Source organism: Perca flavescens, chromosome 17, assembly GCF_004354835.1.
Source record: "Perca flavescens isolate YP-PL-M2 chromosome 17, PFLA_1.0, whole genome shotgun sequence".
Lineage (NCBI taxonomy): Eukaryota > Metazoa > Chordata > Actinopteri > Perciformes > Percidae > Perca > Perca flavescens.
In genome coordinates, this window is record NC_041347.1 from 7,278,994 (window position 1) to 7,398,916 (window position 119,923).

The 119,923-nt window shown below is 42.0% G+C and overlaps 3 protein-coding genes across 5 annotated transcripts; all 3 read left to right on the forward strand.

The window, feature by feature from the left end:
• Positions 1 to 8,280: 8,280 nt before the first annotated feature.
• Positions 8,281 to 45,126, forward strand: ndst2a (N-deacetylase/N-sulfotransferase (heparan glucosaminyl) 2a). Its single transcript, XM_028603514.1, has 15 exons — positions 8,281 to 8,551; positions 21,500 to 21,548; positions 21,934 to 23,584; positions 28,906 to 28,993; positions 30,833 to 30,987; positions 31,815 to 32,000; positions 32,662 to 32,790; positions 36,295 to 36,477; positions 36,756 to 36,852; positions 36,935 to 37,058; positions 37,920 to 38,094; positions 38,372 to 38,542; positions 40,939 to 41,048; positions 41,367 to 41,469; positions 42,874 to 45,126. Exons 3-15 carry the CDS (start codon positions 22,511 to 22,513, stop codon positions 42,997 to 42,999), a joined length of 2,721 nt encoding a protein of 906 aa, XP_028459315.1. The 5' UTR covers positions 8,281 to 8,551; positions 21,500 to 21,548; positions 21,934 to 22,510; the 3' UTR covers positions 43,000 to 45,126.
• A 14,824-nt stretch (positions 45,127 to 59,950) lies between these two features.
• On the forward strand, positions 59,951 to 71,578 carry polr1c (RNA polymerase I and III subunit C). The gene is made up of 9 exons (XM_028603582.1): positions 59,951 to 60,074; positions 62,944 to 63,015; positions 64,273 to 64,380; positions 65,796 to 65,928; positions 66,712 to 66,843; positions 67,361 to 67,513; positions 68,914 to 69,063; positions 69,983 to 70,099; positions 71,211 to 71,578. The coding sequence occupies exons 1-9, from the start codon at positions 60,003 to 60,005 to the stop codon at positions 71,327 to 71,329; spliced, it is 1,056 nt and encodes a 351-aa protein (XP_028459383.1). The 5' UTR covers positions 59,951 to 60,002; the 3' UTR covers positions 71,330 to 71,578.
• A 5,660-nt stretch (positions 71,579 to 77,238) lies between these two features.
• On the forward strand, positions 77,239 to 91,617 carry fbxo28 (F-box protein 28). Of its 3 annotated transcripts, none has more exons than XM_028603433.1 (6): positions 77,239 to 77,359; positions 79,320 to 79,553; positions 82,976 to 83,085; positions 83,470 to 83,608; positions 86,225 to 86,420; positions 89,486 to 91,617. In XM_028603433.1, exons 2-6 carry the CDS (start codon positions 79,365 to 79,367, stop codon positions 89,995 to 89,997), a joined length of 1,146 nt encoding a protein of 381 aa, XP_028459234.1. In that variant the 5' UTR covers positions 77,239 to 77,359; positions 79,320 to 79,364; the 3' UTR covers positions 89,998 to 91,617. The 3 variants fall into 3 exon arrangements, with proteins under 3 accessions (XP_028459234.1, XP_028459233.1, XP_028459235.1); XM_028603432.1 differs by lacking the exon at positions 77,239 to 77,359 and adding an exon at positions 77,436 to 77,489; XM_028603434.1 differs by lacking the exon at positions 77,239 to 77,359 and adding an exon at positions 78,899 to 78,915.
• Positions 91,618 to 119,923: the final 28,306 nt, after the last annotated feature.

The window sequence follows — 119,923 nt, forward strand, 5'->3', positions numbered from 1 at the left end:
ACAAGAGAATGGCCTGGATGGAAGATTTTCAGACAGTCATTATAGAGCTAGAATGGGAAAGGGCATGTTTTCAAGCACAACATATGACTATTAATAGTAGATTGAGGTTAATTCAATATAACTGGCTCACGAGAACATATAAAACTCCCGAAAAACTCAATAAGTTTAACCCTAACATTCTGGAGACTTGTATAAAATGTATGACAGATTGTTTCATTGTATCTTGACTTGTAAACATATTAAACATTTGTGGAATGGCATAATGGAGATCATTTCCCACATCATTCAGAAAGAAATGAACCCAGAAATCTGTATCCTTGGCCTTATCCCGGAGGCATTATTCCTTAGTACATTAGAAAACAAACTGGTCAACCTCTGCTTACTACACGCAAAACGTCTTATTGCCAGATAGTGGAAAAGTGTTTGTTGTCCATCTGTAACCCTATGGGTTAATGAACTATCCTCATGTATAGCGATTGAAAGGCTTACATATGCCATTAAACACAAAAGCCATATTTTCCATAAAATATGGGATTCATTCATTACTTTTTGGAATCAAGACCTAATAACCTATGTCCTTGACGATCACAATAACAAATGAGACTATACCCTCATGTATACGTTTTTGTTGATTGTGTTTTCGATTTGTTTGTTTTAGTGTTATTTTGTTACTTTTATTGTAAACCAGTATTATAACTATTACTATTATTGTTTTTGTTTTTCTATTAACAGATGGCTCAAGTTTGTTGGTGGGATGTTGAATACATATGTTGAAAGACTGTTGGTTGTTTAAAATCAATAAAAAATAAGGATACAAAAAAAAAGTGCTGTAACGTGAACACATAGGGCCCTATTTTAACCATCTAAGCTCACGGCGTGGAGCGCCTGGCGCAGGTGTGTTTAGGGCGTGTCCAAATCCACTTCTGCTAGTTTGACAGCAGAAAAAAGGGTCCGTGCGCCGGACGCATGGTTCTAAAGAGTTGTACTTAGTGTCTTCATTAATCAGAGGTGTGTTTTGGGCGTAACATGCAATCAACCAATCAGAGATCATCTCCCATTCCCTTTAAAAGCCAGGCGCGTTTGGACCTTGGAGCATTGCTGTTATGATGGCGGTAATATTTTTATTTGTAATCTTCTGAATGTGTGTGTGTGCTGCTGTGCGTCCCTGTGTGTGTAACAAGCATAGTGTGTGCATGCTGTGCACGAGCCTAGGAGCATTTTACTAATGCTCTGTTAAAATAACAATGAAATGCTGCGTTATTGACTTTAGACCAGGTTTTTGTTGGTCAACGGCGCGATCACTTCCTGCTGTCTCAAGGCAAGGCAAGGCAGCTTTATTTATATAGCACATTTCAGCAACAGGGCAATTCAAAGTGCTTTACATAAAACATTAAAGAGCAATTAGAAAACAATTAAAAAACAATAATAAACAACTTAAAAACATTAAAAGACAAGAATAAAATTGATAGTGCAGTATAATAATAAAAGTTACAGTGCAGTATAAGAAATTAAAGTTAATAAAATAGATTATTTAAAGAAAAGCAACATCAAAAAGATAGGTCTTTAGCTTAGATTTAAAAGAACTGAGAGTTGCAGCGGACCTACAGGTTTCTGGGAGTTTGTTCCAGATATGTGGAGCATAAAAACTGAATGCTGCTTCCCCCTGTTTAGTTCTGACTCTGGGGACAACAAGTAGACCTGTCCCAGACGACCTGAGAGGTCTGGGTGGGTCATAATGTAGTAACAGATCAGTAATGTATTTTGGCCCTAAACCGTTTAGTGATTTATAAACCAGTAAAAGTATTTTGAAATCAATTCTTTGAGGCAATGGAAACCAGTGTAGAGACTTCAGTACTGGAGAGATGTGATCCACTTTCTTGGTTTTAGTGAGGACTCGAGCAGCAGCGTTTTGAATCAGCTGCAGCTGTCTGATTGATTTTTTAGGGAGACCTGTAAAGACACCGTTACAGTAGTCAAGTCTACTGAAGATAAAAGCATGGACAAGTTTTTCCAGATCCTGCTGAGACATAAGCCCTTTAACCCTTGATATATTTTTAAGGTGATAATAGGCTGATTTTTTAATTATGTTAATGTGGCTTTTAAAATTTAGGTCTGAGTCCATGACTACACCAAGATTTCTTGCTTTGTCTGTTGTTTTTAACATTGTCGTTTGAAGCTGAGCGCTGACTTTCAATCGTTCCTCTTTTGCTCCAAAAACAACCACCTCCGTTTTTTCTTCATTTAATTTAAGAAAGTTCTGGCACATCCAATCATTAATCTGTTCAATGCACATATTTAATTGTTGTATTGGGCTATAGTTCCTAGCGATAAGGTTATGTAAATTTGTGTGTCATCCGCATAACTATGGTAACTTATTTTGTTGTTTTCCATAATCTGAGACAGTGGAAGCATGTAGATGTTGAACAGAAGAGGCCCCAGAACTGAGCCTTGGGGAACTCCATGCGTCATATTTGTATGCTCAGATGTATAATTACCTATAGACACAAAGTAGTCCCTATTCTTTAAATAGGATTCAAACCACTTTAGTACTGAGCCAGAAAGACCAACCCAGTTTTCCAATCGGTCAAGCAATATGTCATGGTCTACCGTATCAAATGCAGCACTGAGATCAAGTAATACTAAGACTGAAATTTTGCCACTATCTGTGTTTAAGTGGATGTCATTAAAGACTTTAACAAGAGCTGTCTCAGTGCTGTGGTGTGGTCGAAAACCTGACTGGAAGGCATCAAAACTGTTGTTTAGCGATAAGAAAAGGTTGAGTTGTTGAAAACCACTTTTTCTATGATTTTACTTAAAAATGGAAGGTTTGATATTGGCCTATAGTTGCTCATTAGTGTCATGTCTAGATTGTTCTTTTTTAGGAGTGGCTTGATGACTGCAGTTTTCAGGGCCTGTGGGAAGATACCTGAGAGCAGAGATGTGTTTACAATCTGTAGAAGATCAGAAGCCAAACAATTCGAAACATTTTTGAAAACACCCGTTGGTAGAATATCAAGGCAACAGGAGGAGGTTTTCAGATGTTGTATAATGTCCTCCAGGTTTTTAAGGTTGATCGTATGAAATTGTGTCATGTTGGAATTTGTTTTGCGTGCACACTGTGACAACACATATCCTGTACTTGATATGGAAGCACTGACTGTTTGTCTAATTTTCTGAATTTTGTCTGTGAAGAAGGAGGCAAAGTCATCGCAAGCCTTGGTAGACAACAGTTCAGATGCTATTGGCACTGGAGGGTTTGTTAATCTATCAACAGTAGCAAACAAAGCACGTGAATTATTATTGTTTCTGGCAATAATGTCAGAGAAAAAGGGCCGCCTTGCATTCCTTAGTTCCAGATTATAAATGCGAAGTCTCTCTTTATAAATGTTATAATGGACCTGGAGATTAGATTTTCGCCAACTGCGTTCAGCTTTTCGACACTCTCTTTTTGTTCTCACAACTATAAAATTTCTCCATGGAGATCTTTCCTTACCAGAGACAGTTTTGACCTTAGTGGGAGCAATAGCATCAATAACATTCGTAATTTTAACGTTGAAATTATCTACAAGCTCAGTGACTGAGGCCCCAGTGAGGGTGGGTGTAGACAAGAAAAGCTGAACGAATGATTCAATGGTGTTTTCAGTGATATACCGTTTTCTGATAAATTTTGTTTGAGCACTTTTGGGCAGAGAGATAGTGCCGTTAAAGAAAACACAGGAATGATCAGAGAGAGCAACATCAGTCACCACAACCTTGGAAATGTTCAGACCCTTGGAGATAATCAAGTCCAGAGTGTGCCCCTTATTGTGCGTGGGCTGTGTCACATGCTGAGTCAGTCCATAGCTCTCAAAAACACAACATAGTTCTTTGGTCCCTCGGTCCTGGGGGTTGTCAACATGAATGTTGAAATCACCAGCAATAATTACACGGTCAAAGTTAATACAGATTATAGACAACAGTTCAGTAAAGTCGTCAAAGAAGTTTGCACAGTATTTAGGTGGCTGTAGATATTTAGAAGTAGAGCTTGAGGGGAGGATCTTAGCTGAAGAGCCACATATTCAAAAGAAGCAAAATTTCCGTAAGATATTTGCGTACATTGGAATGAGACATCAAACAAAATGGCGACTCCACCTCCTTTCTTATTCACTCTATTCTCACTCATAAAACTGAAGTTAGGGGGGGCTGACTCAATAAGAACAGCAGCACTGTTATTATGGTCCAACCAGGTTTCAGTTAAAAACATAAAATCAAGATTGTGGTTGATAATAAAATCATTGATTAAAAATGATTTTCCCGCCAAAGACCTAACGTTTAGTAGGGCTAGGGTTAGTCGTTTTTCATTTTTGGGACAGACTGTGGCTGACGAGGAATGGATGCTAAATTTGCAAAGTTTGCAGTTCCGTGCTTATTCACCATTCTTTTTCTATTACCTATCACAACATAAATTGTGGAAGAATCTAATACGTAGGGCCCAGGCTTGTCTTGGAAAAAGTCATGAGTGCTACTAGGCATGCAGCCTGGACCCGGCCCATATCAGTTAATGCTTGCTGCATTTTGCACATAAGCATCCTTATCCGTTTGGGGAGAAGGAATTAACTGCCGTCCTTGAGGGGGCAGAGGTGCCTGGCGTTTTACGATGGGAGAAGGAAGGGGGGCATACTTGGTTCCAGCATTTATCAGCTGCTTCATCTGGTCAGTGAACTCCAACATGGGGATGGGGGAAAGAGGGGAGAGTGACGTATAGATAGCAATACTCCCAGAATGCACCTGAACACACCTCCCTGTAAGACCAGCACGCCCAGAATGCACCTGAACACACCTCCCTGTAAGACCAGCACGCCCAGAATGCACCTGAACACACCTCCCTGTAAGACCATCACGCCCAGAATGCACCTGAACACACCTCCCTGTAAAACAAGCACGCCCAGAATGCACCTGAACACACCTCCCTGTAAGACCAGCACGCCCAGAATGCACCTGAACACACCTCCCTGTAAGACCAACACGCCCAGAATGCACCTGAACACACCTCCCTGTAAGACCAACACGCCCAGAATGCACCTGAACACACCTCCCTGTAAGACCAGCACGCCCAGAATGCACCTGAACACACCTCCCTGTAAGACCAGCACGCCCAGAATGCACCTGAACACACCTCCCTGTAAGACCAGCACGCCCAGAATGCACCTGAACACACCTCCCTGTAAGACCAGCACGCCCAGAATGCACCTGAACACACCTCCCTGTAAGACCAACACGCCCAGAATGCACCTGAACACACCTCCCTGTAAGACCAGCACGCCCAGAATGCACATGAACACACCTCCCTGTAAGACCAACACGCCCAGAATGCACCTGAACACACCTCCCTGTAAGACCAACACGCCCAGAATGCACCTGAACACACCTCCCTGTAAGACCAACACGCCCAGAATGCACCTGAACACACCTCCCTGTAAGACCAGCACGCCCATGGGCGCACGGATGGGCGCAGGTGCATTTGTTATTTAAACGACGCGGGCGCTGGACGGTCTTAAAATAGCAGGAAGTGAACTCGGCTCCCCGGCTTGAGAGCTCTGTGTTTTATGTTGACACCACGTTGTGCTATTTCCTTCTGAGATTATTTTCCATTAGAAATCAAAATGCATATTTACAAAGTAAGTGTTTGGCAATCCTGACACTATATCCATGGTATCGAAAGGGGGATTTCATTTTCTTGCATGTTTTGTTTTTATGTGCATGACCATGAATATAATATAACTGAGTAAATGTTCTTTTGGGGATCCTTAATTTACAATTAGAGCAGCCCAGATTATTATGGGATGGATTCAAATGTAGCAGATTTGCCAGCTAAACACTGTGACCTCTACTCCAGTATAGTGTAACAGAAATAGGTTTCAGGTTTGGTAATGCTGTTTATGCCAAATCCCTAGCCTAACTTCAAAATAGTAAAATCAGACAACTTTTAAAAAAAATCCTCAACATTTGTTCTGGTTTCAGAATGATGAAGAGATGAAGGGGATCAATTAAATACAAAATAGGATAATAATAATAATAATAAAAATAATAATAATAATACATTTTATTTATATAGCGCCTTACATGGTAGGCTACTCAAAGACACTTTACAGTAAAACCAGCACATATAGTACATAAAAAAACGATAAAGCAATAACAGTACAGTCACAGATGTGTATGGGTAGGGAGTTCCAGAGGGAGGGGGCTGCGATGGTGAAAGCTCTGACACCCCAGGTACAGGATGTAGGCTCCACAGCAGGGTAAGGGAGATAGACATAATAGACAGAATTCCTAAAATAATTATACACTATAATTATAAATGAATTTAGTGAGTGTAAACATTTAAAATGCAGCATTTAAGTGTATAGATTTCAGTTTCTTAAGAGCCTCTTTTTTAAAGTAAGGAATTTATTCTTACAAAAATGTTTTGTGCTGCTTAGGGGCTACTTAGATGAAAAACATATTTCAAAGGGGGTACATTATTGAAAACAGTTCAAGAACCACTACTCTACAGGATGTTTTTTTACTTTGGCAACTCATTTCATAGCTGTCGTAGCGACGGGGCAATCCCGGAGGTGGAACATCGTGGATATAGACTAGTGAAGAAGCAAATCCACCGCAACTGCATCCCATGACAGCTGTAATCCATGTGTTATTCAGGACATTCCACAGACCAACAGGACTCTCTTCAGGTCAGCTGTAACCTTTGGTATTGGTATGTACGGCACAACATGCAGAAGTTCACTCACTACCTTTTGATTTAAAAGCCTCTCCATCATCAAGTCTCCTCCTGTGTCAGCTCGGTCCACTAGAACCAAGAAGAAATCAGTACCCCAATACATTTTCAGAGCTTTGAGCATGACCAGTTGATCACTGACCATTTGGCTTCTATTTTCCTTAAAGGGGCACTCCATTCATTTAATACTGCAATTCCATAAAATCATGTGAAATACCCTAATTCCTAGCAGCATTGCCAGGGGGGCACAGGGTGGCACGGGGCCACCCCCTGAAATATGATTGCCCCCCCCCCAATCCATTGGGCTAGAGTGCTGTCAATCTGACAAGTGTGATCCCATTGGATCAGAGTTCTGTCACTTGGCTCCCAGCCCTTGTCACATGCCCAATTCATGTTTCCATGACGACTATCCAAAATTCTGATACTATGGAACCAGCGCTGGAACAGTTTTTGCAAACAAGGGAAACTAATAATGAATGTGATGTTTTATTTAGCAGAATGGCATTATGTTGTTCTATCCTCAAATCAAATAGTTCCTATATTTTCTAAGCAGATTTTCTATGCTGTATTCTGATGAAATGCCCCCCCCCCACACTGATTATTATACATAACACACGTAGCATATACATTAGACACAGGTAAAAGTGCATAGACATTAAAACACATCAACAACACATAAACACACACACAGAGACATTACGATAACGACAAAGACACACAATTGATTTTTGAACCGGTATGAAAGTCATGGTATTGATATCCAACATTTTTGAATGATACACAGGCCTTCATATATAGAAATAAACTTGGTGAATCATGTGCATGTTGTAATATTGGTATAGTTCAATCATTATTTATTTATAAAAGAATTGGATAGATAGTGGGGACAGAGGACAGAAGACACAGAAGTTTACATATTTTGCATATACATATTATAACACCTGAGCCAATTTGATTTGCTAATGAAGACAGTGAAGTTAGTTAGTTAGTTATTTGAAATTCATTTTTTTTTTATAACATTGGAACCCTTTTCATGAACAGATCATGTTTACATTTTACATGTTAAGAAGTTCTCTTTTATTTATTGGTTTAATTGAAGTTGATTGTAGTTCTGTTCTCCCTTATTTCACAATGTAAAGTTGTTTTCGCGGATGAAATAACAGAAGTTATCCAGATGATAGTAATATTGTATAATGGGAATATAATTAACATTTTCTAGACTAATTGTTTGGCCATTGCACAGCAGAACAGGTTTGACACGGGTTAAAAATGTGTTTTGGCAAACAACTCATCATATGCATGGCTGACACATCCAAAACATACCACAGTGTGAAATATCCTGATGTTACTTAAATCTAACTGGGTGACAATGAAAAAGTAAATTTCTTATATTATTATTGTCAGTTTTCCACTCACAAATCATTCAAGTTGTTTGCACTGCCCATCTGTAAAACCCTTCACTGTGGCCACTGAGGCTTCAGGGGTGATCCATCAGTCATGTGATAAGAGAAGACGTGTGTCATCATTACCGCAGACATTCCTTAAATCCTTCCCGGGTAACAGAAAATCCTTCCTTTGGATTTTGGTCTGTGTCAAACAAACGTAAAATAAATCATTTTGGGGGTTAAAGTTTCAGCCCTCCCCCCGGTATGCCAGATTTGGTTGAGTCCAGGGTCGGCAGATCCAAGATGGCTGACTGAGCAGCGATGTGCTAAAGTTCACTTTTAACTCTAAACGCTGAAGCTAGTTATCCTTCATTTCTCTTGTCGGATTGGTGTTTGCTGAGAACGGATACTGGTGAGTCTGAAATCACTGACAGATTTAGATTTTGTGTCACTGTCTCAAAGTTGAAGCCCGTTTACTCTGCGGAGTCCAGTGAGTAACGTTAGTTAGCTGTTGTAGCCGCAGCAGTTAGCTGTAACGTTATTCCCAGTTCTCCCAGTGGTTAGGGGGACTGGGGGTTTGTACTGGGAATGTTATCAGACGGGCAACATATGAGACTGCCAGCAGCACAGAAGGAATAGAACATGAAGGAGGTCCAGGTCACAGGTTGGTTGATATGTGCAGGTTAGAGTAGCACCCTGAGACACAGAAAGCTGGCGTTGGCTATGCTAACGTTAGCGACAGTCTGGTGACACTGTTGCGTTACAAAGCTAGCTAGCTGTTAGCATGCTAGCTGGAATCTCCGACGAGCTGCTGGCTGTAGAAATAAAGTTTTCCCCTGTCTTCTTCTTTTTTTTTTTTTTTTTTTTGCTGCTTTCAGATAATCTTATTCTTCATGTAGTGACACTTTGGTGTGATGACCCAGAGATGTGACCTATGTGACTGAATTATTAATAACCGTGTTGCATTTGTTGTGGAGCACCATATTTACATTTCGCAATGCAGCAGTGTAATGGTAAATCTAAGGTAAAGATGGTGTTTTGGTATCTGCCGTTACTCAGATTGGCTACAGTTAGCACTACTAGTAGTAGCACTCACTGCCTATGGTTCGCGATTAGAACAGCTGTAACGTTAGCTCACATCTCATCCAGCTTGATTGTCTGGCTGGCTGCAGTTTACAACTCCGTGTTGTTGTTTACCGTGAGTGGCGATGGGGCTTCTGGTCTTTACCCTTGCCCTATTGGACTTATTTGCACTACCACCATGACACCCTCTCTCATAGAGCACCTTGCCTGCCCTGTCACTGCAAGCGTCTCATGCTTATACATCCCTTGGTACATTCATGTGGATTTTTTATTTAGTATCTTTTCTTTTATGGTCCAAGTTATTCATGTGGATTTGTTTATTGTATTGTTATTCGTTATTTTATCATCCTGTTTATGATGTATGTGTACGTTGTGTGTGGTGTCTATAAGCTACTGGGAACTTGAATTTCCCCTTGGGGATCAATAAAGGATCGATCGATCTATTGATCTATTATTCTTTCAAAGTGTGCATGGATTATAGTGAATTATTTTGAAATAACTGAAAAGTGGCTTGTTAAATGAGGTATGGAGAAAATGTAGCCTAGAAATCAAGACAAATGTAATTTGCAGCCAGGGGTCTAGCAACTCTCCATTTGCTTGCGAGCTGGAAAAACCAAACTCTGGTCGGACCAATCACATCGTGTGTAGAGTTGGTGGGCGGGCTTAAGGCTGCTGCTGCTGGCGAACAGAGGTCTTTGGAATCAGCTTTGGCCGTGACTCTGGAAGACTTGGAGTTCAGCTTTTCTTTGAGAAAAGAACAAAGAACGGCACTGAATGAAGTCATTCTTACAAAAGGAAGATGTGTTCGGAGTTTTGCCGACCGTATACGGTCCGCTACCTTCTTCGTTGCTCTGGTTGGTTGTAGCTCTATCCTATTGCGTGCAGAGGGAATTTGAAAGACAACTGTTTATCCCGCCCCTCTGTTTGAGCCCTGCCAATGGTGAGTTCCCAGACCCAACATCTTAATGTGGGTCTGGCTTGTCAGGCTAGAAAAATTTGTTATTATAAATTACCATCTAAATTTAGACCCTGCATGAGAAATATATTGACGTCAAATTCTAAAAGTTGGCACTATGCTTGGCCAGATTCTGTTGTGTTTTAATGATCATTTTTGTACATTTTTGCCCCGTATTCTGGTAAACCTATCTTAATTTTAGGATTAGTAATGATGTCTTTTATCTTTCGCAGCCAGGGTTAAATTCAGATGTGAAGCTCTCGGCTTTTGGTGAGCTGGCATCTCTATAAGAGATGGAAACTTTAATTTAGTTTATATTGGGGATGCTTGAAAGTCATTTAACAGACCAGAGAGAAAGAGGAAGAGAAACGGATGTGTGGGCGAGAAAGAGAGAGCGAGCAGGCGTTTTTGTATTTATGGACAGAATGAAAGAAGTGAAACAGAGGTAACTATTTGGTCCTAATGTGATATTATTAAGTGTTGTTCTGTGGCAATGTATGGAACTACATGGCACAGACGGTGACTGTGACAGCAGTCTGATGAAAGGCTTTATTGTGGGTTGAACCCAAATTTAGTAAACCTATGTCACATGCACCTTTTCTGTATAAAAGGGATAGAACTAATACACTTGGGGAGCAGTGTACAGAATGCTGACTCTGTTTCTGCCCACATGTTTTAGTTTTGCCCTTTAACCCTCTGACTTGGCAAACGCCAGTATGACCAAAAGCTTTTGAATGTTGTAACACGGTTTCTTATGACCTTTTGTTAAAGTCCCTTAGTCATAGACATATTTCTGGACCTAAAAAAAAAAAAAAAGTATCTGACACAGTAGATCACAAGTTATTTCTTGTTTACAGACTGATTGTTTTTTTTGCTTTATCTGGCCAGATCATTTTGTTCTTGTGTTTGTCTACAGGAGTTGGTTGTCTAATGGACACTGATGGATTGAATTGAATTTCTATTATGAATAATGAAAATTAAGACGGGGTAGGACTAGCAAAGCTCTCTACTTCTTCCTACCCCTTTTGAACACCAACAATATTATTTGAGTTTATTTGTTGCTTAAAGTAAATTGTAGAATTATGCCGTTCAAGTTAGTGTGTGTGTGTGTGTGTGTGTGTGTGTGTGTGTGTGTGTGTGTGTGTGTGTGTGTGTGTGTGTGTGTGTGTGTGTGTGTGTGTGTGTGTGTGTGTGTGTGTGTGTGTGTGTGTGTGTGTGTGTATATTTTCTTTGAGAGCGTATTACTGATGTCTGAGATAACACTTGATAATTAAGAGGAAGGCCTTGGGGAGGTTTTCAGAGAGAGAGTTTTGGGCGAGGCTAATAAAACCCTGCCTGGTGATAAGCGACTTGATTTACATACGTTTCATGGATTTTAGACCGCCTTGTTTACACAGCATTGCATGCTTTATAAAAGCTGATTTATTTGACTTTGAAAGAATAATTATAATAATAATAATAATAATTAAAAAAAAATCCTAACAGCCATGTTTTCTGGCTTGGGCTCTGATGCTTATATAGTGAAGACCGGCAAATGTCGTCTTATTCAAAAACATTGTGCATTTTAGACACTTTGAGCCCAACCTTTACACCATGTTCTAACCTAATTTTTATCAAGTCGATCGTCATGTCCTTTCAGTTTTCAGTCCAGTGGTTGATTCTGATCTTTCCTTTGAATGGGTGTTGATGGACGCTCCTATTAAAATGCACCTATATTTTAAATATAAGTGTGCCAAGAGTGGGGGGGATATGGATAAAATCATCAATCACTTCATATTTAATTGCATACAACAACAACAATATGCAGTATGTTGGGAACAGTAGGCCTAATTGTGCATTTTCTGGGAATTTCAGTCTTCAAACATTTAACCAAATGTAGTGCAACCAATGTAAATACTTAGTCTGGAGCCATGTTCTGCTGTTTTTGGCAAATGTCAGGATATCATTTTTTTTCACATTTACCCGTAGCATCACATGCAAACTATCACAGCTCCTGGAGTGTAATTGTGGTCTGAACACAGAGCGAGTTAGGCACCTCAATCTAAGAAAGGCTAAGAATCTTATATATTATGTGTAGTTTTTTGTTGTTGTAATTTTCAATGTTAAGCCTAAAACATTTCTAATTTGTAGTTTTTAACTCCCGGTAATAATTACTCTCCCAAAGAAACTGAACGGAAGTTATGATATATAATATTACATTTGTGTTACTTTTAGTGTGGTGGTTGATTTTAAGTTTTTCATTTTATGAAGAGTTTGTATAGCCTATTTTTTGCAAATATTTCAAAATTTTTTTAACTGCATTTAATTATGTCTCAATGTCTATCAAGTGAAATCTTAACAACTAGCCTAGTATTTGTCACACTACATTAAAAAAAGAAGAAGAAAAAAACGTTGATGGGAGCTTGCGCTAGTCTTTGCGCTGCTATAAAAACTAAGCCCTTTGTGTCGTAGGTCGCTATCTGCTGGCTGTATGCCTGCAGTATACTGTTGAGTTGGGAACAAAGTGTGACAGCGACAGGGAACACATGAGCATGAGCAAACACAAGCACCTGGACCTTATCATGTAGCCAAACACAACAGGCCTGCAGTCCTTATAATGTTATTGTTGAGACAATTCTGGTCACTTGGAGGCCAAATTTGTTGCCAGTGTATCTTCTAGAAAATGATTGAAATTGAAATCACAATTGCGTAATTGTTAAAGTCCCAGTGTGTAACGTGTTTAGTTGTTCATTATCAAAATCTGTGTTGCCCGTTCACAAACTTTTTCATGAATATTTACTACCACCATCAATTCAAAGTATTCCCATTGGCTTGGGCTGCGCGATAAATCGATTTTATCAATTAACTCGAATGTGTAGTTAACGTTGATTTGTTTAAATGAAAATCAATTTTCTCCTTAACATCCGCCGACGCTCCCATAGCGCCCAACGGCCTCAGCCCTCCCCCCGCGCGTTTGCCATAGAGATACAATAACAACATGGCAGCGACAGGGACTAACATTAATTATCAGAGGTGTCAAAAGTATTCACATTCATTACTCAAGTAGAAGTATAGATACTAGGGTTTGAAAAGACTTTTGTAGAAGTTGAAGTATCAACTCAAGCTTTTTACTTAAGTAAAAGTGTAAAAGTAGTGGTTTCAAAACTACTTAAAGTATAAAAGTAAAAGTAATGGAAGGCAGAGATCTTCAACAAGGGGTCCTCAGAGTCATTGCAGGGGGGCCTCCAAATTATTGTACATTTCTGAGTCTTTTTGTAACTTAACTGGGCTACAATCCCTGTTAAAATTTGATAAACTCATGATCATAATTTAACTCAGTGGCTTTATAATTGTTAGCCTTGATTTCTTTTGCGAAGACTTGACCCGATTTTGTGTTGGCAGTATGTTTATCAACCTTTAGAATTTTCTACTTACATTTTAAGTGGGATTTGTCCCTCTGCAGGGGCTCTTTCCCCATAGCCTATGCAAGTGGACTTAAGTTTATACTTAAGTCCCGATGTTGTATGATGCATGGTGAAACTTTGGGGTCGTAGAGAGGGAGTGACAGGCTGGGAATCAGGATGGGAAATACAGGGCTCCACACTAACTTTTCACTAGGAGCACAGTGGCCCCCTACTGAAAATTTTAGGGTCACAACCAGAACATTTAGGGGCACACACCGTAAATCAACATGCTAACCAAATATTCACATTTCTACTAATTTCCACTGTATTACTAATAAATACTTTGATAATAGATGCAGAAATTACAATGTGCTGTTTCAAATTCAGTGTCACTTTTGAAGATAGTAGAACCACTGCTGTGCCTGCTCGTCTCCGAGGAAGTGTAACATCAACAGCACCGCGACCGCTTTCGGCTCGCCATTAATATATCGCGGCAAACACTGTCTGCGTGAAGTTATGAAAAACTGTAACCACACTTGAAACCACTTTATCGGCATTTCCATGACTCACTGTGACTTCAACAAAACTGCTGTGTGTGTGTGTGTGTGTGTGTGTGTGTGTGTGTGTGTGTGTGTGTGTGTGTGTGTGTGTGTGTGTGTGTGTGTGTGTGTGTGTGTGTGTGTGTGTGTGTGTGTGTGTGTGTGTGGAGAGAGTGACCGTGACAGTGATTATCTTCAGAGTGAGTAGGGACTCTAGAGTCCTAGTGAGAGACCACGGTGGGAGATCTGGAGCAGGAGAAGTTAACCCTCTCCTTGATCTCATGTTGGTTATGGAGAAGGAGAACCAGGAGATGAGTTGGGGGGAGAAATGCAATGCTACCAAGCTTCGGACGAGCGGACCAATCAAAGTTGTTGCTGCAATGTGTAGTTGCATTTTTTTTTGAGAGGTGGGGGGGGTTTGGGGGGAATATTTATTTTCGTAACAATCACGTACCAAAAAATGAGCGATGTGGTCCTCCTCTCCTACTTCAATGCCTAACAAGTCAGTTTTCAGTCAGTTTTCGTTCCTTCCCTCACCTATGGTCATGAAGGCTGGGTCATGACCGAAAGAACGAGATCCAGGGTACAAGCGGCCGAAATGGGTTTCCTCAGGAGGGTGGCTGGCGTCTCCCTTAGAGATAGGGTGAGAAGCTCAGTCATCCGTGAGGAGCTCGGAGTAGAGCCGCTGCCCCTTCGCGTCGAAAGGAGCCAGTTGAGGTGGTTCGGGCATCTGGTAAGGATGCCCCCGGGGCGCCTCCCTAGGGAGGTGTTCCAGGCACGTCCAGCTGGGAGGAGGCCTCGGGGAAGACCCAGCACTAGGTGGAGGGATCTTCAACCTGGCCTGGGAACGCCTCGGGATCCCCCAGTCGGAGCTGGTTAATGTTGCTCGGGAAAGGGAAGTTTGGGGTCCCCTGCTGGAGCTGCTCCCCCCGCGACCCGACACTGGATAAGCGGACGAAGATGGATGGATGGATGGATGGATGGATGGATGGATGGATGGATGGCTATTTAAAATACGTTCTTCTGCATTTAATTTCCCTGCCCTCCTCCGTCTCTCTTGTCACACACACACACACACACACACACACACACACACACACACACACACACACACACACACACACACACACAGACACAGACAGAGCTCCTCCCACCGTGCGGTGTTGTATTTAATTATTTTTTTTTTAATCCCCCCAAACGTCACCTTCCAGGCACCGCGACAATGGTTATGTTTAAGGTTATGGTGAGGGTTAGTGCCTGGAAGGCGACGTTGGAGGCTTAAAACACCAACGATCCCACCGTGCACCGTGCACAGCGTCTGTCTCCGTCAAGGAGAGAAGACGGCTGGAGAAATTCACAAGTTCACAAAAGATTGGTATCTATCTCGTGAACACCTTTTCCTTTTTTTGCTGGACTCGGTCGAGTCCGAGACAAGTTCGAGTCCAAGGCGGGTCCGAGACAAGAGTAAAGCGTCTTGAGTCCGGACTTAAGTACTACAGCCCTGCTCCACGTACCTTCGTATGTACCCACGGCGTCGATTTTAAAGCGGAAGTGGTTTTTAGTAGAACCCATGCCCGCGGTAAGTTACTGAAACCAGTAGCTTTGCAGCTGTGAGTATCAATTCACTCCTCGGGACGCTTCTTCAGACCGCTGAGCTTTTCTGAAATAATGTACACATTTCAACGTCAAGTTGCAGATTTCCTCTGTTGTATAGTCCACTCAGTGAAAAACATTATTGTAAGTGAAGTGGTGGTAGAACCATGACTAAATGGTAGCTCAGTATAACTGTTAGCGTCCGACAGTGCTGCAACATCGTAGAAATATTGGGATAAGTTTAGGTGTTACAAATCAGCTGCGGGAATCTGAACATTGTGCAGGTTGTCAGCATGTAGGCTGTTGGAGTGTTTCTACAGAAACTTGTCTGAGGGCATTATTGGGGCTTTCTGTGATGAGTGTGCCAGGAGGGTGTGTTTGAACAGGTTAAGACACGACAGGTAGGCTGTAATGAATAGTTTGTTCAGGAAGCATTGCTCGGCCCTGCTCCCCCGCCCTCTGCTGCCCCAGTAAGAGGGAGTTCTGCTCACAGGGACTGGCTTTAGGAAGCTGTAAATACCTCATTTCAGAGGGATTCTTTTTTTGTTCGGAAGAATGTTTTCTTTAAAGCTGTAGTGCGCTACTATTTTATTTTAATGAACATCTGTTCCATTCAAGCCATTGCCAAATGAGTTGCTACAAAGCTAATTAAGATAATCAGCTCCACACAACTCTGTCTGGATTTCTCAGTATGGCTAGGTTTAGAAAATGGTGTTACCCGGCGACATTCGTGCGCTACAGATCTTGTGATGCGTTTTGCGTCACTGCTCAGAAAATACAACAGCAAAGGTTGTTTTTTTCCTGGCTCATTATGGGCCTGTGGAGCAACACAAATTTTGAGAGTCAAAGACTTAATTTCCTGCATTCTGATTAATTTTTAGGCACACATTTATGGTGAAAACTTCACCATATAGCTTTACATAAATATTTTTTTCTACTACTATGGGCCAACAGTTAACATAGAAATGATTTGAGATACATGTAAATGCTCTCTGTAAATGCTGCCCTGCTGGTAGGTTTTACAACTTAAGTACGGTGCGGTAAAGTCAATCAGATGTCCGTAGCGACAGTACAGTGGGACGTTTGCCTTCAACAGAGCGACAGTAATAACCTAACATACCATCATTACTGAGAATAAACTACATTCACGGTTATGTTTGCACTGAATAACGCATTCAATAAACAGAAACATAACTCTTGCAGCGCACATGAACAGATGTGCAATATTAGCTCACACATAAAATAGCACCGTCGTGAATTATCCTGTTGCTAACGTACATTCATAAATCCTGCATAACATCGTCCCTTACCTACAGGACCTCAGACTGACTTATTGATGCACGCACAGAGTAGTGTCGACAAACTTAGGACAATGAGGGGAGAAAGGAAAGTGTGATAGCGTTCCACGTTAACGCTTTTTTCTCTCTCACTCGAGACCGCTGTGTCCAACGTTACTTCGTGAGGGTAGACCTCACGATGGTGGCTCTCCATCGTGATGTCGGCCAGCCATCACGATGGACGATGATATTGTCAGCCCAGCCTGCCGCATGGACAGACAGCAGTCTGACCTCCGGCGGAAGGAGAGCACCGCGCCCGTCAGCAGCAATTTTTTTGCTGTGCCGCCGGTCCGCCTGTGCAGCATGGACAAACACCTTTTTCTCTCTGCTCAGGACTAGACCCGACTGAACCTTACTTCCAGGACACTGATGCCTCCGTACGCCTGGACACAAGCGACGCCGCCTTTGTGGATGTCATTCACACTGATGGACTTCCTTTCAAGTCCAAACTAGGTACATGTCACCGTTGATCCCAATGACTGAGCTCAAAGTGGGCAGTACTTGTTCAAACAACACATTCTAAAATTTCTAAAAAATCTCTGTTAGAGGACGCGCTTGACGCGTCCTCTAACAGATTCCAGATTAGTCAGAACTCTTGGCTTTTCTTTTGGACGCTCTGGGTCCGTACGTTCAACTGACATACAACACAACAACAAGAGGAAAAGATGGTGGGTGGGGTTACAAAATGTACACCACCGGTCAAAAGTTTTAGAACACCCCAATTTTTCCAGGTTTTTATTGAAATTCATGCAGTTCAATGTCTTATTGTACTCTGAAATGAAAGAATAAAACAAATGAACAATTTAAGTTAAAAAAGAAATCATGGAATCAATTTATAAACCAAAATGTATTCTAAATGTTTGACTCATCAAAGTAGCCCCCTTTGGCCGATATAACAGCTGAACACACTCGTGGCATTCTTTCTACAATGGAAATCAAATATTCTTCAGAAAGTTCTTCCCAACTCTGTTGCAGAAGTTCCCATAAATGTGTGGCCCTTGGAGGTTGCTTTGCTTTCACTTTTCTGTCCAGTTCATCCAAACCAGCTCAATGGGGTTTAAGTCTGGGGACTGTGCTGGCCACTCCATGTTTTTAAGCTTACCATCTTGATCTTTTTTGCTAAGGTAGTTCTGGCATAGCTTGGACTTATGTTTCGGGTCATTATCTTGCTGTAGGATGAACCCCTGACCAACTAGGCCCATACCAGAGGGTACTGCATGGCGCTGCAAAATGCTGTGGTAGCCGTTTTGGTTCAGGGGGCCTTTCACTCTGTACAAATCACCGACCCTGGATCCAGCAAAACAGCCCCAGACCATCACGCTTCCTCCTCCATGTTTGACAGTTGATGTCACACACTGAGGAACCATCCTTTTGCCTACTCGACGGTGTACAACAATCCTGCGTGATGAACTGAAGATTTCAAATCTTGATTCATCAGTCCATAACACCTTCTTCCAGTCTTCAGTAGTCCATTGAAGATGTTTCTTGGCCCAGGCAAGCCTCTTTTTCTTATTCTACTTCTTAGCAATGGCTTTCTTGCTGCAACTGGATCTATCAAAACTGCAGCTCCAAGTCTTCTCTTTCCAGTTGAAACTGAGACTTCTTATTACGACCACTATTAAGCTGTGCTTGAAGCTGTTGTCCTGTGAGCCGCCTATCACACAAGCTGTTGACTCTCAGAAACTTGTCTTCTGATTCTGTTGTGGCTTTGGGTCTGCCAGACCTCTTCCTGTCAGAGTTTCCCCCAGTTTCTAAGTGCCTTTTGATGGTGAAGAATACTGTACTCACTGACACCTTGACTTTCTTGGCAATTTCTCTGTAGGAAAGACCAACATTCTTAAGTGTTATGATGGTCTGTCTCTCTTCCATTGTTAATTGCCTTTTTCCCGCCATTTTTATGGCAACACACTACTTTCTGCAGTACAATACTGTTCAAATAATGCTCACGAGGGTAAAGTACCACGGTGTGTTCCAACAATCCTTTTATACAAACAGAGGGGGTTGCAAGTAATCCAGACCAGTTGGAACACCTGTGGGAATTGGTAGCACCAACTTTCAAAGCTTGATCAACCTCATTGCTGCAGAACAGCTTTTACGTTGTTAACCCATTTATTGTTCCCTGAAAAAGGCCTTTTTGTAAAATAATGAAATGAAAACTTGTTTTATTTGTTAAGAATCTATTTTGATGCGTTTTCCCGTAACTTTTGTCATATGTTTAAAAATATTGAAATTAATATCTATAGCGCAATATTCATAATAGATTTCACAATATCACATTTTGTCAATATCGTGCAACCCTACTATGCAGGTAAAACCCTGCAGCAGCGTTCAGCTTTGGAGACGAAGAGGACATACCAGATAATGACCTCTTCTGAAGAGTCCATGTTTTTGTAATCTTTTTTTGTATCCATCACCTCAGCCTTTTGCAAACCTTATCTATTCATTCCAGTGTCACAGAGCAAGCCCAAAACAGTAGTCGATCCACTGCATGGGTCTTCTGCTGACTGTGGTGTGGTTTGGTCTGTTGTGTGTGTATGTTTGTTTTACGCCTCACAGTAGGGCGGTTGGAACAAGATCCGGAAGTCAGATGTAATTCTAATAGCGAAAAAAAAAAAAAAAAAAAAAAATTAATTGAATGTTAAAATGACTATTAAAATGTGTATTTTTTTACAATGTGTTTGCTCATGTCAGTGAATCTCACCCTTTTTGCCTTTGCTTTTGTCACGTCCTGTCTGCTGAACAATAAAGTTAGCGGGAGTGAACAACACAAGGCATTGTGTGATCTTAGGGCACGGAGCTACAGTAGAGACCAAGTAACTCCTAAATTCCATCAGGTGAATCTGCCACTGCAGCCACTCAAGACAAATACACGTGGTTCCACCAGCCATGACACTGCGTCCCCGAAGCAGCGTAAAAAATACGTACCTGATCTAACTAACATTTACCAACTTTCTAAAGCAGTTGTTCTCAACTGTGCTAATGGGGCATATGTCTTTGGCTAAAACGTATGCAACAGCATTGGTTATATTTTGTGCTTCTTCTAACTCAACGGGTAACTTGTCGTTTCTGTTTGTTTATTGTTAACAATAGTTGGTGAAATGTGACTTTGTGCTTATGTTTCAGGTTATTAAACAGATTTGTTGTGTTACCAAGTGATTCTAACACTACCGTGTAGCAAATCCCTGCAGATGATGTGTTTCTTCAAACGTTTACCAGACAACAGAATTTGATCTCCCCTTTTTGCTCGCCAAACGCGGCTTCTCTCCCTCCGCCATCTTTACTTGCACACTAGTCTATGCTTGTGCACCAGGTACCACAAACAGGAGGGCAGGGGCAAAAGTGTGCTTGTCATTCAAAACACAAGACAAAACAAGAGTTAACTTGCAAAACGTAACGTGCAAAATAACCATTTTGTCTCGATTATTTTGTTTTTGTGATCATTAGGAGCTGAAATCCAAATCGTAATTAAAGATGTGATTAACTGCACAGCCGTACTATGTAGACTAATTTCGTAGAAGCACAAACTTCCAGGAAAAATGACCAAAACGACGTAATCTGCCAGTCGGGCAGGCAAAATGCTCTGCTTCTGAGACGCTCCCGATGTTGTATGATGCATGGTGAAACTTTGGGGTCGTAGAGAGGGAGTGACAGGCTGGGAATCAGGATGGGAAATACAGGGCTCCACACTAACTTTTCACTAGGAGCACAGTGGCCCCCTACTGAAAATTTTAGGGGCACAACCAGAACATTTAGGGGCACACACCGTAAATCAACATGCTAACCAAATATTCACATTTCTACTAATTTCCACTGTATTACTAATAAATACTTTGATAATAGATGCAGAAATTACAATGTGCTGTTTCAAATTCAGTGTCACTTTTGAAGATAGTAGAACCACTGCTGTGCCTGCTCGTCTCCGAGGAAGTGTAACATCAACAGCACCGCGACCGCTTTCGGCTCGCCATTAATATATCGCGGCAAACACTGTCTGCGTGAAGTTATGAAAAACTGTAACCACACTTGAAACCACTTTATCGGCATTTCCATGACTCACTGTGACTTCAACAAAACTTGTGTGTGTGTGCTCTGCTCTGCTCTGCGTCAATTTTCAGAGAGGACAGATATGCTGGCGCTTACGCGCTCTCAGGTACCGAAATTTTAACGTGTAAAAAAAAAAAAAAAAAAAAAAAGGGGGCAAATTTACTGGTCGCACATGTGCAACTAGATGTAAAATTCAGTCGCACACTCTCAAATTTCGGTCGCAGTCTGGAGCCCTGAAATACTGTTTTAACAAGAATTTCTACTTGACATCCACGGAGTCAAAATTCTTATGTTCTTATTAGTTAGCTTGTTCTTGTTTCCTAACTGCGTCGCAAGTTATAGTTACAGAATACAATTTTACTAATATTTTTCGTTTCTCTTTCTCCTCCCCCTTCGCTTTCTAATCTCTCTATCTCTCTCTGGCAGGGGACTTCCACATTGGGATTAGAAGGTTTTCAGATCTGCAGAATTCCAGGTGAGGTTTACAATCATTTCTCATTCTACAACAGATGTATTTCAATAATTTGGATTCATAACAATAATCATAATTATACATCGGATTTATACAGAGCTTAAAGATGCTTTACATACATTCATGAATAAGTTCTTTCTCCAGAGGGAGAAGCCTTTTCTCCCTTTTTATTTTTGGTGAAGTATTCCTTTCACCGATGACGTTCACAAAATTCAAACATTACCTCTTAATGCAGACTGTCAAATGTCAGAATTGCTACAAGACAGCTATAATAACTTAATATTGATTCAAAAACATACTTCTTCCCTCTTGTCATTCCGTACCCCTTTACCTTACCCTGCTCCCCTCTTATTTCTTCCTCTCATTCTTCTCTGTCCTCTTCATCTAGGTGTCTTGTTCTCGGATGTCCAGGCTAGGTGGCCTCAGGGGGCTTGGCCCCGAAACACAGACTGCTGGCGCAGACACTTCCACTGCTGAGGGACTACACGGGCCTCTACAGATGGATACATCCATGTGTAGAGATACCTGCACAGCTGCTTGAAAGAGAGAACTGACCAGGCGGCACCTTTTGAACCGGATATTCAGGACCCAACTGGTCCTCGGACAGGGATCGCATCTGTGCGGGTGTTAGCTTTTATTTAGCCAACTTCCATTTATCCCTTTTAAGTCCCCTAATATTTCACATTTCATCCATCAAGTAATCATCTATTCCTTCCCTCCCTCCATTCTTGAGAGTGCTGAGATTTTGCGCTGCAGAGCTAGAAGTGGTGAGCAGGTAATGGATGATGCTCGCCATGGTGACCTAGTGTAAATGGCTATTCCTTCGCACAGCTCAGTGCCTGTATCTACTGCTCAACCTTCCTCCTCCACTCCCCCTTCCTCTCACCTCTACTCCACCTCTCTGCTCTCCTTCTCTGTTCACCGCTGCTGCTTGCTGCCCAGTCCTGCCTCCCCCCTCCAACACCATGGTAGGTGCAGGCTTGAGTGCGTGGAAGCTAATGCGAGGTGTCCGCCAGCTGGAGCTTCACCGCCTCATCCTGGCACTTATCATCTTCTGCTTACTGTCCATGGCCTTCCTAGCTTACTATGTGTCCAACAGCCCCAAAATCAAGGAGGCCCCCCCTTTACCCTTCAGTGACTGTGGCGGAGGCGGTGGGATGTCACCGGGAGCGAGTACTGGGGCTGCTGGAGGAGGGCCAGGTGTCCAGAGGGCACCGCTTTTCCTTCCCCAGCGTGAAGGCCGACTACGACAGGTAAAGGCGGTGGACAATTCCAGGACAGAGCCCGTGGTTCTGGTGTTTGTAGAGAGCATCTACTCCCAGCTGGGCCAGGAGATTGTAGCCATATTGGAGTCTAGCCGCTTCCACTACCGGACAGAGATTGCTCCTGGTAAAGGAGACATGCCCACATTGACGGAGCATAACCGTGGTCGCTACACACTCATCATCTATGAAAATGTGTTGAAATATGTCAATCTGGATGCGTGGAACCGTGACTTGCTGGACAAGTACTGTGCTGAGTACGGAGTGGGTGTCATTGGCTTTTTCAAAGCTAATGAAAACTCTCTTTTCAGTGCACAGCTCAAAGGTTTCCCTCTCTTTCTACACTCACGCCTGGGACTCAGGGACTATCGCATCAACCCCAATGCTCCGCTACTCTACATCACCAAGCCCAACCAGGTGGAGCAGGGCTCTTTACCAGGGGATGACTGGACCATTTTCCAGTCCAACCACTCTACCTATGAACCAGTGCTTCTGGCCAGCACCAAGTCCTCTGAGGCACTGGCACATTTTGGACCCAGCCCCTTGCGGGCTCTCCACGCCACAGTGGTCCAGGACTTGGGGCTCCACGATGGCATTCAAAGAGTTCTCTTTGGAAACAATCTCAACTATTGGCTTCATAAGCTGGTGTTTGTAGACTCCATTGCCTACCTGACAGGGAAGAGACTGTGCTTGTCTTTGGACCGACACATCCTGGTGGACGTGGATGATATATTTGTTGGCAAGGAGGGAACCCGGATGAAGGTGTCAGACGTGGAGGTGGGTGAGCCATAATCACACAAGAGACCACAAATTATCAGAAATGAACTCAAGTTGCTTCTCACTGTGTGTAATTGTTGATTCATGTTAATAGAGTTGGGTCGATTTACATTTCCAGTTGGGTCGATTTCCAATTTCACCGGTCCGGTGTACGAGGTTAAACCGGTTTGAATTTTATTGCAGTTTTCTATATCAAATAGCTTTGGTAAACTACTTTTGCCATGTTGCTGTAGCTTAGCTTGCTACAATAATTTGGAGGTTAACGTTAGCTTCAGTGTATGTTATATAGACCTTAGTGGTCCCCTAATACTGTATCTGAAGTCTCTTTTATATAGACCTTAGTGGTCCCCTAATACTGTATCTGAAGTCTCTTTTACAGTCGTGAAAAAATTAGGACACCAATGCTAAAGTTGAATAAAAAGAGGAAAAAAAAAATCATCTTTTGCAAATTGATCTTAATGCCTTAATTAAAAAAATGAGAGAAAATCGATTTTCCAATCCAATTTTTTTTGTGAATGAATAATGTATCGTAAATAAATAAATGTTCTTCCTTAAAATACAGGGGGCATAAGTAAGTACACCCCTATGTTAAATTCCCATAGAGGCAGGCAGATTTTCATTTTTAAAGGCCATTCGGTCAAGTTGGCCTTGACCAACTGCCACTTGCTTGTTTGAAAGCCATGATGTCTCTCTCTCATGGGTGGGCCAAATTCTTGGGTGGGCCAAAAACAGAGGAAGGGGAGGTAACCTTGCTCCTTATGACATCATAAGGAGAAGATTCCAGATCAGCCCATCTGAGCTTTCATTTTCTCAAAGGCAGAGCAGGATACCCAGGGCTCGGTTTACACCTATCACCATTTCTAGCCACTGGGGGACCATAGGCAGGCTGGGGGAACTCATATTAATGTTAAATAACCTCATAAAGTGAAATTTTCATGCTGTGGGACCTTTTTAATTAAGTAAGTCAAATGTATTTATATCTCGCTTTTCACTGATTTAAAAAAAGATGCATATTAAAACTGGAGTACAATTGAAACCACAAGGTAAATACAAATAAAGTGTGGAGAGGTCATCCAAAGACCTGAAGTAGGTCTTCAACTAATATTCAAATCTACAGAGATGGCAGACCGTATTGGACGAGGCAGAGCGTTCCAGAGTCTGCGCTATGGACTCAAAAGAACGGTCCCCACGGGTCCTGAGTCGGTTGCGAGGAATGGTCAGGAGATTGGACATATTGGACCTTAGGGGCCGTGCTGATAAATACGGTTGCAGTTGTTCAGCCACCTATGCAGGTGACTGGCGAGCAAGGAACTGAGGAACTGAATCCTATATTTAACGGGTGTGAGACCGTCTAGATGACCTTGTAAGCAGTGTTGGGCAAATTACTCAGGAAATGTAATATGTTACACTAAGTAAAGTAACATTACTTTACTTATTACTTTGTATCAAAAATAATTGGTTACGTTACTTTTTAAATTACTATATTACTTTTGCGCCCCACAAAAAAACATTACAGGAACGGAGTAAAGAATCAGCCAAGTAACTGCAAACTGAACTAAAATCACCAAAAGTCAATCTTGGTTTATATTCTTCTACTGGAAATGCACAGTAGGTGCATTAAAACCTGCGTAGGAAAAACCCAAAGTCGATCATTGCTTCAATCATCAATATACAATCTGATCGCCAATCGACACAGGCCTATTTCATGTTGGGAATTTGACAGTTTGGCAGCTCCACCAGCACCTGCTGTCTGTTGGTTCAGAGACTAGTGTTCTGATTAATGTGATGATGTAGCAGCTGTATGTGGCTCAAACTAATTATGAGAGTGCCTCATTGTGATATTCACCATCAGACATTTTCTTGTGAAAGCTTTGCAGAGTTACTTCTTCGCTATCTACTGTTGGTTTACCAAGGAGTATGCAGGCTTTCAGCCCTGAACATCCCAAGTAGGGGAATGGTAGGTTTTTGCTGTTGTGTTGCTAAAATTATCTTTCACTCTGAAGTTAGAGAAAATAATGCACCATTCAATATAACTTTAACTTTATTTGTATTCCCTGTTGAGTTGCAGTTTGAGTGCAATGCTGTGTGGCAACTAAATGGTGAAGCTCTGGTGTCAGACCTTCACTTCAGCATGTGAATGCACCACCAGGAAAGATTCACAGGTCCCTCTGCGCTTATAACACTAATGAAAACCACTCCTAATGAAAACCAACGCCTGTGTGTGTTAGTGTAATGCATTAGCTACTGTATGTTGAGTAAGCTTCGAGTTGATTTGATATTGCACTAAAAGGAAGTGAAACCAATAGGCCCCTGGTTGTAAGAAAACACATTTAAAAATATCAGTGCCACTTGCATGAATTGGGAATGGGTTGTCAGTATGTCAGTTGTAAGAACATAAGGTTTTACTGGGCTTATTGTGCAAAATGCGTATGGTGTAAATAGATTTGGAATGAGTCATGCTTTAAAGTTGTGAAATATTTTGTCAGCTATCTGTACAAATAAAAAGCTAGATGTATATTATGGACAAATTGTCACCACACGGGGAACGGCGCCTACATTAGAAGACTTCACCAACATGGAGAAGAGGAAAAACAAAGTGTAATTAAAGCTGTTCCAAACCATCACCGATAAAGAAGGAAGTCTCTGCTGAGTTCAATGACACCTCACACAAGACTCTACCTTAAATGGTTCAAATGTATTGAAAGGGGGCGTGGCCTGAGTAAGTGGGCGTGGCCATATTATAGGGGGCGGCTCAGTATCACACGTAGACCACACATTCTGAGTTTCATGCAAATCGGATGATGTTTGTCATATAAGGCAGATTTCCTGTTGCCAGCGGGGGGCGCTATGACCAAAAGTCAATTTTGGCCTGTAGGTGTCCTCAGGCCTGGACCCTTGTCAATTGTGAGAAATTTCGGGCAGATACGACAACGTACACTCAAGTTACAACAACTTCTTTGTTCATTGCTAAACACTCAAAATGGCCGCCACGGCCACACCATCTGACGAAAAGTTTTTCTTTTAATATCTTTTCATCGTTAAGGTGTTGGGATGGTACAGACCAAGTTTGAAGTCCATCGGATGAAATCTCTAGGAGGAGTTTGTTAAAGTATAGCACCTTGACTTTTAGGCCTACTTCCTGTTGCCACTAGGGGGCGCTATGACTTTAAGTAAATATCTGCCTTTATTTGTCCTCAGGGTTGGACTCTTATGAATCCTGAAAAGTTTCGAGGTAATCGGACAACGTACACTCGAGTTACACCCACTTCCTGTTTTGGCCGCGAAACGCACAAAATGGCCGCCCTGCCACGGCCACGCCCTATGACAAAAAGTTTTTCTTTTAACAACTTTTCATCTTTAACATCTTAAGATGGTACAGACCGAGTTTGAAGTTAATCGGATGAAATCTCTAGGAGGAGTTGGTTAAAGTACGACCTGTGGAAATGGCCAAAATCGCACTAATTTCGAACATTTAATTCAAAATGGCGGACTTCCTGTTGGGTTTAGGGTATGGCTCTAATTAAGTTTTTTGTCTATCTTGACATGTTACATATGTGTACCAAGTTTCATGAGTCTACGTTAAACGCACTGCAGGGGCTCAATTTTCTTAACTTTCTAGGGGGCGCTAGCGATCCATTTTTGTGCGCCTATTCCCGAAACCCTTAAAATACGTAAATTTTCACCAGACTTGATGCGGCCGCCAAATTTGGTGAGTTTTTGAATATGTTAAGCCCCTCAAAAAGGCAATTCATTTGACGGGAAAATAATAATAATTCCTTCAGTTTCAATAGGGCCTTCGCCGCTGTCGGCGCTCGGGCCCTAACAAGTCTAAACCAGCAGCCAGATATGTGAGAATGGTGAGGTAGGATTTATGGTTATTATATGTTGGCTTTGACAACTCTTTAGCCTGTATTTGGCTTGGTTGTACATGCACATGCCAATGCAAATCTGAACTCTTGTTAAATGTTATTTCCAACACTGCCTTCTCCTTATTGAACAAAGCATGGAGATCTACAATGCTTTGCAGGTAGCACAGGGGCTCAGTAGTTTGGACTGTCTCAAAGAGTAAGCTCCTGGGTTCAAATCCAGCCCTGGTCCTCACTGTGAGTCAGGATGGCTTCCATTGTCAACACACCCAGGTCAGATCATTTGTAAACTAAATTGCGGTTGTCAAAGATATCGGTGTAAAAGGAAGTGACTGGTTGTCCTGTGATATACCTGACCACGATGTACCCTCCCTGTCATCAATTGCATGCACATTTCAGTCTTGACACCCAGGTGAGGTCTTGTCTACTAAAGGAGAACCTCCTAAAATGGGACACAGCTATTGTGTATCCATCAGAAATAGTTTAACAATTCATGGTTTGGGGGTGTTTTGCCTCCACCAGGGTTGTGCTGGGCGATATGGAGAAAAATCAAATATTACAAGATTCTTGACCAAATACCTCAATATCGATATTGTGATGATACTGTTGGGTTGACAATTGGTGCTTTCACACAATATTTTCACAATGAGATTTTTGATAAATCATGTGGATTTAATTACTAAGTGGGTAAAAGCAAACAATAGAACAGCTATAACAGTCTGGTAAGTTCAGAAAATAACAATCTACTGTAATACAGCCTTTAAATCCAGGGAAAAAACTTTTTTTATATTCTGATATCCAAATTCTAAGATGAGATCTAGTCTCTTATCACGATATCGATATAATATTGATATAGTGCCCAGCCCTACTTCGGATACTGAATCGGTGACACTGATCCTAAACTGTGGTGATAAATCTGCTGTGCTGCCGGGTTGAAGATGTGTGTAAAGTATCCATGTTTTGCCAAAAATTACACTTATTTATATATTATTCTTACCTTTTTATTAAATTCTTTTAAACTCTTTACTACATGTATATTATGCAAGTCTGGACAGACTTGACTTGTTGGCTGTGGAATACAACTGCAAGGCAGTAATTATAGTTCAATCATGTGCAGGTGGATTTATATGGACATACATGTTTTTTTTATTTTTTATTTCCTCTTCAGAATATTAACACTTACTGTAAAGTTTGGGTTTTGTCAGGGAGGCTCCATACTGATCTGTAAAATAGCATATTGCAGAAATCTGCATAAAGACATCTGTATCAACAGTAATACATTAGTTTATTTCTCATTCAGCACCATAAAATGTCAGTTGTTACTAAATGTGACTTAGGGCTTGTCGGATCATTGTGGTTAAGCAACAATGGTTAATCACTATAATAACTATGAATTGAAACTATAAAATAATGTTGTCACTGAGTAAGTGTGGGTGTTTTTTCATTCTTTCACAGGCGTTGCTCAACACTCAAAACAAGCTGAGAGCACTGGTCCCTGATTTCACCTTCAATTTGGGATTTTCAGGAAAGTTCTATCACACAGGTATGAACCATCTGCCATTATTATTAGGGCTGCAACTAACAATTATTTTAATAATCGATTAATCTGTCGATTATTTTTTTGATGAATCGGATAAAAAAACAAAAGCATTAATTTACATCAACTCAATACATACATACTTGTTGTTTTAGTTAATAGTTGTGTAAAGGTAAGTAACCCAAATAGCAGATACAGACAGACACACACACACACTTATTCATGAAATTATTACCATCATTGTAGTAAGTGCAAGTTAAGTTCATTTATACGCCACACACTATTATATTTGTCAACAATAACTGATATGGGACAAAGCACATAATATATACATGACAACAGATTGAAAAATGTGTGGGCCAAAAAAGGCGAGTGAATAAAACTAGGGCTGCAACAACGAATCGATAAAATCGATAAAATTCGATTACTAAAAAAGTTGGCAACGAATTTAATTATCGATTCGTTGTGTCGCGCAACTATTACGCCACCTAGTCGCGGAGATAAAAAAATAAATAATTGAGTTGAGCACAGAGCGGAACATCGCGGAGCGAAAGAAAAGAAAAAAGAGCAGAGCGGGGGTAGAGGAAATACGGAGAGAGACCGGAGAGACCCGTAACGTTGTTCTGAAACACTCGGCGGAGGCAGAGAAATCAGTACGACCCAAGTCATCCAAGGTGTGGGAGCATTTCACACTAAATCAATCAAAAACGTATTAATTGCAAGATAATCAATGAGTCAGCACCTAAAACGTAAACATGTTGGAGTCCTTGATGAGGAGGAAGGGAGTTCAACAGCAGGGTAAAGTCACTACACTATCCTACTTCTGTTCCGGTCTGAAGTGAGGAATGTACCGTCCCTCCAGCTGACTAGCATGACAAGCTAGCGTTAGCTCGGTAATAACAGTAATAAAGCAGGGGTGGTATACTTTGCAAGACTGCTTTTTTAGTAATCGAATTTTATCAATTCGTTGTTGCAGCCCTAATTATTATATCAACAAAGATTTCTGTTTAAAATGTTATCTTATAGTACAGCTTTGGATCTGTGTATCTGTAAAGAGGAATGTTTAAATCACATCTGCCTTTAACACAACCGCCTTTTATTGGAATTTGCAATGTTGATATTTAAGATAAGAATTTAACCTTTTATTTATCCAGGACAGTTTGTACTGGAAGAAGCATGCTTCTCTAACCTTTAGGCCACCACTGCCCCAAAGCAAATTGTGAACTTGGGAGAATTTACTGAAAACTAATATTAACCACACTAAATGATAACATTCAAAATAACTATGCCAAACCAATATTCTAAGTATAAAAACATAATAGTTGATATGTAAATACGGTAATGGCTAAAGGACTCTTTCCAACAAATATCTTACTGTCTGACAGGTTTCCCTCAGGACCTAAAGGTCCCTAAAGAGACTGCTGGCTACTGTAGAAAAATCACCACTGCCTCACATTTACTTTCCCAGTCAACCTTTTCTCTAATGAATCTATTTAACAAAGTTGAATGATGATGATTCAACAGTTTGTTCTCTGAGCGGAACTAATACCAAATCGAGGTCATCATCTAATTGTGACCAATACAGATTTTCATCCGTCATCTCAGGGTATCATTACCAGTACCAATCTGACAGCATTGCTATTTTTTTCACAAATTTAAATCTTTACCCCTTACTGGAGCTCATTGGAATAATTGTATGTAAAGTAACATGAGGCAGGAGATTGCTGTGGCACTTAAACTGAGTGAAGCACTCCATGTGATACTGACACCGGCATAGGAAGGAGGTTTATTGCGGATCAGGCTTCATTCATTATGCTGAAAGTGTGTTTGTATGTGTGTTTTTAGGCACTGATGAAGAGGATCGGGGAGATGACATGCTACTGCAACATAGGATGGATTTCTGGTGGTTTCCTCACATGTGGAGCCACATGCAGCCTCACCTCTTTCACAACGTCAGTGTCTTGGCTGAGCAGATGAGGCTCAACAAGATTTTTGCTCAGGTAAGCAGCCCTAATACCATGCTGACATGGCCCCTGTCACAGTGTGTGGCTACATGACTTGCTTACGGCTACATGGAGAGTAAAAGGAGCACGTAGCCATGTGGTTCCAAAATATTCATGTATACAGGAGTAGTGTCGGCTTTAAGGAGTATTTAGATCTAATATACCTGTTGTAGACATTTCTAGAGACTACACTGACAGAAATGTTTGTTGGGTATGTATTAGGGGTATTGCGATTTGGGTTTTAAAATAGAAAATCTAATAAGCTTTCGATTTCGACTTTCAAAATCAAAAGCAGCATCGGCGATTCCCCCTGTATTTTTCTCTATTCACCCACGCCTACTTGCACATGTCAGAATAAAGAAAAAAGAACCGACATGGAGTAGCTTACTGGATGGTAGCATGCAGCTAAAGACACAGGGTTAACAGCACCACAGCCAGAGTTGGAGATGACTGAGAAACGGCAGAAAATCCCCCTGCTTCCCTGAAGTCATCACGGTGGCAACATTTTGCCTTCCCTGTGAGTGAGTTATGAAAACAAATGACAAAGGGGCTCCAACGGGACTTCATGGTGCGTTCATGTGCACCTTGTTAAACTAATGATGCATTTAGTTGCACTTTTTTTTGATTGAAAAATCTAAAAGTCAAATCGTGGATTTGGAGAATCGTGACACCCCTAGTATTTATACCATCAGTACACACCTGTTTATGGGTGTATGTGCTTCCTTGCCGCTTTGCTCTTTTCTTTCCTGACTATATCTTTCTCTTGACGTTCTTCCCTGGCCTCTGCTACCTCCTCATTTGCCCACATCCTGTCCTCTCTCCAGGAGCATGGCATCCCAACAGATATGGGCTATGCAGTGGCTCCACACCACTCTGGGGTATACCCAGTTCACAGCCAGCTCTATGAGGCCTGGAAGTCTGTGTGGGGCATCAAGGTGACCAGCACTGAGGAATACCCTCATCTGAGGCCAGCTCGATACCGCCGTGGCTTCATCCACAATGGCATCCAGGTCAGTCCACAGTCTGCTCCCTTTGGTAAACCTCCTCCACACTGACGCACATTTTGTTCATAAACGAAAGTAGATGTGAAAGTGACAATGAAACATAGCACCTCTCACAGCTGAGCTGTCCTTTTTCTGTGCGACCTTGTGAAAACAGTTTAGCAGGAAATACTTCTCTGTAAAAACTGCACAAGAGGGTTTGTGGATTAACTTGAATAACAGTTACGTTGTTGCTAAAAAAATCAGTGAAGGAACTTCATTTTCATCATCACAGACCAGTCATTGGAATTTGATTTCAGGACAGCATGGTAACAAGGCTGAGTTTACAGGGTTAGCAGTATGTCACATAGACACTAATGTCACATACGGCATAATAAATGAGGATTCTTAGTACTAAGTTGGACAGAGAAACCTGCACTCTCAGAAGCATGGCACATAGATGCAGGGGTACGGTTTCTGGACACATCATAGAGTGCTGGTTCCTGTTTATATATTCTGAACGCTGTGCAGTTTCAGTGTATTATGGAGTGCAGTACCCAAAGCAAACAAACAAAGGATTAAAAATGGATCAGGCTTTAACTATTGCTAAAAACAAATCCAGTATTCTACTGACTTACCCCTGTCTAATTACTCAGCTAAAAATGTCTAATGATCTCCTTGTGTGTTTTAGGTGTTGCCCAGGCAGACCTGTGGTCTGTTCACCCATACCATCTTCTATAATGAATACCCAGGAGGCTCAAAGGAGCTGGACAAGAGCATCAGAGGAGGAGAACTCTTCCTCACTGTCCTCCTAAACCCTGTATGTAAACTACTCCCCCATGCACCCATCACAGCTGTACAGTACACTTTTTACTTGGACTCAAGTTGCAAAAATGAGGAGTTGTGACTTGACTTGGACATGTCTGCTCTGAGACTCGACTTACTTTAGAGTGGAAAGCCTGAAGACTTGACTTGACTTGAAGGCAAAACAATTGCCAAAGGCAATATTGTGCATATTTATTTCCTTTTGTGCTCTGCCAAAATGCCATGTATAATTATTAACATAAGAGGATGCGTCTCGTTAACCTTATGCACACTTTCAATTGCAGCTGCTGGCATCAAATAAACACATCCTTTTTTTTTTTTTTTTTTTTTTTTTTTTGCTAGTTCCTGGTTTTAGTTATTTAAAGAGCTCCTTTTCCAGTTTTGTCAAAAATGTAAACTTAAAAGTAACTATTTAATGTGGACATACAATGCAATGTAGTTAAATCCAATCTCTGCATTTAACCCATCTTAAGGATGCTAGGTGGACAGCCACATAGCAGCGTCTGGGGAGCAACTTGGGGTTCAGTGTCTTGCTCAGGGACACTCTGACATGCGGCCGGAGGAGCCGGGGATTGAACCTCCAATCTTGTGGACAACCCACTCTACCTCTGAGCCACCGCCCCCATATCATTATTAACATGATGTCATTTGTCTATTGTATTCATTATTAGAAATTACCTTTTTTTAATGTTACCCACCTTTTATAAGCAAGATGGGCGGGCAGCCTACTGTGTCAGAAATTTCTAATAATATTTACTGATTATCAACCGCATACAATGTTATTGGCTCTGAATCTTGCAGTGTTGCTAAGTGGTATCAAAGGTTCAGCCTATTAACTGGAGCAGTGAAGAATGTTTCCATTGCATGATAACCTTGCAATGGAAAATGATTGCTCCAGGTATTAGTCAACCCCTTTGGTGTTACCAGGGAATCTTGAGTTATGTATGGCTTATTAAAAGCTTTAGATTTTAAAAAGCATGAAAATCTAAATGAATGGTCTAGTGGGATAATGCCCTTCGAGGTTGTGCTTTTTGACTGGCAAAATCCCATCTCAAAGACTAGAAACTGGACTTGAGACTTGACACACACACACACACACACACACACACACACACACACACACACACACACACACACACACACACACAGTTCTTTTGATTGTTTGTTCTAGTTGTAATTTAAAATAGGATGTAGTTTTGTTTGTTGTTGCTGTGTAGTTTTGTTGCTGCATGTTTAAAGGTGTTACCTTTTTATAGACCTTTTTCTCAACAGACATGTTGACATGTCATAGTAGGAAAAGCACAGGTGTGTTCAAACCCATTACTGATGGCTGCATTCCACTTAGGAGAGGTCCTGGTATTAAACCATTACTGATGGCTGCATTCCACTTACTGTAGGAGAGGCACTGGTATTAAACCATTACTGATGGCTGCATTCCACTTAGGAGAGGTCCTGGTATTGTGCATGCTGACTCACTGAAATAGCTTACTGGGACACTTGATGGAACTGAGCCATCGTTAAGGTTATCAATTTTAGCTGTGCTTTTCCTATGTGGAACAATGTGACAGCTATCGAGGCAAAGTATCACTTTTTCTTTTAAAGCCAACCCCCCTTCTTCCCCCCGATAACCCTCGCCCTCTAAGCCCTCTTTTGCCGTACAGCCGTTACAGATACTGTCAGCGGGGCGGATGGTTAAGTCTATATTAGAGAAGTTGTTTTGGATACTTCCCTATATTTAATACTGTAGGTATTAAAATATTAGAGGTTCAAATATTATAAATATTGTATTATAACTATTAATAGGTTCAGATGAATTAATTGAGATACTTCCCTATGGTTCTTAGATTATTTTTAAAGAGACACACACACCCCCGCACTGGCGGGTTCTCGCTACAGTGGAAACCCGATGACGAGACAAGAGGCTTTTGATTGACAACCTAGATGTCCCCCGTATGTGAAATACACAGCACACAGAAGATCTTTATAACCAAACAAATACAATTGATTATTCACACTCGGACAGCTGCCTCTGCCGTGGTCACAGAGGTCAAGACGAACACAGGTGGTTTTATTTTTATTTTTTTTAAAAAGCAAAAAGTTAACAAGCAAACAAAATAAATGAAAAAATGAACAGAGTTCAATCACTCAAAAATGCTCTAAGACACAGGAGGTCCCTACTCGTAGAGTCTTGGTCAAAAGAGCAGAAAACGAACCCAAGGGAGAGAGAGCGCTTTTCGGCAAAGCACCCATTTTTATATGTACATTTCTTGGGGTTCAACCCCCCATCACAGCGAGGTGTGTTTTATCGCATTTGTTTCACCTTACATGGTAATACAGTCTTAAAGCAAGCATCAGGTTGGATATACGTAGAATACATCTCATATGACGATATTTCCTTTATACATATGCATGTTGCTATCTAACATAGAATCTAACGGCTCAGTTCGACTGCATTGATCAATAGGTCAGAGCCGTAACCTTTTCACCTCTTATGTGCACCCAGAGCCTACCCCTGTACACAGGGCCCCAACAGCACTTCCTCTTTCCAGCTGTGCAGGTTCAGACAGACAGTTACACAAAGCAACTTATACATCTGAAGCCTCTTGCAGACACTTCCTCTTTCCGACTGCAGGGTCAAATAGGCAGCTTCACACCGCAACTCACACTAAAATGTCTCTAAGCATGTTTATAGTAATATCAGTAACACAAAAACTTAGCATGATTATATTTCTAAAGGCACATTGGCACTCATAAACCAAAATCAAAGGCAGTATTATAGTCTCAAGAGCAGAAATATATTTTAGCTGTTTTTGGGTTAACTCATGTCAAAAGCAGAAGCACAGTCTCCACTGTTCTTGAGCTGATACATTTCAAAAGCAGAAGTATAGTTTTAGCTGTCTTTTGGATTAATACAAATACATTTCAAAAAAGCAAAAATATTTCAAAAAGCAGGAAAATAATTTTTAATTGTTTTTTGGATTTTCACATACTCTCGTTCAACACCTACTATGACAAGTCAACATGTCTGCTGTGATAAAGGTCCATATTGATCATTATTCTGCTTTGAAACACTACATTCAAAGCACGGTGGCTCAGTGGTTAGCACTTCTGCCTCACAGCAAGAAGGTTCTGGGTTCAAATCCAGGTTGTCCCGGGCCTTTGTGTGTAGAGTTTGTATGTTCTCTCCATGCTTGCATGGGTTTCTTCCCACCATAAAGACATGCATAGGTAACTAGGACTACAGTTGAAAATTTGCCGACTGGCTAACACTGGCGCATTTACAGAAATGTTGATTAATGTGCATTGTCCTAATCAAATAAAAAAATCATAATTGATAATTTCTCACTTGTGGCCAACATGTTTCTATGTGAACCCTCTGCTCTCTGTTGAGTTTATAGTTTGTCTTTTTCTAGTCTAGACTCAATGACATGTTGCTCTGAAAACAGCTCAGGTAAATATTAAACTGACTTGTAAAGTACATTGTGCCCTCTCAATTCAGATCAGTATCTTCATGACCCACCTGTCTAACTATGGCAACGACCGGCTGGGTCTGTACACCTTTGAGTCTTTGGTGAAGTTTGTCCAGTGTTGGACCAACCTCAGGCTGCAGACGTTGCCCCCCGTCCAACTCGCTGAGAAATACTTTCAGATCTTCCCTGAGGAGAGAGACCCACTCTGGCAGGTCAGAATATTGATTTGGTTTTGGAAAGCTTACATTTGACTGTTTTGAAATGTACTCTATTTTCAGAGGAATAGCTGTAATGTTGTCCTTATCTAATTCCCCTTGAACAGTTTTGTTCTTCCTTTACATCATAATAAATCATTAATCGGTGGACATTTGACTGTTTGAGTAGCAGAATAAATACAGATAGGTAGTTGTAGACAATACTAAATGTAGCCGGAACACTGGAATGAAAGCATAGTGTTGAACTTTGAATCTTAATGTGAAATATCTTTCAGAACCCTTGTCATGACAAGCGACACAAAGATATCTGGTCTAAAGAAAAGACCTGTGATCGACTCCCCAAGTTCCTTGTCATTGGACCACAGAAAACCGGTACCACACTCTCTCTATCCCCATTTTCATCTTTATAAATCTTTATAAATCTATATTATAAATGTCTTGTCTTTACTTCAAGGCACTACAGCGCTTCATTCATTCCTGAGCCTCCACCCAGCAGTCACCAGCTCATTCCCCAGCCCCACCACCTTCGAGGAGATCCAGTTCTTCAGTGGAGCAAGCTATGACAATGGGATTGACTGGTAAAGACAGGACTATCATTCCCGTACACTGACTTCAGAAAGTTCTCAAAACACAACGTGGCTTAAATTTGAATTCAATTTTCTTTGTGGTGCATCTTTCTTTGGATTTCTTATTTTCTAAGGTTATATATATACTGTTGAACATCCCGGTGTTGGAATCCTTTCCAGTGAATTGACTGGTCAATCCAGGACTTTGGCTTTGGCTTAATGTTTGAGGTCGTTTATTTAATTTGGTCTTTAGTGGGAGTCGCATGTAGTTTACCAGCAACAAGTCTGCATGCGTCTACCAGGAGATATCCCTCCACTGCGGGTCAGCAAGGAAACACAAAGAGGGAATTTTGTACTAGAAGGACTGTAACTTTGGATTGTGGATTTTGTCCCACCTCTTTGACAGTGTAGCTGTGTCACTTCACCACCAGGATGGATAGGAGGAATGATTACCCATATAACTTCCCCAACTACTGTTTTGTGCCTTTTTTTTAAGTATTGATTTAGGCACCAGAACTGATTGTTTCAGCACCAATATCAAAATGAAAACAAACGATACCGAAGCCTATAGATTAGTGTTGTAGCATACCATACTCCATTGCTGACACAGCGCTGTGGTGAGGTGTGGCAATGCGAGACTAACTACATATGACATACTGACTTGATTCGTTGTGAATACTTCAAATATTTAAGAATTTAAAGTTATTTAAGATTTTAAAAGGTTTTGATCAGTTTGTGGAGATGTGTCGAGTCTTTTCTGTGATTCAAATGGTTAACAGAATAAAACATAACGTGAATGAATGGCACGGGGATGTGGATACTGTTTTAGGCGCTAGCTGACTTATTACTTTCTGTTTTATGGGTGATCCTCAGGTACATGGACTTCTTCCCATTCCCTTCCAATGTCAGCACAGATTTTATGTTTGAAAAGAGTGCCAACTACTTTGACACAGAGGTTGCGCCCAAGAGAGCTGCTGCTCTGCTTCCCAGAGCCAAAATCTTGGCAGTGCTCATCAACCCATCTGACAGGGCGTACTCCTGGTACCAGGTGAGAACCATCACACACTCTGCAAAACCATACACACATCCAGTGCCGTGTCACACTGCACAGGCTTTCTCAAAGCAGTTCAAATCTCTTTACTATTATAATGTATGGTGTGTGCCATTGAGAAAACACCCAAGAAACCCCATAATTAAATGATTGCAGCAGAATATCACTTTTAACTTTTGAATGTTGTATCTTTTTAGGGTTCTTTTGATCTCTGATTTTGCGTGTGTGTGTCTGTGTGTGTCTTTTGTTTTTGTCTTTGTGTGTATGACCATAGCACCAGAGGGCCCACCAGGACCCTGCAGCCCTTAACAACACTTTCCATACAGTGGTGACGGCAGGCCCCTCTGCCCCCAGGGACCTGCTGGCCCTTCAGAGACGCTGCCTTAATCCGGGTCTCTATGCACCTCACCTGGAGCGCTGGCTGCAACACTACCAGCCCAGCCAGGTAACACACACACACACACACACACACACACACACACTGCAGCATGTGGAAATTAGTGTGGTCCACTCTACTTCATTGTCACAGTCAACAGTTGGTTTCTTACATAACGTGTCCAATGAGACGAGATGAATTGAAAGCCTGTTTATGCCCATTTAAAGTCACGTGTGTTTACTTTGTGAATGAATTCCCTGCTCAATGGTTTGATTCAATTCAAAACTGTCTGATTGAACAAGAACAATGTCAGCATTAGTCAAAAATTTGAATAAAGTTAAATCTGCATAGCAAAACATTACTTTACACATTACTTACTGTAAATTAATAAAGTTTTAATATACTTCACAATCTCAACATGAAGCATTAACCATAGGGAACAAAATAATAAAACAGCAGCAACTTCTAAGGCCGGTTACACACTGGACGCGTCACGCGAGCGTGTCAGCCGCGTGGCGTGTCCGTTTATATTTCGGCTCCCATGGTAACAGGTTAGAGCTAACACACTGCCTGCGTGAGACGCGTGCCTGCTAGAAATAGAACCGACGCCTGTTTTTCACGCGAGACGCGAGCGTGTTGGAAGAGTTTCCAGGCAAAATAGAATAGGAAAATATGTTTATATGTCATTTTGACACATATATATATTAACAAATGACATGTTGATGTTTGAAAGCCTCTAGGTTGTGATATAAATGCAGATAGGACTATATGAATGTTATTTTTTTTAATCGATTTTTTAATAGTGCACCTGTCAATACAAAACGAAATATTCTGTAGCCTATTTTGCCGTCAATACTGCCAACGTTGTCTTTGCTGTAATCAAATCAGTATATATTTATGTTTAACATGGTATTTCATTTTATCAATGGGAAACATCCATGTGTCCAGACAAGGCTAGCAGCAGCAGCACCGCGTCAGACACATTTCTCAGCTGACACGCAACGGAAACGCCACACTCACGCCACGCCTGCAGTGTGTAACCGGCTTAAGATTTATACAAACTGCAAAATATTCAAACCCTGATAATAACAAGTGTTTTAATGGCCCAATCCCAAAGTGAGCCCTGAGGACTAAGGACTAAAGACTCACAGACTTAAGTGATCTCAGGTACTAAGTGAGCGAGTGTCTGAGGCCACATGGGCTCAGATAGGTATAAATGGGATTGGGACAGCACTTCACGAGATCACATGTTACCTTGGCGACGTTTAATAACAAAGATGTTGCTGACACTTGCCGGTTTAAGAATCTTCATTTTAAGTTTGTTGCTTTCCACACGGCCAAGGCCCAGGAGACGGCTGCCTGATTCCAAACTCTTGTTTTACAAGCTGGACAACAGGTTGGTCTGTTCCGTGGCCGTGTGTCGTGCTGTTGTTTACCTTTGTAATTTCCGGATTTCCATACGGTCTCCGCGGTAAACGTCACAACGCTTTGAACTGTGGGTAATTCCCTTTGGTGAAGTCTGCATCGATGCAGACTCACGGAAAGGGCTCGGTAAGTGTGTACTCAAACCCTCACGCCCTTTGAAATTCGACATTGGGACAACCCTGAGCCCTTACGAATTTCGCGAGAACGCGCACCAAAGTCCGTGAGTCTGTGAGTCCGGACTTTGGGATTGGGCCATTATCTCCGACTGCCTGTTTTGCTGACTTGTTTGAACTGAAAAGGCTTATTGTGACAACTGACAACATTTTAAAAGCTAAAAGATGCAGGCTCTAAATCAAATCAAGCTGAGTGAAGAGCACATCCATAATCCTAGGTAAAACTAAAGGTAGTACTGTACATGGATAACTGATGCTTTGATGTTAACATGTACTGGACTGTGTTGCCCCCTACTGTCCAGTTCTGTCTGTCTGTCTGAATGCTACACACCTTATGCCAGTTAAGGATATATTAAAGTTAAATAGACTAGTCTCAGGAAGGAACTTGTTTTGGTGGAACATGTGTACGTTCAAAAGTAGTTTTAGTCGTGTAACAGAAAACTCAGATTGGACAGATAGTCTAGCTAGCTGTCTGGATTTACCCTGCAGAGATCTGAGGAGCAGTTAACCATAGTCCTCACAAATCCACCGGAGGTTAGAACGCCAACACAAAGAAAGAGAGGAAGGGGACTGACATCCTCGCTATGGACTTCATGTACCCCCCATATCATTGTTGAATCATCTAACATCTATTACTATATAGTCTTCTTCACCGTTGACTGTGATTCCTTGTATATCCCATGTGCCTGTTGGATGAGTATTTTATTTTAGTTTGGTCCAACCTGTCCAAAAGAAGAACTGCAAAGAGAGGGTACTTCTCATTCTTTTGTAGTTGCATGGAAGCAACTGTAGATCCTTCTCTCCTCATACTATCATCTACCACTTGTCCATACAAGTCCTGGATGACGCTGCCTCTGTGTGTTGTAGTTGCACATCGTGGACGGGGCCCTGCTGCGCTCCAACCCAGCACTGGTGATGGAGGGAATCCAGAGATTCCTCGGTGTCACTCCTGTCTTCAACTACACCCAGGCTCTAATGTTTGTAACACATACACATACATACACCCAGGCTCTAATGTTTGTAACACACACCCACACACTCTTACACACACATACACTCAGGTTTTGTAACACTCACACACACACACACACACACACACACCTTGGCTCTAATGTTTGTAACACACACACACACACACACACACACACACTGTTAATCTAGTGAATTTGTATCTTTAATGGAATCATTCAACATTTAGTTTGAAAGCAAACAAGCCCTTAGAGAGATTAACCCAGCCATGTTTCCATATACCACGTGTGTAAAAGGTGTTGAATAAACCAACCATGTGTCTGCAGGTACGATGACAGCAAAGGGTTCTGGTGTCAGCGGGTGGAAGGAGGTCGAGCCAAATGTCTGGGGAAGAGTAAAGGCAGGAAGTACCCAGAGATGAGCCCTGAGGTACGCCCACATTTCACACAGTTAGCACAGCAGAGCTTTCTCTGTAGCCTATGTAAGTGGCCTGATGTGTATACTTGTGCGTTGGTGTTACATTACATTTTTCGAGAGGTGCACGTCCGGCGTAGGTTTGTTTCTCCACGTACCTACGTACGTAGCAACGGCGTAGATTTTACACAGAAGTATAAATCACGCTTAAAGCATAACTCTCGCCCAAATGCAACCTAGGTTGTCTTTGTGAATGTACCCGGGTAAAACCTTTGTTTAAAAGCAGAATTAGGATGGAGGCGCCACTTTTTAGATTGACCGTATTTTTGTTTCCGGTCAAATGGCCTTTTGAATGGGAATGCTAGGGGCACTACTATGATCTCATCAAAATCACAATTTTTACAACACTAAGAAGGCTCGACACAACATGAAGTATCACCAGGGGCTCTACACATGAACTCAGCATTGAGAACATTGTTTGTGTTCACAGAGTTTACTAAAAAAGGTTTTAACAACTCACTCTAGCTCTTGTTGTTTCTGGCTGCAGCCATTTTATCAGTCAAAAAGAGTCAACGTAACCGGGAGGAGAGTAAAGATGGGAAGCTCCTAAAGCTTAGTTCCATATAAATGCACGGATAATATGTTTTGTTGTAAGAAAAACAATATTGACCTTGTAGTTGAAAAAGGAGCCTCATATAAGAATGACATTTCTTCCTATGGAGTTCCCGTCATTCACATTCGGAGATCGGTGCTTTTTGACTGGCGCTTCCGTCCTAAATATGCTTTTAAACGAAAGTTTGACTCGGGTACATTCACAAAAAGGCCCTAGGTTGCATTTTGGCGAGAGTTGCGCTTTAAGGCATTTGGATGGAACATGTGAGCCTGCTGTCGTGTGCACAGTGGAAAAATGAAAATAATCCAATGTTACGGCATATTGGCCTGTTCTAAGGCACACTAGTGGGCCGCGGCCCCCACTCTAGGAAGCACTGCAGTAGAGCACCAAACAACATCCCTCTGTTTGAGTAATGTTTGTTAAAAAAACTACAATGACCAGCTGTTTCAGGGATTGACTGAGCACTTGAGTTGCTTTTAATCTTATCTTCAGTATGAACTGATGGGTTCATGGCTGAGAACCACAGACAGAGTAGGAATAATAACACATTGATAGCTTTTATGGGATGATGTTTACAATAAGAAAAATATTGAATAACACCAGAGTTAAACATAGTTAACCTTAAAACCTCAGCAGCCATTAAGAAACTCCACAATTAAATAATGATGCAGAGACCGCAGAATGTCAGTGCACTTTTAACTTCTGCATGTTGTATCAAATCCTTTTTTTCTCTAGTTCTGATCTCTGACCTTCAATCTTTCTGTGCGTCTCTATCTGTGTGTGTCTATGTGTGTCTGTGTGTGCAGTCACGTGCCTTTCTGGCCGAGTACTACCGGGAGCACAACATGGAGCTGCTGCGTCTGCTGAATCGGTTGGGCCAACCACTGCCGTCCTGGCTCCGCCAAGAACTCCAGAGCACGAGCTGGAGCTGAGTCCACAAAGCTTCCACACACACACAGACAGACAAATGCACCACGGAAAAGCCAGGACTGGATTCTGTGGATGAGCCAGCACTTGGATGTGGATTAAACTGGACTACCTGATCTGGAATCAACAGCAGCACACACTACGAGCTTAGCTTAGCTGATGTTACTGGTGCTCCTGTTCCACAGAAAAAGAAGACAGTACAACATGAGCTCTTTCTTAAAGTGTCGGTCACTGTTGGAGACTCCTGATTGGTTGCCAATATCCCGCGAACGCTGGGCAGCCTCCGCCTCAGTCGGTGTGTGTTGGACAGAGGGAGGTGGGGGGCTGACACTGTACACATCAGTTTGCTGTGGATCCAAAGGACTGGGTGATCAGCAGGTTTGGGGCACAAAGAACAGGTCAGCCAGCATTAATGAGAGGAGAGAAACCGTGCGGATGTGGAGTGTATGACTGGATACAGGACCAACGTGCACAGACACACACACACACACACACACACACACACACACACACACGTGTATACACACATCTCCTCTCGCCACAAGAATGATGGTAAAGCATTTTCAAAAGCGGTTGTATATGTTAGGTTTGAGGGGCAGGGGGGGGGACGACGAAATGGCCATCAGCCTGAAGCAGACGGTATAGACAGACAGTCCATACCCTGGCCCAGATTTCTCTGTTACACACACACATCTACCTGCAGGTCCAGCCAACAGTCGGGGTGCCGCATTCCCTCCTATTCATCTGTTTACTGTACTGACGGACATTTTTAAAATGGATTCAACTAATATGATGCCAGGTCAATGTAAATATTATCATGTGTTCAGATTTGGTACGCGACTAAGCCCAGGTCCAGGCAGGGTTCAGAATTAACTTTTGGTCCACCAACCAAATGGCTAGTGAATGAAAAACATTTACCAGCCACTCAAGTTTACATAGCTTTTTTATTTTTTTTTTTAACCATTTTTTTTTGGGCTGGTGAGTGAAGCAATCTACTAGCCCCATGCATATTTTACGAGCATTTGGCTGGTGGATGGTGCTAATTTTGAACCCTGGGTCCAGGCTCTGGCCCACACTAACATCCTGTCAGTGAGCAGCTTTGTTATACTTTGTTTATTCACCAAGGTCAAGATGCTTTTTGAATGATTATCCACGTTGGCTCCCTCGATTCTCTGATTTTTATTTAAGACGACTTTTATACTAGCTTTTAACCTACCTAGGATAGTTTATTAAAAACTAAACCATCCATGTTTTGACATACTGCTGAGCAAAGGTTGTGTTACAGGACTGGAGTTTAGTGATTTTAGCAATGGGACTTTGAATGAAGTTTTTTAACTTCTGGACCCGAACATGAAAGTTCAGGTTTCACTTGAGCTCTTTATAATGTTTTATAATATAATTTAGGAATGAGTGGGATTGGTCATATTGCCTCTGGCTGGAGGCTGATGGGTACTGTGGGATCAAGAGATATCATACATACCAAGCTGACAGGACAACAAAGTAGAAATATGTACAACTATCTATTAGTGTGGTGAAATTTCCAAGACATGTGATGAGGACCATTATTATTAAATGAAAATGAATGAATGGTCCACTGCAAATTTAAAAAAATTAATTTGTCATAAAGCCAAAAGTTACCTTTAAGGATTATTCTAGTGATTGAGTAGAACGTTGGGGGACTCACAAGAGGTCGATTTAAAAACAAAAATAACATCCGTAGTCCAAAATGCCTCTGTGCACAATTGGATAGACCTACCACCATTTAGACCTGCAACCAGTTAGACCTGCAACCAGTTAGACCTGCAACCAGTTAGACCTGCAACCAGTTAGACCTGCAACCAGTTAGACCTACCACCAGTTAGACCTACCACCAGTTAGACCTACCACCAGTTAGACCTGCAACCAGTTAGACCGACCAGCAGTTAGACCTACCACCAGTTAGACCGACCACCAGTTAGACCGACCACCAAGGTTGTTTTCTAAAAACGCCTCAACGGCGCTCCTTCTTACTTAGCTAGGTTCATGCTCGCCGATTATTTGTCGACGCGAGGGTGCCAGTTGTCAGGCATCGTCTAAAACCCGCCCCCATATGAGATAAACTGGTGATTGGCCGAGAGTGTGGTCCAAAAATCTGTCCAAAACGGAGGGGAACAGACGTATCCGTTAGAGCCAATAAAACATGAGCTCGCCTATTCGTCTGGTATATAACCCCAGCAAACATGCTCTGGTTTATTGGCATTTCTTTAAACCAATCACAATCGTCATGGGTGGTGCTAAGCTCCGGACGGAGCCACGGTGCCTCTGCTAAATAGTCTCAGGAAGGAACTTGTTTTGGTGGAACATGTGTACGTTCAAAAGTAGTTTTAGTCGTGCAACAGAAAACTCTGATTGGACAGATAGTCTAGCTAGCTGTCTGGATTTACCCTGCAGAGATCTGAGGAGCAGTTAACCATAGTCCTCACAAATCCACCGGAGGTTAGAACGCCAACACAAAGAAAGAGGAAGGGGACGGACATCCGGCAGAATTTCCGGCAGCACCGGAGCATTCCCAGAAATGGAACGTCGTGGATATAGACTATACAACTGTTGACACAGGACTAACCATGACTAGTACATTGACTTGAACATGACTCCTATAGAGTAAACTTAACTTGAACAGTGCTTACAGTATTATGTGCTCTAAAATGGTTTTATTAAAATTGTCATCACTCAAAAAGCGTTTTGACCATTTTCATAGTGACCGTGAAGCAGCTGCACAGTGATCCTGAGCCACAGTCCTGGACCAGGGCTATTTCAAAGCTAGTGTGGGTTTGTGTTAGACTGTGAGAGGGGCAATAAGCACCTCAGTCAGTAAGAGAAAAGAAAGAGAGCCCATCACAGAATACTAAACGCACCTCACCCCACACACCCACACCCACTCACGTCTCCATCCGAGCACTATTACCCACGAATGTCATAGGACAAGAGAACAGACATCCGAGTCGGTATGGAGACCAATCAGAAGCTGCTGTCTTGTTCTTTTCTGTTTGTTTTGTATTAAATGTCAAAAGGCCAACACTGTATCATCTCTAATAAACACAGAGAAGTTGGAAATGATGGCTGATGTTTTGTTTACCTAGCTCGCCCTCATATCCCATATGTGACAGTAGAACAGGCTCCTCAAAACATCATGCAGCGCCCATTTTGAATTTGTGATATTGGGCTAGGTTAATCCACTCTGGAAATTGTGGAGGTTACAGAAGCCAAGGGCTTAAGAAAATGTAATATTGAGGCTTCTTCATTGATGCGTGGAGAGTAAAGTAATGTGCTGTAGAGCAGTGGAGGTTCCCGACAGGTGGTAAACGTGTTCACACAGAACAGCAGCTATAAAAACAGAATAATCGTGCTGTGTGGAGCTCATTGGCTGCAGGAGAAATGACTGCCTTTGTCTACAGGGAGGCAACAACACGTCTTCTGCTACCGCTGTTACTTTCTTCGCTAACTGCGCTGCATCTCATAGCCCTTCAATTGACTCCTTGAGTCCTTCACTTGTCTCCCTTCCTCGCGTCTTAGTCCCTCCCACTGAGGAGAGACGCCAGGATATCATGGGAGGAGAGAGGAACCAAGCAAATGTGTTTTAGAGGGATGAGACGTCCTTTCCTCTGAGGCGTCCCATCAATACGTCAGCTGTATGGGCCATATGCGTGGGAAGTGGGGGTGGCGATGACAATAAAATGATTGCTTATAAATATCTCCGCTTGTTGTTTCTGTTCCATGACATGTATGTCATGTTTGGGGTGTGGGATAAAGAGAATGATAATTTGATGTCATTTTAACATTATTTAATTTATCTTCAGTGCGTATTGGCCAATCAGATTTGTCTTGATGCGATTGCGATTCAGCCTACCTATAGCATGCACGCACACTCACAGCCACACACAACGACGAATGAGTTTCTACTACATCAGCACTACTTAGCAATGTCTCAAAAGAGAATTTTTGATTTTTTTCGCCCAACCCCAAATATCCGAGGACTAGCAAAATGTCTCCAAGTGACTCCTCATCCAGCATACTTCATGGAGAGGGGGGGGGTGAGTGAGTTTTTAAAAGGAGACCGAGGTAGAGTGGTCTGCAGAATACAGAGCCTGTATAACATAGTATCTTTAGAATCTACGTGGACCGTGGACCCCGACCCCCAGCACCCCAGCACCCCCTGCCAAAAATATCTTCCCGCGCATCTGGTATGGGCGGAGTTCAACTCCTTCAGCTGCACTGCTTTCGGGAAGTCTGCTCTTGTGTATCCTCGCCTGTAGCTCCTCAGTGATCCCTCCTCGTTCCTCGCCCCTGTGGCAAAAATAAGAGCTCTGAGACGGCCTTCACCGAGGACGGACAGAACAACTTCCGGTTCAGCCGAGGACCGAGGAGTCGAGGAGCTATCCGATGAGGGCCGTGAGATGCAGCCCTGGTGCTCAGGTTGGCATCCTAAAGCTGGTCTGACAAGGAATGAACAGCTCACCCTTGTGGACAGTCTGCAGCCTGCCAAATGTAACCGTGTGGGTGGTTTGTTGGAGATTGTGACGATCTTATAAGTCACTCCCATGAGGTGTTTGTGTTTTTAACCAATGTCTTTTATTGAGTTTTCAGATATAATAAATGGAGAATTCTGTTCCAGCTGGGAGGAGGCCTCGGGGAAGACTCAGCACTAGGTGGAGAGATTACTGTATATCTCCCTGGGGACGCCTCGGGATCCCCCAGTCAGAGCTGGTTAATGTGGCTCGGGAAAGGGAAGTTTGGGGATAAGCGAATGATTTGAAGAAAAGAAAACGTTTTTATTGGGTTTTTATCCAAGCAGTTTACAGATCAAATTGAATATAGAACTCCATGAGGTGTTTTGCCTCAGAAGGAGAGCAGAATGATGATCTCTCCATCTTGACATCCTGTGGGGTTGATTGGTTGATGCATCATGTTGGTGCAGGGAACAGACTACACTGTAGTAAAGCCTGTAGAAGTCCATACCCAGCTGTGATCACACAGCACTGTGCAGATTTGGGACATAATGAAATAAACTATTTGAGGATTAGCACTCCAGACACACAAAAACATACTTTAATACTTTGAACCCACATGGATTGCAAGTTAATAACATTGTACAGAAACACATACAGAGCTGCTCCAATATAATCTTTGCCTTAATCTGTGCACATCTGTTAACCACCCAACACACACACACGCGCAGATGCAATAAGATGACTTATTTATATCCCCACACAAACACACTCATGTACTTGCACTATCACAACTATAATCTCCGTTGGGGTCATGAATAATGTGTCAAAGATAATTCAGTGTTTTAAACATGAATGTACTCAGGCCAACCATTGAAGACATTTAGATCCATTTTGAGTCATCTGCATAGGACAGCAGGGGGCTTTCTATGTGTGGAGTAGTTTTGGAGACATGACTCTTCATTTATATGACCTATATTAAATGTTTTTGGCAAAACATATTCCCCAAAAGTATGCATATGCCTAATTTTGAAAATAAGTGCTGTAGTACAACCAGCAGAATAGTAATTATGTGTGAGGTAAGTTTAGAGACACTACTCTATTTAATTATTAAAATATAAAATGTTTTTGGCAAAAGATATTCCCCAAAATTATGATTATGCTTATTTTTAGTAAGTGCTGTAGTACAACTAGCAGGAGACTAGTTATAATTGAGGTAAGTTTGGAGACACTACCTTATTTAATCATTAAATTAATACATATTTTTGTTGTATCTCTTTTCAATGTTGTAGTTTGTAGACGGTGACGATGAAAATGAGTTTGTAGCTCGTTGTTTACCTACTACGGTGGGAAAGATGCGTCGTTTGTAATTTAATAACATTTTGCTCAGAGTTATTGATCCCGGAAGTTCGAATCTGTGAATATCTTTCTGATTTTTTAACCGAAGTCAGATCCTAGGCCTACTCCAGGTGGTCTGGCAATGTGAGACTAGCTTAAAGGTGCACTATGAGTTCCTGCCTGGTTTCAGCAATTTCATTTTTGTCTCAAATGGTAGGCATGTCTCCTTGATCGGCTAGCTGCCTGTCCCCTGAACACACCGTGAAAAAGCCTGGTCAGGGGAGACAACACAGGGGTCGTAAACGTCAAACAAACACTAGGGGCACAGGCTGTGCACCAAAATACAACAAACCACTCGAGGCAATCACCGACAAGATGGTGAGCAGAGTTGATTGAGTAGCGTGAGTTTATGATTGGCTGGAACATGGTTTGTTGTATTTTGGTGCACAGCCTGTGCCCCTAGTGTTTGTCAGCCAGTCTCGTGAAAAAGTATATGCTGAAAGTGCTGAATATGAGGTGCAAATGTTGTGGGTGTTTGGTGCTTAAAGTGAGTCACAACCCAGAGCCAGGAGCAGATGCTCATACAAAACAAAATACACATTTATTAATAGATGTAAATATAGACAGAGAGTATGCTTTCTGAGACCTCTAACTGTATTTGAAGTTACCAAAATATAGACGCACCTCCACCCCATCCTCCACACAGTCGCTCGTAGCATTTATCCCAAAAAAAAACATGTTTGGCTCTACAGAAAAGGTAATTGTCTTGTAATTTCACATCCTCTTCGTCTCCAAAGCTGAACGCTGCTTCAGGGGTGATGCGTCACTCGAGCTGCTGCGTGTGAAAGTCGCTGGACTACGCCATTTTGTAAATATAGCCATACTGAGAAAGACAGAGAGAGCGTTGTGGAGCTGATAGGTAAGATAAGTTTTGTATCGACAAGTTTGGCAATGGCTTGAATGTAACAGACGTTCATTAATATAAAATAGTTGCGCACTACAGCTTTAAAGCTATAGTGTGTAGTTTCTGTCTCCCCCATGAGGAATTCTAAATAATGACAACAAAACTGTTGGAGCGTCCACATGATACAAGCCTCCCCTCCCCACCCCCCACCCAGTTGCTAGTAGCCAAGGAGGACACGGAGGATTAAATAAACACGATGGACTCTCCAGAAGAGGTCATTATCTTCACTCGAGTTTCTGCGCAGGAAAGTCACCGGACGCCCCAGTCTCCTGACCATAGTCCTACTGAGAGATCCAGAGAGAGTTGTGTGGAGCTGATAGTCTTCATTAGCTTTGTAGCAACTCATTTGGCAATGGCTTGAATGGAACGGACGTTCATTAATATAAAATAGTTACGTACTAAAGCTTTTAACATCTGAGAAACATCTTGAAAACCTGTTTGGAAAAGGGCAGGCACTTTAAAAAAAATACCTGGCAGGTGATTGGATGAACTATCTGTCTATTACGTACGCCAATGTTGTCTGTCACGCACACCTAAACTACGCCTGGAGCTGCCAGTAGCTCCTCGCAGGATTCTGATTGGTTGGGTAAGCTGGTAGTTCACCCCGGTCTTAAATATAATAAATATATAATATAATATAATATAAATAATAAATACATTACTTAAAGCCTGACAAGATGGATTTTGGTGTGAGATGTGATCCCGCGATTCTTGTGCGATCTTGTGATATCACGAGAACATAGAGAATCTTTGGGTAAGGTTACCATAACGCCCCATCACAATACCTGTGGGTAACATCACAGAAACATGTCAACAGATGCTAGCCATCTGTTGCCGTGTCATCATAATGGTAATGTTGTGTTCTCCATGTTTTCATACATGGAATATATAGGCCTTTTATTTTCAAATCTATGTAGACACATGGAAATAAAAAAAAAGAGCAATGAGTTGATAATGTGAAATTGTCTGCGGCTGAGTCAACCACAAACATGGTTGATTTGTTGTCTCATTGCTCGCTAAAAAAAACAACAACAACCTGCACAGGCCCATTGAGTATTGCAGTTTCCATAGCAACAGGGTTAGTGATGGAGAGTGGATTGGTGTTGGTGGGAGGGTGGCAAGGTTGGTGAGCGAGAGAACGCCAGAGAGTGTGAAACTGCGGTCAGACTGGAAGCGAGTGTGTTAACGTAAAGCGCTGAGAAACAGGATGTGTTCTTTATTTACTGTCTAGTGCACATGCTCATTCAAGCATCAGCCCAGCTCCCCTCTTCCTCTCATTATCACCCCCCCCCCCCCCTCTCCATCCATCTCCCACTACAGCTGGATAAGCCAACCGCTAACCGGCTCGACTCCCTCTTACAGAACAGGGATTTGAAGATTGCATCCTCACATTTGTAATCAGATGTGGGAGAGGATTATCCCGAAGGTCTCCTCCATCTTGTTTACAGCAGGAGGGCTGCTGAGACAAAGGAGGGAGAGAAGAGGAGGCTGTGGAGGAGAGCAGAGAAGGATAACAAGCAGCTCAGTGAATGAAGTGTAATTAGCGCTACAGAGAGAGTCGGGGGAGAGGTCACCTGTGGATGTGAGGAAGGGGAGGAGGAGGAGGAGGAGGAGGAGGATGCAGGCTTTCTGAGGAGCTGCACCCATCATCCGACACATCCGGAAAGGTAGACGCTCCGCAGCAAGTATTTCACTGTGATAGGTAAGCTGCTGGGTGAAAATGGTTAAATCCTCTTTTTCCCTTAGGAAATACAACCATCGTATGTGTGTGTGTGCGTGCATGTATGCAATTCTTATTGCATGTGTTTGTGCAATCATACTGTGTGTGTGTCTGTGTTAATGATCATGACAATGGTGTGATGTAAAAGTCTTTAGTTCTGGTTTAAGAAGGTTCAGCCCACATTCTGAGGACACTTCAGCAGCCAGAGATGCTACACGTTGTTTCCTTGAATGAGTCAGTGCTGAAATAAATGTGCTATCTACATGTGCCAGATTTTGGAAAATCTAAATTTGTATTTTAAAAAATGAGTGAAAAACTAGCATAAAAAAAAAAAAATATTTACTAAAGTTTTAATTCTGATAGCCCAACATCTTTTAGATCAAGTTCTTCAAATTCAGATTCCGATCTCTGAGACACTACATGCAGGGATTTGTCCCACCTTCAGACTCGGCGCTGTTAGAAAGCACTGACCTGTTGCCATCTGGATCCTGGGACTTGCTTCATGACGCTCCGCCACGCCACATGCTCGTATGACGTAATGTCAGCCGTCAGTGTCGCCACCTCACTGCACGGCACAACGCTTTTTTCTTCAAAATAATAGTTCAACATTCAGGGAAGTACACTTATTTGCCTTCTCTCGGACAGTGAGATGAGAAGAACAATATCAATCTCATGTTTTTTAAGTATGGCACTGGGGGTCAGCCCTATGTTCCCACATTTCTAATAAAAAAAATGTCACTAAAAATTAGGCCCTATGTTCCCACATTTCAAGGACATTTTCAAAATTGTGTTGTTCCTACATTTCCCTTCAATTTAAGCCCTATCCTCCCACAAGATGTTTTAGGGTAAGGGGGAAATAATCTGAAACGGGAAACGGCTAGCCTGGTTGTGTGCAAAGTTCAAAAACACAACTCTGCTCTCTGATTAATTAATTTGTTTAATCTGTCCACAAACAGAAATGTAAAATTGACAATTTGAGGTTTTAGGGAAAGTTACATGGTGGAAGTGCACAGCAGGGTGCAGAGACTGTGTGCAGCTGCCTGAAGTCTTGTCATCTCCCAACCCTCCCTATAGAGCTCAACAGTGTGGTTCCGGAAGAAAAAAATTCCCATTCATTTTCTCCATATGGATTTTGATTATTAGCCATAATGTCTAAACCATCCAAGGTAGACTGACCCCGAGCTGTGAGCTTGTGAAACAAAGGTTTCTGCTCCTGTAGAAGCTAACGAATGATCAACCTGGTTTGAGGAAAAACATTTTGTTTGCGATCTTAAGTGCTTTTCACACGGGGAGCAATTGTCGCAAATCAATGAACAAGAGACTGATTCTTCTGTTTGGGAGTTCCCTAAAATATCAGGACAGAGACACATGACTCTAGATTAAACAAAAGTACATATCTGAATTTCATCTTGTCACGTTTTTTTTTTTTTTTTTTATTAAATTATGAAAATGAACCTATTATCAATGAGGCAAAACAGAGAGCAATAGTCATTCTTACACTCTTGATACAAAATTGCCAAATAAAAAAATGCATGCTATGGGATTTTCTGTGTCCTGTGTATTGGACATCCACCCTCTATGTTTTATTTCTTCCTAAAGGTTTTCCATGGCAGAGGCAGGGCGTCCTGAGTCACAGCTGTGCCCACTAGGGGAGGCTGTTTCCTTGGAATCTACCCTCTCTGGTCAGTCCCTCTTTGACACGTCCAAGAGCTCTACAGAGGCTGGAGGACCAGGTAACACCTCCCAGGAGGAGGCGAAGGAGGCCTCTCCTACCAGAGGAGCTCCCTGCAGCAGTCTGAGGGCCGCCAGAGAGCCCGGTAAACAAGAACAAAGCCAGCCCGAACACTGTGAGCCCCAAAGGGTTTCCAGCCACCCTCCTAGTCTGCCTGAGACCCACACACCCTCACATCGCCACAGGACAGTCGTGAACGCAAACAATGACAGCCCTCAGGCTGGCGGGACAGTGCAGAGCATAAACCCAGCCTCGCTCCCTGTTCACAGGAGTCCCTCAGACACTTTGCCTCTGGTTAAACAGGGAATGGCCCCCCAGGCTGCAGTCAGCCACACGTGTAGACTTGCATACCATGGTGGAGACAACCGTATCCAGGAGGCTGAGAGTCGCTCTATGTTAGCCTGCAAGCAGCCCATGCAGCTGCAGCAGTGCAACATCATCACCACTATTTGTCGCGGGGTTAGCAGCGGAGAAGGGGGTGTCCAGCCGCCTCAGAGCCGCTGTGTTTGTGTCCCGTTGCCCATGGCAGCAGCCAAAGCGGAGGGTGTTGTGAACAAATCCCATCTTCCCCCTAAATGTGACAACAAAGCACTCTATTATGGCTCCTACAACCATCATGTCAATTTGGAGGACACATTTGCTGCCTACTGCCACCCCCAGCCCATCCCCGCCCCCTCCCAGCTGCTGCCACGCCCGGCAGCCGCCGAGCCAAACTGGGACGGGCAGCACGCAGCGGCAACTCCTTCGGTGACAAACCATCTGGGCCTGCCTCGCCTCGTCTCCTCCGTCAGCGAGACGGGCCTGGATGCCAAACACCTGCTGCGCTGCTGCAACCTCAACTGCTCTTGGATCAGCTTGCTTCCTCCTGGTGCTGGGCCACAGTCCCAAAAACACTTTGGCGGAGAAGAATGCTGCAGCAGTCCCGTGGGCCAAGTCAGAACCATCAGCCGGGACATGGGGACTATGACAGCGCACAAAGAGCTGAGGGATGTCGGGGTGCAGACGGGACAGACGCTCACACCCCATGTGTTCCCCCAGATCTGTCTGGCAGAGGAGAGCAGGAGTGAGACCTCCTGCAGCCAGACATCGAACACTGACAGCGACGGAGGTAAGAAACTGGGCGGAGCTTCCAAGTCCCCGGTGAAGGAGGTGAAGTGGGATGCAGAGGGGATGACGTGGGAGGTGTACGGGGCCTCTGTGGACCCCGAGGAGCTGGGCCTGGCCATCCAGAAACACCTGGAGCTGCAGATCAAGGAGACAGCAAGCCACGCGGCCAAGCTGTCCCGCCAGGACACCAACACCACCCGGCAGGGCGGGAACACCGGCTGGAAGAGGAAGAGGAGCAGGGTGATGGGCTCCTTCCGAACCCCGGCCTGCTGCGCTCGCAGCACTACAGCTGTGGACTAACTGACCACAACCTGAACACTGTGTACAGCTACTGTCAGCCTCACATCTGGCAAGAAGGTCTGTGGAAGATAAAATGAATGATCGGCATTCTCTGCCAGAATATGTGCAAACGCTTCATATGAAATGTTGATTCAAGATTTGTTATCGTCATGAAAAAGGGAAATCTAAAAGACAGAGTGCTGAAAATGATCAACTAACGAGAGCTTTTTCATGATTTTGTTGTCTATGTTAATAATATGTTATATGTTAGTAATATTACTATTGGAATCCTGATTCCTGCAGCTGTGCACTGCCAGTGTTTTCATACCGTACAGGCGTGTCTTCATAATAGACACTTGTGCTGTGTAAAGCAATCTGATACAATAAGTACTACTCTTGTAAAGCTTATAATGGATGTGTGGAGTGGCGAATAGCATTTATTTCAATACAGAGACACCTCAACCCCCCCCCATTAAAATAAGACCTACTATTAGCTATTATATTAGTTATAGGAACAGTCCACTTCTAAACATATATACTAACTACTCTCCCCCAAAACCGTTTTTTCTATTTGCATTCGCACTGGCCAAATGGCCAAATGGCCATAGGGACTGACCTTTGTTTTTTTTATTTTTATCACAGCCATCTAACCACCACTGTGCGGAAAAGGGAAAGGACCATGCCCTGAAGTACGAGCTGAAAGAGTTATGGGAACTGCAGTCAGAGGAACTTAAAAATCCCCAAATTGGTCCAGTCGGAACAGGAGAAAAAAAGGGTTCTAGGAACTGCAAAAATCCCTCCGGTCGGAAAGTGGCTATTGATATGATGGTAGGGAGTGGTATCTGTGGCACACAGCAGTGACATCCCATAATCAGTAGTGACATATGCCAGTAGGATGCCTATGCTGAGTGATATCTGAGTGGCATATACCATTTAAACACCTTTAGTGGCCCGTAGACTTTCCCTTAGCGTCAGCCTCAGGAAAACTTTAACCCCACTTTTGGGAAGGCTATAGCTGCATCATAATCCACATTATATCTGTCCAACATTTTTTTTTATTATTTGTGGGGTGAAATGAACATTGCATCTCTCTCTCTACTGGTGTCGAGGCAGATGGTCGCCGGCCTGTTCGAGATTTCTGCCTGTTAAAATAAAGTTTCCCCCCCGCCGCTGTCGCACTAAGTGCATTTGCTCTTTGGGGGGAATTGTTGTGTCTCTGTAAATGATAGAGTGGGGTCTAGACCTCCTCTATCTGTAAAGTGTCCCGAGATGACGCCTGCTATAATTTGACACTATAAATAAAAATGAATTGAATTGAATAGCAGCCTACTTAAATGTTGTTATTCTAGGATATTATAGGCTATAACATTTACACGTGGGAAAAGACATTTGTGCTGAAACTATAGTGACGTATGAATACACCCAATAATAGTAATTGAAAGCATAAAACACATTTCATTTCTCAGTATCACGTTTACATAATCCAAGCAAATGAATCCACTTTATTGTCACAACTGTATAACTGATGTTAAAGGTGCCCTGCCACACGTATTTCATGAATTTGTGGTGATGTCTACCGTGGACTCTGTAACATTTTTTAGTGAAAAAAATGCCTTGGTTACCTTGTTTCAAGCCATTCTAGCGTGGTATAGAAAGCCTGCAGGAAGATTTCTGCCAGTTCTCATTAATATTCAACAAGCTAAGCTGCTTGACTCTGATTGGCTAACAGCTAGCCAATAGAGCCTGGCTATCAGCATCCTTTACCCAGCGCAACCGGGCGAGCTCATGAATAGTAATGAGCTCAGGCAACATGATGTCAGACTGACCAGCTTTTGTAATTGGTCTGATGTCTCTGCTTATTTTTGTTCAGTGTTCATTTTTACATTCACGACATAACACAAACACATATGGACCTAACATATTTCAAAAAATGCAAGTAAAAACGGTTTTGTGTGGCAGGGCACCTTTATTGTTATACAGCATGTATCAGCTCATAAATTGCTTAGTCATGTATCGGAAACGCCAGTAATGGGAAAACATATAATTAAAGTGGTATTAAAAAACAAACCCGTATACAGCAAAGACAATAAAGATCCTGATCAGAGCCTCACAGTAGGCCTCTGTGGGCTCCATTAGTGCCATCTGTGAATGAAATGGAGACTAAGAATGAAACATGATTGTTCCTTAGGTTTATCCATATTCCCACTGTGCAACAAGCATATTGTCAGGGTGAAAATCCAGTTTCAGAGACTTTATGTTTTGACGTCAATTACTGTAACAGATTCCATAACATTTTTATTAGAAAAAAACAACCACCACTGGAATTAATGAAGCATATGGAGGTTACGTTGTCAGGTTTTATTTCATGTGAAACTTAAATATTTTTTAGTTATACTGTATGTTGTAAGTATATAGATTTAATAGTAATATAATTTACAGATATTGCAATGTAAGACAAATTTCAACTTGTGAAACGAACATTGAATGTATTCCTGTTTTCTTCAGTAATGCTGAACTCCATTATTTATATTTCCAATCTGTCTGTTTGTTTCAAATTGTGTGGCGCTGAACTCGTCGCCAACTCTGTTGTGTTATCAGTGTAGCTATTGAAAACAGCGTGGACTCAGAGACAAACAGTTTGCCTCATGTTTAAATCAACAGTGGGACATTCTGAGAAATCTGTCGACATTTTGGGGAAACCTTTGCCACCTTCCCCAGATGAGAATAAGGAGATCAGTTTAGTCTCTTCGTGTCCGTTACAGAGATAGACAGTAGGTCTAGGAAGTGTTGGGTCTAGCTTAGCATAAAGCCTGGAAGCCGACTGCTAGCCTAGCTCCATCATAAGAGAAACAATATGCCTTAATGAAGTCGCGGTTGTGACCAATGTTCACAACCGGTCACAGAGATGAAACTGATATTTATCTTCTCATCTGACAGGATTTATTTACTGAAAAATAACATTACCGATACAGTGGACTACACAATGTTACGATAGAGAGATGCTGACATATACAATGTTTCTATATTGTGTTAAGGTAAATTTTTGTTATTTGAAGATCTTATGTTATGCTGTGTTATGTTATAAGGAACTACACTCTGTGTCCACTGGGGCTGCACAATTAATCACATTTTTATCGAAATCGCAATATGGACAAGTGCAATATACAAATCGCGGGAGGGGGCAATATTTGTTAAAAACAAAGAAAACTCCTGCACACTGTCTAACTTGCAATAAAATATAAAAAACTAGACCATCTTTACCGAAAAGTTGCCTATTATTCAATTTCATAAACGTTTTGCAAGTTAGACAGTGTGCAGGAGTTTTCTTTTGCAACTTTTTGACCTGCTTGTCCCCCTCCAATGCACCTGCCTGACATTGTAGATGTGCAAAGTATTTGTCTGTACTAAAGGCAAAATATGAGTCAAACCATTCAGAATTGAGTATTATAGTGCTGCAGAGACGTCTACAGTACAAATCCTATCCTACAGACTAAAGAAAAAACATATTTGTTTGGTACAGAGCCTCGCAGAAATCACACTATAATGAATTACATTTTTGAAATTCTAATATTTTTATATGAAAATGAAAACAACGATACAAAAATGATCATTGCCCACAATATCATGAATCCAATCGCAATATCAGTCAAAAATAATCGCAATTAGATATTTCCCTCATACCGTGCAGCCCTAGTGTCCACTGGTTGAGATGAAGAACGTCTGTGAAATTGAGCAGCAAGGTAGCACTGAGGCAGACGGCCGAACTCACTCCGTGTCCTCTTTCCCTTCTTTGTTTTCTCTGTATTCGGCTTCCTACATTATGGCTGCTTTTGAAAAGAACTGCAGCAGTAATCGTCATTGTTTTGTCTGTGTCGAGGCCCTCCGTGAAGATATTTTGGGTTCCACACAGGAAGTAATGCAGAATGTCAACTGAGTGTTTATCAGTCGAAAGCCTTGTTAACATGTTGTCTAAATTGAGTGGATCCGAGAGAAACGTGCCCAAAATCTTTATGCCAGCAATAAAAATGTCTGAAACTCTATAGTGATTTTCTTTTGCTGGATGAGTGCAAAGGCCAAAGGTTCTCAAACACTAGGGGAGACCAGGGATAGTTGTAACATTTTTTAAATTTCTGTCTGTATCTTGGAGCTCTTTTAAGCCAGTGAGTTCAAAATGGGATACAAACTAATTCCATGTTTCTGCTATAAAATGGTGAAGCTGTTATTTCTGAAACCCAAACAGAATGTTCATGGTATACTCTCAAACACAAGGAGTAAAATGTTATAATTTACCTCATAGTCTGGGTTAGTAACACCATACCATGGGGTGAAATGTAACATCAACACATTAGGATTCTGACAAAAACTTTCTTTTTCAAGAGTGAAATTTAAGGAAAAAATATAAATACAACCAAAATATTGCTTGGGGTAGGCTGTAACATTTTCTAACCCAGACTATTGTTATAACTAACCCAGAATATTGTCACCAGCTTAATTTACAGCTAACAGCTCAAACATTAGCACTAACAACCTGCCTCAATGGAATCCATATAGACACAGAATAAGCATGATTTAAGTTTGTTGAGTTTAACTACAAAGCTAGCATTGCTAATCCAAAAATTAATTAGGTCAAAAAAAAAAATACTTTCCTACCTAAAAAGTTTGTTTTTTTTCTTTCTAAAATGTGCAGTGTCTGTCACATGGTGAAAATAAGTACAATACAATCCCACGTGTAATAAGGACTAAACATAGCATGTTTAGAGTGAATCAGCTGATTCCAAACTTGTTCCTGATTGGAGAAATTGTTCATGTTACAACTATCCCCGGTCTCCCTACATTTTCCACAAAGTAACACAAAAAGGCAACAGTTAGTGAGGTCTAATTGTTTATAAGCCATGTTGTTCAGATTTGCACAAAAAAGGTGACACGAACAGTTAAAGACCATTATGACAGCCATTCACAATGTGGTCAGTATCAACACAGTCAATATACTGTGATGATGCAGTATGTACACAGTAAATATACTGTGATGATGCAGTATGTACACAGTAAATACAGTATACTGTGTACATACTGTGACCTGCAAAAGGTGATTACTCAGTCACAAGATTGAACTCATGTTTCAAATGTAAATAAATCCATTGCTTTATCATTTATTAGACCATGACAGTCAAAATGCAAATACATCTTGTCAAATGACAGTGGACTCAAAGTGTGATAATATCAAATCAAATTGTAACTTTGTTTTAGTAAATGTGCCAATTCGATTGAGAAAAACTGTAAAATAATACCACACTATTATGTTTGTATATGTTGGACAACATCATGTGACGCAGTCAAAACCGGAGCGGAAGTGTGGGCGGAGCAATGCAGATTTACATGGCAAAATGGCTGCGACCATGAGCAACGTGGAAGAAATTCGGAGTCGAGTAATACTGGGGGAATATAATGTGAAGAATGTAAGTCCTTTTTCAAACAATGGTTTGGCGACAACGGTATCCGCTAGCTGCAGCGTCGGGGCTCTCTGAGCTGCTGCACGGAGCCGCGCGTGGACAGAACAGTCAGTGCTGCGTGCTGTAGCTAACTTCTTATATACTGGCTATGGCTGTAACAGTTAAAAGGGTAGCTAACGTTAACTACCGTTATTATCAACCTCGACCCTATGCTCCTATGTTTTTGTGTCCAAGTGACTGATGGGAACAACAATCTTTGACATTGGTCCAGTATTAAGCAAGATCGCTGCGGTCGGCAGCGGAGAAACAAGCTAAAGTGTAGCTGATGTATTAGGCAATTGTCCAGCTTGTATTTACGGCCACAATAGTGCTGGTTTTGCCGCTGACAGGCTCAGATTATTATTCTAAGTGTCTGATAACATTATGGAAAGCATTTCTAATGAGGTTGACCTTTCTGTTAAAGAGTAAGATCCATTTTTTTAAAACCTAAAAACATCTGCAAAATTTAAACCCACCAGACTCCATGTAAATAAACGCCGATTTAAGCATCGTAAAATAATTTAAAGTCGACAGAAACAAAATAAAACTACTAAAAGACGTTTTGGGTCCTTCCAGCTTTCTAACCATTACAACTCTAGTTTTGGTTGAAATAAACACAGTTTACCGATTTACATGTGAAAATATGTTTGCTCTATACACGCTTAAAGTATTGTTTTTTTTAAATGGAGTCTGGTGGGTTAAGCGCTAGCGACCTTAGAGCTGTTTCTGGTTAAACAGAGCTATCGCTATCTCTGCTATAGAGCTAGATCTCTCTATATATGTAGGGGTGCTTTCCATAATGTTGTCAGACATTTTGAATAATAGTTAAGCCTTTCAGTGCAAAATAAAGCCCTTTTAGTGCACCACACTGACGTTGAACATTTGCCCCATAGGGTTACATTGCAGCCCTGTCCGTGGCTGCTGGTTACATCGTTCACCCGTAACACTGGACCAATTTCAAAGATTGTTTTTCCCATCAGTCACTTAGACACAAAACAGGAAAATAGGGTCCAGGTTGAACTAACCACAGGATAATAAAGGACTTAAAAATGAATATATTTCAATTACCTTATTTATCTAAAACAGCTCATGGTACCAGGGATGGACTGGGGCTTAAAAACCGCCCTGGACTTTCTCCCAAATAGGCCCATCATCCGGCCATTTGCCCCTAGCTGTGCACCACCAACACTAGCCAGGAAGTCCTGATACTATGCCACAATACTGTAGATTATCAGACAAGGTATTCACAGCAAGTAACATCTCAAAACCAATGATTATAATTGGAGTTGTGTTTGATAATAAAAACAAAATGTACAATGCCATTACATCTGCATTGAAAATAAAATACAAATAATGAAATATCACTGGCTACAGAAACCCCAAACTACACAAACTTGTAATTATACAACATGATTACTATTACTGATCATCCTGGGACATCCTGGCACTTCCCTGCACTCTCCCTGTCATCTTTTGTGCTGCAACTATTTTTAACCTGAATAAACAAATGATTTTAAAGATTTTTAGCCATTATTGATGATAGGCCTATAATATGTGTTGCTTTGTGTTAAAGAATTAGCATTGAATAACCTATTTAATATTTTGTCAGTGTCATATTACACTTTTGATTCATATAAAGGCTGTAAAATGATGAAAATGACCAGGCCCTATCAACTTTATCTGTGAAGCTTTCACCGACGACCACCAGAGGCCTGTACTACGAAGATTTGGCGTTAACGTGGTAACTTCAGGTTCAACCCAGGGTTTTCTGTATCACAACGCTGGATCAGTTGTTACTGGGTTAAATCGCCGTGGTAACTTATGCTGAACAACTAACCTGGTCCGGACCAGGTTATGTTGGAGATCATTAGAGTTGGAGATCAGCCGGTGTAAAAGCACCGCCCACTGACCAATCAATACTTGATTGATAACAGCGTCACCGTTCTTAGAAGATCAGGCAGAGAGAGAGAGAGAGAGGGCTATTTCTTTGCCAGCATTCCTTCCTGTTTTAGGAAGCAGAGACTATATTGCGTTTTGCGGTCTATGGCAAAACCGTGTCTGTGTTCTTCATATTTATGTAATATTATAGTGTGCTCTTATGTAAAATATGCGGCTCTGGCAGATGTTTGCCATTGGTCATGCTGTGCAAACACCGCCTCTTTTATGTGAGCGCGCGCCGCTGGATTGGGGAACCCTGGGTTGATTGAACTAGTTGATAACCCCCGTCGTGACACAGGTTATGCGGGACCGCGGCCGTTAGGTTTGGTGAAGCCGGGTAACTGAAAGAAATCCAGGGCATGTTGATCTGGATTTGTAGTACAGACCTCAGGTCTTTAACAGTTCCACAATAGTAAACACAAATATGAAAGACAGGAAAAACTGCACTCTGATGGAATTCAGACAGAAAGTGCAAGCTAGGATTTTTGAGTTGATTGAGTAGTGTGAGTTGGTGATTGGCTGGAGTGGTTTGTTGTATTTTGGTGCACAGCCTGTGCCCTAAGTGTTTGTTTGACGTTTACAAGCCCTGTGTTGTCTCCCGAGTCTTTTGACGGTGTGTTCAGGGGGCAGGCAGCTAGCGGATCAAGGAGAGATGCCTTATGATTTGATTCAAAAATGAAATTGCGCTGAAACCGTGCAGGAACTCATAGTGCACCTTTAATGTTCAGCTGTACATGTCCATTCTTCAAACCTCCCAATGGCTGAAAACTCTAGTTGTGAAGCTATAATACCACTGCAAAATATATTGAACAGTTCAAGTAACTTTAATTAGACTAGAATGTTTGCAGCCATGTGTCTCCTTTGTTTTATTGATTGGCTGATTGTTTTTTGCTTTTAGGTTCATTCATCAGATTTCCCTGGCAACTACCCTGGCTATGATGACACCTGGGATATGCAGAAATTTCAAAAGGTACATTTCTCTCATTATTATTTGATAGCTGTCTGTAAGGAATAGGGCTGGATATCGTTCAAAAATATTCAACACCGGTCCGATACCAATACTGTGACTTTGATACCGGTTCCTTTTTACCAATTGTATTAAACAAAAAGAAATTACAACATTACGGCACAAATCTTAATATTTTCCAGCTCCTACTACGTAAGCCGTGTCTGTGTATTTTAGAGTTTTTCCTGCGTGTCTCTACGACGTGTAACGTTAGACAGCCAATCACCGATATTATTAGATCTTGATGATGAGATTGACTCCTTAGGTATTGAAATTGGGTATTGAATGACGAGGCGTTTTTCGATACTCAATACTTTGAAGGCAATTTGGTCGGTGCCTAAAAAGTATTGAATTCGGTACCCAGCCCTAGTAAAGAGAGATTAGTTTACAGTTCTCATACTTTTATATCGATAAGTTCCTCCCATGCATTTTTGGAAATGAATAGATTAGAAGATACTTTATTCATCACCGTGGAGAAATTCGAGTGTCCAGCAGCTCACACATAAACACACATTCCCATACACAACACAGTTCCCCATATGAATAAATACAATGCAAATGCATACACAAGAGAGTTAAGAACAGGATAAGAGCAGCATAATTACAACTATTTAACACAGCCCAGTTCTTATATGGTCTGGTACAGTTGTTTTTTTTTTTGGTGGTGTTGAAGAGCCTATGGCTGTGGGGACAATTGTTTCCTGAACTAGGGCTGGACGATATGGAGAAAATCAAATATCACAATATTTTTTTGACCAAATACCTCAATATCGATACTGCAACAATATTGTAGTGTTGACTATTGGTGCTTTCACAAAATATTCACACAATGAGATTTTAGATAAATAATCATCAGTAATGTATAACGATATGTGTCTGTTTCAGTTAAATTTAAAATTATTCATTCATGTATTACTTTTGCAAACAAATTCAAATGTTGAATAAATCCCAGTCAGAATACATCTTTTGGTTATATTACTCTTATGTGACCCAGATAATGTAAAACACAGGTACACAGCCTTTGAAGTAAACTACGCACCTTTATTATCATAAAACATTGTATTGTAACATAAAACTGACAATTGCCATTGACAGCCATACTCCTTAGGAACTAAGTGAATTGCAGTTAAACAAATAAACGGCTATTATGTAAAACAATTGTGATTAGACAGTTGTGTAATAATTGCTCCAGGCCTATGAAGATGTCCTCTCTGTTTGCAGAACTTCAGAATTGACGTAGTGCATCTGGATGAGAGCAGTATGGAGTTTGACATGGTGGGGATCGATGCAGCCATCGCCAACGCCTTCAGAAGGATCTTACTAGCAGAGGTAGCATTTCCATTCAGTCCTGTTTTGCCATATCTGTACACCATGTTGACATAAGTTTTTTGTTTTTAGCTCTACATACTACTATTTCTACGCACATTTGTTTTGTAAAGGCCCTGACACACCCAGCCGACTACGGCATCGCCTCACGTCGGCCCATGCCATCTTTATCTTGGTCTGGCTAAACCAGACGGTCCCTCTCCCGGGCTGTCATCTGTTCTCTCGGCAAAGAATTCTCCCTACGGTGGAGGAGCTCGCTGCTAGCTCGTTAGCTAATGTTAGCTTGCTAATTCCTACACTAGTTACTGAAAACTAGCCACACAAAATTGTCACTCACCTGGTAGCCTTGCATTGCCAGACCTTCCTACACAGCGCAGCAGAGGAGGGTCTGGTTAGTCTACACAGCATCCTGGGATGGGAGAGAAACGTGCTCTGGTTTATTGGCATTTCTTTAAACCAATCACAATCGTCTTGGGCGGAGCTAAGCTCCGGACGGAGCCACGGTGCCTCTGCTAAATAGTCTCAGGAAGGAACTTGTTTTGGTGGAACGTGTACGTTCAAAAGTAGTTTTAGTCGTGCAACAGAAAACTGAGATTGGACAGATAGTCTAGCTAGCTGTCTGGATTTACCCTGCAGAGATCTGAGGAGCAGTTAACCATAGTCCTCACAAATCCACCGGAGGTTAGAACGCCAACACAAAGAAAGCGGAAGGTGACGGACATCCAGAAGAAAATAGCGTGATCCGGTGAAATTTCTGGCAGTGATGGAGCAATCCCGGAAGTGAAACGTCACGGATATAGACTACTCATCTGGCTACCAAAATGCTTTCCTTACGATGTAACGAGCGTGGGAATGAAACATTGAGTTGTTACATTTAACTAATTTAGAGGCTGGCCTGGCTGGCAAGCTAGCTTGCTTGTTAGAGAGCTAATTGTTTAGCAGAGAGAGAGAGAGAGAGAGAGAGAGAGAGAGAGAGAGAGAGAGAGAGAGAGAGAGAGAGAGAGAGAGAGAGAGAGAGAGAGAGAGAGAGAGAGAGATCTATTACACTAATATCACTGTATAGGATATAAGTTTATTAACGTAGGTTTATTTCGTAATGTGTATGTATGTAGAGAGCTTATTAAAGATATGTTAAAATTGATATACATACACAAGTAGTGATGTATATCTAGATAGATATATATAAAAATAGATAATCCAATCGTGTTTTTAGAAGGAATATTTGAACGTCGCTTACCGTCGGCCCAACGAGGACAGATGGCCGCCTTGGTGTGTCAGGGCCTTTAGTGAATTGTGTATAAAGCCTAATATGAAGAAATAGTACATTTTGTGCATCATTTTCTAAGAGAAGGGAGTCTTGGAAGTTTTTCATTCCATGCAAATATTGAGTGAGAGCTTTTCCTTATTCTTGGTTGTAGGTGCCCACCATGGCAATAGAGAAGGTGTTTATCTATAACAACACATCCATCGTCCAGGATGAAGTCCTGGCCCACAGATTGGGCCTCGTCCCCATTAGAGCTGACCCTCGCCTGTTTGAGTACAGGAACACTGGTAAAACCACACAGCGAGCCAATCACACATATGACAGTAGACCGCAGCGCTCTCACTTCACTCTGCCCTAATGGTTCACCTAAACGGCCTATGAGTAGGTTTGGATAGCATTTGGTTTCCTCATATAATATGGAATCTGCTTATCAAATCAGAATCTCTTGTAATCACGTGCGGAAGCTAATTAGGTTTAGCTTTTTCAACATCAGCAAGTAACTAAAGTTATAAAAAACCTAAAACTCAAAGATTTAGTTTAAATCTATAATCATCTTTTTACACACACACACACATATATGCATATATGTGTGTAAAAAGATGAGATATACATACATACATACATATACATGTCACCAGTGCCAGTTCTATCATAGCACATTAGTTTTCCATCATTCTTTCCAGCTGCTGTTGGAAGCAGACAGACAAGTCTCTTTTGCTGTGACGGTCCCAAATATAAGAGCTTTCTGTACATTGAAAAATAGCAACAGAGCATGTTCAGAGCAGACTTCTAATAGAGATGTGACCTAAAATTAACGAAGCTGTTGCTTTGAGTATGTTTGCTCTCTGTATTTCCACACTGTTTATATCTGATGCCAAAAATGAAAACTCCAACCAAAGATGCCATATTTGTGTGTATCCTTCCATCAAATGGAAAAATTCAAATATCTTGTACCTCATTTTATACCCATTTGTCTCAAGCTTGGCATGGCAGTGCATGGGTGCAACACGAGTTGTAGGATGGAGCACAGGAGAGTTTAAACATGTTCGGTTATGCTTTGTTTATTCCAGGTGAAGAGGCTTCCGAGGAAGAAGGTTCAGAAATAGACACAATTCAACTGCAGCTGAAGATTAAATGCAGCAGGAACCCCAGAGCCAGCAAAGACTCGTCTGACCCACGAGAGCTGTATCTGAACCACATGGGTAGGTCTCAGCTGACACTAGTGAACAAACAATTGCTGGGATTGTTTGCAGATACAGACTTACAAAGCGTAGCCGTGACCAGGGCATACATACTCTAATGCTCTTTATGTTGGTCTGAATCAAACCTCCATCTCACGACCTCAACTTGTGCAAAATGCTGCTGAGATCAGGCTTTTGCAGTTGCCGCCCCGAGACTCTGGAACAAGTTACCCCGATATTCTCACTATTACAGATGGAGCTCTTTTTAGATCCAAACTCCAAACCTATTTGTTTAGAATGGCTTTTAATACATAGTAGTGGTGTGACAGTTTCCCTCTTCTCCTCCTGTTTCGATGTAACCTTTTCTGATTTTACTGTTTCTCTGTTTCATTCTTTTTGTTGTATGAAATGTTTTTATTTTTATATAAATAAATGTTGATTGATTGATTGAATGATTGATACAAACGAACGAGTGATTGTTGAAAATAATCAGTAAGATCATTGAATGATTTGTGTTTATTTTTTGTCTCCCCGTCAGTTTATTCCAGGGACATAAAGTGGGTCCCCATTGGGAACCAGGCAGACGTGTTTGCAGACGCCGTCATCGGACCAGTACACGATGACATCCTGATAGCTCAGCTCCGGCCAGGACACGAGCTGGACATTGTCATGCACTGTGTCAAAGGACTTGGTAAGAGCTTTAGATTTGAATATACAGATATTGGAAAGGAACACGGGCAGTTCTATATACATGCTTAATTAGTATGATGTTGTTTTTATGGCCTATATGTTTCCAAAAAGTACTTGAGCATGAAAGTTTGTTCACGACCTGATATCTCTATATGTGACAAAATAAATCTTAACTGGTGGTTTCTTCCAGGGCTTTGAACATTCAATGATCAAGTTGTTTTGTTTGTTTCTGTAGTTTACAGGGTTTCCACGGGTTTTAAACAGGTTTTGAACAGGTTTTTAATTTTCCTACGTCAAAGTAACGCTACCTCTAATGCTCATTGAAATGTTCCTTCCGTGCTTCAGAAAGTTTTAATGTTTTTTTATTTATTTATTTATTTATCCTGTGGTGTTGTATTTCTTTCTGTCGCTAGTCCAAATATAATTTTCTGTACTACGGCTACATATGAGACCAACATGCAACTTATTTTGCAGCCAATCTGGTGACACTGAATTTGAAACGGCACATTGTAATTTCTGCATCTATTATCAAAGTATTTATTAGTAATACAGTGGAAATTTGTAGAAATGTGAATATTTGGTTAGCATGTTGATTTACGGTGTGTGCCCCTAAACTTTCTGGTTGCGCCCCTAAAATTTTTAGTCGGGGCCCACTGTGCTCCTAGTGAAAAAAGGTAGTCTGCATTCAATTCAACATTCAATCCTGAATGTGCAGTTTCACTGTATTGGGGGGGTCTGAAAGAGGGGGGGGGGGGGGTCCCGAAAACCACTCTGTATCTGGTGTCCGAAAACCACTCGGTATCTGGTGTTAGGGTTCATCTCTCTCTCTCTCTCTCTCTCTCGACCTGACTGCAGTTCATGTCATAACCGACTTGAGTGGGCAATGCTAACACCAGATACTGACTGGTTTTTGAACCCCCCCAATACAGTAAAACTGCACATTTTAGAGTGTCAGCCTAAGGCACACCTGTGCAGTAATCCTGTTGTCTAATCAGCATCTTGATATGCCACACCTGTGAGGTGGATGGATTTTCTCGCCAAAGAAGAAGTGCTCACTAACACAGATTTAGACACATTTGTCAACAATATTTGAGAGAAATAGGCCATTCGTGTACATAGAAAAAGTCTTAGATCTTTGAGTTCAGCTCATGAAAAATGGGGGCAAACACAAAAGTGTTGCGTTTATAATTTTGTTCAGTATAGGTCTTAAATTTCATTCTTAAATTGGACTTTGTGAAACCTGTAGAAACGCTGAGTTTAAATATCTGACAGTTATACAGCTCATCTCCGAGGGAAACCTTACACTTTCATAGGCTGCCTGCTTCGACACGGTGTACATACTGCTGTTATCAGTCCAGACACCCCAATGTGTTCTGATACTCAAGTGTTTTCTCTGTTCAGGTAAGGACCATGCTAAGTTCTCTCCGGTGGCCACAGCCAGCTACCGCCTCCTCCCAGAGATCACCCTGCTGGAGCCCGTGGAGGGAGAGAAGGCCGAGCGCCTAAAACGCTGTTTCTCACGAGGAGTTATAGACATCGAAGATGTTAATGGTAAGACAAAACTAACCTCAAGAATCTGAAATCAAATAGAAACCAACTCCTCAGATGGCACAGTGAATGGACTAAATACATGATCTCTTAGCCTGAGGACAGTATTCTGTGAGCATGCAGTACATTTCCACTTTAGCAGCTGGTAGGTGATTCTTTCATCTCCAGAGGCCCAGGTGTAACAAGTAGGGCGGGGACCATATGCTTTTGTCCCGATTCAATTCTTTCACGATACACCGGTGCTGATTGGATTTGTGTTGCAGTTTTCATTAATTGTGATTCAAAAGTATTTTATAGATTTTCTTTTCCTTCTTTAAGAAGTCTTATAATCTGGATTGTCTTATATTTGGACCAATACAGTATATAAATTGCACATGAAAATTCAACTTTTTTGTCCTGAAATAATGCAATGAATAGTTTTTTCAGTCCACTAGATCCTAAGATGAACAAACAGAGAAAAATATATCTCTATACAGTAGATAAAACAGATGTTGACCAAGTTTTCCTTTTGGCACATCATTTGAAGTTGGAAAACAGGTAATAAATTGCAATATATCGAAGAATATTGCAATATAATTAAAATCGCTATAACATCGTATCGAGACATAAGTGTCGTGATGATATTGTATCGTGAGGCCTCTGGTGATTCCCACCCCTAATAAAAGCCCCCCAAAAATCAAATGACGATATGTAAGTTTTTCAATTTTTTCCCCCCACCCCTAATAATAAGGAAGCCTTCAGTGACTTGTGAAATACAGGAAAAAATGGGTAATGCTCCAGTTAAAATAATACATTCTCACCAGTTTCCTCAATTATATGACATAGATTTATAAAGTCCAACAGTGCCCAAGCTTGAATGTCAAGATGTTGGGATAGCAGTCTGTAGTGAGTCCCTAAATCTTGTTGTGTTCCCCCCCTTCAGGGAAAAAGGTTGCCAAAGTAGTGAACAGTCGCTTGGATACATGCAGCAGGGAAGTCCTCCGACACGATGATCTAAAGAATGTGGTGAAGATCGGAAGACTGCGAGACCATTTCATCTGTAAGTTCATGTACCTAGTGCCAATGCAAACTGCTTCAACGATGATGTTCAGACTAAAACAGGACTAAAGAAATCCCAGTGAATGGAAACAATTCAACAAGTCAGAAGTCTCTTTTAAATGGAATGCCATTTAATTTAATATTAAAGCTATAGTGCATAATAATAATAATTTATACCTTATTAATCCCGCAAGGGGAAATTACAATGTTTTCACTCTGTTGTTATTACACACAGGCCTGAATTACACACACATGCTCAGTACTAGGACTGTGTATTGGCAAGACTCTGGTGATACAATACGTATCACGATACATGGGTCACGATTCAATATATTGCAATATATTTAGATACTGTGCGTAAGGCGATAGATTGGGATTTTTTTAAGTATAATTTTAGAAAAGCGAATATTAAAAAAAAAGACATGATGTTCATAAAAGTCAAAGACGTTTAGGTAAAAATCAAACTGCCAGTTTGGGATTGTGGTTCCCAGGTTCTTAGTGAGCTAATGTTGATATGCTAAAGTAGGCCAAAGTTCAGCCATAGCTACATTGTTAGCTTCTAGCACCCCTACTCAGTACCTACACATGCACTAATGTAGAAATGTCAGAGTGAGGGGGGTGCCCCTGGAAAGAAGCCCCGAGCAGTTGGGGGTTTGGTACTTTGCTCAAGAGCACCTTGGCAGTGCCCAGGAGGTGAACTGGCACCTCTCCAGCTACCAGTTTCTGTCTCCCCTACGAGGAATTCTAAGTAATGACAACAACACTGTCGCATCCACAGTTGCTAGTAGCCAAGGAGGACACGGAGGATTAAAAAACATAGCTTAAATGTAACATTCACTAATATCAAAAAGATACGCACTGAAGCTTTAAATGCATAAATAAATATGCTTATGAAATACTCAATCAGTGACATCACTGATTGAGGAATTTTAAACAGGAATGTGGGCGAGGTGTTTCAGGCAGTTGAGAAAAAAGTGTCTGTGGGAGAGAAGTCCATTTGGAGTGAAATGGGGGGGGGCATAATAGGGGCTCTTTTATGCCTCTTCATACAGCAGTTTGCATCACTGTAGTTATCCTGTATGTCAGTTCATGGATCTCTTCCTCTCATACAGTTACTGTGGAGTCGACTGGCATCCTAGCTCCAGATGTTCTGGTCACAGAGGCCATCAAAGTCCTCATGACCAAGTGTCGGAGGTTTCTCAATGAACTGGACTCTACCGACATGGAGTGACGTGACTACTGAGCATGCTCAGAACCACCACAGAGGATCTGATGTTGACATATTCCACAGTATGGTTGAGACTGTGCTCCCAATGGCTCTGTTGAAACTTATAAAACCTAAACTGGATTTTTTTAAGAAGCTGATTTTGTCATGGTGGTCAGACTTGCTTGTAAGTATGTATATACTGCTGTCTCTAGTATTTTGTATACCACTCTTGATTTTCTTCAAATAAACATGCTGAATCTGATAAAAACATCACCAATCATATCTACATTTCCTGATGTACAGTACAATGGAAATCTGCTCATTAAAACATAATAGGAAGCACATGTAGTATTACAGGATGACCAGTTCATATATTTTTAGATATAAAATTAATAAACTGACATTTCAACCTGTCCTGTCTTCAATCAACTCAGAGTAGGTTCACTCAGTTAAGCGCGTGCACCACCACATTAAAAAGGCAGCATGAATGGAGCCATGATACTACAATTCACCATGGAAACAACCACAAAAAAAAAATGGTCGGCGGAAATACTTATGCGCACATACAGCAAGTTTGAACATGTATTTAGTTAAAAAAAGCAACAAAGCGGCTGCAATTTGTGTGGGAGAAAATTGCTGCTAGAGTAAATGTTTAAGTTCCAATATACTGTATTAATATATTTAATCATAAGTATAATATTACTGGTGAAATGGCATTCAACCTATAATCTATTTCATTTAGGTGCATCCTGTGGGTGAAATAGTACTGGGTACTGAGGCTGCAGCACATTAACAATTATAATTCATAATCTTTTATGTCAAAGGGTTTACATCATTCACCTGAAATACTGTGGAACTCCTTTTTAATGGCTCTTACTGGTTTGTGTCCAGGGAACACTACAACAACGTTTCAGAGCGAGTCACATTCTTCTGACGGCGCTTTGCTTTACAGTGGCTTTAACAAAAAACATAATGCAACACAAAGAATCTGCTGGGATGTGGAGCATGTTCACGATGGGTGACGTTAGTGATATGAGGACAGATAATCTTTAATTATTTTTATTGTGACTGTTATTGCCACTGTTCATCACACCCCCAACCGGCACCGTTAGACCCCGCCTACCAAGAGCCTGGGTCTGTCAGAGGTTTCTCCCTAAAAGGGAGGTTTTCCTTGCCACTGTCACACTAAATACTTGCTCTTGAGGGAATTACTGGAATTGTTGGGTAATGTTTTGTAAATTATAGAGTTTGGTCTAGACATACTCTATCTGTAAAGTGTCTTGAGATAACTTGTTATGATTTGATACTATAAATAAAATTGAATTGAATATGGTTATGGAGGCTACATAACTAGGAAGAAAAACGATATCGCAAAAATGCATCTATAGTCGGTCCTCAATATCATCTCCCAATGTACGTTTAACTCCCTGAGAAGTAATACAGCTTCTTCATCAACAAATATAGTCATCATCAAATTCTTTATAGTCTGCTTAACACGGTTAATAAACTAACACTGTTTTTTTATTCATGCAGATAACAAACTGTGCTAAAATGTGCCTGATACAGACTGAAAGAATGAATGAGGAAATGAGAGAGTGCTGTGTCAGAGGGAGGAGACTGAGAGGAGATAGTACACATGCACTCATCAATACTGAGTGTTCAAATTATATCTATTGCTGTCATCTTTAAATCCATTCACCCCGTCTTCGTCCGCAGCAGCAGCTCCAGCAGGGGACCCCAAACTTCCCTTTCCCGAGCCACATTAACCAGCTCCGACTGGGGGATCCCGAGGCGTTCCCTGGCCAGGTTGGAGATATAATCCCTCCACCTAGTCCTGGGTCTTCCCAGAGGCCTCCTCCCAGCTGGACGTGCCCAGGGGGCATAATTACCGGGTGCCCAAACTACCTATTTTATAAGTGATTCTCTGGGGTTTCCCAAGATATTTGGGAGATAGGCTCAACAAGTGAGACGGCAGCAGCAGCTTATTTGTAAAGATACACACAACATCTATAGAGGAGATAGTGAGTACTGAGTGTTGAAATTATATCTATTGGTCTCATCTTTAAACTATCTCGTCCATAAAGACAAACTGGAAAAAGAGCTAAGGAAATCTAACGTTTTTCAAATGAACTGGAATCAAAAAAAAATTATGGAACTGGGTCATTAGGGCCCAAGCGCCGACAGCGGCGAAGGCCCTATTGAAACTCAAGGAATTCATTTTTCCTGGCAAATGAATCGCCTTTTTGAGGGGCTTAACATCCTCAAAAACTCACCAAAATTGGCGCACAAAAATGGCTCGCTGGCGCCCCCTACAAAACTTTAACCTGCTGTACGTTTAACATAGACTCATGAAACGTGGTACACAGATGTAGCATGTCAAGACGTACAAAAAAACTCATTGGAGCCATACCCTTAACGCAACAGGAAGTCCGCCATTTTGAATTGAAAGTTCGAAATTAGTGTGATATTGGCCATTTCCACATGTCATACTCGTCCTAGAGATTTCATCCTATCAACTTCAAATTTGGTCTGTGCCATCTTCAATTCAATTCAATTTTATTTAAAGTATCAATTCATAACAAGAGTTATCGCAAGACACTTTACAGATAGAGTAGGTCTAGACCACACTCTATAATTTACAAAGACCCAACAATTCCAGTAATTCCCTCAAGAGCAAGCATTTAGTGCAACAGTGGCGAGGAAAACCTCCTTCTCAGGAAGAAACCTGGGACAGACCCAGGCTCTTGGTAGGTGGTGTCTGACGGTGCCGGTTGGGGATGTGATGAACAGTGGCGATAATAGTCATAATAAAGATGCTGGATCAGTGACTAGAAATAGTAGATGTAGTTCATGGCATAGCAGGGCACTGCAGGGTGTCACAGGATGTAACAGGGTGTAGCAGGGTGTCACAGGACGTAGCAGAGCACTGCGGGGCGTAGTAGGACGCAGCAGGACGTAGCAGAGCACTGCGGGGCGTAGTAGGACGCAGCAGGACGTAGCAGAGCACTGCGGGGCGTAGTAGGACGCAGCAGGACGTAGCAGGGCACTGCAGGGCGTAGCAGTTGTAACAGGGCATAGCAGGGCGCGCAGCAGGACCACGGCGACAGGCTGCAACCATGATTTAGGGGCCACACTAATCCAAGGAAACATGCTTCGTGAAAAGAAAACAAGGACTCTGGGGAATAAGCTCCCCAGAGCTAGGTTAGTAACAAGCATTTCTGGAACATGGATGCACACAGATAGAAAGAGAGAGGAGAGAGAAGCTCAGTGTGTCAAAGAAGTCACCCAGCAGTCCAAAACTATAACAGCGTAACTAAGAGAGACAGGTTAAGGAGAGGAGCCTGGTCGGGCTAGAACTCTCCCCAACCGGATGGGGCTGTACTGGCCTGTCTCCCTCTACTTTGATTATATTATTGATTATATGAGTCTAACAACTATGAAGAGAAGCAGGTGGGCCGGGTTAGGCGGACGCTGCAACTCCTCACTCCCTAACTATAAGCTTTATCAAAGAGGAGAGTTTTAAGTTTACTCTAAAATGTGGTGACGGTGTCTGCCCCCCGGACCCAGACTGGGAGCTGGTTCCACAGGAGAGGAGCCTGATAGCTGAAGGCTCTGGCCCCCATCCTACTTTTAGAGACTCTAGGAACCACAAGTAACTCTGCATTCTGGGAGCGCAGTGCTCTAGTGGGACAATAAGGTACTATGAGCTCTTTAAGATATGATGGTGCTTGACCATTTAGAGCTTTGTAGGTCAGGAGAAGGATTTTAAATTCAATCCTGGATTTTACAGGAAACCAATGCAGAGAAGCTAATACAGGAGAAATATGATCTCTTTTCTTAGTTCTTGTCAGAACACGCGATGCAGCATTCTGGATCAGCTGGAGAGTCTTAAGGGTTTTATTTGAGCATCCTGAGACTTAAGACGTTAAAGATAAAAAGTTATTAAACGAATTGTAATAGCGCAAAAAAATTGCCAGTTATAGAGGACCAACTTCCTGTAGGGGGCCATCGAAACAGGAAGTGGGTGTAACTGCCCAATCAGCTCAAAAATGTTCAGGATTCATAAGAGTTCAACCCTGAGGACATCTATAGACAGATATTTACTCAAAGTCATAGCGCCCCCTAGTGGCAGCAGCAAGTAGACCTAAAAGTCAAGGTGCTATACTTTAACAAACTTCTCTGAGAGATTTCATCCAATCAGTTTCAAATTCGGTCTGTGTCATCTAAAGACCTTAAAGATGAAAACTTATTAAAAGCAAAACTTGTCGTCCAATGGTGTGGGCGTGGCGGCCATTTTGGGCATTTATCAATGAACGAAGGAGTTGTTGTATCTTGAGTGTACGTTGTCGTATCTGCCCGAAATTTCTCACAATTGACAAGGGTCCAGGCCTGAGGACACCTACAGGCCAAAATTGACTTTTGGTCATAGCGCCCCCTGCTGGCAACAGGAAATCCGCCTTATATGACAAACATCATCTGATTTACATGGAACTTATAATGTGTGGTCTACATGTGATACTGAGCCGCCCCTTATACTTTAACCACGCCCATGTACTCAGGCCACGCCCCCCTTTATGGCTTTTGAACCGTTTAAGGTAGAGTCTTATGTGAGGTATCAATGAAGTTAGCAGACTTCCTTTTTTATTGGTAAAGGTTTGCCCTGACCCATATGCTTAAGCCACGCCCCCTTTCATAACTGGTGACCCATTTAAGGTATAGTCTTGTGTGAGGTATTAATGAAGTTAGCAGAGACTTCCTTTTTTATTGGTAAAGGTTTGCCCTGACCCATATGCTTAAGCCACGCCCCCTTTCATAACTGGTGACCCATTTAAGGTAGAGTCTTGTGTGAGGTATCATTGAACTCAGCGGGGAGTTCCCTTTTCATTGGTGACAATTTGCGGTGTCTGAGTGCCGCGCAAATGCACGGCCGCAAGGAGCGGCGTCCGCCAGTAACCCTGACGTGCTGGGAGGGGCGACGGCCCACCCAACGCTGCTTGCAGCTTTAATTTAGTTTTGTTTTCCCTTGTTCCTATTAGTTCAATGCAATAATATATTGTATTATAAAACAGAACACATGTAAACTGAGTTGGTAACACTAAATAAGTAGTAAGGAAAGAAAACTGCTGTCTAAACTTATAAACAATCCACACAGCTCTGTTTGGATTTACTTGATTGGTTGATACTTAAAACATGGAAGTTGAAAGTTATCCGATCGGTTATACATTGAAATATGAGATTGTGTGCTATTAGTTTTACCGAAGTGGAGACACTTGTAGGGAAAGGAAACACAAGGAAACTTTGGAATAACCCAAAACCATTTCTTATCTTATTGTATCTTGTTTTCCCCAGCTGCACACACATTTCTAGCCTGGTCCTACCAGACTCTGGTCCATTAGCCTGGTCCTACCAGACTCTGGTCCATTAGCCTGGTCCTACCAGACTCTGGTACACTAGCCTGGTTCTACCAGACTCTGGTCCATTAGCCTGGTCCTACCAGACTCTGGTTCATTAACCTGGTCCTACCAGACTTTGGTCCATTAGCCTGGTCCTACCAGACTCTGGTCCATTAGCCTGGTCCTACCAGACTCTGGTACATTTCATTTGTACAGCGAGTCTGGCCACTCTCCATTGACAAGTGTTAACTTCCTTGAAGGCGGGTACTCTGTTGAAGTTTAAAATTATTGGATCGGCCCAGAGCCACTCTGGATCTGCCATAACCAATCGCTAACGTTTGGTCGTGACGTCGGCTTAGCATCGCTAGCGTTAGCCTTAGCCAACTCCTTCACCGCTAACGAGTGAGCTGGAAAATCAAACTGTTCCCGAACCCCGTGGGGATGAGGGCCACAACATCATGGCCACCAACACATCTCAGCAAAGATTGGTCTTGCTCGGGCTTTAACTTCTGGATATTTGGCAGCGTTACCACAACGGACCGAATGGCTTCGCTCACATCTTTCTCCGCCGCCATTACGGAACAACAATTCAAACTAGCGCATAACCCACAACCTCATCGTCATCGTTCTCAGCCACTTCCTCTGTTCGCTGATTGGACCGGTAAAGATTTGACCTGAAAACCTGCGAATATACATGGGTTTCTCGGCAACGTCATCACTGCTTGCGCACGCAACCGGGGGGCAGAAAGAAGACGTGTTTTGTGTAGCTAGCTAGCTAGTAGAGGCATAGCGTAAGTCAAAATGCCAAGGAGTTGTTGCGTAGTTAATTGTACAAACAGAGCCAGTGATGGGTGCTTGATGTTTAACATGCCTAGGAGGAAGCATGCTTTTGCCAAAAACCGGCGGAGGTTATGGCTTCAAGCCATAAGAGGGGCAGATTGGGGTCATGTGCAAGAGTCAGGCTCCCATTGGATCAATCAGAAAAGTTGCAGCTTGTGGTTGTTTACAATTAATGGTCCGGACTCGAGACAAGTTTAGACAGCTAGCTAAAGCTACGCCGATGTTTTGCTAACGTTAGCGCAACAGTGTTAGCCTAGCCTACTAGGTAAATATTACGACTGCGTTCGGAGTTTACTATATCTGCGTCCACGTTGCCAACATAGGACCTGTGGCGTTAGTGCTCCTTTTGTACATAACTTTATTGAATGAAATATTAAGCTTTGCTCCTCTGAGATGGGTGGGTTTTTGTTTTTATTTTAAGGCAAAAACCAACCATAAGGGTACACTCAGCATTAGCCTAAAATGATAATTATAGCCATACATATATATCACAGTAACACTGCAAAATTAAAGACCGACAAACCGATCCAACTAAAATCATGTTTTATTGAGTCAGCAGTTATATACAAACTATAAGGAAAGCTTAAAGGAATACGCCACCGGAATGCATGTCCAAATTCTAGCAGCGATGTTTCCCCATTGGAATGAATGGCAAACAGAGCTATAGCTTCTCATAACAAGAGCTCTCCAGCTCACAAAAAGATTAAATTGTAATCGGTTCAAAACGTTAGCTTTGTAAGACCATAGAGTATGTGTTATATAAATACCATGACGAAATTCAAAGTGTAAATATATGCAATGTATGTCGAAAGTCTAGCCGCGAGGTTTCCCCATTGGAATGAATGGCAAACAGAGCTATAGCTAACTTCTCATAACGTGAGCTCTCCAGCTCACAAAAAAATGATTAAATTGTAATCGGTCAAAAACGTTAGCTTTGTAAGACCATAGAGTATGTGTTATATAAATACCATGACGAAATTCAAAGTGTAAATATATGCAATGTATGTCGAAAGTCTAGCCGCGAGGTTTCCCCATTGGAATGAATGGCAAACAGAGCTATAGCTAGCTTCTCATAACGAGAGCTCTCCAGCTCCCAAAAAAGGATTAAATTGTGATCGGTCAAAAACGTTAGCTTTGTAAGACCATAGAGTATGTGTTATATAAATGCCATGATGAAATGAAGGGACTAAGACAATGTGCACTGAGACAAAAATGCGTTTGCATTATCGGACCAGCTCACCAATCTGGCTTTCTGCCCCTGGTATGCGCACGCACCCTGTAATGTTTGTAAACAGGAAACCCGTCTATACCGCAAACCCAGACGTAGTACTGACATAGACAGTAGGAGTACTGAAGGAAAATTAAAATTGAGCGAAAGTATGTAGGGTGGAGCCAGGCTAACATTTATTTTCTCGTGATTAAAATGACCACACATAACTAATAATAGTTGTTTTTTTCTCACTGCTCAAATATGCAATCTTTGATTGAAAATCTGGGAAACTTTCTTGCAGCTTTTATCAACAAGGACAAAGGACAGAGCTCTATACTTACTAAACGTATACGTTTAGGAAGAATATCTTTACAACAGATCTGTTATCAGTAACAATTCCAATAACACATCATTTAATGCTCAATTGGACGTCTACTGAAAAACCCCACATAAGCTTATAGTTTTCTCTTTCTTTTTCTGGGAACTTACTTTTTTCTTTTCTTTTTTTTCAACTTTCTTTTTTTTCACTTTGTTTCTTTTTTTTTTTTTTTTTTTTCACTTGGCACGCTAGCTTCTCTACGCAGCGTCACTTCCGTCTCCTCCTTAGCAGAGCAAGATGGCGGCCGTCGTAGAGGGAGTTGATGGATGTGTTGGGTCCTTGGACTCGGACGCGGTGTCACCGAGACAGTCCAGCCCTCCACCGGACCAGCCGCACCAGAACAACCCGCTGTTAGGACTGCCCATTGTGGCCATCGATGCCATTCTGAATTTTCTGACCTACGACGAAATTAGCCTGCTGCGCTCGGTAAGATCAAAAACAAGCCACCTACAAGGTGAACAAAGCTAATGCTAGCCACATGCACGTATCTTTGGATACTAGTTATGTAAATTCTTCGCAGAAATAATAGTACGAATTGTTTAGACCCTGTGTTTAATGTCTGTGCAGCCGTCAATTGCAGCCGTGGCCCGCAGTGCTCACTGCGCTGTTAGCTAATGAGCAGGGCAGCCTAGCTAAGCAGACACTGGAGTAATGTTACGGCACCAGATTAATGTTGATGCTGAAGCCAACTGTTGGAGCCTGGGTGTGACGCTGTGGATATCCTGCTGTTCACACGTCCTGCCTATCGGATTTGTACTTTAATGAGGTTAGCTGGAAACCATTCACCGGTCACTTTCCTGTGCTTTTCACTGCAGCTCTTCCAACAGTCCCTTTACCTAATTCTGCTAACGTTCCATGCATAGTTGGCTAGTTCCATACATAGAGGTTTTTGCACAAGGGCACGTGGAGTTTGTTTTAGCCGTTGTTACTTATTACAGTGTTTTACTATCATCTAATGGGGGGGCAGTAGGGGGAAGTAGCTCAGCCAGTGTGTTCTTGAGCAAGGCACCGAACCCCCAACTGCTTGGGGTGCGTTTCCTGGGGCAGCCCCCTCACTCTGACATCTCTCCCTTTGTGGTGCCGCTTTGTGTGTAATTCAGGCCTGTGTATTATTATAATAATAATAATAATAATAATAATAATACTGAGTGAAAACATTTTTATTTGTACATTGTATTTTCCCTTGCGGGATTAATAAAGTATAAATTATTAATATTATCAGTGTTGCATGGGCGGATTAAGAGCAAATGGGCCCTTGGGCATTGACGGGCTCCAACCTCGTCCATGAATGTCGTTTTGTGCGCTTCTTTTTGTTCAAGCACCGTTTAGGCACCGGCATCATGTTAAAAGTATTGCTTTAGCACCGGCATCGGAAAAAAACCAAACGATACCCAACCCTAGCCCTAACAGAAACACACATCAAAAGCAATACTAGGTTTTTTTGGCATGTTGAGGTTAAAAGTATGAACATTGAATTGTAAGCTGCACTGCATTCAGCAGCACTTCCATCACATGTCATTTAGCATCCCATTAAATATGATTTCAGTAAAATGACAACCCTCTGCATGCACAGTGCATTCTTAATCACATGTGCAACCCACACTACTGCCAACACTACTGCACTGTCTGAGTCAAAGGACTACATGCTTTCATGCATGTGTTGATTATATTAGTGGAGTGGCCTTTGTGGGGTTACTATGCATGACTGTACGCATGATCGCTCTGTGTACAGTGAATGCAAGTCTTTGTTACCTCATTTGACAGAAATCTCTGCCTTTTCCTGTGATTTCTGACCTTTTGATAAACAAAATTGTATAGTATGCCTGAGTAAATTAAACCCTAGTCTTGCTTTGCCAGACACTGGCTAGTCTAGCTAGTACACACAGCATTCCTGGATGGGAGGAAAACGTGCTCTGGTTTATTGGCATTTCTTTAAACCAATCACAATTGTCTTGGGCGCGGCTACACACCAGACAGAGCCACGGTGCCTGTGCTAAATAGCTTAAGGCAGGAGCTTGTTCATTTTGGCTCTTCAGAAACCTATGGGTGACGACTACGTCCATCATTTGTATACAGTCTATGCTACAAACCACCGTTGACACTAGAAGTGCCGGAATTCCATAACGTACTAGAATTGCCGTGAGTGCCAGATTCCAAACTCCATAATCTCTCATGATAAATACATAATTGCGATATTAATGCATGTATTGTGTTAGGATATCTTTAGAAAAACGAAATAACACCAAAAAGTAAAAAAACAAGTTTAATTATACATTTGAGTAGTAGGCCTAATAGGCTACGTGTTTCAATAATTCATATCATGGCATAGTAAACCGTAATTATTTCATATCATAAATCTGAAAAATATGGTATGGAAATTCATTCAACATAATTCATAACAGGCAAATAACATCTAAAAGTGTCTTATTTGAACATGTATACCCTAAGCTAACGGGGCACTGTCTCCGTTTTGGCGTCTGCTGTGGTGCGCGGCGCTGTTGAGACTGCGCCTTTCACAGAGCGAGCGCCCAACGCTTGCCTTCTGATTCAGAACCGAGTCCATCCACGCCTTATTTATTGTTGTAGCCTACGTTACCGACTCTGGCTTTGCCTTCGGCCCACACTGCCCACGCTTGTTACTCGAGACCGCTTGTGACATTTCTCTGGCAGAGACGATGATAGTTACTAAGCAACCAATATACATCTTCAACCGCGCGAAAATTTTAAAAACAATACCGCGAAAATCCGAGCGGTCAATATGACTGTGTATGGCCAAAATAGGTAAAAGTGATTTATATTTTCTTTGCTTTTTGTGTAATTTGTATAAAAACAATTTTAAATGAAAGTAGAATATAGTCGCTCCGAAGATAATCACCCTCACTCTCTCTACCACACGCTCCCCACGCATACACACATGCCGACTCTGCTATTCTCTTAAAGAGATTGACACACAAACCAACGCAAAAGTATAAACTTCAGGCCACTTGCATAGGCTACGGCGAAAGCTCTGCGTGGAGCCTCCGCAGAAGCACAAATCCCGCTTAACACGGCTAAGCAGCCCAAAGAGCTGGGCAGCCTGACTGTGGGCGGTAAAACTGAGCCCAATTACTACTGTTAAAAATCACAGGGAGAGTGCGGCTAGCTCAGGCTCAGTCAAAACAATGCAGCTCACTGTAGCTGGCTTACGGGTAAAACGAGGTTAAACCTAGCAGCTGTGGATGAGAGGGGCGCTGACTGCTGGAAGACAAATACGTTGTATTTAAGTTTATGTTCTACTTGTTCAATAGTTTCATAAATTGCTGTTAAACACATTTGGAGGGGATTTGAATTGTTATTGTAATTTTCAATTCTTGTAATTTTGGCCTAAAAACATTAGGTATGGGAAGTTTCCACCTTAAATATTTTCTGAATTTTGCAACACCTAAAATGGGAGGTTAGAAGAGGCTAGTAAACATGTCATCCAAGACCACGGAAAGGTTAGTTAAAACGGCAACCTCCAGTGTAATCATAAAAGGCCAAGGTGTGGTGTCAACCAGTGTTTCCTGTAGGATTTATTTTTTAGCAGTGGGGGCAGGTCTCTCCGAACAACAACTGGACGGGTCCAATAACCTCTCAATAGTTCTACTTGTTAAATTGCAATGTGAGCGGCAATGTGCATTATGTCGGAAGGATAATTTTAAAAGGCAACCGCGACTACATTTTTTGTACCACCCTATTTCTGATACATTCCTGTGACTCCCATGACTGTCCCACTGTGCCGCTGAAGTACAGTTCTGTTTCCCTTATGTACATACTCCTCAAACCGAGTACCTGTTGTTCAACTATTTAATTCTGTCCGTCTCCTCCAGGTGTGTAAGCGCATGGACGTGATCTGCCAGCGCGTCCTGAACCAGGGCTTCCTGAAGGTGGAGCGGTACCACAGTCTGTGCCAGAGGCAAGTCAAAGCCCAGCTGCCCAGGTCAGTATCGCACCAGTACAAGCAATGCACCAAAACATCAGTCTAGCCACACACTGTGCAATGACAGGGGTCAAGTGACATCACACTCACGTTTCTGAAGGGACATTATAGGGAGGGGTGTCATAAAAACAATTTCAAATAAAACGCAGATACAAATAATCTGCAAACTGCCAAAAAACAGCCTGATCATCAGCAAGGGCCAATAATCAGTCTACATACATACATACATATACTTATACTTAAATACTTTTACTTAAGTAACATTATCAATGCAGGACTTTTCCTTGTAACGGAGTATTTTTACAGTGTGGTATTAGTGCTTTTAATAAAGTAAAGGACCTGATTACTTGTTCCACCAGTGTGTTTATCATGAATTGTTTCCAGGCGAGAATCTGAGAGGAGAAACCATTCCCTGGCCCGCCACGCTGACATCCTGGCTGCCGTGGAGACGCGCCTCTCCCTGCTCAACATGACCTTCATGAAATACGTTGACTCCAACCTCTGCTGCTTCATCCCTGGAAAGGTCAGCTCTGCCAAACACACGGCAGCATTCTCTCCACTACCAGGGGTTAGGCATGGGCCGGTATGCGATCTGACAGTATGATGACCCGTGTTTGGTGTTTTAAGCCCCCAACCACCATCGAGCATGATAACCTTCAGCAAAAAAAATATCATGTTTTCACGGTATCGCCGTATTGCAATTAAAGCTATAAATGTATATTATAATTTACAATAGTATATACTAGTTTTCCATTGAACACAATGTATTTTATTTTTAAACACACTGCACACTCGCAGTGCACACTGCACTTTCTGATACTGATGACTCAGAAAAAACAACTCTCACAGCAGAAACGGTATGACGGGAGTGGTTTTGAAACCGTGACTTTTTTTAAACTGTGACTTTTGTTTAATAGGCGGTATACATTGAAACCGGTAACCGGCCCATGCCTACTAGGGGTGTAACGATACCTCTATCTGGATCGATATAGCGATTCAGTGATCCGCAATCTAATAATATGGATGCAAAAGGAAAATATTGATACAAATCGTCTGTAAGATTCCCCTTTATTTTAGATTCCCACTTTATATATATTGTTTTTATTGAAGAGAATAGTTTTGTTTTTAATCTAAATGTCTGGAAGAGCTCGGTAATAAAAATTGTCGTTGCTTGTTTTGAGTTGCTATAAACTGAACTGTGTTAAATGAGCATATATCGTCTCGTATCGATCGCAGGCCCCTGAATTGAATTGTATCCTAACAGACTTTAAGATATCGGTTAATATCCTATCATTGCCAAAAGAATATGTATAGAATATGTGGTATTGTGATAAAACATGTGATTTACACCCCTAGTCTTAGGCAAATCTGCTCAATTCTACGGTTAAAAACAGAAATGTTCAATGCTATATTGATTTTTCAAAGTCTACCACCCTTGTCTTGACGTATGGAGTGAACTGTACAACGCACGGCTCAGTGTGCGTTATTACAAATGTCAGTGTTTCCCTCCAGCTCTGCATCATAATCCCATTAGTTATTCTAGAAGCCCATGTCCATCTTCGAGTCATGTTAATGTTGAGTTGTCCTGTATCTGGGTTTTCTAATAGACTGAGAGACCTCTGATAACTCTCCTTACAATATTCAGTCAGCATTGTGGCACTTCTGATACATGTGGTTTCTCTGCTGTCTGCACTGACTCTATGCTAGCTGACGGTGTCATCATCATCAACTTTATTTCCAGACTCAGGGTCCATTCAGAAGACTCATACATACATTAAAAAGTGAAAGATCAACTTATACAGAGAAATAAAAATAAAAGAAACAACAATACTGCATTTCTATAAAAGACACTTATACCAGTGTTTCCATAGTGATGATTGGTATCGTATGGCACTAAACCTAGGATTTACCAGCAGCATAACAATGCTGTTGTGGGAGACGTTCAGGCGACCAATGAATTTGTAGATAAGACTCCTCAATAATGGCTGGAAGGGTCTGACCCCTACATTACAAAACAGGTCACTTGCACTAGAGCACCTGGGTCTGTTGAGCAGTAGCCTCATACAGTCATTCTAAGCAACCTTAAGCCTCTGCATGCTTGTCTTTTTAAACTTAGTCCATAAGGGAGCAGTATACAAAGGAGTGCAATAGGCTTTAAACAGACTCATTTTGACGTCATCTGTGCTCATGTGCAACTTTCTTAGTTTCTTTAGTTAGTTTGGGCATATAATATAATATGCTACGCTGCCTGTATATATCCTCATCATCAGATAACTGATTTGTAATGTAGTGACCCAGATATTTAATTTTATTACAGACACTCATCACTTGTCCTGACCGATAAAGTCTGTCCTCTAAATAAACACATTTTCAATGCTGCATGTGTTGACTAACCCCGTTTTCCCACTGGGAGCGCCTTGTGCTGCGTTCCAGTTTTGTCCCGTCCTCCGCCATGTTCCATACCGCACCGGGAGCGTCTCAGAAGCAGAGCGTGACTCACAGATTTTATTTTCTCTACTTTGTACTTTACAGAACAATCGTGTGTCTGTCTATTAAGCTAGTATCTACCTTCCAGTCTAAGCACTCCTGCAGTTAAACTCCAAGTCTTCTTTTTTCTGGCGTTGTTATAAAAAGGTGTGGTATGGTATAATGTTTTTCCACCTCCAAGATGAATCTCTTGTTGGCCATGTTGTAGTAGCAGAGACATATTGGGTTGGGGGGAGTAAATTTACTGGATACTCTCGTTGTTTTCACTGTCTGGACGCCCACGCAGCTTGCGTGAAAATAGACCTGGCGTGTATCTTGAGCGGAGAGCTGCATCACGCACGCTTCTGGGACACCCTGTGCGTTCTGGAATATCAAGCATTGACTTGAATGGCCGCGACTGCTTGCGAAGGTCACAGCGCCTCCAGAAAGCAGACGTGCCCGGTAGAAAATAGGGTTTAAAAGTAGACAAATTGTGGTGTTTTCATCACAAAGACCCCAGCTTTTCAGCTCTTCTCAGAAAAAGCTGGCTGCACTTCTCCAATCTGGCCAGCAGAGAGCCCAGTGGCGTTTCAGCCTTGTTTCGGTCATATCTGTTGTGTGTTTTCTTGATTTATTTGCTATGTCATGTGCCGCTGTGTGTGTGTTTCATCAGGTGATCGATGAGATTTACCGCGTGCTGCGCTACGTGAACTCCACTCGGGCCCCACAGCGAGCTCACGAGGTTTTACAGGAGTTGAGGGATATCTCCTCCATGGCCATGGAGTACTTTGACGAGAAGATTGTCCCCATCCTGAAGAAGAAGCTGCCGGGGGCAGACCTGTCCGGACGCCTCATTGGCTCCACACCAGGTAATGCACATGTGTTTCTCCTGGCTCATAAAGTTAGAGTTCAAAAGTCCCCCATAGCAGCTCTCAATAAGACAATACAGGTATGTAGTAAAAATGGCAGCTCTTGTGGTTTCAGTCACAATTTAAAAAAAAGAAGAAAATACTGTGACAGAACACTGTCCAGCATGGCTGGTCGAATGGCTTCACTGTGAGATGCTGAATGTTTAGATAATTAGAATTAGATTAACCTTCCTTTGTCCTCGGGTCAAATTTGTCCCATTTTCTAAAAGTGTCTATACCAGAATTTTGGGTTTCTTTCAACCAACTTTTCAAAAGAAATAACCTGGAAAATCAGTTCACTACTTTCATTGAATTTTAGGGTTCAATTTGATAGCATTTGAAGCAAAAATGATAAAAGAACGTTGAAAAAAGTGACAAAAATGTCAGAAATAGCTTCAAAAACGAGGGAGAAAAAAAACTTTGATAAGGCGTCTCATGAATAGTTGAAGCATACCAGTGTATGTTCTGACCATGAGTGTGACTTTTTTTTCCCACTTTGTTTCTGATAAATCAAGTATGTTCTGTCAGTTTGGTGGCAGGTGGCTCTAAATACTGTAGGGTTTACCAGTTAATTCATATGTTTCAGTTCATTTACATTTACATTACATTTACAATGTTTATACAGTTAACTATTTACATATTTGTGTTTACACAGTCAGTATTTACATGTGTAATTATTTACATCAGCAGTTATGAATCTACCTCTGTGATTTTCCTCACATTTACCTGAGTCTCAGTTCTGCTAGCGTCTGATTGGTTGGTTCAGCTACATGTGAATGAGAAAATGAGGAAGTGTTGTTGTGGAGCTGATGAAGTGTGAAGAACAGTAAAGTGCTGCTCAACAAACTTATGTCTCCCTCTAGCTGTTTCTTCTTATTTAGACTGATACACCCCCCACGTTACAATACTATAATACCCATGGGCCTTAGCCATCATTGCTTTGATATGGGTCATTTTATATCATGTTATATTCTTATACAGTATTTTGTGATATATTACATCTATTCAAAATTCAATTGAGACTCTGTTTGTAGATGAAATAAGCAATGACAGTCTTGTACTTTTTTACAAAAAGGAACCAGATCTTTTCCAAATGTTGTTAAAGGGTACGTAAGTTAATAGGGCAATTATCCAGCTTGTATTTACCTTCACATGTAAAGCACTTTGAATTGCCTTGTTGCTGAAATGTGCTATACAAATAAAGTTGCCTTACCTTCACAAAAGTGCTTGTTTTGCCACTGACAGACTCAGATTAATATTCTAAGTGTCTGACATTATGGAAAGGATCCCTTCAGAGATAGACCTTTAAAACCTCTTTGAGAGCTTTCTGTTTAACCAGAAACAGCTCTGAGGTCGCTAGCGCTAAACTCACCAGACTCCATTGAAAAAACAATCCTTTTAGCGTGTATAGAGCCAACATATTTTCACATGTAAATTGGTAAACTATGTGTTTATTTCAACCAAAACTAGAGTTGTGATGGTTGGAAAAGTGGAAAGACGACCCAAAACGTCTTTTCATAGTTTTATTTTGTTTCTGTCGACTTTTTATGAAGTGTATTTCACGATGCTAAAATTACTGTTTATTTACATGGAGTCTGGTGGGTTTAGCAAACGCAATTTTCACGGATCTTACTCTTTAACAGAAAGGTCGACCTCCTTAGAAATCCTTTCCATAATGTTGTCAGACACTTAGAATATTAATCTGAGCCTGTCAGTGGCAAAACGAGCACTATTGTGAAGGTAAATACAAGCTGCACAATTGTCCTATTAACGTAGCTTGTTTCTCCGCTACCGACTGCAGTGATCTTGCTTAATACTGGACCAATGTCAAAGATTGTTGTTCCCATCGGTCACTTAGACACAAAAACATACGAACATAGTCCAGGTTGATAAAAAACGGTAGTTACTAGGGCTGCTCCCTCTTAGTCGATTTAGTCGACTAATCGGTTGTTTTGGTCTTTAGTCCGTTAGTTACGTTTTTGTGCGTTTTTCATTCTGAATGACTTATTTCGTACGAGCGCATCTCTGGTAAACGCAAGAATTAAAGTGGTGCTTTTGCATGAATCTTTGCGGAGAAACTCAGATTTACAGATCTGTCGATTAAATCAACTAATCAATTAGTCGATACAATTGAATGAGTTAGTGTTAGTCGACTAAGAATTTCTTCAATCGAGCACACCCCTTGTAGTTACCCTTTTAATCTTTTGTTCTGATGATTCACCTACAGTACTACTGTCTTGTAAGGCTGCTGTCAGTTATTCTTTCATGCTTCTAGACACACAAGTCTGATTCCCAAAGTCCTTTATGAACCTTAAATACCACACGTTGATGTGAGGCTCTCTGTTTCATATCTTGGTACATTAAATAGCTTTGGCTTTTGAATGGCTGGACAAAACTAGACATTTGAAGATTCATACATGCATTTTATTTACTATAAATGAATGGATTGAAGTAATAACTTACAGATTAATCAATACCAATATAATTACTTTTTAGTTGCAGTTTGGGCACATTCTTGACATGGGTTGGGTCCCCTTGTTCCCACATTTTAACGTGCAATTAATTGTCTCAGAAATAATTGCAATTAACAATATAATTGTCTCTTTCAGTCTAATAATAAAAAATAAAATCTTCATGTATTTATTATTCTGACAAATGAAATGTTTGAATGAATCCCAGGATACATCCTGTGGTTATATCACTGTTATGTGATGTAGATCATGTAATAACCCAAGTATACCATGCCTCTTTATTATCATAAAACATTGTACTTAAAAGAACGTAAAACTGGTCGCCTGGGTAGCTCACCTGGGAGAGCGCGCCCATATATAGAGGTTTTCTCCTCGAAAAAGCGGCCGCAGGTTCAACTCCGACCTGCGGCCTTTGCTGCATGTTATTACCCCGCTCTCTCCCCTTCCATGTCTTCAGCTGTCCTCTGTAAATAAAAGCCTAAAATGGCCAAAGAATTATCAAAACCAAACAACTGTAACAGTAAATTCCTAAAGAGCTGTGTCCTGTTCCCCCAGTGGCCGGTCCGTCCACCTCCCTGACCACCATGTCCCTGTTGGCCAAGAACACGCCGTCGCGCTCGGAGATGACCAAGGTGCAGCAGCAGGTGAAGGTGAACGGCGCGTCGATGACGGTGCTGCGCCGCGAGATGCAGGAGATCCGCGTCAAGCAGCTGGAGCAGCAGAAGCAGCTGCAGGACCAGGAGCAGAAGCTGCTGGAACAGACCCAGGTGATCGGCGAGCAGAACGCCCGCCTCGCCGAGCTGGAGCACAAGCTCCGCGAACTGATGGACAGCAGCGCCGCCGCCGCCGCCTCCCTGGGCGGAGCCCGGCCCGCCGCCGCCGCAGCCCCCTCCACATCCAGCAGCACCGCCGCCGCCGCCACGGCCAATACGGTGTTGGCCAGTGGCAGCGGCGCCGCAGCGTCTCTATCCAGAGAGCCAGAGGGCGAAGGGGGGTCATCGCTCAAACGCACCAGAAAGAGCTCGGAGCTCCCGCGACAGTCCAAACGGCTGCGCAGCAAGAAATAAGAGACTCAGTGTGTCATGTAGTTGAAGTTCTGTTTTTGGTTTCGAGGTCTGACTGATCACACCTTCTCCCAAACCCCCCACCCCCCCCGGTCTCTGCCCACCCCAGCAACCCCCATCAGAATCAGAACCTAGGCAGGTGGTCGAGCTTTTGCAGCGAAGACTATTTATTGAAGATTACGTTAAAATCACTGTATATCTTTTTAATGTAGATGCTTTTCTAACAGGCTTAAATGTTTGCCAAACATTTTGGTAGGGCTAAACCGAAATTCGGATGGTGAGTTAAATTTGGTCAACAGAAGTCACATGTCACGTAATATTAATGTAGTCCCTCCCGGTTTGTGAAATGAAATGTACCAATAGATTTCATTTCACAAACGCACACGATTAAAAGGATATCCCAGTGAAAATGCAGTGTCATGACAGTCCTTACATCACTATAACCCAAACTTCTAATAATAATCCTACTGTTAAGTTTCATGTTCAGGGTAATCAGTGATGGGTAGGAAGCATTGATTTCATTCATACGTTCTTCCTAACTTTGGCTAAGTGCAATAAAAATTGGTAACACTTTCCTTGAAGGTATCTGCATAAGAGTAACATGACACTGTCATGAACACGTGTTCATGACAGTGTCATGTCACTCTTATGCAGATACCTTCAAGTGAAGTGTAACCTAAAAATCCTCTAGAAAGTAAGACGTAATTGATATTCCTTGGCAGCCTGGCTGGTCTGTCCAAACTCGCTGCTCACGTCAATCGGACCGGTTTTTGAATCGCCATTTTAAAAAGAAGAGATGGGATGTTAAAGAAGGAAAAAAATGGCAACGTTCAGGTTGCATTAGTCAGTGTCACCTGTTGTCTCGTGCGGGAATAATAATTTCCCTAAAAGGTTTCCAGCAAGACAGTCCTACAGCACCTGGTGTTCATGCTTCTCTTTTACTGGAAACTATAAGAACTGCTCTCCAATGGATCATACCAGTGTTTTACACATTTCAGCCTTTTCAATACAAATAATGCACAGCTCAGAACTTTTTTTTCTTCTGTAAAGTACACCAAGAATTTTTGATTTTGATTGATTTCACTGCAGAAACGTGCACGTCACGACTTGCCTTGATTTTCAAACAGCGGTTAGAAATAGAGACCATGCAGTTGCACGATCGTGCTTCATTTTATTTTACAATTTCTTGTTGAAATCATTATTCTTGAGTCTGACAAAATATAAGAACTCAAGTTTCCCTTACTAGCTTTTGCCTACAGCCTGAAGAAATGGTAATATGAAAATTGTGGGTCAAACGAGTTAAGATTATTTTTCTCACATTGGAATTAGTAGTTTGAAGACAAAGATGTAGTTAAAGGCTCTGGCAATCTCATATTTTTGCCATCAAACTTTTAATTTTTTAAGATCCACGTCCTAGCTTTTTTTTTCTATTCCCCCCCCCAGAGCTTCCCGCTGCAGCTCTCAGCCTTCAGTCGAGTTTGGTTTTGCATTTCCGTGGCTAAGAACAAACCGTTTGGGAGTTTCTTGAGACTGAGTCGAGTTTCTGATTTCTCCCAGCATGCACCTGCTGGACTCAGACACTCAGTTACTGTTTCCAAGTCTTAATTATTTGTAGTAAATAGGTGGAAAAACACTCGTATGGTCCCTAAAAATCAAAGTAGAAATTATGTTTAAAAAAGATGACTGTATATATAATGGCATTTAAAGGGTCTATTCACTCATTTTCTCGCCTCTTCTCCAGTGCCTAACTGCACGGATAGATGCCGCAAGAGGGAAGTGAGAAAATACATCTTTGACCCTTTGAGTGTTGTCATTTTTCTTTTTTAATGTCACACCAACTTTTGAAATTGAGGTTTAAAATCATTTAGTGTTAGGCCTCCTGCACACTGGCTGCGTGGCGTTTCGGTTGCGTGGCGGCTGCGTGCAGTTTCCTGTCTTTGCGCCCCAGAAACGTGTCTGGCGCTGTTGCTGCTGCTAGCCTTGTCTGGACACGTGGATGTTTCCTGTTGATAAAATAAAATAATAACTTGTTCTTCAACCCTATATACTGATCTGATTACAGCAAAGACAACGTCGGCAGTATTTGACGGCAAAATAGGCTCCAGAATATTTCGTTATATTTGAACATCGCAATATTTGAAAATCAATACTTTTTTTTTTTTTTTTTTTTTTTTTTTTTTTATAATTACATTTATATCTGCATTTCTTTCAAACATCAAAATGTCATTTATTAAATGTATTTGTGTCAAAATGACATATAAACATCTTTTCCTATTCTATTTTGCCTGGAAGTGCTTCCAACACACTTGTGTTTCGCGTAAAAAATCAGTTCTATTTCTAGCATGCACTCGTAAGCTCTAACCTGTTAACCTAGGAGCCGAAATAAAAACTAACACGCCACGCAGCTGACACGCTCACGCAGCCAGCGTGCAGGAGGCTTTAAGGAAGTACTGGAAGTTGTGACTGGTGTGCTGTTACAGCAGAGGGGTGCTAGACATGTCGTATGTTTGTGCTCAACAGAATGGCTCAGAGTAAGAGTTCATTTCCCCCAGGTACTCTCCTCTCGCCTTGCTCGGCTGGGTTAGCTCTCAGCCCATATTGTGGCTGCGCTTTTGTTTTCTTTGTTTGAACTTTTTCTGTTGTTTGGATGACCTGAACCACTCATGGCATGGCCATTTTTGGTAAAGAAACTTTGGAGATGCAGTTCACGTCTTGCTGAACACTAGCGCATATTAGAAAGACACTGGGCAGAAAAAAACACAAGAAGATGTTATCTAGTGGCTTAATTTGAGACTGCGTCTCAGTTTAGGAAACTGTACTGTAATCTTCATGTACTTTAAAGTGTAGATTGTGAATTATTTCATGTATGTATACCAAGAAAACTATCTTTTGAGTTGGCCAACTTGGGGCTGACTGTATGGTTTTTTGTTGCACACATTGCTGTTACAAATGTAAAAATCAAACCTATTAAAAACTCAACTTAACTTATCCACATATCTCTCTGTTTGAACCCATTATAAGCTCCTTTTATAGGTAATCTGCATCCTCAATCACTTCTCAGGTTCATTTATATTGGTTCACTTAACTCTAGTAGTCCATATGCATTTATAACATTTTTAGTTACAAATGCAACACAATGTGCAGAATTATCATAGACTGTATTCAGTACGAGCCTTAGTCGCACCCAGGGGAGATTAGAGGCTGAGGAGTCGAGGCAACCGGCATTTAACAAAACGAAATGAACCCTCTTTGTTCGCCGGAGACCTCGTTTTGAAGCAATGTCGATTAAATATGAGGTGCGGCACGGCTGCATCAGCTGTCCGTGTTGTCAGACGCTGTATTTTATGATCTCTGCCAGATGAACAGATAGCACTTCTATATTTACTTTTAATTCTTTGAATATCTTTATTAGGACAATGCACATGGATCAACATTTCTGTAAATGTGTTATTTATGTGACCATACCAGTACATCCCAACAGGGGGAGCCACAAGCTTTCCAGACACAGTCTCATGATGTTGGATACTGAAAGAACACAAAATATATTCACTTCATGAGAAACAAGCAAATTAAATCTCATTCATCGCATTGGGAATGAGGGCATCAAGGAAGTGTAACCAATACGCCTCCCTTTGGAGAAGGATTGTGTCCTTATTCCCACCTCTCTGACATCTTTACTGTCTCCATGCACTGTAGTTCACTCCAGCTGTGGTTGTGACTGTTAAAGAGCCTAGAACGATGATTTAATATCAAGATTACGAACAGAACACTTATGTTCACAGATCCGGGTTTTTAAACTCTTGTTTTGTTTCCCCAACAAAATACAACTTGCATGGACATAACCGGTAAACTCCAAATTTAGTATTACATGTGATTCTGCCCCTAACATTGATGTGAACACCAGATTGGGTGAGTGAGTTGATTCCCCTTGATCATAAAATAGCAGTGTATACAATTACAATAAGAAAAACTCCCACTAGGGATCTGGGATAGAAAATGAGTGAGCCTCTTAAGAAGACTCTAAGCACAGGTAGATGTAGACTAGATTTGAGTGACTCAGACCCCTGAACTTGGTGTAACTTATTGACACATGCACAAACAGGACCTATACAAATGCATGACAGTGGAACTATCATGCTTTCCCATATTTTCTGTCATATTTATAAGGTCATAATGTCGGATTGTCATGTTAAACGTGGCCAAATAATGAGGTAAACGTATTTCAGAGAACTACGCGTGAGCTAAAACGTTCAGATTTCCAACTGTTGTGAATGTTCAATGTTTCAACAGGTTTTTCTACTCTCGGCTAAGTGTTACACAACTCTAAGCCGGCCTTCTGTGATTGGTCATCTGCTCCAGCCAGGCAGGACCAGAGTGGTTTTTTAAAGCTAATGTGGTGTTAACATTGTTTCATTTAGCTACATGCTAACGGCAGTAAAATATATTATCTTGGCTGCCAATGTTGTTAAATTCTCCCCATTTCTGGTTCACATTACTCCTAAACATTTCCGGTTATGAGTATATTGTTTAGAAGCCTTTATCTGCAATTATTGATGGTAGAAAGTGCTTATTGTATTAGGGTCCACCGCTAACAACGATAGCTGCATGCTAACGCCAGATAGCTCTAATTTTGGTGGGCAGTGTTTGTCATTTCTCCCTTACTAATGTGCTCTGAATACAGTTAAATATCTAATTTTGTGGCCTTATTTATTTTGTGCAGTTTTGATATTTAATTTATTTTATTATTTATTTTATCCATGCAGTTGTCATGTTCCTCCTCAGTTTCATATTAATGTGCTAAAAAAAGGAACTTTGCACATGTGAATGTGTATTTAAGTGTAAAATAAGATGACGTACGTGTGTTTTCAAAGGCTGTTTTTTGGAGAAAAAAATGTGCTTGTTTTGAACTCCATAAAAGTGGGTTGTGACTTACATAACTTTTTGATATTAATGAACAACTGTTGCATTCAAGCCATTGCCAAATGAGTTGCTACAAAGCTAATTAAGATTATCAGCTCCACACAACTCTCTCTGGATTTCTCAGTGTGACTATGTTCAGAAGATTGTGGCGTCCGGCGACTTTCCCGCGCAGAAACTCGAGTGAAGATAATGACCTCTTCTGAAGAGTCCATCGTGTTTATTTAATCCTCCGTGTCCTCCTTGGCTACTAGCAACTGGGTGTGGGGTGTGGAGGGGAGGCTTGTATCATTTGGACGCGTCAACAGTTTTGTTGTCATTACTTATAATTCCTCATGGGGGAGACAGAAACTACGCACTATAGCTTTAATGACCAAATTACTACCTGCAAACTTGTCGCTTTTCGGCGAAAATCAACGTTTTGAATGGGAAAATGTTATCCATGTGAATAGTGTAGATCCGAAGACTTAATTTTTTTTTGGGGGGCGAAGGATGTGTCACCTTTTTCAGCCCTTCTGAGTTTGCAGGTATGAAATGGAGAAATGTGGGTCACAGGATGAGACCAGTTGAGAACCCCTGACATATATTATTACATTTATGTTTAAAAAAAAAAAAGTGCAACCCCTTATTTTGTAAGAATCGCCGCATTATGTAATAATTTATTACAAAATGCAGAGAAATGTATTACAACTTGCGTTTAGGGTTTTTATTACAAAATGCGGCAGATTATTACATAATGCGGGGTTTTTTTAATACATAGTGAAGTGAAAATGTTTCACATTTCGACGATGTTTTTTAAATAATGCGTTGAAATTACTTAATGTGTTGTTACACATCCACACCTCCCAAAGCCTGCGGAAGGCATTCAGCATCATAAAGGACTCACATCAGACAGCACGCAAACTGTTCTGTCATGGATTTATCGTGCCGGAATTATTTAGCAAAGTCACTGAAGCCCTGTTTGGAAAGGCCCCGCCCCGGTGTTAGCTATCATGCTAAAACACAGAACAAGGCTATCTTGAAGCAATGCAGATATATCGGAGATTATGTGACTTGATTTATGGATTCATAATCATTTATTTATTTTACAAAGACACTGTAATTCCATGATGGATTAAAAAGCTTCTGGATGGCCTACAATCGTATAGAGGAGCTTGTTAAAACGGCGCATTTCTCAGCTTATAAACAAAACAAAATAAGATCAGTTAAATAAGGTAAGTCTGCGCTGTATTGATCTGGAGATATTAAATATGACACAAGGGGAGCTCAGGGTTTTAAAGGCACAACACAGGTGTCTGGCACCCTGTCCAGCCCAACAGCTGGAACTCTGTGTTTTTCAGGACCAGTGGCGTTGGGTGAAAGATAATGCATGTTGATGTTGGAGACCTCGCATTATTGTCATGCCCTCATTTTCTCATTCCCTCAACTTCCTGTGGAGCAAAACAGGAAGTGTTCCATTGTTATGATGTTCGACAGCTGCAGCAGCCCTGCACTTAGTAACTGGGAGGGGGGGGTGGTGGTGGTGGGGGGTATCCATAAAACCGGCCGATATGCACAAAGCATCATGCCCAAGATTCAACATAATCCATATCATATATTTACAGTATTGTGAACCCTCCTGTTGTCTTCGGGGTCAAATTTGACCCATTTTCAAAAAGTTTCCAGTATTTCCTCTATGTTTATATTACCACGGCGGCCCGCCACAGTAAAAGTTCTGCCGCCACGGTATCAGAAATATGGCATACGCACAACAGGGTTTCCGCTATGTACACCGCCCACCGCCGCTCCTTCAGCTGTTTATGAAAAGTCATAAAGTCATAATTACACGACTCAGCAGAGCCGTGTGCTCTACTCAACTCTCTCCCCTTAGGGTGAGCAACTGGAACAGTGACAGGACGTCATCAACCAAGTCATGGCAACCAAATAAACCACAGGGCGAGTACTACTTGTTACTCAATCTTAGGCAAAGTGACAAACATGAAATCCACACTCACGCGGGTCCTGTGAAATATGACAGCTACAGTTTAATGGAAAATAGCATTGTGGACACTGACTTTGATGAATGTACTGTTTATCAGACCCCAGATGAGACAAGAAGCTAATGTTAGCTGCGGTGACGGTCCCTCTGCCTCTGACTCCCCGCTGCAGGAGAACGCTGTATTAACGTTACTGTTTGAAAACCGTTTCCCAGGTTAGTGGGGGTGCATACCGCTCTAAACCAACATGAAAACCGTAGCTAGTAATGTTCACTCAGTGTTTAGTTTTGTTGTTAAACTGTGTGTAAAATGAGCGGTGACATTAAATCAGTACGGTACCGTCTATTTGATGGATGTTTTCAAGGTAACGGTTGGTAGCTAGAATTAGCAGATAAGCCCATACTTTTTGACGTTCAAAAACGTCGGAAAAAGTGACAAAAACATCAGGAAAAGCTTCAAAAACAGGGTAAAGTGACAAAACGCTGAAAAAAGTGACAAAAACAGCAACAAAGGGGTCGAAAAAGACAAAAGACTCCTCTTCAAGATAATTTTACAGTATATCATGATTTATTGGGAAAAACCTAACGATTCTATGTCAAATCAGACATTCAGCCCCCATATAGGCCAAATGGAAGGATCCTTTGTTTCGCAGCCATGCTTTCAGACACTGCAAGTTTGGTATAGTCGTCCATTCGAAGTTACCCTGACAAGACATATGTATGAATTTAAATATATCCAAGACACATGGAATGATAATGTCATGGAACTGATGCATTAGGGTACTGCCACCTTTTTTGTTCCAATCCAGGCACTGGTAGTGTGTAAAAGTAATTTCTACAAGACAGGATTGTAAATAAATGACATAAAATAATGACGTATAAGTACCAAATTTACAATATACCATTTCACAAGAAATAAAGCCATAGACTAAAAAGAAGAACCTAACGTTTGTTTAGTTTAGCTTTGGAATTCATACAGTTGCCTTGTACTAACACAGTCCACACACTCTACACACACATGCACACACACAGTCACAGTCACAGTTCATGTTTTGTTTTTCTAGTGTGTTTCCTTCTCGCGTTTAGAGGGCAAAGGGAAAGAGGCAACATCCGTGATCCTATCTGCCAACTAGAGTCAGAGTCATTTTTTCAGGAGTGCTCTCTGACAATTACTGGATGGACATAAAAGGCCTTGAGAGCTGACTAGCCTAAGAATAACCCCATTTAGAGCAATTTACTACTGTGGGAGGGAGGATCAGACTGGAAGGTTGTTAAAATGTTTTGATTTGTCCCATTCACCTCCCTCTCTGTGACCGCTCATCATTTTTACTTTCGGCTCCATTTGTGTTTTCTTCCCAACTGCAATTATGCTAGTTCCATCCACCGTTAGAAGATTTCCACATGGTCACACTGAGCTTGCACCAGTTACTGATAAGAGTTTACTGATAAACTGGCTGTTATCAGGATTTTTACTACAGGTTTTCAGGATCGCTAAGACCACTTAATTCAACTGGGATCCACTTGATCTTCATCAACACCTTTCTAGCACAGCAGAAGTCTCCTCATGTAACATGACACATTTTCCACAACTTTTTTTTATACCGTATATACAGATCTCTAAGGGTTAGGGTTAGTATTAGGGTTAGTACTAACTGTGTTAAACAAAAGGAAAAGATCTATCTTCAATAACCAATTCAATTAGACTTTTTTCATCCTATAGTGTTGTCATTGGTCCAATGGGCTCCTAGTAACCAAGAGCCTGCAGCTCTCGGGTCTGCTTCCACTTTAAAAAAAGGCATCATTTACAAAAAGTTTCTAAACTCATGACTTTGTGAATGGTTAATAAATTATTCACTAAAGCTTCATAAATCAGTTATGATCCATTAATAAAACAACCTTTGGGTTGCAAAGTGTACAATGGCAGTTTTTAATTATTGTATGAAACTTTAAGTTATTAAAATGTATAACTACGAATGGCATACTATCTTCTGTTGTTGGCTTAGTAGAGTTACTCATGACCCTTTCATTATTGAATGAAAATATAACTGCAGACTTAGCTTAGCTGCTGACAGTGTTCCTGTCTTCTCTATGTTTGGGTCCACCCCATTTTGGATCAGGTCTTATTATTCTCGGGTCCTTTGTCCTCTGTGGATGGGGTCTATTACAATCTTACCCTAAGTTCTTCACACGGGGTAAGGGGTTAAGTACGTTTTCCACAGGATCCATTTTAGATGAAGTCCAAAAGTGTGGCTTGGTGGCATGGACTTGGAAACAATATAAAATATTAGTCAGTCTGTATCGCTCAAATCCTGATTTACACTGAGCTAATCTTGTCATCATCATGTCATTTGTCTTTACAGTATGTCCCGCCCGTAATTATCCTCTATTCTGAGGTGCTGACATGGCATCATTATGTCCAAAGTTAGGTTAGTGAGTAGTTCAGAATGGGAGCTTCTCAGCTATTTCTTTATGACCTCAATAACTCAATTATGGCGTTTTTCCATTACATGGTACCTGCTCGACTCGCCTCGACTCTACTCAACTCTACTCGCCTTGACTCGCTGTGCGTCTGTTTTCCATTGCAGATTTTAGTATCGCCTCAGCGTGGCTGGTCGTCATAGCGACTGCCGTGGGCGTGGCTTAGTAGCTTGCTTATCCCATTGACATATCCCCGACGCATTTCCTGGTTCTCCGTCTCCGTAAACAACATGATATCAAAGAGATAGTTAACGTTTACTGCTCCAGATTTCCCACCGTGGTCACATATATATGACTCTAGAGTCGCTACTCATTGCGGAGATAATCGCCGTCACTCTCTCACTTCTTCCTCACTCACTAGCTCCCCACACACACACATACGGCGACTCGACACACACACATCACACATGCACACACCAGCACACCAGTATAACCATCAGGCCACTTGTATGCTACGGAGAAAGCTCTGCGTGGAGCCTCCGGCAGCAAAAAAACACCGCTGGCTAAACTATTTAAAAATGCCGTCTCTCGCTAGCAATGCAGTGATCAGTGACGCTTCTTTCCAACCAATCAGCAGCCTGCAGGGTTTCACGTCACCTTCTCGGCTCGCCTCAGCTCGCTTGGAACCTCGACTGAGCAGGTACTAAAAAAAGTACCTGTTAGCAGGTACCAGGTACTTTTTTTCGTAATGTAAAACCAAAAAAGGCGAGTCGAGTCGAGGCGAGGCGAGTAGGTACCATGTAATGGAAAAGCGCCATTACTGTCTGTTTTATTATAATGGTGTGTTCACACCACCTGTGTTTTCTGCATATTCAGCGGCAGGATTACAGACTGGACGGTAAAGAGCCTTTTCTGACAGCATCCTTAAAGCAGGTTTCAGCTCTGAACACTGAAGGTTATAGTCCACTAAATTAAATGTATATGGCTGCCTGCAAGGCAAGAAATCAATCTAATAGCACTGCATTGTAAACATTTATTAAGGGTAATTAAATACAAAAGCCCTGGCATGGTCATTCAAGCAGCTGTGTTGTTCAAACCCAAGTGTGTATGTGCACCAGTGTGGGTGTAGTGTGCGTCATGATGCATACTGTACTGTAGCTGCGTTTGGTATTCCCACCATGGTGTGCAGAATGTGTCTTTGTTTCGCTCCTATCACTTCCAAGAATACAGGCCACAATGGTGAATATGGGACGCTAAAAGAGAGGTGTGGACCGGATGTGTAACTTACTCACTCCATTTTTTATTCATGTTTATAAAGAAAAGATTATGACATTTTTTGAAACCCATTCTAGGACCTAGGAGTGAAATATACGAGGAATGATAAAAATATCACTCTTTCAAAAACGTGGGAATAAGATTCCATCTATCCAGTGTGTGATTCACAATGTATCATGTACACTGGTCAAGAAATGAATATATGACTTAACGCTCTCTCCTGCAGTGGGAAAAGGGAAGAGGCCATGCAGTGTAGGTCCTAATAGAATAAATCACTTCCCAATCCAATCCAGATGTGATGTCTTTATTTTATCAGCTCCAGAGGTATTAATTCAAGAAAACAAAGGCCATTTGGAGAGACACATGGTTTCCCTTATCCCCGAATCGTCTCCCCGACTCTAATAATTTCAGAAACAGGCCAAAACACACAGACTCAGAGTCGTCTCTAAACAAGACACTCTGGTGGTGATCTCTCTGAAGTCCAGGTTCTCAGGAACATGATGAACTCTGATAATATTATGGAACCTCTCGCTCTGCATGGCTCGCTCACGTCAGGCTACATCACTGACTCCAACCAGGCCCAGTGGTTTAACATCAGGGCAGGGTTAGTCTCGCATTGCCAGTCCTTTCTCCACAGCGCTGCGGAGGAAGGATCGCTAAACCCACGGACGGAGCTAGCATGTTGTTGAATCATTTGTTAACATGGACATGAATATTGCGGTTATGGGGCTTATCCTGTTTTTGATCATATTCGGGATATGATGTTTACATGGCATCCACCTCTCTCTCTGTCTCTCTCTCTGTCTCTCTCTCACACACACACAACACGGTTCAGTAAAATATTTTCATGATCTGGTCATCATAATATGATAAAAGTACGCTGGTTTCTGGCCCAGTAAACAGCTTCAGTGGGCGGTTCCTGTGCGTATGATGTAGAATCCTCACCACTGCCAGTCCCCTACCTTTACATCTGCATCAATGTTGAGTAGTGGGGGATGTGAAGGTGGGTGTTTACTGTCCACGACCATCTCCACCATCTTGTCGACGCCGTCTGTAAACTGTGCCGCCAGCTGTGACAGTGTTCCTGTCGACTGCTGACTCATCAGCGGCTTTGATGAGGGCCTAGGACTGGGGTGTCATCAGCAAACCTGACCAGGTTGATGGAAGTGTGGCAGGAGGTGCAGTCATCGGCGTACAGGGAGAACAGATATTGTGAAAGGACGCAACCTTGTGGAGCTCCAGTGTTGTTGGTGAGGGGGGCTTTAGGCTGCGTGCTGGGGATGCTGACTTGTTTGCGAGCTGTTGCTGCCACAGCTATCTTGAAAATCAACCCATTGCTCTGGGCTCCATGAGCACTGTTTTTGACCCTCATGCTGTTTTGCATATTCTGAACACTCCTGGCACCCAGCACACGACAGCATCTCAAAGATCAGGCTATGAAGTGACCATCCTTTACAGCGTTATTATTTCTGTTCGTAGGGCTTCCTCTTTAAATCCAGCATCATTGCTCCGTTTGGTTATTCGGACAATGATCTAGTTAAATGTTTACGAAATGTTGGTTGAGTTTGCATTCTATTATTCTTGGAATTTTCTTCTTCTTCTTAGTAGTTTGTTGATGCTTTTTGGACTAAGAAGAACGTGATCAAGTCAAGTCAAGTAGAACTTTATTTGTCCCCAGAGGGGCAGTTGGTTTTGATGCGAGGTGTCTGCGGTCACTGGAGTCATAGTGCCGTTCTTCTTCATTGAGCAGAGTCTACAGAGCTGCCAGGTGTGCTGCTCTTTCATTTGGCTCCCTCCTCCTGGAGCCTGTTGTTTTTGGAGCTCTTGCTGAAAACAAGCTTACTCAGACACCATTTAATGACAGGCTACTGAGTCCAACAAGCTCACACATGCTGCGTCAACACAAAACAGTATGTGATTTCCATTGATGTAGAGAGGTAATAGGAGTACTACTATGTCCTCAGGATACATTTAATTTGTGGTCTTTTATTACCTCTGCCAAGGAGGTTATGTTTTGGGTTTGGTTTGTTTGTCTGTTTGTCAGCAGGATAACGGCAAAACTATGGGCCCGATTTTCACAAAACTTAAATGTTTCATATAAATGTTGAAGCTGATCCGAATCACGGAGCGGATAGAAAAAATATTTTTCACTTTAGTTAACATTGCGAGAATAAATGCCATTTTATAATCCAGTAGATGGTACTAAAGTTCAGTAGTGACATAACCTAGCCAATTGTAGAATAAGGATGACTCCATACCATCATCCACAATCAGGGATACCAGTAATTCTTTGGAGTAGCCTACACATGTAGTTGCTCAGACTTAATACAGAAAGCAGTCGTCATGAAGGGACAGTGGCTTCATGCAAGAAATGGTACATTTGTAACAACGCATTTTTCTCAAACTACACGACCTCCTTGGGGGAGGTAAGTGTTCATTTATTGCAGCCCTAATTCAATAAGGAGAGAATTCATTTAAGAGTGAAATAAGTTTAATGAACTTGGTGCATAATAAGTTGATATGTTTAGAGTCTTTGGCGATTAGACTCCATCGCAACGTTAATTGATAAGGGGTATAGAGGCCGTGGATATATAGGAATATCCCCCTGATGGAGTCTAGACACTAGTGGGGGTGATGAAGGGATAAAGGAAGAGCCTTGAGATGTGGATGGATGTGATGTGAAGAGAGGAGAGTTGCATCAATTTTGCCTGAAATGACAACTGACAGCAGCAGAGAGTAGAAGAGATTTAAAGGCCCTGAACACCCACACAGGTGTTTTCATTTAAACCAGGTGATTAGACCTTTTCCCAGGACTGAGCGGGTGTGTCTAGATTGATTGATTGACATCTTCCTAAAGCTCTTGTTAGCTTTTGCTACGTTCATGCCACCTGGCAATAACAGGGACTGCTGATTAAGTTGTTTTTCCAACTGCCAGCGTTCATAGTTGGGAATGCGTGTTCTTCTTCTTCTGTTATATTGGCGTTTGGCATAACAACTTGTTGCATGACTGCCACCAACGGTTGGCTGTAGCCTAGAGCATGAGGTGGGTGAAAACATGGAGGCTACAATAACAAAAGATTTTTTGCTGTTTTCTTATACAAGCATCCAAACAGCACATGGACAGGTGTGTGTCTGTGTTATCTGCAGGGCAACCAACGGGAAAGGACACAGATAAGGTGTTGGTTTATACATATAGGCCTATTTATGAATAATTTGAAACATGTTATGTCTGTGTACGTTTCTTGGCAGAGGTGTTTGTCCACAATAAACAGTTTATTGTCGTTGAAATATGTTCAGTGAACCAAAGTCGCCTCCATCAAACGTCAGCTGTCAACAACGCGTCACCAACTGGGAAACTCGGTTAGCTAAATCTAGCCCCAGTTTCCCACCTCTGATTCCCACAGGAAGTGATGTGAATGGTGATGTTTTCACTCGGGAAATTTTTTTCCCAATGTCCATGAACGCACGATTACTTGCCCCTGTTAGGGCAGGACAAATGATACCTTTATCATTCTTATTGGTAGAAAAGATTTGTGACCTAATAAACTCCAATCAGCCACAATAATTTAAATCACCTGTGTGGGTGTTCAGAGGCTTTGAAGTTTGAATGCAACAACGCGATAACTCATGGAGATTGTGTGTGCAAATGTGGTTGGTTTAACTACAAGAGTAAACGCCCAAATTCAGCTGATGACAGATGCAGCTGATTAGGTTGGGAGAGAGAGAAATCTTCCTGAAAGAATTTACGCTGAGTTTCATTAGAGCATGTTTTTCCAGTTTAACATAATTGAGGCAGCAGATCACATTTGTCGCTGAGTTTAGCCAAAAGTAACAAAACAGACATCTACAGCAGTGGAAACAGGACAAGGTCTCTGAGAGGTGTGTATTTCTACCACTTGAGACACCCTTATTGTATGATGTAAGGGTCTGAAATCAGAACGACTTGTGCAAAACAATGAAAGCATGTGTCTTCCCTGTTATTACGAATGATTGCTTCATTCAGGCACCACCACTAGCATTCCTCAAATGACAACGATGACTAATATGGAGATACACATGACCACTGTGGCAAAAACATCTCAACATTCCACACCAGACAGGATGGAGTGAAATTTACTATACTATTTCAATCCAGACGCAGATTAAGGTTTACTGATCTAGAACCCCTTACTTTGTTTTTTAACTTCAACACATTGTATTCAGGGTATCTTTTTACGGTGGCCCTGAGAGGCCACTGCGCAGCAACTTTAGAAAACACACTCAAAGAGATCACAACACGCAGCAATAAGACAACACATGCAAATACACCACAACACGCAACATGAAAACAACACATGCAAAAAAAAACACATACACACTGCATAATAGATTTTTTGAATGCGTTGAATAGCCAACGTCCAATATAAAACCAACTTTACCACGGTATGTTACACCACTGACTAGCCGAGTTCAAGAAGTCATCAAAATCGATCAATCCGCAGCGGTTCTAACGTTAAACCTCGCAAAGCCTAGGCTAATATAACAATATAACTTTAATACTTCGTTCCCTGGGTGTGTTTTCATCCCAACCACGATCTTTTTCTTAATTTAACTTTTTTTTTGGTGTCTAAACTTGACGTTGCCGTAGCTGTAACCTCAACCATCTGCAGCCACGTGGGCATCAGTTAAAAGGGTCCCCTGGAAACACTTCCATTGTGTTGTGGTCTATTTGCATGTGTTGTCTTATTGTTGTGTGTTGTGGTCTATTTGCGTGTGTTTTCTTAAGTTGCTGTGCAGTGGCCTCTCAGGGCCACCGTATATCTTTGCTTCAGCTGGCTCTACAAACATGGCTCACAATGGTCAACTACAGTATCTGTGTAAATCCAGGATTTTTTCCGCCACTCTCTAATGTTGTTTCAAACTGTGTGAAACCTTGCAGGACAGTTACATAACAGGTGAAAAGTCAGTACCTGCAGAGACCGTTCAGATTCACATTAGCTACATCATTTGGGATTATGTCTCTTGAAGAGCTTCCAATCAAACACTGATGTGTTTAACTGACAGCACACACTGTAGTATGTGTAGTGTCCCCTTGACCACATTCCTGTTTTTGTTGGCACTCATATGCATAGTCTATTATCTGGGCTCTGACAACAACCCCAGCAAAGACCACAGGGGTTTTGTGTCTTTGTGTGTTATCAGGGTCACAGAGAACAGATGTGGGGAACATTGGAAACATGACAAGTTCTGGTTTATCATCGGGCTATTTCACTCAAGACAAGATAGCAGTTTGATTTTGACTAACAATAAGATGATGCAAATGTCACACGGTAGTGTGAGGTCCTGGTTTACCACCAAAAAAAAGGGTTTTCGCTATTAAAAAGGTGTAGTTCCACAGGATGACTCTTAAATAATGTATTTAAAATAAAACAGGTTTCTTCTGCACAGCATAAAAAAAATGCTGAAAACCAAACTCTCCTCCAGTCGGTCACACCCGGGATTCTTTTCCTTTGTCCTGCTTCCTCTGGAGGCAAACCAAATTTTTAAAAGGTTAAAGGAAAGAGGGAGGAAAGGAGGAGGAGGAAAGACATAAGAAATGTTGTTTGTTTATTTTTATTTTTACTCTTTAACCTAGTTTTATTTTTGTCTACAAGCAGATGTATTTCTCAATTTGTTGTCTTTGGCCCCTTTTTTTTTTAATTGCTTAATCTATTATACTTTTCCCTTCGCCTGTCCCAATACCTCCTCCTCCTCCCCTTTGACCGCTTCATGAACAAATTTCTCACACACACACACACACACACACACACACACACACACACACACACACACACACACACACACACAAAGCAATTTATTTTCTCAGCTTTATTGTGTCTTTTGTAATTTTTTGTTGTTGTCCTGTCTAGTGTGTCTCAATTATTCACACAAGGATTATATTTTATCACATAATGTAGTCTTGTTTGTGTTATGTCCCTCACCGCTCTTTTGCTCCATCACTTAATAAACAATAAATAAAAAAGGCTTACAGTAACAGTTTACCCTCATCATCGGTCCAAGCTAATAAATCCCTGCTCTGGCTTTTCGCCATTGTTTTTCTTTGTCCAAAATATTCCCATTTATTTGCATTTCTTACATACAGCCATGATTTTTCAACCGCAGTAACGTCAGACAATCTGCTTCCTGTTCACGTGCATGCCCAGTGTACTAAAGATCCCTATTTTTCTTTCTTTTCACACTTACCTCACTTCCTTTTCTCACCTGTCTTCTTTTATTTATTTTTTGCTTTCAAAAAAACTTTATTATTCGAATACAGAAAACATACAAACATTGAGAACATTAACTACATACATACAAACATGGAAAAGGGGGAGCGTGGAGTTTACATCAAAGAGGTTGAAAGGCATTATAGATGGTCAGAGTCCGGCTTTCTTATACGTCAGTCCTTTTAAAGTTTCAAAATATAATTTCATGTCATTTTTAAATTGGTGAATATTTGGTTTGCTGTTAGACCATTTACATTTATGGATATAAAATTAAAAGATTTAAAATGAAAATATGGCATTTATTCAAATAATTTCCTTCATAGTAAAAAATAATGTTACTACTTTGTAATCTTATCTTAGAACCACACAATATATAAAATACATCCTCCACATCAATCCAGAACAATCTGACATAAAAACATTCACAAACATTCACTGTGAAAACCCCACAAAATGTGCAGGATTCAGAAAGTTCAGGTTTATATTTCTTTAGAATTTGATTTGTTGGGTAGATGCAATGGACAATTTTGAAAAATACTTCCTTAACTTTATTACTAACAACATATTTATTATAATAGGTCCAAATCAAATTCCAATTGATATTCCCAAAGTGGTTATTCCAATAATGTTTGCATTGAGCAACTGTGGGGCAATGTGTCAAATGTCTAAAATATCTATTATTGCACTTTTTATCCTTTATGTCAATGCCTTTTAATAAGACATATGTTCTAAAAGTTGACTGGTCATTTGACACATTACTACTCTGCAGCAGTCTTTTATAACCCGTGGGTATAGCATCAAACACTATGCTATATTCTCTTGCAATTATTGGAATATTAAACTTCATTAAGAATTCTGAATATGTAAGTAAGTGACCATTGTCATTTATCAGCTGGGAAATCAATAAAATTTTGTTTTGGACCCAATTGGGATAAAATATTGACTTGTTCTTATACTTTACATTTTTGTTATTCCATATCACTGTGACGAGGGAGCGGGAATTCGGACCCAAATGCAGAGAGGAGGCAGGCAGGCAGGAGGCGGTCAAACTGAGGTATTTATTACAACAAAGGGCGGCAGTACAACGACTGGAAACATACAAAATAAAACACTGAAGGCAGGAGCGAACAGAACACACTAGGGAACAAACAACAGACATGGGCGAGCACACAAGACGATCTGACAAGAGACAAGGGGAACACAGAGGCTAAATACATGAGGTGACAGGCAAATCATAAACAGGTGAGACAACAGGTGAAGCACATCAGGGCAGGGCAAGACAATCAACAAAGGTGGGAACAGAAAGCAAAGCTAGACATGACAAGACAGAAGACCAGACTATCAAAATAAAACAGGAAGCAGAACATAAACCGGGAAACATGAAATCAACTAAACACAGAAACTTGACAACACTAAACACAAGGGAGAACAACAAGAACAGGAAACATACAGAAAACTACGAAGCAACAGAAACGGCACAAAACACAAGGCAAAATACAGAAACCACAACAGAACAAAACACAAGGCAAAATACAGAAACCACAACAGAACCCCCCCCTCAAGGGTCGGATCCCAGACGACCCTAAAACAAAGAACGGCCCAGGGAGGGCAGCGAGGGAAGACAGGAGGGGGAAACAGTCACTGGGGCACCAGGAACAGAGGAGCCCGGGGCACAGGGAACAGAGGGGCACGGAGGCACAGGGAACAGAGGGAACAGAGGGAACAGAGGGGCCCGGGGCACAGGGAACAGAGGGGCCGAGGGGCCCGGGGCACAGGGAACAGAGGGGCCGAGGGCACAGGGAACAGAGGGAGAGCCCTGGGGTTACGGGGAACACAGAGAGCCCCGGGGGCACGGGAACACAGAGCACTGGAGGGCATAGAGAGCACAGAGCACTGGGGGCACAGGGAACACAGAGCACTGGGGGCACAGAGAGCACTGGGGCACAGAGAACACAGAGCACTGGGGGCACAGAGAACTGGGGGCACAGAGAACACTGGGGGGCACAGAGCACTGGGGGCACAGAGAACACAGAGCACTGGGGGCACAGAGCACTGGGGGCACAGAGAACACAGAGCACTGGGGGCACAGAGCACTGGGGGCACAGAGAACACAGAGCACTGGGGGCACAGAGCACTGGGGGCACAGAGAACACAGAGCACTGGGGGCACAGAAAACACAGAACACTGGAGGCACAGACAACACAGAGCACTGGGGGCACAGACAACACAGAGCACTGGGGGCACAGGGAACACAGAGCACTGGGGGCACAGAGAGCACAGAGCACTGGGGGCACAGAGAACACAGAGCACTGGGGGCATAGAGCACTGGGGGCACAGAGAACACAGAGCACTGGGGGCACAGAGAACACAGAGCACTGGGGGCACAGAGCACTGGGGGCACAGAGAACACAGAGCACTGGGGGCACAGAGAACACAGAGCACTGGGGGCACAGAGCACTGGGGGCACAGAGAACACAGAGCACTGGGGGCACAGAGCACTGGGGGCACAGAGAACACAGAGCACTGGGGGCACAGAAAACACAGAACACTGGGGGCACAGACAACACAGAGCACTGGGGGCACAGACAACACAGAGCACTGGGGGCACAGACAACACAGAGCACTGGGGGCACAGAGCACTGGGGGCACAGAGAACACAGAGCACTGGGGGCACAGAGCACACAGAGGACACTGGGGGCACAGGGAACACAGAGGACACTGGGGGCACAGGGAACACAGAGGACACTGGGGGCACAGGGAACACAGAACTGTGCCGACTTCGACAAGACAGACTAGGATAGAACAGGGACAGACTCGGACAGAACAGACTCAGACAGAACAGGGACAGACTCTGACTCAGACAAGACAGACTCGGAACCAGACAAGACAGACCCGGGCAGGACAGGGACAGACTCTGACAGAACAGACTCCGACAGAACAGGGACAGACTCAGACGGGACAGACTCAGACGGGACGGACTCAGACAAGACGGACTCAGACAAGACGGACTCAGACAGAACAGGGACAGACTCAGACAGAACAGGGACAGACTCAGACGAGACAGACTCAGACACAGGGGAAGTAATAGGGATACAGACAGTGAAGGGGACGGAGACAAGGACGGGCACGGTGACAAGGATGGGTACGGTGACGGGGACGAGGATGGGCACGGTGATAGGGACGGAGACGAGCACAGTGACAGGGATGGAGACAGGCTCGGAGACAGGGACGGAGACAGGGACGAAGACAGGCACAGAGACAGGGACGAAGACAGGCACAGAGACAGGGACGGAGACAGGCACAGAGACAGGGATGGAGACAGGCACAGAGACAGGGATGGAGACAGGCACAGTGACAGAGGTGGGCATAGTCTTAGGGGCGGTCTCTGGGGCGCCAGAGACCGGCAAAGTCCCAGAGGCCGGCGAAGTCCCAGAGATGGTCCCATGGGAGCCGGAGACCGGCGAAGTCCCAGAGGTGGTCCCAGAGGCCGGCAAGGACCCAGAGGCCGGCAAAGTCACAGGGGTGCTGGGCAGCTTGGGGACACTAGAGACACCAGAGGACTCGGGGACGCTAGAGAGGCTGCTGGCTAGCTGGGACTCGGAAGAGCTGCTGGCTAGTAGCTGGGACTCGGGGAAACTGCTAGGTAGCTGGGACTCGGGGAAACTGCTAGGTAGCTGGGACTCGGGGGCACTGCTAGCTAGCCTGGAGTCAGGGGAGCCGCTAGCTGGCTGGGAGGCTGGGAAGAGGCCGCTAGCAGGCCGGGACTCAGGGGAGAGGCCGCTAGCAGGCCGGGACTCAGGGGAGAGGCCGCTAGCAGGCCGGGACTCAGGGAGAGGCCGCTGGCTGGCCTGGAGTCAGGGGAGGGCCGCTGGCTGGCCTGGAGTCAGGGGAGATGCTAGCTGGCCTGGAGTCAGGGGGGCTGCTAGCTAGCTGGGATTCTGTGGGGCTGCTAGCCAGCTGGGAGGCAGGGAAAGAGCTGTACGTCAGCCCAGGGACAGAGGACCTGCACGTCAGCTCGAGGTCAGGAGGGCCGCACGCCGGCCTGGGTCAGGAGAGCCGCACGCCGCCTGGGTCAGGAGAGCCGCACGCCGCTCGGGTCAGGAGAGCCGCACGCCGCGGGTCAGGAGAGCCGCACGCCGCTCGGGTCAGGAGAGCCGCACGTCTCGGGTCAGGAGAGCCGCACGGGCGATCTGGCGTTGCAGAGCCGCACGGCGACCCGGGCGGCTGCACGCCAGCGGGCGACCCGGGCGGCTGCACGCCAGCGGCGATCCGGGCGGCTGCACGCCAGCGGGCGACCCGGCGGCTGCACGCCAGCGGCGACCGGGCGGTGCACGTCAGCGGGCGATCGGGCGGCTGCACGCCAGCGGGCGACCCGGGCGGCTGCACGCCAGCGGCGATTCGGCGGCTGCACGCCAGCGGGCGATTCGGGCGGCTGCACGCCAGCGGCGACCCGCACACAGGTCGGCCCAGGTACCCCGGTCAGGTCAGGCTCAGGTCCGCTGGGCAGCTTGGGCTCAGGTCCGATGTGAGGCTGAGTAGGGACCTGGCGCTGAGAGCCACGACGTCCCTTCCTCCGTCCACGGCCTCCACAGGTCCCTGCGGAGACGGCCAGGCGGGTTCCTTCATAGGACTGCTGGTGGTTGGTTGTGCATACTGACCAGGTTGCGTCGAACGGACTGCTAGTTGAAGCACTGGGTCTCTGACTAGCAGCTTGCCGGCTGGCTCTTTCAGCTTCTTCGGTCCGTTTAAGCCACATGGAAAATTGTCCAAACAAAGACGTGCAGGGCCTTGGTTCCTCTCCGGGTGGAGTGGGGGCTCGACTCAGAGGAATGGGCGAGGAGATAGACGGAGCGGCAAACAATGCCCCAGTAGCCACGGTGTTAGTTGGCTGAGAGACAGGCGGGCAAGTGGGTGAGACATGGAGGAAGCTATCCAACTTCTTCTTCACAATGTTTAGGCGTGGAACAAAATGGCTCACCCACGGTCTCTCCTTAAACCACTGTTCTTGCGTGGAGATCCTCTCCAGAACTGGGGCACACCGACCGGGTCTTGAGTCCAAAAGGCTCTCCACAGTGCGCTCAAACTCTGCTACTTTCTCCTCGAAAAGTTGCCTCTCTGCTGGGTCCATGCTGGTCAGATCGTTCTGTGACGAGGGAGCGGGAATTCGGACCCAAATGCAGAGAGGAGGCAGGCAGGCAGGAGGCGGTCAAACTGAGGTATTTATTACAACAAAGGGCGGCAGTACAACGACTGGAAACATACAAAATAAAACACTGAAGGCAGGAGCGAACAGAACACACTAGGGAACAAACAACAGACATGGGCGAGCACACAAGACGATCTGACAAGAGACAAGGGGAACACAGAGGCTAAATACATGAGGTGACAGGCAAATCATAAACAGGTGAGACAACAGGTGAAGCACATCAGGGCAGGGCAAGACAATCAACAAAGGTGGGAACAGAAAGCAAAGCTAGACATGACAAGACAGAAGACCAGACTATCAAAATAAAACAGGAAGCAGAACATAAACCGGGAAACATGAAATCAACTAAACACAGAAACTTGACAACACTAAACACAAGGGAGAACAACAAGAACAGGAAACATACAGAAAACTACGAAGCAACAGAAACGGCACAACACAAACACACAAGGCAAAATACAGAAACCACAACAGAACAAAACACAAGGCAAAATACAGAAACCACAACAATCACATGTTTGTGGGGTGAAAAATTGTGTTTATAAATAGGAAGCCAACATAAAAGAGCTTGCTTATGAAAGTTAGATAGCTGAATAGGGATTTTATCAACATCAAAATTGCACTTTAGTAAAAATTCAATACCACCAACTTTTTGAAAAATAAAGTTTGGAATAAAATACCACATTTTATCTTTATTTTTTATATAATGTTTAATCCAGTTCACCTTGAAAACTATATTAGATGTATGGAAATCAAGAACATTCAAACCTCCTTGATTGTATGGATTACATAAAGTATTTTTATTTAAATAGTGAGGCTTATTTTTCCATATGAAATTGAATAATGCAGAATCTATTTTCTTAATAAAAGGTTTTGGAACATCTAAGACTTTGGCCGGATAAACTAATCTGGATAATCCTTCAGTTTTGGATAAAAGTACCCGACCTTTGAGTGATAAATCTCTCATGAGCCATCTATCGAATTTATTTTTGACTTTTGATATGAAAGGTTGAAAGTTGGAATTCATCCTTTCTGTCTGATTTTTACAGATATTAATTCCTAAGTATGTTACTTCCTCTTTAACAGGAATACCCTCAAATTCTGTTATATGTATGTACTCTTTGAGTGGAAAAAGGGTACATTTTTTAATATTTAACACTAATCCTGAAATTTTAGAGAACACATTAAGACAATCAATAACCTTTTTAACCTGAAATTCATCTTTTAAGAAAATGGCTGTATCATCAGCTAGCTGGCAACATTTGATTTCTTTCCCTACAACGTTAATGCCTTGAAAGTTGTCATTGTACAGATGTAGGGCCATCACTTGCATTACTAAGAGAAACAAAAATGGGGCCGCAGGATCTCCTTGTTTTATACCACGGGATATGTTGAATCTATGAGTTGTTCCCCACGCAAGTTTAACTGAGCTATTGCAGTCACTATACAAAGTTTGTATTGCTCTTTTGAAGTATTGACCGAAACCAAAAAATTCTAACATATCAAATAAAATACTATGCTTTACAGTATCAAAGGCTTTATATATGTCTATGAATAAAATGTAGCTGTTGTCTGTTATGTAATCCTTATAGTCAATCAAATCTAAAATCAGACGAATATTGTTACTGATATGCCTTCCTTGCATAAATCCAGACTGGCAGTCATCTATAATTGTGTCTAGACATGCCTTGAGTCTTTGTGCAAAAATGTGAGAGAATCATTTTGTATCATTATTAATTAGGGTTATGGGTCTCCAGTTATCAAGCACAAGTTTATCTTTATTAGGTTTAGGTATCAAGGTAATTATACCCTGACACATAGTTGGTGGAAGTTTGCCAACGTCTATAGCTTCTCTGAAGACGTGAAGTAAAAATTCAGAAATATGATCTTGAAATACCTTGTAAAATTCACCAGTAAGGCCATCATTACCAGGGGCTTTATTATCTTTCAGTTTACTAATATTCTTTTTTATTTCATAGAGTGACAGCGCTTGATCACAGATATCTTTTTGAGTTTGGTCAATACTTCGTGCCTCATTTGTTATAGAGATGAAAAAATCACGTGTTAAAACTGCCATTTTGCTCGGAATATAATTTTTTATAAAAGTTTTCCACAAAATTCGAGATTTCAGGGGGATGTTCTGATATCTGCTCTTTAATCTTAAGTTTATGTATATTATTAAGACTGGCATTTGTTTTTTCCAGACTATGAAAATATTTAGTGTTTTTTTCACCATGTTCCATCCATCGCCGTCTAGACCTGATAAAAGCCCCCCGTGCTAAATATTGGTACACATTTTCCAACTCAGATTGTAATTCGGTTAACTTATTGATATCTGTTTGAGACATATTGTCTTTTTCATAAATAGTAATGATATTGTTAAGTAATCTGTCTTGTTCAAATCGTTTCTCTTTTGCTAATTCTTTACCCCTTTTAATTGCCATATTCTGAATTTGAAATTTTGCATATTCCCAGTGTTGACCATACATTTTTTCTTCTTGAGCTTTCCTCCAATTTTCATTAATAATTTCCTTTGCTTTTTGTTTAAAGATTTCATCACATAAAAGTGTGTTATTCAATTTTCAGAAATTTGGATTACATCTAATTAACTGGTTCTTTGTATGCAAGGTTAAAAATATAATTTTGTGATCAGTGAAGATTGAAGGTTGTATCTTGACTTCTTTTACTTTATCTATGAGTTCATTTGATATAAGCCAAAAGTCAATCCTGGATCTAATTGATAGGTCTTTGTTATTCCAAGTGAACTGGATTTGATCTGGATTATTTACTCTCCAGATGTCACAACAATTAAGATGTAAGCATAGGTTATTAAATTCTCCATAAGTGCCTTTTGAAGATCTTTGAGGATGACAATCTTTTGTGGGATTGCTAATACTATTCCAATCCCCACCCAACAGTAATTTAGCATTTATGAAGGTATTCAGTAAAGTATAGATTTCATTTTCAAATTCCTCAAATAAAATTGTGTTTCTTAGGATGTTATTATATCCATATATGTTACCCAGAATGAAAATATCATCCATAAATTCACAAACTAAAATAATCCACCTTCCAGAATCATGAGCAACTGTTTTAAGTATTTTTCCCTGAAAGGATCCTTTCAGAATAGCTACACCAGCGGAGTTATTATTACCATAAGCCATCCATATGTTATCTCCCCATTGACTTTTCCAAAAATTGAAATCTGAAACTAAGGCATGTGTTTCTTGAAGAAAATAAAAATCAGCCTTGAGACTCTTACAAAATAAAAAAATAGCCTTCCTGTTCTCGTATACCCCTTACATTAAGTGAACAAAGGGACAAAGACAGGTTGAACAATAGCAACAAACAAGTAACTAGAAAAACTAGTGTTAAATGAACAGTGTACTAAATGCTTTTCTTCACCTTTTGAATATATATAAATTACAACAAACAGGCATAAGATTAGATACATCTGACCCCTGAGACTGTGTTTTTCTAAGGTTGAGGAAAATGTTTTGGGATGAAAGTGCCTTAAAACTGGAAACTCAATATTTCAATTACTTCAGAACACTATTTTATTTTGGAGTAAATCTAAACTTTAGAACTAAGCTTTTGACAAAGCAGACATGTAACTTTTCATATTTATTTCCAGCCCAGTTGTGTGGAGTTTATTTTCCATCAACTATTACACTCTGATTTCTTTACCATCAACGAAGGCTCTGGCTCTGACAAAGAAGACTTTTTTCCCCTGCTTGTGTGCCTCTTCAATCCGTGGCCAAAGTTTGTTGTGTGCTTCCTTGTCTTTTGTGGTCAAATCTTCTCCAAATTTCAGTTTCTTTATCTTGAGGAACTCCAACTCCTTTGCACATTTCCACAGCATTTCTTTCGTCGACCGGGATGTAAATCTTGTTATTACTGGCCTAGTTTTACCACCATCTCTCCTTCCAATTCTGTGGCTCACGTCAATGTGGAAGCGTAGATCTTCTCCGGCGTTTGGTAGGATTGTGCTACAGATGTCCACGACCCGCTGCTTCACATCCCTCTTGCTCTGGTAGGCCATATAAACGCAGGTTCCATCTGCGGTGGTAATGTTCCATCTCGTTCATCTTATCTTCCATTTCTGTTATTCTCTTTTGATGTTCATCACTGACTTGTTTGACCGTTGTAATGTCTTTTTTCGCGTCACGTACTTCTTGGAAAAGAAATTCTGAAGTTTTCTTCAAATCCTCAATTGTATCAGTATTCTTCTTAATCAGTATTGCGAGACAGTCGGCATTTTCTTTAATTTTTTCGGCCACAAGCCTTACAATATTATCTTGCATCTCAGAGAGAGTGGGCTCCGTTTTCCCTTTTTTTGTAGCAGGTGTACTTGGCGCTGAGTCTGGGAGTGGAGTTACTTCTGAGTCAGTGTTGGTATACGAGAGCATATCTCCAGCTTTCACAACTTCCATGACGTCCTCTGTCGAGGTTTTGTTCGAGGAGAATGTGAACAACTTGTTCTTTTTACCTTGGTCTCTTGTTCTTTTATCCGCCATCGTTGAGGTCTTCATAGTGTTAGTCTTTGTTGTTGTCAGTTAGCTTGTTTGTCTTCGTTGTTGTGAGTTGTCCGAGTTCGCTAGCTAGCGTGACTCCCGTTAACTTGTTCGTTGTCGTTGTCAGTTGTCGGAGTTAACTAGCTTGACTCCCGTTAGCTAGTCCCAGTTGTTGGTTTTGCAGCAAATGTAAAACATAGACGTTCAGAAAATGGTCAATGAGAGTCACAAGCTGTTTGCTTCAAATAAATTCCACTTTGAAGGTGAGAAAAACATTTTAAAGTTTAGCAACACAATTTCTCTACTGTTGCTGCCGCCATCTTGCACGCCTCCTTTCTCCCCTGTCTTCCCCTGCGTTCATGGACATCGGAAAAACGTTTTTCCGAGTGAAAACGTCACCATTCACGTAACGTCCTGTGGGAATAAGAGGTCGGAAACTCGGGCTGGATTTTGATACCAGAGTTTCCCAGTTGGTGACGTGTTGTTGACAACTGACGTTTGATGAAGGCGACTTCAGTTCACTGAACATATTTTAATGACAATAAACTGTTTATTGTGGACAAATGCCTCTTCCAAGAAACATACACAGACATAATATGTTTCAAATTATTCATAAATAGGCCCAGGTATAAAAAAAACAACACATTATCCGTGTCCTCTCCCGTTGGTTGTCCTGCAGATAACACAAACAAACACCTGGCGATGTGCTGTTTGGATGCTCGCATAAGAAAACAGCAGAAAATCTTTTGTTATTGTGGCCTCCATGTTTTCACCAGCTGATGCTCTCGGCTACGGCCAACCGTTGGTGGCAGTAATGCAAAAAGTTGTTATGCCAAACTCCAATATAACAGAAGAAGAAGAACACGCATCCCGACCATGTGAACGCTACCAGTCGGAAAAACAACGTAACCACGGGGGCGGTGCCTGTTATTCCGAGGTGGCATGAACGCAGGGTCAATCACTGGCTTTTGTTTCCACCCTGATTTTTTAGGTCAGGAGACTATTAGTCTGAAGGAAGCATTGGCCCTGTATGCAGACTGTAAGGCCGGTTACACACTGGCTGCGTGGCGTGAGTGTGGCGTTTCTGTTGCGTCAGCTGTGTGGTGGCTGCGTGTTTTCTGTCTTTGTACACCAGAAATGTGTCTGACGCGGCGCTGCTACTGCTAGCCTTGTCTGGACACATGTATGTTTACAATTGATAAAATGAAATACCATGTTAAACATAAATATATACTGATCTGATTACAGCAAAGACAACGTCGGCAGTATTGATGGCAAAATAGGCTACAGAATATTTCGGTCTGTATTGACAGGTGCAATATTAGAAAATATTTTATATATTAATATTAAATAAAAAAAAAATTACATTTTATATATCTGCATTTATATCAAAACCTAGAGACTTTCAAACATCAACATGTCATTTATTTTAAGGTTTTTTTAACATTAATAGGAGTTCCCCCAGCCTGCCTATGGTCCCCTAGTGGCTAGAAATGGTGATAGGTGTAAACCGAGCCCTGGGTATCCTGCTCTGCCTTTGAGAAAATGAAAGCTCACATGGACCAATCACGAATCTTCTCCTTATGAGGTCATAAGGAGCAAGGTTCCACCATTGTCGTTCCTATTTCTAGCATGCACGCGTTTTCGGTGCGGCTCGAGCCGCGCCTGAGACGTGCGTGTCACGCAGCCAGTGTGCAAGCTCTAACCTGTTAACATGGGAGCCAAAATATAAACAACACGCTCACGCCACGCAGCCAGTGTGTAACTGGCCTAAGCATTCTTATAACTTGCTGTTTTTGATAATTTTACATAGTTTTCTATTGTACGGAAATTAAGTTAATAATTATATATTAGAAAATTGAGATCAAGGGCTGTAGGTTCTGTCAGCACACACACACACACACACACACACACACACACACAGAAAAAGGAAAGAAATAATAGTTGACCATTAACATGAACATGTCCTATATGGGATTTGAATGTCTGTAATGTAGTTTGCAGAAGAGACATCAGGCAGGGAGACAGAGAGGGGGGGGGAGATCATTTAGCTGAGAGCTGTATGTGGGTGTGGCTGAATTCCATGACTTGGCTTTGTTTTTCTAGTTAGTTAAGGAAAAACAACGGAATAATGTTCAAAAAATGCCAGGCAAGGAGATCCAGAAAAGGGTCAATATTGGGAAGGAACGTGATATTCAAATAACATCACTTATAGAAATACAATACAGTCTGCTGGTGGAAGAAAGCTGTTCAGACAAACAGTGAGTCACAGTAATAAAATGCCATTCTCCTGAAATCTTTATCACATCATCTGATCCATACTTTGGTATTTCCTGGCTCGTGAGACTTTATAATGAAAGACAGCGTTGCTCACTTCCCTCTCCCCCGGTCTCAGAACTGAAATATCAATGGCCTCTCAGTCATTTCCTACACGGACACTTGGTGGAGATTGAAGGAAAAGCACTTTGCTAAACTCAGGTGATACAGTCTGTATTTATGCAAGGGATTTAGCTGAAGGCAAACCCACCTCATCTCAGCTATCCCACATTTTTAACTCCTAGAATACAGTTGATCTTTTGGCTGATAACCTCAGTTCAGATTATACACCTATAGAGCCAATAACTCTAAAATGATGTAAGCTATAAGGTGATGGTCCTTCATGTTTTTCATTCAATTGAGCCCCTGTCAACAAGTTTTATAATTATGCATCAAAATTCAATTAAAGTTACTCCCCTGATTCATTGGTTGTTCTCGTGAGCAAAAGAATAAAATAATGTTTTCACACACAGCAGGTATTAAATTAGCCACTTTATTAACAGTGTATTTAATGAGTAAAAATTGGCTGGACAAAATTTGGTACAGACATTCATGGCTCCCAGAGGATGCATGCTAATATTTTTGGTGATCCCCTGACTTTCCCTTGAGCATCACCGCCAGGTCCAGATTTCCCTTTGTGCAACACTTTGGTTCATGATCACACCTGCCAAACTGATGACATTCCCATCAGCCTCAGCTGTAGAGATGGGTTGATTTCATATCATAGTGGGGGGTCTGGGTGTCCTCCACCAGGGTTATTTTGAGCGTCAAAGACTTCATCTCCTGCATTCGGATACATTTTTATGCACCAATTTACGGTGAAAATTATTTATTTAGCCTATGCGTTGCTGAATCTGTCTTCATTTCAGATCGACAAAGGTCAGTTTAAAAGATTTCCGTCAGCTAAGCCGGCAGCATTGCACGGCTGCTCCCATAGCAATGAATGGGAAGCGGGGAAATGACGGCGACAATGGACACACACCTGCAGGGCCTCTTTACAGTCGCCGTTCTAGACCTGTCAAAATGACGTAGATCTCGCTGGCGCGCCAGGATTTTAAAGATT

Excerpts from the sequence above, each read along its gene's own strand:
- ndst2a (XM_028603514.1), top strand. The coding sequence starts at position 22,511 with ATGGTAGGTGCAGGCTTGAGTGCGTGGAAGCTAATGCGAGGTGTCCGC. Across the intron at positions 30,988-31,814 it reads TCAACAAGATTTTTGCTCAG|GAGCATGGCATCCCAACAGA; the intron begins GTAAGCAGCCCT and ends TCCTCTCTCCAG. Across the intron at positions 36,853-36,934 it reads CATTGGACCACAGAAAACCG|GCACTACAGCGCTTCATTCA; the intron begins GTACCACACTCT and ends CTTTACTTCAAG.
- polr1c (XM_028603582.1), top strand. The coding sequence starts at position 60,003 with ATGGCTGCGACCATGAGCAACGTGGAAGAAATTCGGAGTCGAGTAATA. Across the intron at positions 64,381-65,795 it reads GAAGGATCTTACTAGCAGAG|GTGCCCACCATGGCAATAGA; the intron begins GTAGCATTTCCA and ends TCTTGGTTGTAG. Across the intron at positions 65,929-66,711 it reads GTTTGAGTACAGGAACACTG|GTGAAGAGGCTTCCGAGGAA; the intron begins GTAAAACCACAC and ends TGTTTATTCCAG.
- fbxo28 (XM_028603433.1), top strand. The coding sequence starts at position 79,365 with ATGGCGGCCGTCGTAGAGGGAGTTGATGGATGTGTTGGGTCCTTGGAC. Across the intron at positions 79,554-82,975 it reads AAATTAGCCTGCTGCGCTCG|GTGTGTAAGCGCATGGACGT; the intron begins GTAAGATCAAAA and ends CGTCTCCTCCAG. Across the intron at positions 83,086-83,469 it reads GTCAAAGCCCAGCTGCCCAG|GCGAGAATCTGAGAGGAGAA; the intron begins GTCAGTATCGCA and ends AATTGTTTCCAG.